General features: G+C 41.3%; 1 protein-coding gene and 1 non-coding gene across 3 annotated transcripts; both read right to left on the reverse strand.

Annotated features, from left to right (window-relative positions):
• Positions 1 to 2,194: 2,194 nt before the first annotated feature.
• On the reverse strand, positions 2,195 to 67,115 carry LOC124616682. 2 transcript variants are annotated; one of them, XM_047145014.1, is made up of 5 exons: positions 66,891 to 67,115; positions 53,297 to 53,640; positions 17,557 to 17,624; positions 10,254 to 10,464; positions 2,195 to 4,694 (listed from the first exon to the last, which is right to left on the reverse strand). In XM_047145014.1, the coding sequence occupies exons 2-5, from the start codon at positions 53,615 to 53,617 to the stop codon at positions 4,005 to 4,007; spliced, it is 1,290 nt and encodes a 429-aa protein (XP_047000970.1). In that variant the 5' UTR covers positions 53,618 to 53,640; positions 66,891 to 67,115; the 3' UTR covers positions 2,195 to 4,004. The 2 variants fall into 2 exon arrangements, with proteins under 2 accessions (XP_047000970.1, XP_047000971.1); XM_047145015.1 differs by lacking the exon at positions 66,891 to 67,115 and adding an exon at positions 66,323 to 66,872.
• A 47,299-nt stretch (positions 67,116 to 114,414) lies between these two features.
• Trnat-ugu lies at positions 114,415 to 114,489 on the reverse strand. The gene has a single exon. It is a non-coding gene; the product is annotated as a tRNA-Thr (tRNA).
• Positions 114,490 to 144,179: the final 29,690 nt, after the last annotated feature.

The following is a 144,179-nucleotide window of genomic DNA, read 5'->3' on the forward strand; positions in this document are numbered from 1 at the left end:
ACCTAGTGTCATACAGACAAAATTCAGTGAGGTTCCTACATCACAATATTCATTACCTAAAATGCTGTTATTTCAACCTAAACATCCACAGACTTGGTTTATCATGACAGAGACCTAAAAATTTTGTTTTTGTGTTACACAGTCTATGGATTTGCCAACTGTGCTTAATATGACAAAATTGTTTTCCATCCTTATGTTGAAGTGCATACTGTTTTTTTTCTTAATGTTAATGTATTACATACTGCCCAATCATAAACATCCTTGAGAGGGTTCCATTTAATTTCTGTAATAGGAGTTATGATGTTTTACGAATGACTATGATGTTGCAATTCCTGACTGTTTTTCTACCCTCATCTCCATGTTATTATACTTGTGTCTGCCTTTTCCAGTTTCTTGTTTTATGACATCCCACACTACTTTGTTTTTATTTTCTGTGTTGTATCTTACCTGTCAATGAATGATTTTTTGCATCAAACAGCAATCTTCTACATATTTTATTATGCCTGTAAGTGCTTTTGTACAGAACTGAGCAATTTAAGCGTCTGGGATGATTTTCTAATACCAATCTACCCATCTTTTGCTGATGAATGCTGTGTCTGAAGCTTTACGTAAGTATCTGTTAACTGCATCTGTCTTCAACTTAATGTGCCTTCTTTATGGTAAGCAGCAGTCTGTCTTTTCCTACATTGTTGATATTCCTAACTGGAGTTTTCATTATCTGTGTTCAGATATTCTCTAGCTTTAACATGTGTGTCTCCTATGACAAATACATCTACATCTACATCTACATTTATACTCCGCAAGCCACCCAATGGTGTGTGGCGTGTGGCGGATACATGATCCTCTATCTTTTAAGATGGTTTAAAGTAGTAACTTGCACATTCATGTGATAATAGTAGTATAAGCTGTATTTCATTATCTCTATACCAGTGCTCTTTAATGTATAACCCATGCTGTTTAAAGACTTTACTTCAAGACAGTGTACTTCCCTTTTAACAAAGTGGCCATGAAGAATCGATAATTCTAAGCAAATACATATAGTATTTGTGCACTCCAGTGTCGTACATTCTATCTTTAATGTACGTGGTGAAGCAATCTCTGAAGTGGTTTTTGTCCCAAGAAAGGCCTGTTTCTCCTATCTATGACAACAGGTGTTGGACTATGTGCAGCTCCACACAAACCTGCTACATTCTCAGTAATTAATTCCACCACCGTCTTTTTCCCAGTCCTGTTGAGGCACAGACCATGCTTAGTGTAGCCCATCCCCTGACAGTCCTTGGCGGCACCAGTGCAGTGTGTGCCTGGCCACCACTCATCAGTGCCATCTTCACCTCCAAACTGACTCACCATACAGCACTGCCAATACAAGGCCGACCATGCTGCTGGAACAGCTCATGTTGGTGCTACTAGTTGCAAATCTCTCTTACACAGGTCACCACCTACATTGAACATACTGTCCATATACGAGCTGTTCCCTGCTGCAGCCACTACCTGATAATCTTTCAAGAAATTCTTACACAAAGGTCATAAACATTCAATTATTTGATTCAGTCCAGCACTTTGCTTGAAACTGATACTCCTCCTCTAACTTCTCCTGTAACTGAGGGTCTACATCTCTGCCATGATGGTTACCTATCAGCAATACTCTCTTCTTCTTAACCATCTGTGATCTTCCTGTTGTTAATACTTGTGGGCGGAATCTGTTCCACATTGACCTATTCTTATACCATATTGACTTCTCTTCTCTCAACTCCAGCTTCTGGATCCTGTTGCTGGCAGATGCAACAAAACTGCCAGACCACATCCTCCTCCTGTTAACCTTCCTACCAACTGCAGGTTTCCAACCAGCCCCCTCACCACTAATTTCCTTCGTCCTCACTATCTCTCTCTTAGCTTCAATCAAACATGTCTTTCAGGCACAGATCTTCCTTTCCTGCTCCTTTGTTAACATATTCTTGCAGAATATTTTGCCCTTCTAAGAGAAGGCTTCACTAACCTCTAAAGTGTTCTCTTTACCCCCCCCCCTCCCCCAATTTGAAATTATTTGCTATAAGTCTCACAATACATCACACTACTTACCTCCTGCAGCATATCTCACAAGTTCCGGTCATTGTCAAATAAAATATCTACAGCAAATAAAAAAAGGTTTAAATCAGTGAAAATAAAAGAATATTCTGAGATGTATTATGTTTATTTCACCACAAAAGAATGTAACCTTCAATGTAAAAGTACAAGTTCAGTAATGTCAGAGTTACGTATGTAAACAAAAGGTTAAAGTCACACCTAAGGAAACATTTAAAACACAAGATATTTTCTAAATATAATGTAGAAAAGCCAAATCTTCACTTGTGTGACAAGAAAACAATATGCTAGTGTGGTCATTCACAGTAAAAGGTATATATAAAAATAAACACAGACATGCACAGTTTGTTGCAAGTGAGCTCATTATGTAAATGAAAGTCAGACCTAGATATCAGACTATCAAAAATTCACTCTACATATACACTTTCAATACAAAAACCACTAAATATAGGTACTGCAAAAGGTATTCAATATGTGAAACAGAGAAGAAAAGAACAAACATACAATCAAAACTTCTGTTTTGAAAAGCATTAAAACACACTTGTCACTCGGGCATCATCCTGTCAAATATGACAGTTTGATGGACAACTGTTGTTTGATGTCAAGCTTTTACTGAGTCATATTTGTGTATGAAATGATTTGCTGCATAGGGGATGCTTGTGAAGGAAAGACCTCAAATTTATAATAACAGAAGCATGTATGTATACAGATTTTTATGGATCATTTTATATTATCTTGGGTGTATTGCTTTATGTACATATTTGTACATCCCATTTTCCTTGTAATTACTTCACTTAAAATTTACATGTTCATTTGGAAAATATCCATACAGTATTTATTGCTTATAGATGGATTGACAAATAATTTAAAAATATTAAAATAATGACAGCTAAAATTTGCTCAATACAGATGTAAATGTAACATTTTCATTTACAGCTTTGAATCATCTTATTCTCATATTTCTTCACATTATTATGAAATACAATGTACATAGAATTGGTTTCTACCTTATATAACAAAGTGCAGACAGCCTACAAATAATTGAATGATACAGCCATGTCATGCTACTCTTTTACAAAATGAGTCACTGCTTACTGCATGAGACCTCTGCTGTTTTGTGAATTAAGAATGTTGGGCTGTTACAGGAATAACTTCACAAACATATTATGGAATTAAACTAATAACCATACAGCCAAAATTCTGAAATTATCAATGTGGTTTGTCATTTCAATGTAATGATGAGCCACCAGGTTAACATCAGAGTCAGTTAATGGTACTGTGTAATTGAGTCCTATGTACTTAGATGACAACAAAGGAACAATGTTACATCAAACTTAGACTCTGTTGCCCTTCAGTCATATCTCCCCCTCTCCTCCCCTCCCCCCACTTTTCATAAATATCATTCTGCTATCTCATTTGCTAAATGAATAACAACTATGTGCGCTACCAGATCCAAAAATTTTCAGAGCCATTTTAACATTTGATGTGTTCATTGACTAAACACATTTGTTGCACCTTTGAAGCTAAGATAACAGTTTTGATGTCTTGAGAATGTGACAAGTATTTTACTTGATAACTGCGACCCATATCTGTTGCAATTTATTTACAATCTGTTCGGACTGAGAACAATTTTAAAGAATTTTTATTCATAAATAAAACAATATACTCCTGTGAAATTTGTCAATAAATTTCACTAATAACTACATGGTTCCATTTGACATCTGCTGATAATAGTGCAGGCGAACAATCACAACACACTGGGTGTAAACATAGTGAGCCTTGTTGATGCATGGTACTGAATGAGAAAGTCAGAAAAAATTATTTTCTTCTCCATGAGTTGTACTGCTGTCCCGGGCTCTGCTTTTGAAAACAGTAATCTGAAATTTTGAAAATTTAAAGGCTGAAACAGATTTCCTTGTGTATTAAATATGTCCATTTTCTATGGCATATTTTACGTTATCTGCTAGCCGCTTGATTGTTTGCTTATTTGTTAATGGAGGAAATTTCCAAATTTCATGCTGTGGAATAAATTCTTCTCCTTCCATTAAATTCAGTTTTGGCTTATCACGGCTATCCATTGTGCTCACTGCAACAGCATCCAGTGACATAATGAATCCAACACCAGAGAATTGTTTTACCTCAGCTTCAAATATCTTGTATGGGTAAACAACTTGTGGATCAGATCCCAAATCTTGAATCATGTCAGACAGGCTTTGGTGATAAGTTTTAAGCAGATCTGAAATATTTGACTCCCTAAATTCCTTGGATGTGCTTGAATACAGAAAGAATGAGAGATCACATACTGGATTTGCCAAGCGTGACATCTGAAAATCAATTAGACGAGTATCTTTTACGTGTTGCTCATCAGAACCATCATAAAGGAATAAAAAATTTGGACCCCATGTATCTCCATTCAGAATAACAGAGTGAGGCTTGTAAGGCTTAACAAAATCAATGGCTTTATCGTAAACTGCACTTTCACAGAATTCTCTCATCTTTTGTTCATATACACTGTCAGGATATTCTAAGGAAACTGCCTGCATAGAATAATTCAGTATATTTTTCATCATTCCTCGATACCATTCTCGCAGTGCTTCAGTGTACCATACTTCCTGTAATAAAGGATTGCTATTAGGTAGTGCTAACTTACTAATATAACATTTAAGACTAATGACAAAGATAACATGACAGATATCAAAATATAAAATTTGCCCCAAGGATGGTCCATGAGATAAAGTTTGTGTGACAAATTAAATGCAAATTGTGTTCAAATGTAGACCATACAGTGTAATGGGTATACGGATTAATATTTTAGGTTGGCTTCATAAATCAGGACCTGAGTCCCTATTCACACATCAAATAAATATACAAAAATGTTAAACAGTGCGCTGAAGATTTGTGAGCTCTTCTCAGGAGCACATACTTGAGTAAGATCGTGCACTCTCTTGGAGAAGAAGTTTGTTTGCATTTTTGTGATGTCAGAAATGTTGAATTATTTCTTCAGTTTTCTGAGGGTAGCACAATACACTTCAGAGTTGATGGTTTCACTATGAGGGAGGACATCAAACAGAATAACCCCTTCAGAGTTTAAAATCTTGAACATGGTAGCAGTAAGCAACTGTGATTGTGGAAATCAAACAGCTAACCAGCTGCATGCCAGAAGTTTATTCAAACCTTTACCAAAGTTTCGACAGATATAAACCTGTATTCCTCAAAAGAACTACAAGTAGTAACACCTAAAAATAGGATAGATTATGATCAGTACATGGAAGACATATGTGTATGAAAAAGAAACACAAAAATTACATACAGTGGAAATATAAAATTAACTTTTATGTTGTATGAGAAAGGAAACAAAGCCATAAGACTTAGTCAGCAGTAAAATGATATGTACAAATGGTGTGGCATAGCCATAAAGCTTAGTCAATGGTAAAATGATCCATGTAAAATCTAAGGCAGACACGCACCATACACACAAACAGACTACTAACACGCCAGAAGGGACAAGCCTGCAGGAAACTTACAACCAGGTGACACTCATATAAGAAGCAGTGCCAACAACAAAAGACAGCTGACATGTTAACAAAATCACATTAAAATAACATTATAGAGAGTAGTAACACAACAAAAATTATGTAACAGTATATAAATCTAAGCAAAAGATGAACAAGGCTATGATGCACATTAAAACAGGATAGTGACAGATTGCATCTTTGAGAAAAATAACACTCCGAAACAGCATGGAGAACCTGATTCAGGTGCTTTGTTTATTTAAGAACAAGCCAAAAGCCACTGAAAAAGTTTCTGTTTTTAAGCTGTAACTAATCATTACAAATAACGTCCCTATAATTGAAAGTGTCCTTAAAAATGTGAAATTACTCCAGCACATCCAATCTGAAACCCTTGTTTTCTCTATGCAAAATAACCCTCTCTCCCAGTTTAATAGGGGAGAGTAGACATTGAATGAGATGCTTGGCATAAATATAGCCATGAACTTACTGTGTCCTTTACCCAATAAATGTTATTTGAATCTAATTGTGACTGATCTTCCTGCCTGCCCTGTGTAGAAATAGGGACAATCATTAGACCTTATTTTATTGATGGCAGTATGCGGGAAGGGTTTATCATTATGCTTTAAGGAATGATTCAAATTTTTTTCCCAGACCATTATTAGTTGAAAACAAAACTTTACAGCCATATTTATTAGTAAGAAGGCAGCTTATCTTATACAAAATATTTCCTAGAAAAGGCAAGGAAAAGAAATTCACATTCTTTCCCTTCTTTTTCCAGTTTGTAATCTCCTAAAATATAACGAATTTTTGTGTTTTTGTGATCCAAAATTTGGCTACTAATGATGGTTTGTAGCCTTTATTATTGACTGTAGTTTTAATGAAATTTAACTTTTCCCAAAAATTTTCCAGGTAACATTATTCCAGTTCATTTGGCTCACCAAAAGCACACAAGTTAGCCTTTTCCATTCTAATATTCATCATGCTTTGGTTACTCAATTACCCTGAGAAAATTTTTGGGAAGAGATAAATTTGCTTAAAACTAGCCACTAATAATGGCTACGAATCATCATTAGTAGAACCAATTTTGGACAGTAAAACCACTAAAAAATGTTCCACTCTAGGAGATCAAAAACTGGAAAATGAATGTGAAGAGGAAGGGAATTTCCTTTTCATGCCATTTCTAGGAATTATTTCATATAACCTAAGCTGCCTTCTTGCTAAGAAATATGGCTGTAAAATTACCCTTTCAACTAACAGCAGTCTCGGAAAAAATTTAATTCATGCCTTAAAGTGTAATGATGAACCACTTTCTCATTTGGCCCATATAAAATAGGGCATAATGATTGTCCCTGTTTCTATATAGGGCAGACAAGAATATCAGTCAAAGTTAGACTCAAATAAAATTTATTGGATAAAGGAAGCAGTTATGTTCATGACTCCACTTATGCCAAACATATAGTTGTCAATTTGTGTGTATGATGTGTCTGCCTTTCATTTTACACAGATCATTTTACTGATGACTATGCCTTACAGCTTCATTTCTCTTTCCGCATAATGTGCAACATGTACATTTATCTTATATTTCCACTGTACATAATTTTTGATGATTCTTTTTGCTGCACATATGACTTCCATGTACTGGTTGTAATCTATTCTATTTTTAGGTGCTACTACTTGTAGTTCTTCTGAGGAAGACAGGTTTATGTCTGTAGTTAAAGGTTTGAATAAAATTTTGGCATCCAACTGATTGACTGTATGATTCCCATTGTATCCCTTCAGTGTCCCAGAAAACCATCGCCATGACTTTAACAGCTGAGAGTACTGCTTTGAACTTGTTCTTCCGATGAGAGATAGTGTGGTGCCACTTGATGGATTGGTGTTTTGCACCTCAAATTCCAACATTCCAGGAGTCACAGCTGCATGTGGCTGGCTGACGTGTGGGAGATCGGACAGGTTTGTGTGACTTCATTGCAACTATGACAGATGTCTCGTCCAACAACTCACCACGCTCTTGTTCACCACCAGGTTTTCATGGACATTCTGCAAGTGCCTATTATTATTTGCGATACTCTGGTTTTCTGCCAAAAGAAACTCAATGTCACCTCTCTGCTAAGGATGCATCTCTACTATAGATGGAAATTTTAAGGATACATACAGCAATGCCACCTATTGGAAATATGTGAAACAATAGGGAATAAAGCAGGAATATTCCACAATGTTCCATAACAGATTCCACATTTTTTCAACCAAAACTGGCCAAGAAATAAAAGAGTTCCAATACTTATTGAATGCCCCTTAACATCACCAGAATTTGGAGAGTGGCCTTCTTTAGCTACAATGTTGATTCATTTGTCTTTTTCAGCATCCATTCTCAAGAAGATGGGTGATAATAAAATTACACTGACAACAACATGCAACTGAGATGTGTTTGCTGGGCAAGCCATCAAAGGATATACCTATCTGCATTAGGAACCTGTAGACTTGAAACAAGCACATAAAAGTTATACTAAATCTTTAACTTCTGGAACAGACTCAGCTAAAAATAACTATCTGATGCGTAAGAATATGGGTTACTATGAAGACAAAAGAAAAATTGTGTGATAAATAATAATTGTACAAGCTTTCAAAGTTGTACTTGATGTATATTTATAAAATTTGCATTGTATACCGTATTTACTCGAATCTAAGCCGCACTCGAATCGAAGCCGCACCTGAAAAATGAGACACGAAATCAAGGAAAAAAAAAATTTCCCGAATCTAAGCCGCAACTGAAATTTGAGACTCGAAATTCAAGGGGAGAGAAAGTTTTAGGTCGCACCTCCAAATCGAAACAAAGTTCGTCTAATTGTAATATGAGACACAATTTAGGTCGAATGAATGACGATAACAGTTGCAGTAGTTTGGTTCGAGTCGTAAGCTTAGCAGTTACGGTTTACCGGGTAGCCATTGCTACGCGTCACGCGCTCCGTCCGTATTTATACGGATATCCTTCCTTTTTCACGTGCTTTGTCTGGTTTGAATTGATTGCTTATTTTTCTTTGATCTGATAAGCGCCGTTTTCTTTGTTATAGGTGTTTACGTCACTTTAAGCTGAAAATGCATTACTGTACTGTGTCATGCATTGGTTGTTGCATTCTGATAGTGCGTGTTTACGGCCTGTCGCCACTCGCGGCGTGGCTTGCTTTTGTGCGCGCTACCGCCGCTTACAAATAAAAAATAGAGAGCAATCGTCTCATTAGCGGAACACTTGTTGTTACTTACACTACTGCTTTCTTTAATAATGATCAACAAGAACCAAATAATAGACTGCGTATGATTGATGATGTTCTGAACGAAATTTTAGCGAAAATTTTTCTCCGTTTGAAAATCTTTGCAGGCGTCTTTAGTTCATTACATTCTGCACAGAAATTAGAGTCATCTTAGATTTAAAAATTAGTCAGTGGCCGTGCTTCATTTCTGACTGTATCACTATCAGGCATAAGAATAATACGAATATAAACATGACATGATATGTATATTCTTCCGTGTTTGCTGTTGTCTCACTCTAGTTTCGTAGTTTATTAGGCAGACAGGATTTAAATGAGATAGTAGCAAACACGAAACAATACATGGCAAAATGTTTATATTCATATTAATCTTATAGCGAAGAGAATACTGCATGTGATTCACAATTCATAAAAGTTCCTATTAGCAACCATCTCTTCTCACAGGTAGGAAAAAATTCAGAACGTAGAGTTGGCCATATTGACAAACATCCCAAACAGTCTTGCCAGTCGTATTTTCGTAGTACATTGAAATGCTGCTACATTCGAAGATCAACAATACAGAATTTGTATTTACTTCGTTGGATAATGTACCAAAATACAGTGGTCGAAACTCTGGGCGGAGGAAAAAGGCTCGTTTTCCACTTTTTTTTTTAAATTTATTTACTGACACAGAGATTTTGGTGCCAGTATTTATCTTTGTGCCTACAAAGCATGCCTGTGTAGTGCTACATATATTCGACGGCAGAAGTTAGTTGTGGCGGCACCCACCAACATTTTTCAGAACTCCCGCTTGCTTTGCACTCGATTCTAAGCCGCAGACGGTTTTTTGGATTACAAAAACCGGAAAAAAAGTGCGGCTTAGATTCGAGTAAATACGGTAATCTCTGTAGGAAGTGCAATGTGTATCTGATTTTTATAAGAAAAGAAATCTTGTAAATGTGCTGAATCTAAGCAACATAAAGAAAGAGTGAATACCCATTTCCTTTTTATCATTTGACTCAGTACTACTTTTATACAGTGCAACTTAGCTTTTTTCTCCCTTTAAGCAAAGCTTCCATCTTCCACTGGAAAATCTATAATTTGGAACTTATGTCAAAAGGAATATAACAATGCTGATGTGTAGTTGCTACTACCAGTGGTGTCTCCTGACACAGCTTCCTGACCACACCCAGTGAAGTGGTATCATTGAAAGGTGTGTGAGTGTGTGTGTGTGTGTGTGTGTGTGTGTGTGTTTAGTTCTGATGACATTCTTTGTTTATAAGCTAACGAGTTTTTCAGTCTTTTCATTTGAGAGTGTCCTCTACTCAGTGCCACCTCCATTTGATGAGTGTTGTCTGTCCTCTTTATGTATTAATTCAGATGTACGATACTAGTGTTCTAAGGTATACGTTACCTGCAAATTGCCTGCAGCAGCTCTGAATTCTTCCGGTTCCTGGTCTTTCATAGCAAATGAAAGACCGTGGAACCTAGCTATGCATTTTAGAACTTCTGCACAATGTGCAAAGTTATATGTTTGTTGTCCTTTGGCTGCCTGGAAACCAAGCACACTCAAGTCTTCCAAAATAATGAAGTCATGGTCACCATCTGTAAATGCTTTAAAGCATCTGTGAAATTGGAATATGGTATCAGAGAAGTCAGAAAGTAATTTTAAGGCATTAAACCCATGAGCAATTGAATCAGATTTAACTGATGTGTTGGAGAGCACTCTTACCACCAGACAAATAGAATAGTTCAAGGTATCATGCAACTGGAATTTTAGTGAGACAATCAAATGCAGTATGGGAAGGACCCATGATAGAAAGTGCATATGATCGTCACCACTCAATTGTAACTAAGTGACTTAGTTCACGATGATCTCTCCACGTCTACAGTAATGCAGACACTGCACTATTCATGTGAAACCTTTTCAAGAGTGTGTCGTAATTTGCAAAAAATTTCTGCTGCCTGAGTCAGCTCTCATGAGCAATAATGTGTTATTGACAGAGGATGGCCATTGACTGTCAAGCACGGTACCCATACATTGACATGCTACAGAGGAGCATATGATTTGCTGATTCACTGCTGGACAACACAAAGTGTACCTTAGTGTACAAGTGTGCACATCACAGAACTAAGTGGTTAGCATAAACCTAGGAATACAGACTCTGGATGCTTGAAGAATGGGAAAAGGGTGCTCTGACTCATGATCCATGGTACGAGCTAACAGCAGTGACACAGCAGTGACACCCATAATTACAATACTCGAGCCAAAAGCGACTATCATAGGATACGAACTAACAAGAAAGCTACAGACCACAGTCCATATGTAACTGGGAGACAATTCTATTATGAGTTACCAAAAAATATAAAGCAACTCCAAGGCAATCTTTTCAAGAGCAAGTTGAAAAATTTGTTAATAGAAAGAAGTTTATACTCATTAAAAGAATTCTGAGCTGCAGTACTGTTAGTTTATTCTTTTACATACTGCAGTATATTAGTGGTGGTATTGTTATAATTGGCTAATTGATGTATATAATCATTATATGTATGGAGTGATATATAATGTGCTAATGTGTTTATAACATTATTGCATGGAATGATATGCAATGTGCTACTTGATGTATATATCCGTTCTTGGACTGACATGATATTGATATAATTGTACAAAAAATGATGATGTCCAAGACTGTAAAGTTAACATGGACAAATAAACATTATTATTATATGAATGTTAAAAACAACGTGACAGGAAGCGTTACCTCGGCAACAGGGCACCATTCAAGCAAATGGAGGTATTCCCCTGTGAAGGTGTTCACCACAAGATGAAATGGGGCCTCTTATACAGCTGCCACCATGTCTCAGTAGCAAATAATACCGGAATGTACTGCTGTATTATGTGCATTCATTTGTTCAGCCACAGCACTTGTAACTTCATACAGACAACGCACCATCCCATTTTTCATCTTCTGTGTCAGAATGGTTAGAGGAATACTCTAAAAACATGAGGATGCTTGTGTGCTCCCTCCTCCAGGTCGCCCGCAGCTCGTGGTCGTGCGGTAGCGTTCTCGCTTCCCGTGCCCGGGTTTGATTCCCGGTGGGGTCAGGGATTTTCTCTGCCTCGTGATGACTGGGTGTTGTGTGATGTCCTTAGGTTAGTCAGGTTTAAGTAGTTCTAAGTTCTAGGGGACTGATGACCATAGCTGTTAAGTCCCATAGTGCTCAGAGCCTCCTCCAGGTCATCTGACATCACTCTTATCAAGTACATCTGTGACATGAGTGAAAGGTGTTTGTCTCGGCTCCAGCTTCATTGCACCTCAAAGCTCTTGATTTGTGGATAGCAGTTGAAGTGGGCATATATTAAGATGGCTTTCCCTCTCTTGTGGAGTTCATGCCATAGTGTCTCACCAGTGTCATCTGGATGAGAGGGTTAACAGTTAACACTAATAGGTAGGTTTGTGTACTTCAACTGCTCATGAGTGTTATTACAACAGAAAAATAAATTTTAAAATTTGTTTTCTTATAATATTTTATTAGGTTTTAAGATACTACGTGTACAACTCTGGCAGTTCTTTATATGACAAAACTTCCACTAAAGATAATGATACGTCTGTAAATTATGCTTTCAAAGTTACAGTCATACTTGCATTTGTAACATACCAGAAAGGAATAACACCATTTGATATAATTCTTTTCCTTAGATAACTTTTTTCTTTTCTGTATTATACTGGTAGTACATTTACCATATATCCGGTAAAGTATCAAAATTCATAGCTAGATGAAATTTCAGTATAATTCATTATTCATTAGTTTATTGGAGTTCTGCTAATGCCAAATGTATAATTAGTTTTTCAGCAATGTCTTTTTGTAACAGAAATCTGTAGTTTGCTATGTCACTGCCATTAATTTCAAGACTGTGCTCTTTATAAAGCAATTTGTATTTGCAGACTGCACTAAATATTCAAACACTTGTCTACAAAGTATAGCAACTAGAAAACAGGTCCAGAAATTGGAACTTACTAGCTATATGGCTAAGATCTCTATGCCAAAGTCAATGTCTAGTAATACTGTAGTTTTAGCAACATCTCCATGAGATAATCCATAATTATCTATTTTCATGTTAATATCTCAGTGTAAAAATTCATGTTTTGGATTCATATGATTTTGATGTCAGAGTTACTAATATCTGTAGATCTGAATGTTATAGTCAAACAGCGGAAAATCCAGGATGGAAAAATGACAAATCTTCATAAAAACTGATAACAATAAATAGTTCACAGTGTGAGTCACATTGACATGAAGAAGTTATGTGGATGACTACAGCTGGACTATTCAAATAAGTTCATAAAATATTTACACTGACTGACTGTTACATTCAATATTATGAGAAGGGAAGTAGCTACTCACCATATAGTGGAGATGATGAGTCGCAGATAGGCACAACAAAAAGACTCTCACAATTATATCTTTCATCCATTATGGCCTTCGTCAACAATAGACATACATATGCACATGCCTGCACACTCTTGCAAACGTGGCTCACACACACGACTGCAGTCTCAGGCAACCGAAACCACACTCAGTTTTGGTTGCCTAAGACTGCAGTCATGTATGTGAGTTGCATTTGCGTGAGTGTGTGTGCATGTGTGTATGTATGTCTACTGTTGACAAAGGCCTTAATGGCCAAAAGCCATAATTGTGAGAGTCTTTTTGTTGTGCCTATCTGCGACTCAGCATCTCCACTATATGGTGAACAGCTACTTTCCTTCTCATAATATTGAATGTTACAGTCAGTCGGTGTAAATATTTTATGAACTTATTTGAACAGTCCAGCTGTAGCCATCCACATAACTTCCTCAAATCAATGTGACTCACACTGCAAACTATTTATTTTTATCAGTTTTTATGAAGATTTGTCATTTGTATAGACACAAGTGACGACTATTCAAGGAAATGTGTACTAAAGGAATTACTGCGAAAGCAAAGAGAGCTTCAATCCAAGTTTAAACGCAGCCAAAACCTCTCAGACAAACAGAAGCTAAACGATGTCAAAGTTAGCATAAGGAGGGCTATGCGTGAAGTGTTCAGTGAATTCGAAAGTAAAATTCTATGTACCGACTTGACAGAAAATCCTAGGAAGTTCTGGTCTTACATTAAATTAGTAAGTGGCACGAAACAGCATATCCAGACACTCCAGGATGATGATGGCATTGAAACAGAGGACGACACGCATAAAGCTGAAATACTAAACACCTTTTTCCAACGCTGTTTCACAGAGGAAGACCGCACTGCAGTTCCTTCTCTAAATCCTCGCACAAACAAAAAAATGGCTGACATCGGAATAAGTGCACAAGGAATAGAAAAGCAACTGGAATCACTCAACAGAGGAAAGTCCACTGGACCTGACGGGATACCAATTTGATTCTACACAGAGTACGCGAAAGAACTTGTCCCCCTTCTAACAGCCGTGTACTGCAAGTCTCTAGAGGAATGGAAGGTTCCAAATGATTGGAAAAGAGCACAGGTAGTCCCAGTCTTCAAGAAGGGTTGTCGAGCAGATGCGCAAAACTATAGACCTATGTCTCTGACGTCGATCTGTTGTAGAATTTTAGAACATGTTTTTCGCTCGAGTATCATGTCGTTTTTGGAAACACGGAATCTACTCTGTAGGAATCAACATGGATTCCGGAAACAGCGATCGTGTGAGACCCAACTCGCTTTATTTGTTCAAGAGACCCAGAAAATATTAGATACAGGCTCCCAGGTAGATGCTATTTTTCTTGATTTCCGGAAGGCATTCGATACAGTTCCGCACTGTCACCTGATAAACAAAGTAAGAGCCTACGGAATATCAGACCAGCTGTGTGGCTGGATTGAAGAGTTTTTAGCAAACAGAACACAGCATGTTGTTCTCAATGGAGAGGCGTCTACAGACATTAAAGTAACCTCTGGCGTGCCACAGGGGAGTGTTATGGGACCATTGCTTTTCACAATATATATAAACGACCTAGTAGATAGTGTCGGAAGTTCCATGTGGCTTTTCACGGATGATGCTGTAGTATACAGAGAAGTTGCAGCATTAGAAAATTGTAGCGAAATGCAGGAAGATCTGCAGCAGATAGGCACTTGGTGCAGGGAGTGGCAACTGACCCTTAACATAGACAAATGTAATGTATTGCGAATACATAGAAAGAGGGATCCTTCATTGTATGATTACATGATAGCAGAACAAACACTGGTAGCAGTTACTTCTGTAAAATATCTGGGAGTATGCGTGCGGAACGATTTGAAGTGGAATGATCATATAAAATTAATTGTTGGTAAGGCGGATACCAGGTTGAGATTCATTGGGAGAGTCCTTAGAAAATGTAGTCCATCAACAAAGGAGGTGGCTTACAAAACACTCGTTTGACCTATACTTGAGTATTGCTCATCAGTGTGGGACCCATACCAGATCGGGTTGACGGAGGAGATAGAGAAGATCCAAAGAAGAGCGGCGTGTTTCGCCACAGGGTTATTTGGTAACCGTGATAGCGTTATGGAGATGTTTAGCAAACTCAAGTGGCAGATTCTGCAAGAGAGGCGCTCTCCATCGCGGTGTAGCTTGTTGTCCAGGTTTTGAAAGGGTGCGTATCTGGATGAGGTGTCGAATATATTGCTGCCCCCTACTTCTACCTCCCGAGGAGATCACGAATGTAAAATTAGAGATATTCGAGCGCGCACGGAGGCTTTCAGACAGTCCTTCTTCCCGCGAACCATACGCGACTGGAACAGAAAAGGGAGGTAATGACAGTGGCACATAAAGTGCCCTCCGTCACACACTGTTGGGTTGCTTGCGGAGTATAAATGTAGATGTAGATGTAGATGTACCACGATTTACAGTTCAAGTGTAGTTGATAAACTGGTTTATGTGAACTACAAAAACAGTTGATAGAATAAGCTGATCATCATCAATATGTGTTTTGACAACTAAATGTGAAGTAATCTGAAGTTTAAATCAGTTTAAACCAGTTTTAGAGAATGAGACAGTGAAATGTCAGTGTTATCAAAGAACAGCAGCAATATAAGTGAGCCAGTAACTTCACAAATTGAGAGGTGATCTGAAACGTCAGGCTTTCAGAACCAAAGGTTCTAAGGAACATTACATACAAAAAATTCAGTTTTGGTGAATATATACTGGAAAAGGTTCATTATCGAAAATCAAAGTCCAGAGATGTGTAAAGTGTGCCTAAGAAACAGATAAAGCATGAAAAGAGCTTGGTAAATGAACTTGGGTTTCCTATTTAAAGTGCAAAAATCAATTGCACACAACCATTTGGATGTTATGCTGGAGACGAGCACTCATAACTTTCTTTTGGGAAACTCCAGTCATAGAAAGCATTGTGTGGTCTACTAAGAAGGGAAATAGTGATATGTGTGCCACTTTTTCACACGATTTCTCTTCATGAACTCATCAGCCATCTTAGATAAGATGAAACATTGCACCAATATTTTCCAGAGGAATTATTTAGTGAATAATTCCATCATTTTCGAAGAAATAGATCACAATGTCCTTTATTTTTTGTATTTGCCACTTGACTTCAGGATTGTACCAATAAACACAAATTTTGTTACCACAGAGACTCTCAAAAGAGAAATGGGTCCCTGCTAATTCTGTTATATCCCTTTTTTTTACTTGCATAAGTAGAAATAGTATGTAGCAGTTTAGTCATAGTTAATTGTTAATACAGCATAGAGGAATGGTTTCTCATACCCAATTTTTTTAAAATTAATTTATACAAGAGGTATTCGGAAAGTAAGGTCTGATTGCCACAAAATGGAAACCACTGTGAAAATCAAAAGTATTCTATTTACAACAGTTAGCTACAACTTCCAGTTGCTTATCTACATAGTTGCAACTCCAACTTAGACATTTGTTACAGTGTAATACCAACTTTGCAATACACTCGTCATACATGGACCCATAAGTGCTTTCTGTCAGGTCTCTATGCTGGTCTACAGCATGTTTACTGTGCCAAGATGTTGTCTTGAACTGCTGGTTCATGTTAGCAGAGATGAAACTCAGGGGGAGCCACTTATGGGCTATATTGTGGGTGATAAAACACTTCCCTCATGGCCAACCCACATTTCCACCTACATACAGTCCCTGCCCATTTCCTCCTTGCTCACTATTCTGAGATTCCTGTAGGAGGTTGGACATACTTGCGCATCTGCTGTGAAGAAGGTGGATACAATGTCCATCTAGGTGAATCAATTATATGAATGTGCCTGAAAGAACAGACACCATGGATTCATATAGCAGATAATTGTCTTGAAGAAGGAAATGCATTACAGTTATTTTATGTGGGCTGCATAGCTTCAGGTGGAATTTCTCATCAGGCCCTTGTACTTGCCCGGAGACACTATTTTCTAATCATTTTTATGAGCTTACTGTGCACTGAGAACTGAAAAAAAAAAAAAATAAAAACAGTGTCACACGATTGATGGGCATACCAGAGACACTGCCCGACAAATCTGTGCAAAGCTTCATATGATTTTCACAGTGGTTTTCATTTTGGGACCAATTGTAACTTACTTTCTGAACAGCCTCGATATTTTGGCTCATTTCACACACCCCAACATCCTCATTCCTGATGGGACATGTGGTACACAGTCAATGAATGGTTTTCCTTGACCATGTTCACTCCTGTTCACTAAAAATCAAGTGTCTTGAAACTAACCTTGGAATTTGTGTAAAGGGATTTTTTGGCTTTTTCTTCTTCTGGAATGCCATCAACTTCTCAAGTACCTGAAAAGTAAGATGAAAGATACTGAGAGTGTTGCTGCAGATCAAGAGAAATTAAATTTGTATGGTCTTATTTTCAAAAGCTTCAACCTTATATATCTGCAAACTGTATAACATAGTTACAAGGGTGTATGATGATTCATAACTAAAACTGAACATACGAGAGTACTGAGAAGCACCAACTTTTTCTCACTTAATATTCCTCTTTCCTGATCTAGCTGGTTCAATTTCTTTCTTTGTCACCTACCCGTGGTCTAGGGGTAGCGTCTTTGATTCATAATCAGAAACGTCTTTGGTCCCGGGTTCGATCCCCGCCACTGCCTAAATTTTGATAAATAATCAGTATTGGCGGCCGAAGACTTCCGGCATAAGAAGTCAGCCTCATTCTGCCAACGGCCTTGTCAAAGAGGGTGGAGGAGCAGACAGAGGTTCAGGGCACTCTCTTGTCCTAGGGGTGGGAAATTGCCCCTAAAGGCGGAAGAATCAGCAATGATCAACGACATGAGGGTGCAGAAGGCAATGGAAACCACTGCATTAAAGACATGTAACGTGCATCCACAGGACATGTGGCCTGTAATTGAAGAAGTGTCATGATGATCTCTCCATTGGCAAAAGATTCCGGAATAGTCCCCCATTCGGATCTCCGGGAGGGGACTGCCAAGGGGGAGGTTACCATGAGAAAAAGATTGAATAATCAACGAAAGGATAACGTTCTATGAGTCGGGGCATGGAATGTCAGAAGCTTGAACGTGGTAGGGAAACTAGAAAATCCGAAAAGGGAAATGCAAAGGCTCAATCTAGATATAGTAGCGGTCAGTGAAGTGAAGTGGAAGGAAGACAAGGATTTCTGGTCAGATGAGTATCGGGTAATATCAACAGCAGCAGAAAATCGTATAACAGGTGTAGGATTCATTATGAATAGGAAGGTAGGGCAGAGGGTGTGTTACTGTGAACAGTTCAGTGACCGGGTTGTTCTAATCAGAATCGACAGCAGACCAACACCGACAACGATAGTTCAAGATGAAGATGAACAGATAGAGAAAGTATATGAGGATATTGAAAGGGTAATGCAGTATGTAAAGGGGGATGAAAATCTAATAGTCATGGGCGACTGGAATGCAGTTGTAGGGGAAGGAGTAGAAGAAAAGGTTACAGGAGAATATGGGCTTGGGACAAGGAATGAAAGAGGAGAAAGACTAATTGAGTTCTGTAACAAGTTTCAGCTAGTAATAGTGAATACCCTGTTCAAGAATCACAAGAGGAGGAGGTATACTTGGAAAAGGCCGGGAGATACGGGAAGATTTCAATTAGATTACATCATGGTCAGACAGAGATTCCGAAATCAGATATTGGACTGTAAGGCGTACCCAGGAGCAGATATAGACTCAGATCACAATATAGTAGTGATGAAGAGTAGGCTGAAGTTCAAGACATTAGTCAGGAAGAATCAATACGCAAAGAAGTGGGATACGGAAGTACTAAGGAATGACGAGATACGTTTGAAGTTCTCTAACGCTATAGATACAGCAATAAGGAGTAGCGCAGTAGGCAGTACAGTTGAAGAGGAATGGACATCTCTAAAAAGGGCCATCACAGAAGCTGGGAAGGAAAACATAGGTACAAAGAAGGTAGCTGCGAAGAAACCATGGGTAACAGAAGAAATACTTCAGTTGATTGATGAAAGGAGGAAGTACAAACATGTTCCCGGAAGATCAGGAATACAGAAATACAGGTCGCTGAGGAATGAAATAAATAGAAAGTGCAGGGAAGCTAAGACGAAATGGCTGCAGGAAAAATGTGAAGACATCGAAAAAGATATGATTCTCGGATGGAGACTCAGCATACAGGAAAGTTAAAACAACCTTTGGTGACATTAAAAGCAACGGTGGTAACATTGAGAGTGCAACGGGAATTCCACTGTTAAATGCAGAGGAGAGAGCAGATAGGTGGAAAGAATACATTGAAAGCCTCTATGAGGGTGAAGATTTGTCTGATGTGATAGAAGAAGAAACAGGAGTCGATTTAGAAGAGATAGGGCATCCAGTATTAGACTCGGAATTTAAAAGAGCTTTGGAGGACTTACGGTCAAATAAGGCAGAAGGGATAGATAACATTCAATCAGAATTTCTAAAATCATTGGGGGAAGTGGCAACAAAACGACTATTCACGTTGGTGTGTAGAATACATGAGTCTGGCGACATACCATCTGACTTTCGGAAAAGCATCATCCACACAAGTCCGAAGACGGCAAGAGCTGACAAATGCGAGAATTATCGCACAATCAGCTTAACAGCTCATGCATCGAAGCTGCTTACAAGAATAATATACAGAAGAATGGAAAAGAAGATTGAGAATGCGCTAGGGGACGATCAGTTTGGCTTTAGGAAAAGTAAAGGGACGAGAGAGGCAATTCTGTCGTTACGGCTAATAATGGAAGCAAGGCTAAAGAAAAATCAAGACACTTTCATAGGAAGGTAAGGAATGAGGAGGTTCTATGCAGAATCGGAGAGGAAAGGAATATGTGGAAAACACTGATAAGGAAAAGGGACAGGATGATAGGACATCTGCTAAGACATGAGGGAATGACTTCCATGGTACTAGAGGGAGGTGTAGAGGGCAAAAACTGTAGAGGAAGACAGAGATTGGAATACATCAAGCAAATAATTGAGGACGTAGGTTGCAGGTGCTACTCTGAGATGAAGAGGTTAGCACAGGAAAGGAATTCGTGGCAGGCCGCATCAAACCAGTCAGTAGACTGATGAAAAAAAAAAAAAAAAAAAAAAAAAAAAAAAAAAAAAAAAAAAAAAAAAAAAAAAAAAAAACCCACTTTATTCTGTCATTTTTCCCCACCTTCAGAGAAGGAATCTCTAGATGTGAAAGCCAGTAAATGTGAGGATCATGTTATATTTTCCATGCCACCTGACTGGCAGAAGTATATTACTTTACTTCTCATTACTCATAATACCTGTTAAAATATCGTTTAGTAAGAGCAAGAAATAATAGAAGTTATTCTTTTAACAATATTTTGTACAACCAAAAAGCCACAGAAAATAGTGTGTAGTATGGCTTGCATATGTGGGAGATACAACTGTTCTTCCCAAGTAACATAGTCATACATTTTTCACTTGCCTGTGAATAATCAAAAGCTCATGGGAGAGGGGGAGAAGTAGGGAAGGGGAAAGGACTATGCAGGTGCACTGGTGGGACACAATCATCATCATCATCATCATCATTTAAGACTGATTATGCCTTTCAGCATTCAGTCTGGAGCATAGTCCCCCTTATAAAATTCCTCCATGATCCACTATTCAGTGCTAACATTGGTGCCTCATCTGATGTTAAGCCTATTACTTCAAAATCATTCTTAACCAAATCCAGGTACCTTCTCCTTGGTCTGCTCCGACTCCTCCTACCCTATACTGCTGAACCCATGAGTCTCTTGGGTAACCTTGCTTCTCCCATGTATGTAACTTGACCCCACCATCTAAGGCAGTTCGTCCTGACTGCTACATTATAGAGTTCATTCCCAGTTTTTCTTTGATTTCCTCGTTGTGGACACCCTCCTGCCATTGTTCCCATCTACTAGTACCTGCAATCATCCTAGCTACTTTCATATCCGTAACCTCAACCTGTTGATAAGGTAACCTGAATCCACCCAGGGACAGAAGGCATGTTTAATACTGGAGTGGGAGTAGTGGGAGTAGAGACGGAGATAGGGAAGTGGAGGACAGGGACTAGCGAAAGTTGAGGCCAGCGGGATTATGGGGATGAAGGATATGTTGTAAGGAGAATTCCCACATGTACAATTCAGAAAAGCTGGTGTCAGCGGGAAGAATCTATGTGGCTGAGGCAGTGAAGCATTAAAGAGAAGCACATAATGCTGGGTGTCATGTTCAGCAACTAAGTGGTCCACCTGTCTGCTGGTCATTGTTTGGCAATGGCCTTTCAAGTGGACAGACAGTTTGTTAGTTGTTATGTCCATATAAACTGCAGCTTAGTGGTTGCAGTCAAGTTTGTAGATCACATGGCTGCTTCCACAAGTGAAACTGTGACAGGACTGAAGTAGATGGTAGTGGAAGGATGTATGGGGCATGTCTCGCATCAAGGTCGGTTGCAGGTATATGAGCCATGAGGCAAGGAGCTGAGGATAGGGGTGGAGTGGGGATGGACAAGAATATTGCATAGATTGTTGGAATATCAGTGTGGGAGATGTTGCGAGGACAGTGAGTAGTATATTTATCATTTCAGGACACAATGTGAGATAGTTGTAACCCTGATGAAGACTGTTCCCATTGCTTTATTTTGAATATTACAAGTTTTTGTGGTTACTCTCCTAAAATTAGTTCACAATTTGTTTTTTAGTTGGTGACTGAAATTCATAAGTTTGAATGCAGGGTTTATAGAAGACATTTTAAAAGAATTGCTTCAGTTAACTTTTTCTAGCTGGCCAAATTATTCCATTAATTATTATATCTTTCAGTAGCTTGCTTCACTTCCTGTCAAAGTTCATACATTCAAGTACTGGCTGTTTGCAGTTGATTGCCTCCAGTGCATGTGTACATGACGTCATTGGTCATTCTGAATTGATAATAATAAGCCTTCAGTTTTCCATATCCCAATGCTGTGAAGTTAGGAGAGAGGGATAATTTAATCACCAGTCATTGGTACACTGTTAGAAAATATTCTTTTGTAATGATTACTGTTGTAGTCTGCAGTCATTCTTTCTCTCTTTCTTCAGGAATTGATTTTCATAACATTTGTACTACAGACCTATAACATTGACGTCGGTTTGCAGTAGGGTTTTGGAGCATATACTGTATTCAAACATTATGAATCACCTCAAAGGGAACAATCTATTGATACGTAATCAGCATGGTTTCAGAAAACATCGTTCTTGTGCAACGCAGCTAGCTCTTTATTCGCATGAAGTAATGGCCACTATCAACACGGGATTTCAAGTTGATTCCGTATTTCTAGATTTCCGGAAAGCTTTTGACACCATTCCTCACAAGCGACTTCTAATCTAGCTGCGGGCCTATGGGGTATCGTCTCAGTTGTGCGACTGGATTCATGATTTCCTGTCAGGAAGGTCGCAGTTCGTAGTAATAGACGGCAAATCATCGAGTAAAACTGAAGTGATATCAGGTGTCCCCAGGGAAGCGTCCTGGGACCTCTGCTGTTCCTGATCTATATAAATGACCTGGGTGACAATCTGAGCAGTTCTCTTAGGTTGTTCGTAGATGATGCTGTAATTTACCATCTAGTAAGGTCATCCGAAGACCAGTATCAGTTGCAAAGCGATTTAGAAAAGATTGTTGTATGGTGTGGCAGGTGGCAGTTGACGCTAAATAACGAAAAGCATGAGGTGATCCACATGAGCTCCAAAAGAAATCCGTTGGAATTTGATTACTAGATAAATAGTACAATTCTCAAGGCTGTCAATTCAGCTAAGTACCTGAGTGTTAAAATTACGAACAACTTAAGTTGGAAAGACCACATAGATAATATTGTGGGGAGGCGAGCCAAAGGTTGTGTTTCATTCGCAGGACACTTAGAAGATGCAACAAGTCCACTAAAGAGACAGCTTACACTACACTCGTTCGTCCTCTGTTAGAATATTGCTGCGCGGTGTGGAATCCTTACCGGGTGGGATTGACGGAGGACATCAAAAGGGTGCAAAAAAGGGCAGCCCATTTTGTATTATCACGTAATAGGGGAGAGAGTGTGGCAGATATGATATGCGAATTGGGATGGAAGTCATTACAGCAAAGACGTTTTTTGTCGCGGCGAGATCTATTTACAAAATTTCAGTCACCAACTTTCTCTTCCGAATGCGAAAATATTTTGTTGAGCCCAACCTACATAGGTAGGAATGATCATCAAAATAAAATAAGAGAAATCAGAGCTCAAACAGAAAGGTTTAGGTGTTTGTTTTTCCCGCGCGCTGTTCGGGAGTGGAATGGTAGAGAGATAGTATGATTGTGGTTCGATGAACCCTCTGCCAAGCACTTAAATGTGAATTGCAGAGTAGTCATGTAGATGCAGATGTAGATTTGAAAGTTTTAGAACATAACTATAGCTAACTTCCTCTCGTCCATCTTTGTTCAGCTTGTCTGCAAACTCATTTCTACAGATATTGTTTTTTATAAAGTACGCTAGCTATTTTTATGAAAATTACTATTCCCGTGCCTGCTCATTCTATAGTTCTATACTCATCAGTGAATACTTCTATCATACATTGCCTCATTACTACTTTATTGGATAATGACAATATCAGTCAGATGAGGCCAGTTTTTATAATGAACGTCACAGTCTAAAGTTTAATTACTATTTCCAACTTGCATTGCATTGTACTGATTCAGTATTTCCTAATTTTAACATAAGCAAACAACAGTAACAGAAGAAATTGTTGCACACTACTTAAGGCAATGATATGTAATTAGTTCATCATGTGAAGTATTATAAAACCTGGCACGCCTGTAGAAGGAGCTATTAAAATATGGGCAAATTGATTAAGAATTTCTAAGTGAATGATACATCAATAATTACTGGAGGCTCAAATGACACTGATAAGCAATTGAAACAGTTTCAAAGGAACAAGACAGATTCTCTGTAATGCATACTGAAACTGGCATGAACATAATAATTCATGCTGTACCTGTTAGACATGACACCCAAGGCCAGACTAGAAAAATAAAGACTGTGTATTACTTCATGATAGAAAAAAATCAATATTACTACAAATGTGAATTTTGTTCCTCTAAACAGACAAGGAAAGATGCACAACTGAAATAGGCTTGTCTCTTTCATACTTCTGATGAAAGTAAAAATGCCAACAACAGTACCAGTAATAAAATACACAAATGGACAAATAAGTGACTATCCTGAAATGAAAGGAACAAACTGATAACAATGGACTACTATGTGAGCAGAAACATGCATAATGGAAGAAACAGCAACATGCCTGGCAAGCTGAATTTTAAACCTAAAAATACAGTAACAAGGCAGTTATTAAAAGACAGATTGGTAAAAAAGGTCACTAATAAAGTGCCACAACAAAGCAAGAGTACAGGTCTACAAATAACTATGGAAGGGTGAGGAAACAAGAACAAGAAAGAAAAAGCAAATATAAACAAACTGAATTTAAAATAATAGTATGCTATGCTGCAAATGTGACACAAAACTACTAAGATATGAATGGGCCCAATCTAAAAGTTTATCACCATAATGTACAATCCCTGCATAATAAGACCGATGAAACTAATATACTGCTAACACATGAGCTACATGATATCCCAGTAACATGCAATTCTGAGCCCTGGTGTAAACCTAAATTAATTTGACATACAAAAATAATAAGCAGGATGGTGTAGTGAATTACACAAAGGAAAATCTACATTTTACTGCCATACCCAACTGAACTTGAAAGAATGCCAAAAAGAACTATGAGACTGCAGCTATAAAAATTACTAAGTAGAACTCGGCAGTATAATTACAGTACAGAAGGTTCTGGCAAAATGTAAATACTTTAGGAGTAAAGTGCTCCCCCCTCCTGTGTACCTTCATTGTGCTGGTTCCATGGAATTGCAATTTTGCAGGTGGACTGTGGTGCAGGATTGTGTTGGATGGTGTCAGTGGAGGGAGAAAGAGATGGGAAGCAGGAGAAGGGATTGGGGACATGTAGCTAGGGGCTCAGAGAAAGGCAGAGGATGTCACCTCCTGAACGTTGACCTCCACTTCTCTGATGGCTCGATTCATAATCCTGTTCATATTAGCCCACTAACCACCAATACTACCTGGATTCTGACAGCTGTTACCCCTTGTAAACCAAGAAAAGTGCTCCCGCACAGCCCAGCCACCAGTTGACAGAATATCTGCAGTGATGAGAATTCCCTTGCTCAGTATGCTGAAGGTCTCACGAAGGCATCACAGACAGACACTATCCTGCATCACAACCTCAAATACCCCTAATCCTCCCATCTCCTCCAAGAATCATCTGCAAAGGAGCACTTCCCTCTTCAGGCAATACAATTCTGGGGTGGAGCAACAGAATCACGTACTTGTCCAGAGTTTTGATTTTCTATCATCATGTCTGGAACCGAGGAACATCCTACCCACAATTCTACCAACCCCTCCTAAAGTGGTACTTCATTGCCCTCCCAACCTGTACATCATCCTGGTCCATCCCTATGCCATTCCCACACCCACCTCCTTGCAACAGGGCCATATCCCTGTGGAAGACCTTCATGCATGTCCTGCTTAGTTCACTTATCCAGCACATCCCACTCCAGACCCATCAAAGGCTTATCCTATCCCATCAGAGGCAGGGCCAGCAGTGAAAGCAGCCACATCAGTTATCAGCTCTGCTGCAATTTCTGCACAGTACTTTATGAGAGCATGAGCACCAACCTGCTGTCCACCAGAATGAATGGCTATCCCCTGCTGTGGCCAAGAACAGAGTCAACTATGTGGCACAAACATGACAACATGCTGCTGAGCACAACATGCTTCAGTTCAATGGCTGCTTTACAACCTGTGCCATGTAGATCCTTCCCTCCAGCACCACCTCTTCTGAACTTTCCATTGTTTGATTTTGTCTACCGTTTTTCTTCAATCCCACAACTCTGTGATGATTTCCTTTGTTGCTATTCTCTGCAGCATTAATCTTCTCAGTGCTTTTTCTTTGTCTTCTTCCCTGTTTTTTTTTTTTTCTTTTTTTTTTTTCACCACTTTTCAAACTACACACACTTCCAGTTCCTTTATTCTTGATAATCCAGCCTGGAATTCTTTATAGTGTTGATATTCTTATGCATTTGGGAGTTATTGTTGCAACACATTCTTTGTACCTGTAATCCTTCTAACTTAAATCTCTGCTAAACCACCATTTCCATCCTCTCTACCTAATAGTTCCCCTCCTCTCTACTGCCGACTCCTCCGAATACACCCCTACATGTCATCCACATACCACACCACACAAACTCCAGTGTCCGTGTTCAATCTGTTCGTTTGCCACTCTTCCCAAATAGAATCTTTCAACCCAGTTCACCAGCCAAATTGTAATCCTGGCATTGTGTGTCCAACTGGCATAATGTGGGTGTACAGATATATATATATATATATATATATATATGTGTGTGTGTGTGTGTGTGTGTGTGTGTGTGTGTGTGTGTGTGTGCACAAAATCCATTTGAACTAAAACAACACCACTCATGAAGAAGCAGAAGCACTGAGTCCTTGATAGCTTCTGGATTAATCCTTTTTTGAACTCAAATAACACATGGTGAGTAGAAGGAGAAAGAGGCAAGAGGCAGGGAGAGGGAAAGGCCATGGGTGGCTAGTAGTTTGGAGGCAGCCAGTTTGCCAGCTAGGAATGTGGGAGGGAGAGGTGGCAGGTAAACATGTTAGGCACCTGATGCACAGTTGCTAGAGCCTTGTAGAGTGGCGCACACTGATGGTGACATGGGAGTGGGGTGATGTGACAGAAGAATGGGAAACTGTTGGGTGGACAGTGTGGAGACAGTAGGCTACTGGGCATTGAGGCGAGGATGGTTGGGGGAGCAAAGGGTGTGTTGCAAGGATAGCTCCCATCTGCATAGTTCAGAGAAGCTTGTGGTGAAGGGAAGAATGTTGATGGCCAGGTAGTGAAGCAGCCATTGAGGTTGAGTATGTTATGCTCAGTTAAATGTTGTGTCGCTGGGTGGTCAACTTTGTTCTTGGCAACAGTTTGGTGGTGGCCATTCATCCTGATGGACAGGTGGTGTGTAGTCATATCAACATTAAAAGTTGTCCAGTGTTTGCAGCAGAGTTGGTATATGACTTGGCTGCTTTCACAGATTGCCCAGCCTCTGGAGGGGTAGAATAATAATGTGACACCTCTCCAGGGGACACCACCTTGACGAAGCACTATCCTGAGGGTGGAGATGCTTGCGTATCCCTGTGAAGCTGAGGGCTATGCCAAAGGCAGAGGACCTACTGCCTCAGCTGATGGATCAGATTAAGAGTGTCCCACTGTGTCCCATCTTCCCTATCCACTCCTACTCCTTACCCAATTCTCTGTCCCAACCCAAGGTGTGATGCGATCCATGTTGAGGGTGCATGTCACATGGGAGGATGTGTCACAAACAGAGCCTCAGGGATACTGGGTGACCTCCCTGAATAAGTAGCCTTACACCGTGCAGGGTATTCCTGGTGTGGACCGTGTAGATCCCCAAATCTTGTGGGATCAATATGGACACGACTTAAGAAAATAAATTAAAACAAACTGAGGGGCAAACTGAGACCTCAGACACCCAAACATCGGGGTCAGGACTGATGGAAGGCATTCCCACTAATGAATCAGGGTATAGACCTGAGCCAGAAGTGGGTACTGTAACCGAGAAGTTGGACCAGATCAAGATTAAAGCCTGTCGGGGGTCCAGAGGAGGAAACTACTTAGGGAACAGAGAAAATGGGAAGGAAAGAAAGGCTTCCTAAAGACAAGTGGAGGGAATTAAAGGGGCTTGAACCCTAAGAAAAAACTTCTCAGGTTGAAGGGGATACACAGACCCCCACAATGAAGAAGACAGGCAACAAGAGGATAAGGGAGGAATCTGACTCCTTCCTCCATGGATAAGCGAGCCCAGAAAAAACCGAGGCAAGAAATAGGGAAGCACACCTATAGTACTGCAGTCTTGGATTTTAAGAAGGCAGTTATCCAGGAAGGCTATCCAATGGTAGCCATCACCTCACAGCTAGAGGAACTCGTACAGATGGCCCTCTTTGAAAAGACTGGGAGGGGGACACTGGTCCAGGACCCAACTTCAGGAGGGTCTATCTAGATCGTGGTGCCCTCATTTTTGTCTGTGAGGGGGTGCACATGATGGAATGGCTTAAGGACAGGGTGACCATGATATCCCTGTGGGAAGATGCAAAGCTGCTGGTCAAGATGGCAGCGGAGCTTCTTAAGACCACAAAGGTATCAATATGGGTACCAGAGATCCTTAAGGATGTCTCCCCTAAGACTCTGTTCGAGAAAATAGGGGCCCAGAACCCAAAAGTCTCAACAGAAGACTGGAGAGTGATCAACCAGAAGGTCGTACCGGAAGAATGAACCCTGGTGGTGGAGGTCGGAGAGAAGTCCCTGAAGGCAATGCAAGAGCAAGACCTGAAATTGTTTTTAGGGTTCTCGCAGGTCACTCTCAGGGTTATCAAAGACCTCAAAGGCAATGATGGCAGCAAGACAGAGACTGGAGGTGCTGTAGATTAATCTTCAACACAGTAAAGGGGCCTCTGCTGCCCTGAGCCACTGCCTGGGGAGGCAGGAAGTGGACGTGACCCTGATACAAGAACCCTACTTATATAAAGAGAGTGTAAACGGCTTCAGTGGCACTGGAGGTGAGCTGATTTATGCTAGAAATCTAAGGAACTCCAGAACATGCATCTATGTAAGAAATGGAATTTCTTTGATGCAAATGATGGATTTCTGCTCCAGGGACCTAGTGACCATTAGAATGCAACAATGTGAGGAAGGTATCATGAGGGAAATTGTTTTGGCCTCAGCATACGTTCCTTATGAAGAGAGCTCTCCTCCTCTTCTTCCTCGTTTGGAGGTGAGGAGACTGGTACAAGCTTGCCATTGGCAAGGTGACCAACTGTTGATGGGATGTGACGCCAATGCCCACAACCTAGTATGGGGCAGCAAGGACACCAACACACCTTCTCGAATTTCTTTTAGCTAACAACTTGGAGGTCCTGAATAGGGGCAATGAACCTACATTCAGGAATAGCACAAGGGAAGAAATAATTGACATAACCTTTGGTTCTATGATGATGGGCAGCTATGTCAAACAATGGCATGTGGCGTTAGAGCCACCCTCATTGGGCCACATGTATATTAAATTCAAGGTTGAAATGGGTATCAGACAGACCATGACCTATAGGAATCCCAGGAAAACAGACTGGGAGACATATAGGAGCAACCTTGAGTGAGGCTTATCAGAAATTAAAACCTCGATAAGGAATCCAGTAGAGTTTGAGGAAGTAGCAGAGGCTGTTACCTGTGCCATAGTGACCTCATATCAGGACAGCTGCACAATCAGCAAGAAGTGCACAAATAGGCATGTGCCTTGGTAGAATAATAGCTTGGAAAAGCAAAGAAAACAGGTACGAAGACTGTTTAACCTTACAAGACGTAAAGGACAATGGGCAAAATATCGTGAGGCCCTTGTCAACTGCAACCTTGCAATCAGACAAGCAAAGGAGGCGTCCTGGAAGGCATTCTGTGAGGAGGTGGACAGCATGTCTGCTCAAGCCACACTTTACGGAATCCTCACTAGAGTACCAACCAATCCTGGAGGTACATTGAGGAAGAAGGATGGGGAATATACGAAGACAGCACATGAGATGCTGGAATTGCTCCTCAAATCTCACTTTCCTCAATATGCTCTGCTGGACAACACAGACCAGAATGAGATCCTGGAGAGACAATGGTTCTCAGCCACTCGAAGAGAGGACTGGGATTCGGCCAAGGAGTGTGTGGACTTCATTAAATTCAATGGATGGTGGGAACATTCCAACTGTTCAAGTCACCTGGCCCAGATGGAATCTTTCCAGCTCTCCTGCAACAGGCAGGAGAGAATCTCATAAGAGTCCTATGCAGGTTATTCAGGGTTAGCCTGGCAGTAGGAATCATTCCCAATGCTTGGAGGGCAGTGAAGGTTGTCTTCATTCCAAAGCCAGGGAGAATCGGTCACACCAAGGCCAAGGATATGAGAACAATCAGTCTGTTCTCCTTCATTCTCAAAACATTGGAAAAACTGGTTAATGTATATGTTGGGGGCAGGAGGCTAATTAGGGCCCCCCTACATTCAGACCAACACACATATCAACCAGGTAAGTCATGTGAGACAGCTCTCCATCAACTTGTTGGGAGGGTGGAGAAAGTACTTCATTTCCAAGACATAGCGCTCTGCATCTTCCTGGATACAGAAGGGACCTTCACTAACACGACCTTCAATTCCAAGGTAAGGGCAGCAGAGGTGCATGACCTATGGACCACTATATGTAGGTGGACCAGGGCCATTCTTAGTGGAAGGCAGGTAGAGGCTACAATGATGAATGAAAAGATGCTAATTAATACCGCTAGAGGTTGCCCCCAAGAGGAGTTCTGTCCCCTTTATTGTGGAATCTAGTGGTGAACAAATTAATGAGGAACTGAATTCCAGACAATGCTTCTGCCAAGGACTGTGTCATAGTAATACTTGGCAAATTTACTGACACAGTTAGAAATATGGCAGGAGGAGGATTGGACACTGTGCAAGACTGGTGCATTAAACAGGATCTAAGGGTTAATCCTAAGAAGACTGTTGTATTGCCATTTATGAAGAGGCATATCCAACACTCAAGTTGGAATCTAAAGCTCTTCGATGAAACTCTGCCAGTGAAGAGGATAGTGAAGTATCTAGGGGTAGCCTTAGATGAGAAACTAACAAGGACCATTCACATTAAGAGCATCTGCTTCATGGTGAAAAGTACTCTAGCGAGTACCAGAAGGGTTTGTGGTAAAAACTGGGGCCTGAGCCCGAGAGGTATGCACTGGATATACACCACGGTGGTTAGACCTAGGATCTCCTACGGGGCCGTAGTGTGGTGGAAGAAGGTAGAACAGCAGATTGTAGCTAAGGAGCTTGCTAAGGTGCAGAGACTGGCCTGCTTAACCATAACAGGAGGAATTAGCAGCACACCAACTGCTGGAATGGGAGTCATGCTGAACATGCCTCCACTACACCTTTGGTCAAGATGGAGGCAGCAGCTGGGGCATACAGACTTAAACCTGGTAAAAACTGGATCTCATAGGAATATCCAGAATCACACACTAAGATAGTGAGTGGAGTAAATACAGGAATGTCTGGAGAAATGCCGGCCGACTATATAATAACTCCCAACTGCTTCAACAAGCCTTACAATATAATAACTGGAAGCAGGGAGCAGTGGGAATTCATGCTCAGTTATCAAGATCCCCTTATAACCACTCAAATCACCTAACACTTTCACTAGTCCATTTTCTGCATCATTTCCTGTTTCCCCAACACCGTCTCTACACTAATGGACACTTGCTCCATCTATCTGCACCAGTTCAGAAAAGTATCCCTTTCCCTTTATTTGACTATAACCCAGACCCACATCCTGTTCATTAAATGCTGCCTAAGACTGGAATCCCTTCCCCCCTCCACCAATAGCCTAACCATAAAAATCTCCTTCTTTGGATCCCACACTCCTTTCATAACGACCATCAACTTTTTAGATTTTGCCAGTTCCTGCCCTTCACAAATGTGGTACAGTAGAAATAATTTTCCACGGTACAGGCACTCCAGCACCACCTCCGCTCCCTCCACAAGATATTGTTAGTGTGCAGTCCTTACCACATACACCACATCTCCAAAACTGGAACCCTTGCACTCCAAAACCTGGAGGAGCATCCTAGACATCACCTCCCTAAATAATTGTCCAACCTGTTGACAACCTACTGCTGCCTTGGGGGCACCGCTATCCATCAACACCCAGCCTACTCACAGTGAACCCCCTTGTCATCCACTCATAGCATCCAGATCTTGCCTAGATAACCTTTTCAATTTACCATATGCTCCTAAAACCCTCTCTCAATGCTCCACAAAATTCAGAATCCAAGCAAACACAGAAAACTGTTGTTAACCTTTACACCAAAACCCTGAGTCCCATAGAAGCTTCAGTTCTATCCAAAGGAATCACTTTCAGCTTCACACCCAAGTTTAATCATGTTGGACTTGTCAAAGACCTAGTCTCCTTCACCCAATCCCAACAGGGGAAACACTGCTTTGCCACCAGTCCTTCCAATCAAAGTCTGCCTAATTCCAACACTGAACCTTGTCTCTCCCAGTTCATATCACAGTCCAATTTGACCCTCCCCTGCCCCCCCCCTTCCCATCCACCAGCCCCTTGTCATCTTCCGTGAATTCCTTACGTCCAACTTGACATCACCATCCTTCCCTGGGTCCATTCCTAAGGACACTAAACTTTTAGCAAAAGAAAGGACAGCCATACACATGCTAAATCACATTCTGACATAATCACCCTCCCTCCAGACAAGTCTCAACCACTGTCATGAAGAATCACAGTGGCTATTGACAGAAGGCCTGCCAGCTGTATACGTCCTCCACCTACAAGCTCTGCCATAGTGATCCCATCCCAGAACTATAACATAATCCCCAGTAATTCTTGAGAACATTTCTCATGGAGAAATTGTTTATGTTCACTTTCAAGTCCATCTCCATCCTCACCCTGATGTCACCCCACACACCCATCCTCTCCATCCCCCAAAATCGAGAAACCTAACAATCTTGGACGATCCGTTATAGCTGGTTATTGTACTCTGGCTGAAAGAATTCCCACCCTTGTTGACCAACATCTCCAAGCAACTGCCCAAAACCTAACCCCACACATCAAAGATACTTACCAATTTCTTCATAGACGCTGCATCTCTTGGATACCTACTAATCAATGTTGATGTCACCTTCCTTTACGGAACATCCCTTATACCCATGGCCTACTAGCTACTATTGAACACTATCTCTCCTGATGTCATTCAATCTCCAGAACCACCATCTCATTCCTCATACACCTCAACAACTACACATTTCCTTTGAAGGGAAGGTATACAGACAACTCTATGGCACAGCCATGGGCAGCTGCATGGCACCCTCATATGTCAAGCCGTTTATGGGTCATCTAGAAGAGATCTTCCTCACCTCTCAAAATTCCCAACACTTAGTCTCTTTAAGGTTCACCAACCCCCCCCCCCCCCCTCCCCCCCGATACCTTTATGATCTTCATTCCAGACCAAGACACGCTATCCTTGTTCCATCACAAAATCACTGTCTTTTTCCTTTGCTACACCTCATCCTCCTCAATCCAGTGTACCACCTTCCTGGACATCAACCTCCACCTTTCTGATAGTGCCATCCACGTCGCTGTCCACATTAAATCCACTAACCGCCAACAGTACCTGGATCTTGACGGCTTCCATCCCTTCTGCAGCAAAAAGTCCCTCCCATACAACCTAGGTATCTCACGGATGACATATCTGTAGTGATGAGAACTCTGTTGCCCAGTATCCTGAAAGTCTGATGAAGGCCTTCACATTATACCAGAATTTTCCTGCAACATGAATACCCAATCTAATAAATGTAAAATAAGCACATGTAGTAGGTCAATGTACAGGAGCACAGCCACATAGGATGAAGTAACAAAAGGATCCAAAAGCTCCAACTCTGCAGTCACTGATGGTGTCCCTCCCGCATTCTTAAAGAAGAGTGCTGTAAGCCTAGGTGTACTACTTACACACTTAGTGCTTGCTCTCTTCAAGAAGGTATGTTCGCTGATGTACTGAAAGTATCTTATCTAATTACAATATATAAAAGAGGTGGAAGAGATATTGCAATTAACTACAGGCCTATCACAATGCCCTCTTGTATTAAAAATATATATATATATTAAAGAAAGTTATGAAACAAATACTAAAAAAGAGATAGAGGGGCTGGCCAGTACTTACCTCAGCTCAGTACAGTCGATAGATACACATAAAACAGAACCGAAAATTTACATTCCTAGCTTTCGGAACAAATGTTCCTTCATCGGGGAGGAGAGAGGGGAAAGAAAGGGAAAGGAGATTCAGTTACTCACAACCCAGGTTATGAAGCAACAGGGAAAGGAAAATAGGGAGGGTAGCAAGGATGGAGGCATGGTTGTCAGAGGGAAGCCAAAGATATTCTACTGTAAGTACTGTGCCAGCTTCAAACCAAAGAGGATGCCTACAGAAGTAAAGAGGTATATAGTATAAAGATAAACACAACTATGTAGGATGAAAAGATGCGTGAATGGCTAAAGAGGAAAGGGAAAGAGGACAAGACTGAAGAGTAAATGGGAGTGAAGTTGTTTAACGTAGGTTCAGTCCAGGGGGATGACGGGATGAAAGGATGTGTTGGAGTGCAAGTTCCCATCCCCACAGTTCAGAGGGACTGGTGTTGGGTGGGAGAAGCCAAATGGCACATACGGTGTAGCAGGTTCCTAGGTCCCTAGAATTATGCTGGAGGGCATGCTCCACTACTGGGCATTGGGCATCTCCTAGGTGGACAGTTCGTCTGTGTCCGTTCATGTGCTCAGCCAGTTTAGTTGTTGTCATGCCGATGTAAAAGGCTGTGCAGTGCAGGCATGTCAGTTGATAAATGACATGTGTAGTTTCACACGTGGCCCTGCCTTGAATTGCGTATGTTTTACCAGTAGCGGGGCTGGAGTAGGTGGTTGTGGGTGGATGCATGGGGCAGGTTTTGCAGCGGGGTCGGTTACAGGGGTAGGAACCACTGGGTAGAGAAGGTAGTCTGGGAATATTGTAGGGTTTAACAAGGATGTTATGGAGGTTAGGGGGGCGACGAAAAGCAACTCTGGGTGGTGTGGGGAGAATTTTGTCAATGGATGATATCATTTCAGGCATTGACTTGAGAAAGTCATATCCCTTGCGGAGTAATTTGTTGATGTTTTTGAGGCCAGGATAATATTGGGTGACAAGGGGGATACTTCTGTGTGGTCTGGGGGTAGGAACATTGTTGTTGGACGGGGAGGAATGTATTGCTCGGGAAATCTGTTTGTGGACAAGGTCTGCAGGATAGTTGCGGGAGAGGAAAGCACTGGTAAGGTTATTGGTGTAATTGTTGAGGGATTCGTCACTGGAGCCGATACGTTTGCCATGAATACCTAGGCTGTAGGGAAGGGAGCGTTTGATGTGGCAAAGGATGGCAGCTATCAAAGTGAAGGTATTGTTGTTTGTTTGTGGGTTTGATATGGACAGAGGTGTGGATGTAAGCTTCAACAAGATGAAGGTCAACATCCAGGAAGGTGGCTTGGGTTTTGGAGAAGGACCAGGTGAAATTCAGATTCGAAAAGGAGTTGAGGTTATGGAGGAAATTAAGGAGTGTTTCTTCACCATGAGTCCAGACCACAGAGATGTCATCTATAAACCTATACCAGGCCAGGGGAAGCTGCTGTTGGGTTTTCAGGAAAGCCTCCTCCATGCGGCCCATGAAGAGGTTGGCATAGGACGGAGCCATCCTGGTTCCCATGGCCGTTCCCCTGATTTGTTTGTAGGTCTGGCCTTCAAAAGTGAAGTAATTATGGGTGAGCATGAAGTTGGTAAGTGTGATAAGGAACGAGGTTTTTGGAAGATCTTCGGGTGGGCGTTGGGAGAGGTAGTGCTCAAGGGCAGAGAGACCACGGGTATGTGGGATGTTTGTGTAAAGGGATGTAGCATCTATGGTGACAAGAAAGGTTTCAGGTGGGAGAGGGGTGGGAATGGATTTGAGGCGTTCTAGGAAGTGGTTTGTGTCTTTGATGTACGATGGGAGTCTGCGGGTGATAGGTTGGAGGTGCTGGTCTACCAGAGCTGAGATACGTTCGGTTGGGGCTTTGAAGCCTGCTACAATGGGACGGCCAGGATGGTTCTCTTTGTGGATTTTGGGTAATAGGTAGAAGGTAGGGGTACGTGGCTCAGGTGGAGTGAGTAAGTCTATGGAAGCCGTTGTGAGGCCTTGTGAGGGACCTTGGGTTTTTAGGATTTTTTGCAGCTCAGTCTGGATGGAGGGAATGGGATCCTGGGTAACAGCTTTGTAGGTTGAGGTGTTGGAGAGTTGACGCAGTCCTTCTGTCACATACTCCACACGGTCAAGTACAACAGTTGTGGAGCCTTTATCCACTGGGAGGATGACAATAGAGCGGTCTATTTTCAGCTCCTTAATGGCATGGGATTCAGCTGGGGTGGTGTTGGGGGTTGTCGGGATGTCCTTCAAGAAGGACTGGGAGGCAACACTGGATGTGAGGAATTCCTGAAATGTCTGCAAGGGATGGTTTTGGGGGAGGGGAGGAGGATCCCTCTGAGAAGGCAGTCGGAACTGTTCTAGACAGCGTTCAACACTGGGTCTAGTATTTGGGGGCTCATAGACTTACTCACTCCACCTGAGCCACATACCCCTACCTTCTACCTATTACCCAAAATCCACAAAGAGAACCATCCTGGCCATCCCATTGTAGCAGGCTTCAAAGCCCCTACTGAACGTATCTCAGCTCTGGTAGACCAGCACCTTCAACCTATCACCCGCAGACTCCCATCGTACATCAAAGACACAAACCACTTCCTAGAACGCCTCAAATCCATTCCCACCCCTCTCCCACCTGAAACCTTTCTTGTCACCATAGATGCTACATCCCTTTACACAAACATCCCACATACCCATGGTCTCTCTGCCCTTGAGCACTACCTCTCCCAATGCCCACCCGAAGATCTTCCAAAAACCTCGTTCCTTATCACACTTACCAACTTCATACTCACCCATAATTACTTCACTTTTGAAGGCCAAACCTACAAACAAATCAGGGGAACAGCCATGGGAACCAGGATGGCTCCGTCCTATGCCAACCTCTTCATGGGCCGCATGGAGGAGGCTTTCCTGAAAACCCAACAGCAGCTTCCCCTGGCCTGGTATAGGTTTATAGATGACATCTTTGTGGTCTGGACTCATGGTGAAGAAACACTCCTTAATTTCCTCCATAACCTCAACTCCTTTTCGAATCTGAATTTCACCTGGTCCTTCTCCAAAACCCAAGCCACCTTCCTGGATGTTGACCTTCATCTTGTTGAAGCTCACATCCACACCTCTGTCCATATCAAACCCACAAACAAACAACAGTACCTTCACTTTGATAGCTGCCATCCTTTGCCACATCAAACGCTCCCTTCCCTACAGCCTAGGTATTCGTGGCAAACGTATCTGCTCCAGTGACGAATCCCTCAACAATTACACCAATAACCTTACCAGTGCTTTCCTCTCCCGCAACTATCCTGCAGATCTTGTCCACAAACAGATTTCCCGAGCAATACATTCCTCCCCGTCCAACAACAATGTTCCTACCCCCAGACCACACAGAAGCATCCCCCTTGTCACCCAATATTATCCTGGCCTCGAAAACATCAACAAATTACTCCGCCAAGGATATGACTTTCTCAAGTCAACCCCTGAAATGAGATCATCCCTTGACAAAATTCTCCCCACACCACCCAGAGTTGCTTTTCGTCGCCCCCCTAACCTCCATAACATCCTTGTTAAACCCTACAATATTCCCAGACTACCTTCTCTACCCAGCGGTTCCTACCCCTGTAACCGACCCCGCTGCAAAACCTGCCCCATGCATCCACCCACAACCACCTACTCCAGCCCCGCTACTGGTAAAACATACGCAATTCAAGGCAGGGCCACGTGTGAAACTACACATGTCATTTATCAACTGACATGCCCCCAGACCACACAGAAGCATCCCCCTTGTCACCCAATATTATACTGGCCTCGAAAACATCAACAAATTACTCCGCCAAGGATATGACTTTCTCAAGTCAATGCCTGAAATGAGATCATCCCTTGACAAAATTCTCCCCACACCACCCAGAGTTGCTTTTCGTCGCCCCCCTAACCTCCATAACATCCTTGTTAAACCCTACAATATTCCCAGACTACCTTCTCTACCCAGCGGTTCCTATCCCTGTAACCGACCCCGCTGCAAAACCTGCCCCATGCATCCACCCACAACCACCTACTCCAGCCCCGCTACTGGTAAAACATACGCAATTCAAGGCAGGGCCACGTGTGAAACTACACATGTCATTTATCAACTGACATGCCTGCACTGCACAGCCTTTTACATCGGCATGACAACAACTAAACTGGCTGAGCACATGAACGGACACAGACGAACTGCCCACCTAGGAGATGCCCAATACCCAGTAGCAGAGCATGCCCTCCAGCATAATTCTAGGGACCTAAGAACCTGCTACACCGTATGTGCCATTTGGCTTCTCCCACCCAACATCAGTCCCTCTGAACTGTGGAGATGGGAACTTGCACTCCAACACATCCTTTCATCCTGCCATCCCCCTGGACTGAACCTACGTTAAACAACCTCACTCCCATTTACTCTTCAGTCTTATCCTCTTTCCCTTTCCTCTTTAGCCATTCACACATCTTTTCATCCTACATAGTTGTGTTTATCTTTATACTATATACCTCTTTACTTCTGTAGGCATCCTCTTTGGTTTGAAGCTGGCACAGTACTTACAGTAGAATATGTTTGGCTTCCCTCTGACAACCATGCCTCCATCCTTGCTACCCTCCCTATTTTCCTTTCCCTGTTGCTTCATAACCTGGGTTGTGAGCAACTGAATCTCCTTTCCCTTCTTCCCTTTCTTTCCCCTCTCTCCTCCCCGATGAAGGAACATTTGTTCCGAAAGCTAGGAACGTAAATTTTCGGTTCTGTTTTATGTGTATCTATTGGCTGTACTGAGCTGAGGTAAGAACTGGCCAGCCCCTCTATCTCTTTGTTAGTATTTGTTTCACATCTTTATATGAGATTTTCCATTAATCATTTAAAGAAAGTTATGTGTGACAAACTTATGGAATTTGTAAATAAAAACAAAATCCTAAGTAATGAACAACATGCAATCAGAAATAAGAGTTTAATAATAACTGCCATTTATTAGTGAATTTATTGTATACCAAGCCCAACAGGCGCAACAGCAATCAACAGGACTATTTATTGACATATCCAAAACTTTTAACATGGTGGAACATAATATTCTGCTGTCAGAGCTTGGAAAGTATGGTATTCAAGTTCAGTGCAGCAGCTGAATAAGTTCCTTCTTGAGCAATAATAAACTAGCAGTGAGCTTCAAGCACACTAATGCCAACCTTAAACTATTTATGAACATTTATCAGAATACAGTCTAATTAAAAATGATGTACTTCAAGGGTCAGTAATGGGATCACTTCTGTCCCTTTTGTGCATTAATTATCCAAGCTTAAATCTGAATGCTCATAGAATGATCATATTTGCAGATGACACCATAATTCTATCAAAAGAGGGAAGTAAGCAAGAATTACAGCAATCAACATTGTCACAAAACAACATAGTAACTGGGCATAGGGTAATAAACTTTTAATAAATAGTAGAGAGACTATTACATTAAACATTCACAATTCCCTGAACAAGGACATGTACAACCCACTTCTATCATTGCTAAACTGGTTGGTAACAGTACAGAAGCCAAATTGTTAGAATTATTGTGACATAGCAATCTGAAATGGAATAAGCATATACACTATCTTATAACGCTTAATTGAGCAAGACCTGTTACCCTCTCTGCTCATAAAAATCCTGCTGTAGTGAGAAAACAGTAAAGAGTGCATTATATGTCTTGTATTTTCACCTTGAATAGAGGGTCACATTTTGGAGAAAATCTAAAGCAACTATCAGCACATTCAAACTGCAAAAATGGGCTATTACAATCATGACTGAACACAAAGTTACAGACATACAGAAAGGACTGTTTAAGATCTCTGGCATCCCTCCTTTAACATCTCTACATTACATAATAAATGAAATAATTATGGATAAATAAATAACTCAATCTGTGATACTCATGATAACTTTACCACACAAAACAAAAACTTGCATATGATAAAAACCAACAAATTCCTGTGCCAAAATGGTACTTACCACATGGGAGTCAAATTTTACAACAAACTTACTGAAAACATAACAGCAAATACTGCAGTTAAAATCTGTGGGAAATCTTTAAAGTCACTTTTATAGCATCACCACTTTTACTCTGTTGAAAAATAATTAAATTTATGAAGTACATGATATGTATGAGAGTGTTATTTGTAATTTTAGATATGTATGCATGGAAATTAATTTCATTTCTATACATATACATTGGCTTGCCCAATGTCTTATGCATAAGCTCCTTTTGTAGGCACAAAAAAAAAAAGACTATAAAATTGGTGTTACACCCAGCAGAACACACAGTGCCTCATTTGATACTGTTTTGTAACTCTGACAATCTTGATGTTAATTAATCATTCTTCTTGTTTACAGTTATGGCAGTTGTACTTTCTCATTAGAGAATTAATACACACTGGAGATGCATTTAATAAGCTGGGCAATATGGCTCCTCCATAGATGATTCTTGGAACCTGAGAGCAATCTCCTCAGTTATGTTTGTTTTGACAACAAGTGTTTCAGTTCTGCATGTTGGTTCTTGACATGATGGATGTGGCTGTTAAAGCTGATCTTATCCTCAAAATTATCTCAAGATATTTTAGTTGGTCAATTTGCTCCAATTCTTTATTGTTCAATTTTTTTTTTTTTTTTTGCTTTTGAAACACTTTCTGCTGCTTCCTTTCATTAGTGTAGCCACTACTCAAATAGTGCTGGTAATCAGGAGCACTCTCCAATAGGACCACACCACAGTCTGCCATATAAACTGGCCTAGGTTGTGACTGAGTCAGTTGTGATGTTGAATGCAAGGCATATGTGTTACTGGTTTGACTTGGGTGCTGTTATCACGCCCTCTGTTTACCATGGGTGGAAATTTGATATGGTGTGCACTGGGCTTTGCTTTGAAATAGACTTAAGTTAGCTTGTATTGTTTCTGAGGAGCCCCCTGTATATATCCCTGCTGGTAAATAAACTGGGGCCAATCCCACTGTATCATGTGTAACTTGAATTTACAAATCCTGATATTTCCAAATCTTCAGTAAACGTGATCGTTTGTCTTTATGTTGTGTAATTTATGTTTAGGGGCGGTATAATATGTTCATGATCTTAGCTGACAACAGGAACTTTGGTTACTTTCATCTCAATCTTGACAATGCTGACAGACAAAAAAAAATTCAGTTTTTGTGTGAAAGTAGCTTTTAACTAAAATGTACAACAAAATTTCTGCAGAGTAGAATACTTTACTAGGTCATCAACTGGCATCAAAGGCTCCTTATGCATCCAGAATACACACTGCCCATGCACCAGACTATCATCAACAAATTTATTTGCCTCTGTCTAGCAAACCCATACTGGCTGTTCTATAATAGCTTCACTGAGGAATGAAAGTACATTAACTTGAAGTTTTTTCAGCACTTTTGCCTTTGTATACTGGGCACTTGGTCGATATCTTACTGTTCTTATTTCCTGGATCTACTACTGATATAATTTTGATTTATTCCAGTGTTTCGGAAAATATTCATGTTTTAAGCAAGTGTAACTTTCTGTGACATACTTTGGGAGAAAATTGAATGCCTGAAGAGTGTTTTTCTGTTTATTTGTTGTCACCAGAGCTCCTATTAGGATTTATTCTTTTTAGTATTTCAAGAATTTCTTGTTCCATAAATTGTCTGTGTTTATTTGTTTCTGTCACTCTCTGTGTCCTTCATTCTACTTGTTGGTGGTGATGTTTCATCTGTTTCTTCAACTATTGGTACAAAATAATCTTATGTGTGATTGTGTAGGTGTAGTGTTATCTGGTTTCTTCAGAGTTGTTGCCATAGTTATAACCCCAATTTTTCTTTATGCTAGACAATAGGCTAGTTTTCAAAGGATAATTTTTGGCATTAGGTTACAATATTCATCCCACAACTAATTTTGTGTTATGTACAGCTTTTCAGTGAGGTATAGTGTTTTTTGGTGTGCCGTAAGTTCCTCGTCCTTTTTATTCTTTGAACAAGTTACTTCAATGCATTATCCTTTCATTAAATCTCCAATATAGATTCAATTTGTTTTGTGTGTGCCACTAAGAAGTACAGATGGTTTTGGAAGTTTTACTGCAGTGTAAGATTGTTCATTTATTTATTTTCTACTTCTGTTTCTCTTTCAACTACCTGTCTATTTACCTTGCATTCATTGAGATAGGGCCTATATGTTTTCATATACAGGTATTTTCAGGCAAGCTAATCTACTGTATATCCAAATTCACTGTGCATTTGGGTGGTTGTGTGTACTTTTGCTAAAAAAGGAGATAGTGCTCGATCATTAGCAAGAATGCCGTTTTCTGTTACATGTTTCTGTGGTCCTTCAGAGAAAATGAGACAAAAAGTCACGAAAATTTATAGATCTATCAGTCTCTCTTGCACAATATTTACAGTAGTCATCACAAATTCATAAAAATTAACACTAGAGTCTCATAAGGAAAAGGAACATGCTGGGTTCAAAATTGAATGTAAGACAATTGGCCATTTTTGAGGTGTGAACAAAATTATAAAATAACACAGTGATTATGAATGACCACCCACACCTTACCACTTTGACCACCAAACCAATCATTGTTGAACCTGCAGACTTTACCCTTCTCCAGCAAGAAGTGGGAACATATAATGCATCCAGGAACATTGTTGAACATGGTCATTATGGTGGTCTATGTGTTATGTTGTGTGAAGCATAATGTTGCATGGCCATACTGTCTTTCAAGGTATGCATTCAGCCCTGACTTTATTTTTATGGATGTTAATGCACAACCACATTGAAAAGCACTGGTACTGGAGCTCTTACAACATAATGATATTCACTAAGTGACTTCAGTGTTATTAGTGGGAGGTTTTCAAGATGGTGGCTAGTGTTGATATACATAGTGTTCATGTGAAAAAAAAGTGAAAATTACAGTGATAAAAACAGCGTGTGTGCAAATTGTAGTGATGAAATCAGAAAGTTAAATGACTGTGTAAGCAGTCTGCAACTAACCATTAATATCCTGATGAGCAAACTAAAAAAACTTACATATAAAAAGTGTGAACCAACAGCAAACTTGCCTCACAGTAACATTGAAATTTCAGGAAAAGTGAAACACAAAGTGCCACATTCTCAACGAAGCTTATTAAATGAAGCTACTATTGTGTTCACAATCAACTGTGCAAGATAAGAAACATTGTGCAAGTGATAAAATTCATTTGCGAGCTGAATGTGAAACACAAATACGTGGAGTGACACATCCGAAAGAATGCTTAATAATTCATTTACTGTTATGAAAGAAAAAGAGTCTGAGAGACCTGAACACTTGTGTGACTTAAATATCAATTGTTTCTCCAGTGCTGATACTACATGTTTTGGCTATAATGCTGGTGACCCATCTAAGCATGCAAAGAAACCTGAACAAAAAAAAGTAGTTGTTATGGCAGATAGGCATGGTCATGAATTTGCTCACATTCTGAACGGTCAGTCCAGTGTACAAACAATCACTTACATAAAACCAGGTGCTTCTATGTCAGAAGTTCGCAAGCATGTGCGATCCACAGACATTGCTGACTTGTCCTCTGAAGACTTTGTTGTGCTATTTGGTGGGTCAAATGGTGTGTACAAAAATGAAACTCACAAAGCAAAACAAGAACCAAAAAGGTGCTTAGGACAGTTGATACAAACAAGTGTTTTAGTGCTGAACACCCCATATTGGTATGACTTACCGTCTTGGTCACGCATAAATAAAGAAATAATCAATGCCAGCCAACAAATTTCATTCCTTTGCAGACATTTCAGAAATGTACAACTTGTAAATGTTAACAATATTGGGTGTAAATTCCACACATTACGTGGATTGCACATTAACAACATGGGGAAAAAACTGCTTGTTGAAAAAAATTAAAGAAATTATCAACAAGAGGCATCAAACACTCAAAAGTAAAATCATTCTGGATAGCCCCCCTCAATATTCAAAGGAAAAAACACCAGCAAGATCTCTGTCACCAACATCAACAACAACAAAAGAAGAAACAAGGTGCCTCCAATATTCAGTCACAGTTACAACAATGAATGCAGTAACAGCTACACTAATTGTAGACCCAGCACTAACACCAGCAGTAATATCATCAACTGGAGCAGCTGAACAACTAACAGGGGAGCCAGGTACAGAAGAAAATTCTGCAGCAGTTGATAATAGAAGAATAAGTGCAGTAGGTAAAAGAAAATCAGTACTCCCAGTACACCTGAATGATTTTTTATTGACAAGATAAAGGTAAGTGATTAAATATGCCAAAGTATAAAAAATCTTTTAATTTCATGCTGATTCATCAAAATGTCCAATCATTGCAAAACAAATTAAGTGAACTTGAAATTTTATTTACTGATGAGTTAAAAAACATTTCTGTAATGTGTATAATTGAACACTGGCTGCCTAAAGATGTAATGTCAGTCACAAAACTAGCAGACTTCAATCTTTCACCATCATTCTCTAGAATTACACCTAGTAATGGAGGGTAACGTATATTTGTTAAAACTGGTATTGATTATTGTAACATAAAACCCATTGAACTTTTAGCTAAAGAGAAAGTTTTTGAAGTATCTGCAGCCAAACTCTCTCCATTGAAAGTAATAATCATCCGTGTATATAGGAGCCTTGATGGGAACTTAAATAATTTTTGTCATCAACTAGAAGCAGCTTTAAATACTACAAAAAATTTCAACAAAACAGTGATCATACATGGAAATTTTAATATTGATTTTCAAGAAATCTCAAAAGACCAGGAAAGCTTAACTGGAAATATATAACATATAATCCACCACAGATTCTCCTTCAAGGGTTACTCCAACAACAAGCTCAACAATTGATCAGATATTAATAAACACAAACGTATATCACAAATTCGGTGCCAGAAATCTTAATACTAGCTTCAGTGAACACTATGCACAGCTTATTGTTTTACACCATCCAAGAGAAACAAATGAGAAAGAGGAACTCATGAAAGAAACACGAAAATTCAGTAATAAAGAAACAAATGTTTTTAAACAGAGACTAAGTGGAGGAACCTGGTATGAAGTGTATACTTGTGAAAATACCAACAAAAAGTCTGAAAAATTCATGGAAATCTTCATATCATACTTTGAAGCTGCATTTACACTATAAAAAAATGTCAACTTAACTTCAGAAAGAGCAAATGGATTACAACAGGTATTAGAACCTCTTGTGCAGAGAAGAGAAAAATACACAATATAGCAAAGACACAGAACATACCTTGTGAATTTCATTTATACCTGAAGAATTACAAGAGGATCCTCAAAAATGTTGTAAGGAAAGCTAAAACAATGGCAAATGAGAGATACACTGGAAATTCAAAAAACAAATCTAAAGCTATATGGGAAGTTATAAAAAATCAAACAGCAAGTGAAACCAAACAATATAAAAACATAAACTTATGAAGGGCAAATGATTTCTTGCCTAACAAAAATTGCAGATCCTTCAACAAATCTTTTGCAAACATAAATGAACAGTTGGTGAGTGTACTGGAAGAACACAACAAAATATCACCTCCATCATTAAATAGAATGAGAAATGTGTCTGCGTCATTGTTCCTTTCACCACAAATACTTAAGAAATTTTATCAGTTATAAAAACCTTGAAAACAGGGTACTCATGAGGAATTTGCAGAATACCAGATGCAATTATTTAAAACTGCTGTTGTGCCTTAGCTGATCCTTTGACACTCTTGTGCAACAGCTTAGCGGCATCAGAAACCTTCCCTTCATGCTTAAAACAAACAGATCTGAAACCGCTGCTCAAAAAAAGAAATCCAGAAGATGTTTCAAATTATAGACCAATAGCCCTACAGCCTGTATTTTCAAAAATTTTAGAAAAAAATGTTTATAAGAGATTGTCTGATTTCTTAAGTAAACATAAAATTCTCTCTCCCTCAAAGCATAGTTTTACGAAAGGCTATTCAACTGAGAGTGAAATATCTGGATATCTTAACGAAATCTATGCTAAACTGGATATGAGTGAGTTTGTGACTCGCATATGTCTTGAGTTATCCAAAGCTTTCGACACCATTGACCATAATGCCCTACTACAGAAGCTTAACCAATTAGGAATTAGAGGTATATCCAATGAGTGGCTCAAGACATACCTATGTGGTGGCAAACAGGTGGTTGAAGTGCAATATACTTACCATAACAAAATCAACTACTACTATTCAGGATGTGAAAATGTTAAATACGGTGCCCCTCAAGGATCAGTATTAGGACCCATTCTGTTTCTCCTCTATGTCAATGATCTTATGTACAACAGGTATTGCCAAACTACCCTTCAGTTTGAAGACAATACAAGCTTTCTTATTAGTAGGAAAATAGAGGAAAAACTAAAAGACTCTGCTTTCCAAATAATGAACCATGTAGAACAATGCTATAACAAGCTCATTATAAACAATGAAAAGACAGTAGCACTGAACTTCTACAATCTAAAAGGAAGGTACCACACAAACACACAAATAGTACTGAGGGACAGAGTTCTTGAAAGTGTTGACAGCACAAAATTTCTGGAACACTGCCTCAGAACAACACAAAATGGGAGGTACACATTGAATATTTGCAAAGAAAACTGAGCAAAACCTACTACATATACGGGTCTTAAAAAGATGTTGTAGCAAAGCCAGCGTGTTAAATGTACACTACTCCTATGTGCATTCTGTAATTAAATATGGCATAATCCTCTGGGGCAATGCAACAATAAATATTAAACTTTTCAGGATGCGAAAGAGAATATTAAGAATTATTGAAAGGTTAACAATAGGAAATTACACAGACCCATATTTAAAAAATGTCAGTTCTTCCTCTTCCTTGCATTTTTATCTATGAAATGTCAGTTTTCATAAAACAATATATTCATAGAAACCCAGATATCTTATTGAAAATGAAGATAAACATACATACAATACAAGAAAAAAATCTGATCTTAATATCAAACAGGTGAGAACATCATTGTGCCAAAAAGGCACTCTACATATTGGGATAAAAATTTACAATTATCTGCCAAACCATATTAAATCAATAAGTAAACTCAGTAGTATTAAGGCTGAACTAAAGGCATATTTAACTGATCATTGCTCTTACAATCTGACAGAGTACCTAGAGACCAAACAACAAAAATAAATATGCATTAAGAATATTCTACTTTGTATGTTGTCTCTAATGTTTGTTGTATATACGATTCTTTGCTAAATTATTTAAATATCTAGTCCTTAGGAATGCAACATGAACTGTACTTCATCTTGTAAAGATTTAACCATGTCCAATATCCTTGTATATATTCTATACATGTAGGATTAGAAGGACTAAATAAGTAAATAAATAGATTATTGTCTTTGAATAAAAGTGTCAGTTGTGTTTGTCCCATTGCATATTTCTTTCGGTTACTTCATGTACTATACTGAAGCTGTCCATTCTTTGTTGCATCAAGCTATGTTAATTTGCAGTGAAACATCATGTGAAAGTTATTTTCATCCTTAAGTTTTGCCTCCTGTGTGTTATTGTCAGTAGCCCTAGGGGAAATTTTCATTTCCTTAATCCAAGAAAACAAAGGGAGGATGTGAGTTAATGGGTTATACCTGAACTGCTTTCATTTGCTGACAATATTTTACTATTTGCCTCTAGTGCAGATAAATTTCAACAACTAAATGAAGAACTTAATACAGTCAGTGTGAAAGTAGGCCAGAAAATCAAATATAATAAGATTAAAATACTATACAATCAAAGAGTTTTAGAAACATCAATGGTGATTGTGCATTTATTGCTGTAAAGAGAATGATAATATCTAGTGTGGTTACAATAGAACCTGACAACAGATATTTCAGAAAGTTACTATGAAAGCAAGGACAGCTCCATCACAGATTTAAGTGAAACAGAAGTCTAGCTACAAATAAAAGCTGAACTAAGCCAAAATGAACATAAGGAGAGCAATGCAAGAGGCGTTCAATGAATCTGATAGTAAAATTTTGCCTACTGATCTGGTTTAAAAATCCCAAGAAATTCTAGTCTTATGTAAAGTCAGTGGACCAAAAGGATCTGTTTATTAATTACTTGAATACAATGTATTAATGTTTTACAATAATATTTATTAGTTTGTTAAGGACTAAGACCTAAGAACTGAAAGCCGCTTCATTATGAACTAATAGATATTACTGTGGAACATTAATATGTTGTATTCAAGTTATCAATAATTTTATGTTACTCCATGAGACAATGGAATATTCCATAAATAATATCTATTTAGTTTATTCAATGACCATAAAGGCACCAAACCAGAAAATGACAAAGAGAATTCAGTATTCAGGAACTGTTTCACTGTGGCAGATCTCAACAGAGTTCTACTTTTCAATCACTGCATGGACGCCAGAATGGCAGATATCAAGATACATGATCATCATAGAACAGAAAATAAACTAAAATCACTCATTAGAGGAAAGGCATCTGAACCAGATGAGATACCTCTGAGATTTTACAGATTTTATGCCAAAGAACATGCTTCCCTTGTAGCAGTACATTATCGTAGGTCACTGGAAGAACAAAGCATACAGACATCTGGAAAAAAAGTACAGGTCACTTCTGTTTTCAAGAACAGTAATCAAACACATGAACATAATTATAGGCCAGTATCACTGACATCTGTCTGTTGTAGAATTATGGAATGTGTTCTATGTTCATACATTACAACATTTCTGAAAAATGAAAATCTGCTGTATAAAAAGGAATGTGGATTGATTTCTTCAAGGTGTTAGAAACAGTTCCACACTGTTATTCAGTGATAATTATGCAGGCATACTGATATCAGACCACATACTTTCTATGATACAGACATCAAAATGTTATTCTTAATGGGACAAAACTGACTGAAGAAAAGGTATTTACCGGAATACTCCAAGGGAGAGTTGTAGGGCCATTACTGTTTACACTATATATAACAGATCTAGCTGATAACACTGGAAGTTTCATGACGCTCTTTGCAGATGATGCTGTTTTCTACAGAAAGATGGTAATGCCAGAAGACTATAGTGGAATTTAGAAAGACCTGGAAAGGATCTGTGATTGGTGCTGGGACTATTAGTTGACCCTGAACATAATCGATCTAGCTGATAATGCTGGAAGTTTCATAATGCTTTTTACAGACAACGCTGTTGTCTACACAAAGATGGTAATGCCAGAAGACTATAGTGGAATTTAGAAAGATCTGGAAAGGATCTGTGATTGGTGCTGGGACTGTCAGCTGACCCTGAATGTATATAAATGTAATGTAATACTCAATATAATAGAGGGAAACATTCCACGTGGGAAAAATTATATATAAAAACAAAGATGAGGTGACTTACCGAACGAAAGCGCTGGCAGGTCGATAGACACACAAACAAACACAAACATACACACAAAATTCAAGCTTTCGCAACAAACTGTTGCCTCATCAGGAAAGAGGGAAGGAGAGGGAAAGACGAAAGGAAGTGGGTTTTAAGGGAGAGGGTAAGGAGTCATTCCAATCCCGGGAGCGGAAAGACTTACCTTAGGGGGAAAAAAGGACAGGTATACACTCACACTCACACACATATCCATCCACACATACAGACATATCACTATGTAATACTCAGAAATACGCAAAGAGATCCATTACTGTTTGATTATTTATCAGCAAAAATTCCATGGAAATAGTGGCAAATTTAAAACAGCTAGAAGTAATCTTCTGATGTGACAAAGTGGAACAACCACATAAAGTTATCTGTAGGAATAGCAGATACCAGGCTGAGATTAATGGAAGAATCTAATGGAAATATAATTAATCTACATCTAATTGACTGTTCTGCGATTCACACTGTAGTGCTTGGCCAAAGTATGGGAAAAATGAACACTTAAACCTTTTCATGCAATTCTGATTTCTCTTATTTTATTATGATGAACATTTCTCCCCTTTAGGTGGCATCAGAAAAATATTTTTGCCTTAGAAGGAGAAGTTGGTGACTGGAATTGCAAGAAAATTAGTGATTACCACCCCAACTTGTATATCATATCCGTAACATCTCTCCTCTATTTCTGATAATATGAAATGAGCTGCCCTTCTTTGAACTCTTTAAGTGTCCTCCGTCAGTCCTCTCTGGTAAGGGTATCCATACCACATAGCGATACTCCGAAAGAGGACAGAGATGCATAGAATAGACAGTATTGTTAGTAAATCTGTTGCACCATCTAAGTGTTTTACAATAAAATGCAGTCTTTAATTCACCTTCAACACAACATTTTTTATGTAAGTGTTCCAATTTAAGTTGTTTGTAATTGTAATCCCAAGGGATTTAGTTGAAATGACAGCCTTTAGATTTGTGTGACCTACTGAGCAACAGAAATTTAACAATTTCCTTTAATACTCATATGGATGACCTAATACTTTTCACGAAAGAGTTTAGAGCCAACTGCAACTTGTCGCAACATACAGATATCTTGTCTAAATCATTTTACAATTGGTTTTGATCTTCTGATGCCTTTACTAGACAGTAAACTACAGCATCATCTACACAGAATCTAAGAGGGCCGCTCAAATTGTCTTCTAAATTCCTTATATAGATTAGGAACAGCAGAGGGCCTATAACACTTTCTTGGTTTAGATTACGAACAGCAGAGGGTCTATAACAGTCCCTTGGGGAATGCCAGTAATTACTACTGTTTTACTTGAAGACCTTCCATCAGTTACTACAAACTGTGACCTTTCTGACAAGAAATCACAAACTCAATCACACAACTGAGACAGTACTAGATACACCCGCTATCTGATTAGAAGCTACTTGAGAGGAACTGCGTCAAAAGTCTTCTGGAAATCTAGAAATGTAGAATCGATAAGAGATCCCCTGTCAATAGCATTCATTAATTTCGATGAATAAAGAACCAGTTTTTCACAAGAATGATATTTTCTGAATCCGCACTTACTAAGTGTCAATAGACTGTTTCCTTCAAGATGCACAAACGAAATGGCTTACAAACTACTTGTTTGACCGATTCTTGTGTAGTGCTCATCTCTGGGGCCCTTACCTAGTGAGATTAACAGAAGAGATAGAGAAACTAGAGTTAATAGTGGCATGTTTTGTCACAGGATTGTTTATTTGGTGTGAGATCATTACAGAGATGCTCAACAAACTCTATCGGCAGTCTCTACAGGATACATGTTGTGCAGGGTTACAGCTGAAATTCTAAGTGCATACATATGAAGAAGAGTTGGGCAAAATATTACTTCATTCCCCATGTATCTCACAAAATGATGATGACCAGAACATCCATGATATTAGAGCACATACAGCAGTTTGTAGAGAGTCATTCCTCACACACATCATTTGCGAACAAAAAAGAGAAGGGGAAAATAGTAGTAACACCAGAGATACCCTCCACCACACACTGTAACTTGGCTTATGGAGTGTAGATGCAGATGTATAAAACAGTAAAAACTGACATTATAGTTATAAGACCAACTAATGAGGTTTTGTATTATGAAACTTGAAAGCAATGGCTGGATGGACGCCACAAGAAACAAGCAGACAGTGAAAGACATATTTTTATTGTAAAAACAATTCAAAAACTGAGAGATGCTCAGCTAGCAATGGAGAAACACTTGGTGCAAATTATTAGGAAGCACAAGGAAACAAACAAATGTATCAGAGAACAGAATAGAATGGAAGACATAATTACGACTGCAGTAAAAATGAAATGTATTTGGATAGTATATGTAGCCAGACATTGGATATCAGATGTTCCTATGAATCCAGCAGTTGATGATGAATAGCTGATGATGATGGCGATCTTCCTGGAATTTCTGCTGCCACATACCTTCCAACTTTTCTTCCCCTTGAAAGTAGTTTACTCTGGCTTCATTTGTTTGGTACACATAACATGTTAAAGAAAGTCTGGAACACCAACAGAAAATATTCACACCTTAGCTGTTTCAAAGAAATGTGATTTCATGGGAGGGTATGGCGAATTTTTCAAATATGTTATTAGGAAGATTATATTGTGTGACCATATCCTGCTGTTGTGTCCAAAAGAGTGCAGAGCAACACTATAAACATGATTTTGACTATGTGAAGTTGCAAACAACACATTCAATCTAACTGTCCTTTTGTTGTATAATGATTTTGACTATTTGATCCACTCATCTGTATCGTCATTGTCTTTCATGGTGGATGTAAGTGGTATGACCTTATTATTATACAGCATACACAAGACCAGTGTCATGGCCATCTGATACGTGGACAATGAAAAACTGACTTTTTCGTTTTCAAATCTATTTGTTTTCACTCATTAGTCAAATAAATGGTAGCTCTTCTGTACAGAGCCACTACCTACTGAACCAATTACCTGACTTGGCATTTCTTCTCTTCCTTTAATGTGCAATTAAATATGTAGTATTTAGGACTGCTTTCCACAAAATAGATGTGTTCAGCTTCAGTTTTGAAATTCTCATCATCGTGGTCTCCATCAGCTATTTGGTTTATGAAAATCAAGATCTTTGTTTAGCAGCAAGCAATGTAGTTGATATAACATATTTCTTGTTTAGCTAAATAAATATGACAGTAGTGTAGCATCTTCTTGTTATTCAACACTATACAGAACAAAAATAAAACTTTGTATGAAAAAAATACTATTAAGAAACAATAAACTTACATGAAGAATGTATTGTGACCACGTCGTGTCTACAGTAATATCTTGGATTTGAAATGTGATTTCATACTCTTTTTGTCACACAAATATTACCCTGTCTTCTCAGTCATGTATCTAAGCCTTAACTGTCAGAATCATTAACAGCACAGCTCAATAGGCTGATAATACAACAATATGCATACTGTTTCTGGTAAGTTGACACTCTGTGTCTGAGTGAGTACTTAGATCAATTAACAGTGTATTTATCAAGTATACAATTCTTTTCTTCAAATTATACTCGATAATTTTTGCTGTTAATTGGACACAATGATAAAAGTAAATAACAATCTGAATGTTTATGCTTTCTGGGTTTTTCTTACCTCTTTGTAGAAGTGTACTTCATTTCTGTAGAATTCTGCCAATCTAAAAGATTTTTTGTGGCAAATATTTGATGGTAGAGCTTTGACAACAACTGCTACAGTATGTGCTTTTGAGCCATTACCTGACGTGCCTTCAATTCGTATTCGTCTAATGTCACTCATGTAGCACTCTCCCTGATCACTTAATGGAGACAATGTGTAACTCCTAAGTGCTACATCTGACTGCCCACTCACATCTTTCAATATATCAGTAAGAATGTGTTCTTGGAACATGGGTGAAATTTTCAGTAACTCTGCTTCTGTCCCGATGACTTCACACATTGTTTTGTGTTTACCTGCAACACCTGTAATTAAGAGCATCTTCAGGTAACATCGTGCCGGCAATACATTTAATATATTCTTCAGATCTTTTGTGAATATAGTGAGTGACTGAAAATTATCCATTTACTTTTTACTATTTTTACATGTCTGAAAAAATGATAAGTGTTGTGATACAATTGAAGACTTAGTTTTCACTCATTAGTCAAATAAATGGTAGCTCTTCTGTACCTCAATATTTCAGCTCATTAAATTTACATAATTATAAACTTAAGAGAGCATGTGATCATTGATCATTTGTAGCTTTAATGATAGGAAACTGCATTACCCTGCCAAAGACATTCCATTTAATTTCCAAAATTAGTGATAAAATTTCAATTCTGTAATGATAAAAGCACATTAAAAACAGACTCAGAGACATTTTGAAATTACTTACGCCTTTCCATCCTCCAACTTTACAGTTACATGGAATAACAGATTTTTTCATCATAATGTATCATTCTGCGAAAGGTATGTATTGTTTCTCATTATTTTCCAGTATATAACCTCATACACTTCTTGGAAATGCTACAGATCCCAGTAACAATGCTCTGATGAATAATTAAAATATGCACAATATTTGTGCATATTTCTGAATTGTGCTATTTTCTATTTCAGATTTCTAATGTTTACTGTCAACCTAAAATTAATAGTAACTGATTAAAAATACCTGTTTTGAATATTTTCTTGCTCTACTTCCAAACATGACAATTTCTCTGGACACCTGCTGGATTTAACAATATTTTGATGTAATTTCACCAGTAACAATTTCAACTTTCAATGATTTCAATAATATAAAACAATCTAAACTGGTCAGTTCGCATTAATGATCCATGTAAAAGAGTGAATTCAGCAGCATTTGCCATTCGCTCAATTTCATCTGTTTGTGACTTGGAAACATTTAAAGCTGCATACCAAGGATATTTCCATTCATCTATGACATATGGCATCATATTTTGGGGTAACCAGTCATGAGCAAACAAAGCCTTTATTGCACAGAAAAGTCACCAGAATTATGACTAGAGTGCACCCCAGATGCTCTCACAGAAACTTATTCAAACAGTTCGGGATCCTCATCATGCCATCTCAGTACATTTTTTCACCAATGTGCTTTGTGAACCATGATCATACAATTTACAAAACAAACAGTGAATATCATGATCATGATACGAGAAGTAAACATGATCTTCATAAAGATATAAAAAGTCTCAGCATGGTACAAAAAGGAGTACATTATTCAAGCATAAAAGTGTACAATAAACTACTATTTTATGTTAAATCAGCCATTGGGAATATGACTAAATTCACAAAACAGCTGAAACTTTGTCTTTTGAATAGTTCTTTCTATTATTTACAGGAATTTTTTGATAATGTGTAACAAAACAGCTGAAACTTTGTCTTTTGAATAGTTCTTTCTATTATTTACAGGAATTTTTTGATAGTGTGTAACAATTTGTACAATGTGTTTAATTTTGAGCACTCCTCTAAGATAGTAACTGTTCTCGAAAGAACAGATACCATTGATGACCGTGCAGCTTCTCTAGAATAAATAATAATCATTTATTCCTATAAGAACTGACTACGTAGCACTGGTATATCAACTGATGACAGAATGCTTTTTATATGTATTAGAATGTAAGACTTGTCATTTGTTTGTGTAATCATTATTACTGCTATAATCTGGGTTGTTCTTTCAACACTTGAACCTCATGTATCTGTTTATATATGAATATATTAGAGGGAAACATTCCACGTGGGAAAAATATATCTAAAAACAAAGATGATGTGACTTACCAAACTAAGTGCTGGCAGGTCGATAGACACACAAACTAACACAAACAAACACACAAAATTCAAGCTTTCGCAACAAACTGTTGCCTCATCAGGAAAGAGGGAAGGAGAGGGAAAGACGAAAGGAAGTGGGTTTTAAGGGAGAGGGTAAGGAGTCATTCCAATCCCGGGAGCGGAAAGACTTACCTTAGGGGGAAAAAAGGACAGGTATACACATTCAGCTATCTGGGTAGCAGCCTCAGGTGTATAGTGCACACTTGATCTGTTTATGGGGGTCCTACAGCTCTCAACACTGTGGCGCAAGTCCAAGAAGCCACAGCCTAGCTTGTCATAGAACATGCAAAGGCTCTAATTCCATCCTGCTACTTGTCTCAGAGTCAGGAAGCCATGATCAGTTTTGTGAACAAAACTGCAAATTATGAGGTTAGCTGGAACTCTGTGTGCAAGGCTGGTCTTCTCAACCTTCTCTGCCAGTTGCTGGAATGATCCAGGCATGACCTGAAAGCCCAGAGAACAGGTATTGTTTGTTCTAACATGTGCCACAATTTGCAGTTTGTTGCACTCTGTTCCCTCAATGGAAAAGCCTCTTCACCATGTTGAATGAGGCCCCAAAGCATACACATTAAGTGCACCTGTTGTTCCTTCCTGTTCCTTACTGCTGTCTCCCTAAGGGATATCATTATTTTCCATAAGTTTGAAGTGCCAATGATTAATATATCTGTACCCTTAGCATTTGCCTCCTCTTTACACAGGACAAAGCTGGTTTCCCAATGGGTAAATTGGGTTCCACTGGCTCAGTTTCAGTGGAAGACAGTACCTCAAATCTGGTGATTAATCCATGTCTATATGAGTACAGGATGGCTTTACCTACCACTGACATGCCACTTTGAAATCAAATGGATGAGCTGTGACAGATCCAGTACTTCCTGTAGAGGAGACAGGATTCACAGGAAAGGACAGTTTTTCATATACCTTTAGTGGCAGCTGCTGCCAATCATTTGAGAGTAGTTAATTTGATTTCCAGCTGCTTATGAACATCAACTAACTCATCCTACATTTGAAAACAGCATTCAAAGCAGAGATGCATTGTGGCTGGTGCAGTTTTTTACAGAACAGGAAAGAAATAACTTTAAACTAAGCCTGCTGATTATCTTTTACTTTGTTGAGCTAAAAAGTTACTAAATCCCTTTAAGACACAAAGCAATTAATACACAAAATGAGATCTCTATTGAGTTAACAGAAAATCCTGCGGCAAAAATTACTAGGTTGTCAAAACTTTTTGAGATTATAGTCACTAAATCAAAAATAGTGTTAACTTACAGTAAATGTAGTGTTGGTGGTGAAGCTAGGTTCAACCATCTCTGAATGTGAATGTCCCAAATAAACCTTCCAACTACCTGAAGTCACATGAATTAAAAATATACATTATTTCTTCATCCTGTGATGGTAAAATGTTGCTTTCATATCGGTACTGTATTAGAAACTGTGTGCACTGGGTTTCCCAGCAGTTGATCACCACTCTGTTTTCTATATTATAAGCCATATACCGGTGTTCTGCTCTGCTACACTATTTGTTAAATAATTCACATTGCACTCCACGTCTTTCACAGTGTCATTTGTGTAGAGAACTCAGCATGGAAGCAAAACTGAAAGACATTTATCAAGATTTTCCCAGAAATGCGGATGATCATTAAATTGTGCGCTACATTACACAAATAATGAAATGACTCGAGGGAGGAAATGGATGTGTAATTAGAGATTGTTTGTTTATGCCTGTTTTTCCTTGATAGAAGTTAAAAATGGTAATTTCTTCACGTAACTTAGTCAATGACTTTGATGACCTTTCATGCCCCAAGGAAGACAAAGAACACTTACTATGTTCCATAGAATTGATAGATATCCACTCAGATTATTTTTCTAGTTGGACTACACTAATAATTAAAAGTTCAGCATGACTTTATGTTTACATTATGGCTAAGTAGCTGACATCTATTTGTTGTTGTTGTGGTCTTCAGTCCTGAGACTGGTTTGATGCAACTCTCCATGCTACTCTACCCTGTGCAAGCTTCTTCGTCTCCCAGTACCTACTGCAACCTACATCCTTCTGAATCTGCTTAGTGTACTCATCTCTTGGTCTCCTTCTATGATTTTCACCCTCCACACTGCCTTCCAGTACTAAATTGGTGATCCCTTAATGCATCAGAACATCTATTTATTTTTATTTATTTATTTACTTTTGTGTTTCGTAGATCCTAGATGCAAGTGTATCACTAGGATGTAGAATGTGTCAGATTATTACAGAATAACCAATTTAAGTGGTCTTAAGGCTTACAAACTAAGTCATATATAAACATATCTAAAAACAAAGGTGATGTGACTTACCAAACAAAGCGCTGGCAGGTCGATAGACACACAAACTAACACAAACAAACACACAAAATTCAAGCTTTCGCAACAAACTGTTGCCTCATCAGGAAAGAGGGAAGGAGAGGGAAAGACGAAAGGATGTGGGTTTTAAGGGAGAGGGTAAGGAGTCATTCCAAACCCGGGAGCGGAAAGACTTACCTTAGGGGGAAAAAAGGACAGGTATACACTCGCACACACACACATATCCATCCACACATATACAGACATATTTAAAGACAAACTCTTTGTCTTTAAATATGTCTGCTTGTGTCTGTATATGTGTGGATGGATATGTGTGTGTGTGCGAGTGTATACCTGTCCTTTTTCCCCCCTAAGGTAAGTCTTTCCGCTCCCGGGATTGGAATGACTCCTTACCCTCTCCCTTAAAACCCACATCCTTTCGTCTTTCCCTCTCCTTCCCTCTTTCCTGATGAGGCAACAGTTTGTTGCGAAAGCTTGAATTTTGTGTGTTTGTTTGTGTTAGTTTGTGTGTCTATCGACCTGCCAGCGCTTCGTTTGGTAAGTCACATCATCTTTGTTTTTAGATATATTTTTCCCACGTGGAATGTTTCCCTCTATTATATTCATATATAAACAGATACATGAGGTTCAAGTGTTGAAAGAACAACCCAGATTATAGTAGTAATAATGATTACACAAACAAATGACAAGTCTTACATTCTAATACATATAAAAAGCATTCTGTCATCAGTTGATATACCAGTGCTACGTAGTCAGTTCTTATAGGAATAAATGATTATTATTTATTCTAGAGAAGCTGTACGGTCATCAATGGTATCTGTTCTTTCGAGAACAGTTACTATCTTAGAGGAATGCTCAAAATTAAACACATTGTACAAATTGTTACACACTATCAAAAAATTCCTGTAAATAATAGAAAGAACTATTCAAAAGACAAAGTTTCAGCTGTTTTGTTACACACTATCAAAAAATTCCTGTAAATAATAGAAAGAACTATTCAAAAGACAAAGTTTCAGCTGTTTTGTGAATTTAGTCATATTCCCAATGGCTGATTTAACATAAAAATGTAACTGTATATCAAAAGGACAGACTAATGCAAAATGGAGGTGATGTATTTATCGCAATAGACAAGAAACACAAGTCCTCCAAGACAGAAATTGAAGTTACATGCGAGATTGTTTGGACACAGCTCAGTATGAGTGATGGGCATAAAATTGTAATAGGATACTTCTATTGGCCACCAAACTTGCCTCCTGATGTTACTGGAAACTTAGAGAAAACCTCACTTCAGTTATACATAAGTTCCTCAATTGTACCGTAATACTCTATGGAGACTTTATCATCCAAAAAGTAATTTGGAAAATTAAAGTTTTGTTAGTGGCAGACATGAGAAGACACGGTGTGAAACATTATTAAACACCTTGTCTGTAAACTACTAAGAAAAGAAAGTTCGGAACCCCACTCATGATGGAAATATATTAGATCTATTGGCAACAAATAGATCTAATCTCTTTGAGGATTCCACATTGTATCAGTGGTACCAGTGGCCTTGAGGCAGTTGTGGCAAAAAATTATCAAAGGACAAACAGGAACTAAAACAAGTATGAAGATGGCTATAACAGAGGGATGCTAAATGAAATTTATTTGGCTGTCAAGAGAATAATGCATGAACCACCAATGACTACCATAGCAGAATTCTGTCAAATGATCTTTCATAAAAACCCAAAGAAATTCTGGTTGCATGTAAGGACTGATAGTGGCAGCAAAGTTAGCATCCAACCTCTCACAGATGAGATAGGAATTGTTTTTGAAGACAGAAAAGCAAACACATAAATGCTCAACTCCATTTTTGAATGTTCTTTTACACAAGAAAACCAAGAGAAGCGCCCTAATTTAATCCTCGTACCACTGAAAAGATGAGTGAAATAAGTGTTAGGGTCAGTGTCTTTGAGAAAAGCTGAAATCGTTAAAACTGAAATAAGCTCCAGGGCTCAATGGAATCCTTGTCAGATTTATACTGAATTTGTGGCTGAGTTAGCCCCTCTTTTAACTATAATCTATCGTAAATCCCTTGAACAAAAGCCCAAGCCCAGTAGCTCAAAGAAAGCACAGTTCACACACATTTACAGGTGGGGTAATAGGAGTGTTTCACAAAACTACTGTCCAGTATCCTTGACATTGGTTTGTTGTAGAATCTTAGAACATATTCTGAGATCAAACATAGTGAGACATCTCAAACAGAATGATCTCCTCCATGAAAGCCAGTATGGATTTCAAAAACATTGATCATGTGAAACGTAGCTTGCACTTTTCTCATATGACATACAGTACTGCAAGCTTCGGATCAAGGCAGTTAGGTAGAAACAGTATTTTTTGATTTTTGAAAAGCATTTCACTCAGTACCACATCTATGCTTATTATTAAAATTGTAGTCATATGGAGTATCAGGTGAATTTTATGACTGGATTGAGGTTTTTTTTGGTAGGGAGAATGCAGCAAATTACCTTGGGTGGAGAGTCATTAACAGAAGTTGAAGTAATTTTGGGTGTGCCCGTGGGCAGGTTGTATTAGTGATGTCATGAACAATATTAACAGTAACCTCAGACTTTTTGCAAATGATGCACTAATCTTGAATGAAGTACTGTCTGAAAGAATCTGTATAAATAATCAGTCAGATCTTGATAAGATTTCAAAGTGGTGCAAAAATTGGCAACTTACTTTAAATGTTCAGAAATGTAAAACTGTGCACTTCACAAAATGAAAAAAAAGTAATATCCTATGACTATAATGTCAATGAGTCTGAGTTAGTTGGAATCAATTACTTTACACAAATACCTGGGAGTAAAACTACGTAGGGATATGACATAGAATGAGCTCACAGGTTTAGTCATGAGTATAGGAGATGGTTGACTTGATTTTATTGGTAGAATACTGGAGAAATTCAATCAGTCTACAAAAGAGATTGCTTACAAATCATTTGTGTAACTCATCCTAGATGAGTGCTCAAGTGTGAGGAACCTGTTCAAAACAGGGGTAAAAGAGGATATTGAATGTATATTATTTTGCAGTTCATTGCACAGAAATCAGTCTTAGTAAATGTCAACAGAAGTCTTCTAGAGTTGATAGCCAGACTATATTTAATATGGCCTTCATTGTCTGTACAATGATGAGGAATATAGTGAGGGATGGGTCATTCATTAATTTTCCACAAGATCTAAAAAAAAAGTGAGATCTGGTAATTCAGGGGATCATTCAAAATTACAAATATCTCGGCTGTTTCTTTTTCTTCTCCTTCTCCTTCTTCTTCAAAGTACTGCATAGGGTGTGTAAAATGGATAGGCACAGTGTTCCATTAGTACTTGGAGGAAAGTGCATCATTAGACTCATCCAGTGTACAACTGACCAGATATTCATTTATGTGCAAATGAACTATTTAACCAAGACACAGGACGGAGGCTTTGTGGACCACTTAACACAAAAACTTACTCTTTGCTCAAAAAATCAACTCGAGAAACTGCTTAATAAACACCAGTAGGTGCTGAGAATATAAATAACTTTCACCACAGCTTGAGCAGAGAAAACTGGGAAGAAATATATAGATGTTCAAATATTGATTACAAATTTGACAGCTTCATCAGCAACTTTAGTTATTACTTTGATCTCTGTTTCCCCTTATAAAGAAGAAAATACAAAAAGGAAATGTAAAAATAATTTTATTGCCACTGGAATACAAATATCTGCAAAACAAAAAAAGCTTACTTCAAAACATGTCCAAACAGAACACATATGCAGAGTTTGACATGTATTTCAAAATCTATAAGAAAATCCACAGCAGGATCATAAAACAGGTATAAACAATAGCAAATGACAGAAACATAAAAACTCTGAAAATAAAATTAAAGGTACGTGGAATTTTGTAAGAAGGGAGACAGCAGCAGAACATCCAGAATTTCAAAAAATTAACTTCTCAAAAACCTACACCATAGAAAAATTGCAAATCAATTTCATTCATACTTCACACAGGTAGCAGGATAACTCATTCAACAAAACTCACAGTGTGCAGTAGAGAATCAGTTCAGATGTATTTCAAATCAAAAGACTCTCTTCCTACATGTGACTAGTGTGAAAGAAATGCCAGATACCATTAAAGAACTCAAATCAAACCACCCCTTTGGTATAGACATTATAACTGACTATTATAAAGAAATATGCTCCCTTCATAGTCAAGCCTCTAGTCAACATTTGCAACTGTTCACTCACAGATGGTGCATAAAAAAAACCTGGAAAGTAAAGCCTCTCTATAAAGAAGTGATTAAAACAGATGTCTCCACCTACATGCCTATATCACTCCTATCTGGGTTTTCCAAAATAATGGAGAAAATTTGCTATTAGAGACAAATAACCTTTAAAGAAAAAATAGCTATGTCTCAATTCTCAGCGTGGTTTTTGTAAGTCAATATCTACTGAGACTGCCATCTTTGCATTCCTGAATGAAGCTTTAAATGTAATTGACAATAAAGAGCACATTTCTGAAATTTTTTTAGGCATTTCAAATGCATCTGATGTCATAAGTCACAACATCTTGCTTACGAATGTGGAGTATGTAGGTGTTAGGGGCAGCTAACGACTGGTCACAACGTTAGCTGCAGAATAGAGAACAAATAGTTGAACTTCCATTCCAAGAAGGGAAAACCTTGAAGACTTGTCACTCAGAAAAACTGTGTATTATGTGCAGTGTACCACAAGGCTCCATTCTGGGACCAATTTTGTTTTTGCTCTGTGTAAATAACCTGAAACCAACTAGCCTCCATTACAAATATATTTAATTTCCTGATTACACAAAAGTGTTAGTCAAAGAAATGACTGAAAAAGTTGTAGAATGAAATTAAAATACGCACTTAATATGTTGCAAACTGGTTTCCTGCAAACAATCTGATAATAAATATCCAAGAAACAGTTACTATGAATCTAGACACCAAACAGAATAACTCTCTGCTAGTGCCTAAAGTTATTCACTAGAAACTTGGAAAATGTAAATGCTACAGAATTTCTTGGATTATGGATCCAGGAGGATCTGAGATAGATCCAACATATAAACTATGTAACTAAAAGACTGAACATCATCTGCTAGTGCATGACAATTCTTTTAAGTTCCAAATTGAAGCAAAAAAAAAAAAAAAAAAAATGTGCAGTTTGCCAGAGCAGAATCTCTACTGTGATGTAGCATAATCCTCAGGGGAATCTCAATTGCTAGCAAAAGTTGTTTCACACCCCAAAAGAGAGAGAGGCTTGTATGAGTCGTGGAAATTGCAGCTCTAGAAACTTGTGCAAGCCTTTATTCACAAAACTTCAAGTCCTTACATTGGTTGTTAGTATGTTTTGTGAGTAAAATTTTTTATTAGGAAATTTTAGATGATAATAACCAGCTGTTAGCTAAAAACCAAGGTATTCACTCAATAACACAAGAAGAAACCAAGATGTACATTTCCAAAATTCAAATAAACACTGAAACAAAATGGACCACTCAATCAGGAAACACGCTGTACCATAAACCACCTTGTGACATCAAAATGATCAGCATTTCAAACAGTTGTTCATACCTAACTACTGCAGGAGTGTTATTGTGATGTAGCTGAGTATCTACCAGATTAAAACCTAAATGTGTACATTATTATTGTAATAAACAGTGATAGTAGAAAATTTGTATAGATTGTGTTACGCATGAAACAGTGGAACAGAATGTAAAATTTGAAGATCTGTACACAACTATGTATTTTGTCAGTAAATGTTCTTACAGTATAAATAAAGATTTGTTGACGTAAAGAAGCAGAATATTATACAACATATTTTCATCACAATGTTGTATAAATTGTAAATATCTTTTAATTTTTAAATTTTTGTCATTTACACAAAAAGCTGCAGCCTATAAACGATGGTCACAAAGATACTGCAACAACTCTAAACATCTTCTTAACTTGATTAATTGTCGTAAATTCATAAGCAGTGTATGACAAGGTTGTGTACGTTTGTGATTTTTGAGTGAAAATGATGATATAAACTATAATCACATAATGGGATAAATATCATATTGCTTTTTTGTGTTCTTATGAAAAATATCCATGCATGTATCTTTTCTATTATTTAATCACAATCTGAACTGATGAAACTAAGTTAACTGTGTGTGTGTAATTTGCTTACAGCTTTTTGTATGTACACTCCTGTATATTTGTAACAGATACACAGTTTATAATCATTACACTAATTTATATTGTCTCATCTCATCTTTTCAGGATACTGACAGTGTGTATGTATGTACAAACATGATGAAGAGGATCAATGAAATAATACAATACAATAAAGACAACAGATGGCCCACTGAGAAATAGGATGAAACTATATACACGAAAATACAAAGGTTCATATTCCAAATATCCCCACTCTGAGGTCAAGGGATGGATGAGGGGTCTTTGAAGTCTAAGATTTATATAAAGATTACCAAAAGTTTTCATTGGAACTACTGCTGAAGTAAAACTCATGATCTATCTATCACATGTAAAAGGATGAACCAAAATGTATAAGCCAATACATAATTTAAACAAAGATTTATTACTTAAATTTATGGCAATCATTTTTCCTCTAACATGTGAAGATAAAAATGCTGCTTTTACAGCACTGACCCATCCACAGGGTGACATTAGGACAATTTCAGCATATTTCTTTCTGTGGCTATTGCAGACATGTATTTGTACTACTCAAACCTATAACAAGGAAATGTGTCTTAAAGTGTGCCAAAAAGTTCATTTGGCATTTCACCTAGAACTCGCGGCCCAGAGTAATAAATATATAAAAGCTGTTCAAAGCATCCCCCAACTTCCAGCAGCCTATATTGCAAAATATGTTTATATTTTTTTCTATCTAGTTCCAAGGTTGTAAATGTAGTGTTTATAGTAAAATGGTATTTTTATAGCTTAATAGTGTATTATATATTGAACAACCACACACCAGCTCTTCAGCCTTCACTTGATGCACTAGACATAAATACCCTCAGTCAGTCTTCATGAAATTGATAAATTGTATCTCTCTCGCTGTGCCCAAACACTTATTACCTTCTGATCGATTAGACCAATTGGTAATTGCTTAAAAATTCCTCATAAAAACCACTGGCACATACGGATTTCCATTTATGTTGAAACCATTTCACCTGATAACCAAAAATGATAAACAGAAGACAAAATTTAAATGTCCATCCGACTGAAACAGAATGTTCAAGCTGACTTACATCATAGATTAAGTACACAAAAGCTCCTAATATGTTAAGCCTGGATATTCCCCAGAAAGGTCAATCGATTCTGGGCCCAAGGTTTGTTCAGTTGGTCTAATGTTCCATCTTCAATTTTTTTTTCTTTTTTGCCATTATGTGAAACCGACAGTGTCAACTGCACTAATGTTGTTATATTAGCAGCAGTAGTAGTAATAACAACAGCAGCAGCACAATAGTAATAGTAGTTGATGCTGTTGTTGTAGCAGCTTTATTCATCTGCAGTTCTCTTCTACTAGAATATCAGACATGTCTTGATATAACAATTTAAGAAAAAGAAAAATAAAGCAATTCATATATCCAGGCTCTTACAAACCTACAGGTCTAGTATCTGAAGGATGGGACAGTCAGCAGTGGCCTTATAGTAGGACCCATTCTGGCATTTGACAGAAATTGTTTAGGAATCACGATGGTTGGATGAAGACTTGGGCCTCTATCCTCCCAAATATAAACCTGCTCTGTTTAAAACGGTGCTGCTGTATTGTGTTTGCCCCTAGTGTAAAATACTGTTTTACAAATAAGTTATTTAATAAAGAAATGGGCTAATGCTACACAACTAATTGATTTCTCATTCCCAGCCACTGCAAACACTGTACACAGATGGTTTTATAATAGTACACACACTATCAGTTGATTCAGGACCATTAGTAGTTGCCAAAAGTGAGTTAAATTATATTGAATCCCTGAATCTGGACCACAACAGCGTGGTGTAATACGGCTAATAAGTACTGGTAGCCAAAGGAAATGAAAATGTACAGCATACTTCGAGAAGACATATATTAAATGACTGAATATAATCAATGTGATGTACTATATGGCTTCTTGACAAACTAAACGACACCCGTACAATACTTGGAACGGAAGAATAAAAGATGTTAGTTTCAAATTACGATCTACTTGTCAGAACAAAGAATCCTGTTTTTCCCTGAATTCCGTGCGAATGCAGGTACTAGTGTATCTTCTCAGCAAATTCTTTCCAAACACTGACAGCTCTCTCTCTCTCTCTCTCTCTGTGTGTATGTGTCCTCGTTCACCGGTACTTAAGCATTTATGGTTTCTTAGCTGATAACTCATATCGACGTTTAAGTTTTATAACTTTACGTAAGGTATGTTGTAATTTATAAATGACATTACAGAACTGTAATTCATTTAATTACATTGCATTTACGTACACGAACATGTTCGGTTCACTTCTCAGCCTTCTTTTGTTGGGGACTGTTTAATATTATTTACGACTCGTAGGCCTAATGTTGTTGCATCGTGGTTCGGAGTGCAAATAAAATTGTTATCTGTAGATCTCTTCATATATGGCTTGAAGTCAAAGGTGGGAGAACGCAAGACCATACCATCTGTCTGGCTGATGTCAGCTTGAATTAATGTAATCAGTGTTAATGTAGTAGAAAGGGTGAAGGGAAAGTAGTCGTCCGCTTGCGATGTCTTCGCGACATTCCGCCGTCTTGAGGAAAAAAAGCATTCATTTCTGCAACGCTGTTTATCGTTAACTTTTCCACATGTCTTCCCGTTGTTCACGGGTATTAAAATTACGCTAATGACACTTCAAGCTGAGACTGAAAGAATGCTTCAACATAATTTTTCTCATGGAAAGACGGATGTAACTGCCAGTCAAATACTATAATTAATGAAAGAAGTATCACTGTAATGTCTTTCACAACGAGAGACTGGCTGGGCGATTGATGAGATTTATTTAGTTAACGGTCAACGTTAACCTTATTTACTCACGAAAGCAGAGGGCGCAGATGAACCATGAACAGTTTGCCAACTTCTGCGCTAGTGATGTCTCTGAAGAGATAGGCTCTATCTAACTTGATAACTTTCCACAAGATATTACGGGAATAATGCAACAAAAGACTACACAATAATACGGCGATCTCAATAACTTAGAACCAGCTTTGATCATCACTATGCTAGCTGTGGAGTGCCAGTATTCGGCAACGATAGGATAAGTTTGCGGAAATGACATGCCTCGGCGGCAAAAGTTCATACCAGCTTCGGCCTCCTTCGGATGCTCTCGGGTGCACTCGGCTGAGCGGCAGTTGGCGGAGCACTCAAATTACCGGCAGGGGGGTTCTGCTGGCACAATGCACTCGGCAGTCCAGTCCTGGCTTTCATCAAGTTGTCACTGATTTTAGACTTTTTTTCGCAGTTTTTGGTATATTTGAACAGTTTTAAGCAGAGATGTCAATTCTGTGAAATAATGTGTTTGTAAAGCAAATAAAAAATCCAAAATATAGGTACCTGTTTTTATTTTGCATTTGAAATACTTTTCTCCAAAATGCATTACCTGTTTTATTTGAAATACTTAAAACATAAATATTTTGTAATTGTAAAGTGCAAAACGCTTTCTTCGGAATTTTTATTTCATGCTTCGCAGTTTTCGTTCGTTTAATGAGCCATCTGCTTAAACAATAATAGTTCTACGATGGACAAGGGGGTGTAATAAGACCAAAAGTATATCTGTCAAGTGGTTACAACCATGACCCTAATTTTTAGAAAAGGCAGTAAGCCTTGAGTACCTATTATATGTCTACCATTATTGTTACTTTAATGGAAAACGTGCCTGAAATCATCTGATAATGCCTAGTGATCTCAAAAGGAAGTGAAGAATGGAGTGAGATCAATATCGCATTTTTTTGAGATCACGAGTTTATCATGGGCAACACTACAGAGTTCATTCAATGTGACAGTGACAGCTATACCTGTGTAAACAATGTCTACTACAGAACACCAAGATATAAAAGTGCAAGGCGATACGGAAACAGAGACCGATAGTATCGCTCCCAGTGGCTTGCAGTAGTTTGAATACTGAAAAATATAGTACGATTATCTGTATTCTTGGTTTGCGAAATGCAAGTACTCGATGATAACATTTTTCATTTATATTTAATGTGTGTTCTGGTAGTAAAGTTTATTTATTAATTGTAAAACCCAATGTGGAGTTTCGTCAATGTCGCTGTTACCAAGTGGAAATTATGTTCTTGATTAAACCACTTCTTAAGTGTATTGCACTCTTTCAATTGTATTGTAAATATGTTGATAGTATTGTGCTTAATCTTTGCTTTCATTCGTAATATTGGGTGGAGAAACTAGTTCAATATACATATACATATATATATATATATATATATATATATATATATATATATATATATATATAATATGGAATCATTTATGAGACCGGGTATTACGGATGCGAGCGGAGCGCAGCCAGAATACGAGCACCATACTTACAACGCAATTGAAAGAGTGCAATACACACAAGAAGTCGTAATTAGAAACACAATGTGTTAAACCAACTCCCGTTAACTACGAAAAGAAAACCAACATGGAAGACTCTTAGTCAGCTAATAAGAAAGTTAGATGGATTCATAAACTTGCTGCGCTCCAAGTGGCCTGGCAGCGAACCAAGATCTTGTTATCGGAAGTCCTTCTATGAGTTTCATCCTCGTGATGTCTACATCTACGCAGTACTTGAAAAACTGTTTGTTCCTTTTGGATTAGTATTGATAGTTTTTACCAGACGTCGATAGTTTCGATATTATTGTTGTACTATCGATGTTTATTCATCACTACGTTGTAAGTGCAGACATTGGATTTCCAGGTCAATAAAACATGAAACAAGAAATGCGTTTGCATGCCAAAATTACAATTACTATGTACCTTACAATTCGCCAAAACATCTTCCCATGAAATAATGCGTCATACCTACCAGTGAACCACAAGTCTGATGGTCAATAGCTAAGTGTGAGATGAACTGACCACAAGCACATGTGTCACTGTAGTGCATAGGTTTTATAAGTGAAAGTCAAATACGTAATTTAAAAACAACCATGATTCGAAATACACATACATAAAATTTTTTCTGAAATGTTTATAACGTATTTTTGAATACCGCTAAGAAACCGTATACAATGTATTTGCAATACTTGCATTGCCTCATTACAAAACTGCAAGTACCGTTTTTTGACAGTATCGCTTAGAAAGTGACAAGCATAATTTCAAAAGAAATATAAAAAAATTTAAATTTATTATAAGAAACAGAATGTACATTAGTTGCTAAAAAAATTTTAGTAAATTATTAAATTCAAAATACAGTGGTGCTCAACCTAAAATTAGCTCAACCAATTTAAAAATTAGGCCATTATGGTGAACGCATCATATTTAGTGCATCAGAAAATTAGGTGATGTGGTAGCCTACATCATGGTCATGAATACTACGTAGGATACCAATGGAAAACCTTCAAGAACAATATTACAGTCTGCATCACAGACTGGGCGCACGGACGTCTGCAGCGGTTTTCAAAAATATTTTATAAACATTTCAGAAGAAAATTATATTTATGTATTTGAAATCATGGTTGTTTTTAAATAGCGTATTTGACTTTCGCTTATAGAAGTTATGTACTGCAGCGACATCTGAGGTGCTTGTGGTCAGTTCATCTCATGCATTAGCCATTTTCAGTTAGTCTTGTGGCGCCCAGGTAGGTATGACATGTTATGTTGTGGGAAGGATGTTTTGGCGAATTTTGATGTACATAACAATTGTAATTTTTACATGTGAACACATCGCTTATTTCATGTTTTATGTATCTGAAAATTGAATGGAAAGATTTTATGTGTAGATGGCACAAGATGTTTGGTATAACCTTTATGAAGGGATGTTGCATTCTTTGTATAAGTTTGTAGCACGTCTTGTTATTTTATGACAGATCTGAAAATGGTAACTTAGTTTTACTGATACGGTTTGTCTACAATAAAGTTTTTTTTATAGCGATCTCGGCTAGGAAGTTCTTCTTCTCCCAAGTAATCACTACAGATTGCCCCTACGAACTCAACACGAGTAAATTAAAGCCTTAATTTAATATTACAATCTTTGCTGCAAATAAGTACCGCTTTTGAAGCACTATCATGCACTTTCGTTTATAATATACGAGATGCGACAATAAAGTAATGAGACTGATGTGAAAAAAAATGCTACTTACCGTTTTAGTCAAGTTTAGTGTTGTCTCCTTCAAAGTAGTTCCCTTCTGATTGCACACACTTTTTCCAGCGCTTCTGCCATTGATGGTAACATTTCTGGCATTCCTCTTCTGCAATATCCACCAAGACCCTCATCACAGCTTTTTGGACATATTGTGTTGTTTGAAAATGATGTCCCTTGACTGCCGTTTTGACTCTTTGAAATAGAAAAAAGTCGCAATGAGCGATATCTGGTGAATAAGGTGGCTGTGGTAGTACTGAAATTTGTTTTGAGGTTAAAAATTGCTATACTGACAGAGCAGTATGGGATGGCGCATTACCGTGATACAGAATTCAATCATCAGCAATGTTGGCATGGACATGAGAAACTCTTTAATGAAGTCTTTCTAAAATTTCTTTGTAGTAATATTGGTTAACTGTTTGTCCAGGAGGCACCCACTCTTTATGAACAATTCTCTTGGAATCATAGAAGAACACAAGCATGCATTTCACTTTTGACTGACGTGAGCTTTTTTTGGCCTGGGTGATCCCTTTGAGTACCATTGCCAGCTTTGGCGTTTTGTCTCTGGATCTTACTGAAAAAACCAACTTTCATCGCCAGTAATAACATGGCTCAACAGTTCTGGATTAAATTCTGTTTGCTCTAACAGATCGGCTACCACATTTTTCCGTGTTTCTCGCTGTTGTGGTGTGAGATTTTTGGGGACCATTTATGCACAAATCTTTCTCATACGAAGATCTTCAGTTATTGTTAGACCAACCGTTTCTCGATCGATGTTCAGTTCTTCTGCAATCATTTTCACAGATAATCTTCGATCAGATCGTAAGAATTCACGCACCCTGGCCAAGTTGACATCTGTCCGTGATGTTGATGGTCGTCCACGCCTGCAGGGTTGCCACATCTTGCAAAGAAAATCAGTCTCATTACTTTATTGTCGCACCTCTCATATATCACAGTTTACGATCACTGCGAGGTGCATGCACTAAGTTGGCAGTATGTAAGTAAAAATAATTCCTCACACGTCCCTTCACTAAGTGTGCGATTTGCACTTTTACCACAGGCAGTATGTCTTAGTAGGTTATGCAGTATATATATTTACACATTATATGGCAAGTGTAGTACACACTTTTTCTAGTATATAAAGCCCTTCAATTACCTATATATAATTTGTGATTATCTTCTTGATGCATCTTAAAAACACATCATTGATAAAGCTTATTTACAAATCATACTATAGTATACACTTGTCATTTTAACTTACAGAGTGCTGTTGAAAAGACTAAACGAATTAGAGTGCTTGTCGGTTGATTTGTCAGGGGCACTATTGTATGAGACTTGAGTCATCTTGCTGCAAATTTTTCTGCATCGAAGCAATACAGTGAAGGACCATTTACTGAAGTAAAAAGTAGATTTGAAAGTGTCATAATTCGTAAATGGTTTCTCAGATCAAACAGTGTTAGACTCATGGCGCTAAATCTGTGTTCACATTCAGCTGTAGGTATAATTTCAACTGCGTTCAAAAGTTCTTCCACATAAGTGGGTATGTGTTGAGGATTTTCTTTATAGATTCGAAAATCTTTGACTAGTGGCACACACATGCGTTCACTTATTTTAAAATGCACCTTCTTACATAAAAAGGAATTGACATGTCACCCATAAAAAACACGTTCATAGTCATCTGAAGGCCATGTTTCTGAATATAATACAGCTGCAAAGCGTTTTTTTTTATTGTCTACCAAAGCCTGAAAAATTTCTTCTGAAGTGTTTAAAATTTGTTATACTTGTCCCAAGATGTCTCTTTAATTATGACTCCTTTGAATGAACACTTTTCCTCTAACTCTTGTACTATCATCGCAATTCACATCAAGGCATTTCTTTTCAGTGTGTCAAGAGATTTATAGCCATGTCAATTTCTTGTTCTGCTTTCAGGACTGAAGAGTTTCTGTTTTGCATAAGGAATGATAATACTTGCAGAGTTTCTAGGGCCTCATAAAGCACCACTAATTCCATTATAAACAACCATTTCGCGAGATATTTTAGCAGCCCTTCAAATTTAGATCTGCCATGAACTGATCGGGAACCGTCATGATTTAGTTTTTCAAAACGACGGACAAGAGAACTGTGATTTTCAAGAAGAACTCGAATAGCATGAAATGGCGAAGCAGCCCAACGTACGTGAAAAACAAAGCCTGTTTTCAGTAGCTGAGAGGATAATTCTTATGAAACACCCTGTAGTAGTCTCTGATTATTGGGACTTTGAGAAAACACAGAATATAAGGAATCTGAAAAAGTCACATCAGTCATATCTCATGGACAGCTAGTTCCATTTTGTGGTTCATACAAAGCAAGGCAATCAATTTCTTATGTAAATGAGTATGCAGCGTAGCGACTACGTCTTTGTAAGGTTCAAGCATCGCTGATGCACCATCTGTTGCAATACCTAAGAGATGTTATCTTAGTACGTCGTATTTAATGTTAGACTTTTCAAGAGCTGCTAACAGTGTACTGAAAATACTTTCTCCTGTCCCACTTTCTAATCCGACAATGTCGAGAAAAATTGCAACTCCGTCAAAGGGCGAATGTACATATATTATTAAACAGGTTTTATTGGAAATCATTGTACTTTCGTCCATCATGGCACTAGACCTTGTACCCGATTCTGTGAGGAAGTGAACAAGATTGTTTTTTATTTTTTCCTCTGTAAACATAATGATATTTCGGCATGCATGGTCAGAATGAAGCGTATTACCGACTGATTAAACTTTTGTAGTTCGATTACAGCGGGATATGATTTGAATGATAATTTCTCTTTAGCTACTACATAAGCATAACTGAGCAACATAGCACTTGCGATTACTTTTTCTTGACGTTACTTTCTCCACAACTTTCCACTTTCACTCACGGATTTTTCTAAACTTTGCTCTTCTTTGCCATTTCTACGCATTTCATCTGTGATACGGACTTTGCATGAACGTTGATTTTATCTTTTAGCTTTTTGGCATTATTGGCAGAAACACCAGCTAAAAACGGGTTATCGACAGGCTCACGTTCCATGCTTTCCACTTTAAGTTCACGAACTTCTGGACACACTGTGTATATTACTAAATTTTGCCATTTGCAGACAACCACGACTTAGTCTTTTGATAGTTTTGAAAACACAATGAAGCATCACAATTTCCTACTATAATTTAAAGCCACTGTTACTCCAATTCCTACCTTGATTCGTCTCACAGTTTTCAGTCCATGAAGATTCGCTATCTGTCTCTCAGTTAGCAGCACCATTACCATTTTGTTTTTAACTCTTTTAGCACAACTTTTTTCTGATTGTAAATGTTCGCTCTCGTTTACGGTAACGCACTGTTCTTAAGGACTGATGGAACTTTGCTTTGTTTGGCGTGACATGATGAAATTCAGTAGTTCTTGGCCTGAACACCCTCATCTCACTAACAATGCTACTTGCCTTGCAAGGTCACAAGTAACGGACGTTGCAGCTTAGGGTGTGAAAGCAACAATGACTGCACGAGAATGACGATTCAGTTTGAAATGTTTAAATACATAACGCCTTCTTCCAAAATTAACCAGCAAACATGTTAATGCTAAAATAGTAGATGTATTAATACTTCCTGTACAGTATATAGCTCCAGAAACTTAAATTAAAAGTGAAATTTTACATAACCAATGAGCAGGAAATAAACATCCCTGGTCGGTATTGGTAATTTAAACCAGAGGATAGTATGGTTTGAGAACAGGGAGGGGGGGGAGATGGCACACTCAGCTTCCCCCTACGGTAGCATATCAACTTGTAATACGTCCGACAATGGCCACTTTCTCCAACGCGCCGCGAGCGGCCCAGCCGGACACCCTGGGGCAAGCCCCCAGTTGCAGTCATTTTGCAAGAATACAGCGGGAAGCTGGGGCCGACGTCCCTCGCTCAAGGAGCCCACGATGCGAAGGGCCTGTCTGACAACGAGAAGCGTGCCGAGAGCTGATGGACACCTGCAGCCATTAGGACGGAACGCCAAGACTGTACGCGCGAAGGCATCTGAGTTCTTCTGGCGTGGCGGCAATCACTTTACCTGCCTTAAAAAGCAGGTATGTGCCGACAATTCCAGCACCCCACGGGCACAGGGAACTGCGTGCAAAAAGCGCGGAAAATGGCGCAGGGAGGCGTGTGAAAGAAGCCAGCATTCATAAGAAGATATTTTTTCTCGACAGTGAGGACATTCCTTGTAAATGATGGACGCCAGCAGACTCTGAGACGGAGTCCAAATATGAGTCTGCCCAGGGCTCACGCAGAGAGAGCGGTTATAAAGAAGTGTTGTGTAGCTGCTCTCCCAACAGCTTCGGAATGCAGGAAAATATCTTAAGAATGTGAAATCGTGAGAAAGATGCCAATTCACGAGGCACACGCCAGCTTACGCCAGACAGAAAATTTCCACCCTGTACGGAGTGGCGTGGCGATGAAACAGCGATCTGTCATTGGGCTACATTGAAAATTTCGTCCGCCAATGACAACGCCGAAGGGAATAATGTTTGGAAGAAGAGTTGGGCCGAGAGATAGATGAGAAGCGAGAAGGGGAAGTGGCTGAGACACTGCAGTAACTGTAAGGTGCTAGGATTTGGGCACTTACACATTAGCTTGTCAACATCAGTATTAATAATAATGGGACTGGCAAGGGCATCAGGTCATGACTTTATTGACTTATGATGAATATGAGGCGCTCTCGAGTAGTATTCCCTGCATGTCTGCATGATTAAGTTACAAACTTAAAGCGTTGGTGGAAAGCGTCGAAGCTGAGAATTGTAGAATATAGCCTAAGTCTGCAGCTGGCCGTAGCTAGCCGGGCCGCCGTGGCCGGCAAATAGCGTAAACCGGAAACGCGGGACAATACGGCGCCTTTGGGGGAAGCCAGCCAGGCCTTCGGAGCCACCTGTGCTGACAAGCACGTGGCGAAGACGGGATTTTCGCTTGCCTAGGGGCGATAGGACCACACGATCATTGGGCAGAATCTCAGAAATGACGTTGGAGGGATTTCGGCGATGTTGGGGCGTTCGACATTGGCTGAAAATGAGTATTCTTGCGCCGCGTTTTCGTACGCGTGGAAGACGGGAGAATTGTGGAGAAAGAGGACTTCGCCTTCAGTCATTGAGCGGTACGGACTTGGAGACGGCTTCTTGGCCATCGTCTTCGAAGGGAGTGGACTTCGACTTGGACGTCGGCGATGTAGGACGCATCCCACGAGATCTAAGACGTGAATTGTGCCTCTGGGCAGAATAGTGCAGAGAGGGATTTTTTTCGTATTCGAGTTACGGATTTTGTCAAAAGAAAGTGGGCGTCTGATTTCTAACTTGCAGGATTTGTGCTGTCCTGTCGGGTGGAAGTTTGAGAAGCAACTTTCAATTGAGATTACCTCAGACTAGGAGTACTGTGATTCGGAGACGGCACAGCCATCCGAATTATCGTTTTTTTTTTTTTTTTTTTTTTTTTTTTTTTTTTTTTTTTTTTTTTTTTGGGGGGGGGGTCTACACGACGAGGTTCAGCGCGGGAGACAAACGGTCTGTATCGCAGCACTGCACCAACGCGCGTTCCATGCTGAGTTCTGCGCTTAGAACTCTGTGTGTGCTCAGAAGCATGATTTTCACCAACGCTTAACCATTTCCAAGAACTTACCTAGTATTCTTGGTCTTGTAACTATCCTTGTGAGGTGCCGAGTGTTTAACAGTGTAGCTGTCGGTAATTGGGGCATGTAATTGCAAATTAGTTAATATGCCATACTCAGGAGCGTGTGGGTGGTCAAAAAATATCACGTTTTCGTAATTTTTGTCAATTATGGGAAATATCAAAATTAAATGTCAATATTACAATCGAATTATCGACTTCATCGTAACTAGCATTTAACCTGTCCCAGCAAGCTTTTCATGTACCCTAGTCACTGGGCAGCTTGCCCAGACGGGAAGGATAGAAGGTTTGCGATCTTCTATGTCAGCGACGGACAAATAAACTTACAAAGCGAGAGAACATAGGCACTCGTCCACCGTCGCCAACATACGCCTTCCGACGCCGCGATAGCACAGCTTCGGCCACGCAAACGACAACTGTCAGACAATGCTGAGGTTGTACGTGGGACCCGCCGCAACGCCGCGATTGCTGATGTGGGCAGCCGGCTCGCGCCGCACAGCTCCGAGGCGACGGGCCGTACCTTCACAGCGCCTGCCGCCGACTGCAGTATACGACGAACGATAACGAATAATGGTGAGACGATTCCTCCCCTCCTCCTTCCCCTTAATAACTGAGTCGTGTCCACGTCCAGTCAAATCGGCCCTTAGACTTATAATTTGGTTTTGTTTTGTGAACAGGACAAAAAAACACATTTCTTTAATGTTTTGATCACATATGCAATCTTTTCATTCATACATGAACCCGTTAGTTACGAACCATTTGTGCTTGAATTCATTTCATTATTGATATCAAATAATTGTTGGCTCCTAATGTGGGGTAACTGCGTCAGTCATCCGCTCATCATGTCACGTCTGACAGCAGAGAGAAGAAATTCACAGTTCACTACATTTTCAGGACGCCCAGTGTGGCATGGTTATCTGATGTCACAAAACAGTTTCTCACGAGTTCACAACAAACCTGATGGAACTTTTGCCACATGTGAACTGTGATCCTTATTGAGCTCAAGCGCCGAAGTTCATTCGGAAGTTTCCGTTGCTGCCAATCCGCGTGATCTACATTGTTTGGTACAAAGTATAGCACATGAGCGGAGCGGCATGAAAAATAAGTTTCCAATGCTTGAAAGTCTCTCGGGCATGCAGCTGGATTTATTGATAATTGTAGAACGAATTTTCTACAGCGTAACGTGCCATCGTCATCAAGTTACACTTACCGACTAACATCCTGGACTAGTCACCCACTGACTTGACCGTGCGATATGCCGGCCGCGAGAGGGAGGGGGGGGGGGGGGGGAGGGGCTGGTGTACGTCCAACTCGGGAATCGAGTGGGGATTTCTAAGCCTTCTTGTGCATCCAGTCCCCAATAGGGGGATGTGTTCTGTAGAATGGTTTGTGTCTTTGTATTTCATTTTGTGGTTGATTTCAAGTGAATGTTCAGCAATTTGCTGATCTTGCAGGCTGCTGGAGGTCAGTGTGCGTTTTCTGTTCCGTGCACCTTCCTTCATTTGTGAGAATGGTTTGTCCGACTCATTCTTTTCCACACTCGCATTGTATTTTATACAGCCGGCCGGAGTGGCCGTGCGGTTCTAGGCGCTACAGTCTGGAGCCGAGCGACCGCTACGGTCGCAGGTTCGAATCCTGCCTCGAGCATGGATGTGTGTGATGTCCTTAGGTTAGTTAGGTTTAATTGGTTCTAAGTTCTAGGCGACTGATGACCTCAGAAGTTAAGTCGCATAGTGCTCAGAGCCATTTGAACCATTTGTATTTTATACAGTCCAGATTTCCAGAGTCCCAGACCGTCCGCCGTGCCGTTAAAGGCGCTTCAGTCTGGAACGACGTGGCCGCTACGGTCGCAGGTTCGAATCCTGCCTCGGGCATGGATGTGTGTGATGTCCTTAGGTTAGTTAGGTTTAATTAGTTCTAAGTTCTAGGGGACTGATGACCACAGATGTTAAGTCCCATAGTGCTCAGAGCCATTTGAACCATAGCCCAGATCGTCCCTAAAATGGATTTGGTCTTTGCTTGTGGGTGGTACTCACATTTGATATTTTGTCGTCGTAAAATTCTACCGACTTTTCCAGATACGTTGCCCGTGTGTGGAATGTAGGCTATCTTTTTCGGTTGGTCGTTATCGGGTGTTAGCGTTAATATGGTCTTTCGCTTGAAGGCATGTCGAACTAGGCCATCGCTATAGCTGTTTTTCTGGAAATCGTCCTTGAGGGGATCCCGTTCAGGTTTTATTCCTTCTTCGCTGGAGATCACACGAGCGCTGTGGACCAGCGTGTTTATCACTCCCTTCCTTTGTGATGGGTAATGACAGCTAGAGGCATGAAGACGGTGATCCATTGAGTTTTCTTCCGACAGACGCTTTATACTAGCGGTCTGTCCAGATTTCTCCATACCAGGACATCCAAGAATGGCAGAAGACTATTTTGCTCCAGCTCCATGGTGAACTGAATTTGGCTGTTGACAGAATTCAGGCGTTGCTGTGAGGCCAAATGACGACTGTATCGTCAACGTATCTGTAAAAGACGATCGGTTCTAGCGATGCTGAGTCCAGTGCCTTCTTCTCGAAAACTTCCATGTACATGTTGGCCACCACATTTGATAGAGGACTACCCATACACTCGCCATCAGTCTGTTCTTAGTAATGTCCGCCAAAAAGAAAATGTGTGGACGTGAGCACAAAATTGAAAAATTTGGTGAACAAGGATCCAAATTTCATTTCAATAAGTTGCAGCGACTCCTGGAGTAAAACTTTGGTGAAAAATGACATATTGTCGCAACAGAGCATGAGATCTGAGCTGGCCAATCTGGGTTCTCGTAGACATTCCACGAAATGAGCCGAGTTCTTGATGTGGTGCTCACGTTTTCCAACCAAAGGATTGAAAACTAACGTCAAGTGTTTCACGAGCTGGTATGTTGGCGTTCCTATTACACTCAGTACTGGTCTTAGAGGTGTGCCCTCTTCGTGTGCTTCTAGAAGCCCGTAGAGCTTCGTAGATGGTGCGGTAGCACATGGCAGATGTTTCTTTGCTGTCTCTTTTGTAAAAGTACTTCGGAGAACTTCAATCATCTTGCGCTACATCCATCTGGTCGCATCCGCCGTCATCATCTTGTGAGCCACATCGTCTTGGAGTTTGTACATTTTATCTTTGTATTCTGCGACTGTTAGTAGGACGGTTACGTTTCACTTATCAGCTGGGAGGACGATAATGTCTGGATCGTCACGCAGAGAACACAGCGCGGCTCTTTCCGGCCTGGAGAAGTTATGTCTTGCCGACGCGGACCTGGCGAGATTACGTCACTTTTCTCATTGTATCTTCTCAGTCGTGTCTGGTGGCAAAGTGGAGGCAATTCCTACCACTCGTCTGATGATTTCTGCGACAGGTGGTGCTGCTGGTGTTGGGGCAAAGTTTAAGCCTTGCTCGAGGACGTACAACGCAACGTCATCGATCGTGTTCTCTGTAAGATTAATGACGGTTCATCTAGTCTCTTGTTTCGGCTGTTTTGATGCTAGTCGATTCAACTTTGAAAACTATTTCATAGATGCATTACAAGGAGGCTATCGATATCCGGCTACGTGAGAACCTCACCAACTAGGGCAATGGCTATCAACGCCGCCACTGAAAAATCTCCAAACGCAGCGAAAACGGAACAACGAACACGGCAAAACCAGAGCGTAGTCTGAGGACCGGCACTCGAATCCCAAGCGCGATCTAATCCCACCACCGCGGCCGGTATATTGCGCGGTCCATTCACGGGGTCAGTGGACGGGAGGGAGACGACTGGTACATATGTCATACCCACTGCTCCAGGATGTTAATCAACAGAAGTAACCTGATGCTGAGGTACGTTACGCCGTCGAAAACTCGTTCTACAACGATCAATCAATCCGGTTGCATATCCGAGAGACTTTGAAGCAACATATTCGCCGGAAAACCTACGAACACACGTAAGTTGCCAGTACTGCATGACAGGCTGCCTACCAATCACTGCCGTCTTTAAAATGTGATTACATAAAACCTTGTACCTGTGTGATATTTCTATCAGAGCAGACGATCGGCACGAAAACTAAGTTTTCAGGATTCCACGAGCTGCGGCTTGCTCCCCTTACCACAAGTCCCCTCGCGGAAGTCACTGAGCTCTCTTCTCTCTCCTTGCAAGTCCCACTGAGTAAAATTCACGATGACTGGACACATTGTACTATCTCTGGTGAACATCACTGTTAGGTTTCATCTGAAGCAAATAATAAGTAGCACTAAAGCAGCACTGCAAATGGTGAACTCATTAAGGGGAGGTTTACTATCTTTGGCCCGAAAAAAGCAATTTCTTTAAGAATTGTTTTCTCGGGATGTGTTATAGATATCAATGTCAAATTTGGTCAAAATTTTTATTGATATTTCCTCTACAAACTGAAATTTTTTGGAATGAAAATGTCGAAGAAAAAAGGCGGAAGTGCCGTCGGAACGAAACAAAATTTCGTTGTAGACCTCTACGCGCGGTATGTCACAGGCCAGTCGGCTCGTCTGAAATCAAAATTGAGTTGACGTTAGCGAAGTATATAAGATTATTTAGGAGTTGAACCTCGCTTAAGTTATTTGGACCATAGTAAACGAAGTGGTGGCCATTTGAAAAAAAAAAACAGGGTTTTTTCATCGATTTTTCGACTTCGTCGGCCAAGTAAAAATATTAATAGTTGATGGATCGGAATAAAAAATGGCTCTGAGCACTATGGGACTTAAAATCTGTGGTCATCAGTCCCCTATAACTTAGAACTACTTAAACCTAAGGACATCACACACATCCATGCCCGAGGCAGGATTCGAACCTGCGACCGTAGCAGTCGCGCGGTTCCGGTCTGAGCGCCTAGAACCGCTCGATCACAGCGGCCGGCTCGGAATAAAAGTGGTACAACTTCTAGACAATTTAGTTAGCTTCGTCGGAAACAAAGAATCATGCTAATCGGTTCAGTAGATGTGAACTTACCATACCGCCAGGTAAAAAAATGTCATTTCTAGAAAAACGCGTTTGAAATTTTGACTACATATAAAAGCAATATTATGCAACTTATGTTCAATCTGCTATTCTGGGTCCATAAACTAGTCCTTCATCTTCCTCACAGAGGGCGTTCTGCTTGATCTGGGCCATCCTGTGCTGCTCCAGAGCCGCTCGTAAGGCTGGTGACAATCGGTTTTCGGCCGCTTGAATCCGGTGGTCGTCCGAATGCTTGGCGAACTGCGTCGAATAGAGTCCCAGGGTGACGTCCATCGTTGTCATGGTCTTCAGAATTGCTGAATACCCTTCGTTGAAGCTGCTCACTGTCAGGAAAGTCGCAGTCTCCACAGTCTTCGCACAAGAATGCAAATGCTTGGGGGCTAACATCCAAACACATGCGTTCAAACTTTTATTTGAATTTTGTGTTTCCTCCGAAGCGCCGATACAATAACTCGTCCTCCGAAAGAAAGAAAAAAAAATAAACTGGTGCGTGAGAAAGGCCGATTTCAGGCAGGTGCAATTTTTTGTTCAACGGCGAATAACAAACATTTCCGTTCCGTATTCGGAAAAACAGTTTCAGGGGTGGATTCAAAACACTTTTATGGATCCAAAAATGCAATTTAAAAAAATCGATTTTTTTTAACCAAAGGATCCTAACCTCCTCTTAAGAGCAAAACAGAACTCAGCTGAATTCACAATACGTTCCTTCACAAAACACAAAATATAACACAGGCGATTGTACAAAACTTTTTTCCGCAGATTTGAAGCTTAAGGCAAAATTACGTGCTTTGTGTGCGTCTTTGAAACTGTACTATTTCGGAATCACATTTATAAAACAAAGAATCAGGTCCATGGCTAGTGAAACCTCACTCATTTAAACTCGTCTTTACTTGCAAGCATAAGCTTCCGCAGCCTTTGTCGCAGTCAGTAAAATTCTTGTGGGTCTGTGACTGCATTGTCAATGTGTAAAACGTTTGACGTTTTGGCCACTATTGCAAGTGATCTTCCTCAGGCTTTTTTTTTTTTTTTTTTTTAGTTTTGCTAACTGCTGAATCAGAAAACTTTGGATTATGTTACGGTGGAAGAGGCTGGTATCAAACTCCGATAGATTATTGAGGATGAGAAGCAGGGGTGTTAGACGTCCTCCAGCACGCGGATATCTGAACATCAAAGATATGTCCAACCAAGACAACGCGTCAAGGCAGTGGTGGCAGAACACTGCGATGGGTGTAGCATAAAGTATTTCGAGAGGCCCGAATACTGACAATACAGCCGCTTACCTTGAGGAGGAAGATTAGAGAGGCGGTAGAAGTAGCAAACGACCCGTCAACATGAAGGGGAGGAGGGGCACCGACTACAGCGGTACGGAACTGCAGCTCATGCGGCGGAACAGACACAGGCACACGAGAGACCAAAGTGGCCGCAGGTACACAGAATACTGGAATGCCTCAGCCAGCACTAGGCTGAAGGTAAACGGCGCTACGTCACAACTGCCACACGTTTCCCATTTGCCTATTTCCACCAGTGGCAAGTAATAAAGCAACCACCAATAAAGAACGTTTATTTCCTCCAACGAAAACACCAATAAGCGATGCGTAACACTCCTCCTCCTCAGCCTCAGTATCCTGTCAGAGTGCGATAATGCGATAACAGCCTTTTCGGGCAGTATGTAGGAAACACACTTTTCTCATTCCGCAGCTAGCGAAGAAACATTCTGAGGAAGGCCACCTGCAATAGTGGCCGAAACGTCGGAAGTGTTACACATAGACAATGAGGACACAGACCCTGAAGAATTTTATTGCTATTTTTACTTGTCACATTTTAGTTTTAGTAATTAATAAATACCTTTAGGGGCTTCATAACTTATCATAAGCGTTGCTGAAGCTACATAAGGCACTTTCAGGAATATAGTAACGTCCGTAGGTAAGATGTTATCGACAATGGGCAAAGACTGGTCCGAGTCCGAGGATACCGCCTCGCTCCCCCCCCCCCCCCCCCCCCCCCAAATCCATAAATAAGTGATTTTTTTTTTAAGTTAAAGTCGCAGGTTCAGTAATTTTTCTAGCTTTCATAGACGTGACCTGCTGCAGGTCGACACTGACTTCAATGACGAATTTTGTGGCAGCTGGATGACTTGTGTAGCCGTTTACTCTGGACGAAAGCACGTACACACGTCGTTTCTGCTATATGTAATATTATATTATATGTATTATATTTCGCTTTATCTTCTAATACAAAAAGCAGAAACGATGAAGGTATGTTTATTTGTCCAAGGCTGGCTCAAATGGCTCTGAGCACTATGCGACTTAACTTCTGAGGTCATCAGTCGCCTAGAACTTAGAACTGATTAAACCTAACTAACCTAAGGACATCACACACATCCATGCCCGAGCCAGGATCCGAACCTGTGGCCGTAGCGGTCGCTCGGTTCCAGACTGTAGCGCCTAGAACCGCACGGCCACTCCGGCCGGTGTTTGTCCAAGGGTAATGCTTGTACCAGTCATACGATTGCCACAAAATTCGTCACTCAAGTTGGTATTGCCCTGAAGAAGGTCGCTACAGATATGAAAGTTGAAACATTACGAGACTTGCGACCATTGTTAACTCTAAAAATCGCTCATTCGAGGGCGAGAGGGATGGGACAGGGGTGTATCTTCTGGAGTGGTATTTGCCTTCTTTCGGTAATATCTCACCTATAAACATTTAGTAAACATTAATTAAAAAATCAGGCACGACCCAGAGAAGATAATGAAAACCTCCATCGTCTAAATTCTCTCGGTAACTATACTGCGAGCAGCAGTTGGGAACTGACTTGTGCACTGCCCGGAGAGGGTTTAAAGCAATTTAAATCTACGATATAACTTGTAGAAAGACTATCTAAAGGTGACCAGCTGCCACATCTGAATTCTCTCGCTGTCTCTTCAAGGGCAGTAATTTTCGTTAACCAAATTGTAGAGTGTACGGAGAAAGTTCAAAGGCATTGGTGTCCTATGACCAGTAGGAACATTCTTTGAATATGGTTTATGTCTCCTCAAAATTTACTATCGCATACTGTAAAACTGATAATTCTGTGTGGTCCAGGTTCGCCAACAGTGATATGGGATTTCCCACTGAAAAGGTAATTCAAATTCACCAGAAACCACTTGATGTGTTCTGTGCGTTTAACGAACCCATTAGATTGCAATTTTTTAAGCATTAAGTATGTAGAGTAACCAAAAATGAGACAATTTAAATTATTCCTTGTGTTTAAAGCCAGGACAGAATTAAAAAATGTGCCACGGCAAACTAACCCAAGAGAAAATGAGCAGCTTGGGATCATCAACGTTTTCCTCGACAGAAGGTTCAATACCAGAGACAGAGGTGGTACTGGGTGAAGTACATTCAGATGCTTTATATGCCGTTCACTTTTGGCATTGGCGTGAAGTGGGATAGTGTCACTTGGATCTCTATATTTAAGCACTTCACACCTGAAATTAACAGTGTCTGTGGTTTCGGACCATTTGACGAGTTAAATGTTTTCATTGAAAATCAACTTTTGTCACTGTGCCTGCGCCAATATTACACGACTGAAGGAGAGGAGTCAATGGCTCTTTAACGACCTAAAGAGTTGAAGAACGCAAAAACCAGTTATAAGTTTTCCTAACCAAGAAGTTAAAATTTCTTGCAGCGTTTCACTAGCGGCAGAAGTAGCGTGTTGAACTGAATGACATACACATTTTTACAAAATTTAAGGGACACAGTTGTTAATAAGTACCATTACTTTTTCTTTGTCTGTGCATACACCCTGCAGCTTGGTTAGATCTAATTTGAATTCTTGAAGCGTGCCTTTATTTGATGTTACAACAGACTACATTAAAAAGCTCGAGGTCGGCGAATTCAAAAAATGTTGAAATCATGCCATTGGTTGCAGCATTGTAATTGATTCAAAAAGAATACCACAACTTTAAAAATGTGTATTTAATGAAAGAAACATAATATAACCTTCTGTTATACATCATTACAAAGAGTATTTAAAAAGGTTTTTTTTTTTCACTCAAAAACAAGTTCAGAGATGTTCAATATGGCAATATCAACCCGATACTCCAACTCGTTCCACACTTTCTGTAGCATATCAGGCGTAACAGTTTGGATAGCTGCTGTTATTTCTCGTCTCAAATCATCAATGGTGGCTGGGAGAGGTGGCCGAAACACCATATCCTTAACATACCCCCATAAGGAAAAATCGCAGGGGGTAAGATCAGGGCTTTTTGGAGGCCAGTGATGAAGTGCTTTGTCACGGGCTGCCTGGCGGCCGATCCATTGCCTCGGGTAGTTGACGTTCAGGTAGTTACAGACAGATAAGTGCCAATGTGGTTGATTGTGGAATTTGCAGCTCTCTGCTAGCTCTGCGAGTCGATTTTCCTGGGCTGCAAACAAATGCTTGCTGGATGCGTGCTACATTTTCATCACTCGTTCTCGGCCGTCCAGAACTTTTCCCTTGCACAAACACCCATTCTCTGTAAACCGTTTATACCAACGTTTAATATACCACCTATCAGGAGGTTTAACACCATACTTCGTTCGAAATGCACGCTGAACAACTGTCGTCGATTCACTTCTGCCGTACTCAATAACACAAAAGCTTTCTGTTGAGCGGTCGCCATTTTAGCATCAATTGAAACTAACGCCTAGTCAACAGCGCCTCAAGCGAACAAATGTACAACTAAATGAAACTTTATAGTTCCCTTAATTCGCCGACAGATAGTGCTTAGCTCTGCCTTTTGTCGTTGCAGAGTTTTAAATTCCTAAAGTTGTGGTATTCTTTTTGAACCACCCTGTATTATTGTTATTCCTAATAATTTGCTCACTCTAATGTCTGTCGATGCAACAGTTAGAATGCTAAAAATGGTCTCACTGATGTGTTGCCACATATTTTCCACAAAATAAGCCCTTGTATTGTATTGCACTGTATGGAACTTGGAACCTAGAAACGATGGAGAGGCTTCGTTCCCGGCGTAGCCCTCAGTGGTTCACAACCCCACAACAGGCTACAGCAGTCCACTCACCCCATCGCCGCCCCACACCGAACCCTAGGTTTTTGTGCAACCATGTCAAACACTTTGGAATCTACGTTCAAGACCTTCTAAAGCTCCTGAAACCTACTTGGAATCAACTAGAAAGTCCCTTACTTATCTATGTCCACCATGATAGGATTCATACTATAATTCTGTTCAATATCCACTCACCCCCCATGAACCATGCACCTTACCGTTGGTGGGGAGGCTTGCAAGCCTCAGCGATACAGGTAGCCATACCGTAGCTGCAACCGCAACGGAAGGGTCTCTGTTGATGAGAGGCCAGACAAACGTGTGGCTCCTGAAGAGGGGCAGCAGCCTGTTTACTAGTTGCAGGGGCAACAGTCTGGATGATTGACTGATCTGGCCTTGTAACATTAATCAAAACGGCCTTGCTGTGCTGGTACTGCGAATGACTGAAAGCAAGGGGGAACTACAGTCGTAATTTTTCCTGCGGTTATGCAGCTATACTGTATGGTTAAGCGATGATGGTGTCCTCTTGGGTAAAATATTTCGGAGGTGAAATAGCCCCCATTCGGATCTCTGGGCGGGGACTACTCAGGAGGACGTCATTATCAGGAGAAAGAAAACTGACGTTCTACGGATCGGAGTGTGGAACGTCAGATTCCTTAATCGGGCAGGTAGGTTAGAAAATTTAAAAAGGGAAATGGATAGGTTAAAGTTAGATACAGTGGGAATTAGTGAAGTTCGGTGGCAGGAGGACCAAGACTTTTGGTCAGGTGGATACAGGGTTATAAATACAAAATCAAAAAAATGGTTCAAATGGCTCTGAGCACTATGGGACTCAACTGCTGTGGTCATAAGTCCCCTAGAACTTAGAACTACTTAAACCTAACTAACCTAAGGACACCACACACATCCATGACCGAGGCAGGATTCCAACCTGCGACCGTAGCATACAAAATCAAATAGGGGTAATGCAGGAGTAGGTTTAATAATGAATAAAAAAATAGGAGTGCGGGTAAGCTACTACCAACAGCATAGTGAACGCATTATTGTGGCCAAGATAGACACGAAGCCCACGCCTACTACAGTAGTACAAGTTTATATGCCAACTATCTCCGCAGATGACGAAGAGGCTGAAGAAATGTATGGTGAGTTGAAAGAAATTATTCAGATAGTGAAGGGAGACGAAAATTTGATAGTCGTGGGGGACTTGAATTCGGTAGTAGGAAAAGGAAGAGAAGGAAAAGTAGTAGGTGAATATAGACTGGGAGTACGAAATGAGACAGATAAGTGCCAATGTGGTTGATTGTGGAATTTGCAGCTCTCTGCTAGCTCTGCGAGTCGATTTTCCTGGGCTGCAAACAAATGCTTGCTGGATGCGTGCTACATTTTCATCACTCGTTCTCGGCCGTCCAGAACTTTTCCCTTGCACAAACACCCATTCTCTGTAAACCGTTTATACCAACGTTTAATATACCACCTATCAGGAGGTTTAACACCATACTTCGTTCGAAATGCACGCTGAACAACTGTCGTCGATTCACTTCTGCCGTACTCAATAACACAAAAGCTTTCTGTTGAGCGGTCGCCATTTTAGCATCAATTGACACTAACGCCTAGTCAACAGCGCCTCAAGCGAACAAATGTACAACTAAATGAAACTTTATAGTTCCCTTAATTCGCCGACAGATAGTGCTTAGCTCTGCCTTTTGTCGTTGCAGAGTTTTAAATTCCTAAAGTTGTGGTATTCTTTTTGAACCACCCTGTATTATTGTTATTCCTAATAATTTGCTCACTCTAATGTCTGTCGATGCAACAGTTAGAATGCTAAAAATGGTCTCACTGATGTGTTGCCACATATTTTCCACAAAATAAGCCCTTGTATTGTATTGCACTGTATGGAACTTGGAACCTAGAAACGATGGAGAGGCTTCGTTCCCGGCGTAGCCCTCAGTGGTTCACAACCCCACAACAGGCTACAGCAGTCCACTCACCCCACCGCCGCCCCACACCGAACCCTAGGTTTTTGTGCAACCATGTCAAACACTTTGGAATCTACGTTCAAGACCTTCTAAAGCTCCTGAAACCTACTTGGAATCAACTAGAAAGTCCCTTACTTATCTATGTCCACCATGATAGGATTCATACTATAATTCTGTTCAATATCCACTCACCCCCCATGAACCATGCACCTTACCGTTGGTGGGGAGGCTTGCATGCCTCAGCGATACAGGTAGCCATACCGTAGCTGCAACCGCAACGGAAGGGTCTCTGTTGATGAGAGGCCAGACAAACGTGTGGCTCCTGAAGAGGGGCAGCAGCCTGTTTACTAGTTGCAGGGGCAACAGTCTGGATGATTGACTGATCTGGCCTTGTAACATTAATCAAAACGGCCTTGCTGTGCTGGTACTGCGAATGACTGAAAGCAAGGGGGAACTACAGTCGTAATTTTTCCTGCGGTTATGCAGCTATACTGTATGGTTAAGCGATGATGGTGTCCTCTTGGGTAAAATATTTCGGAGGTGAAATAGCCCCCATTCGGATCTCTGGGCGGGGACTACTCAGGAGGACGTCATTATCAGGAGAAAGAAAACTGACGTTCTACGGATCGGAGTGTGGAACGTCAGATTCCTTAATCGGGCAGGTAGGTTAGAAAATTTAAAAAGGGAAATGGATAGGTTAAAGTTAGATACAGTGGGAATTAGTGAAGTTCGGTGGCAGGAGGACCAAGACTTTTGGTCAGGTGGATACAGGGTTATAAATACAAAATCAAAAAAATGGTTCAAATGGCTCTGAGCACTATGGGACTCAACTGCTGTGGTCATAAGTCCCCTAGAACTTAGAACTACTTAAACCTAACTAACCTAAGGACACCACACACATCCATGACCGAGGCAGGATTCCAACCTGCGACCGTAGCATACAAAATCAAATAGGGGTAATGCAGGAGTAGGTTTAATAATGAATAAAAAAATAGGAGTGCGGGTAAGCTACTACCAACAGCATAGTGAACGCATTATTGTGGCCAAGATAGACACGAAGCCCATGCCTACTACAGTAGTACAAGTTTATATGCCAACTATCTCCGCAGATGACGAAGAGGCTGAAGAAATGTATGGTGAGTTGAAAGAAATTATTCAGATAGTGAAGGGAGACGAAAATTTGATAGTCGTGGGGGACTTGAATTCGGTAGTAGGAAAAGGAAGAGAAGGAAAAGTAGTAGGTGAATATAGACTGGGAGTACGAAATGAAAGAGGAAGCCTCCTGGAATAATTCTGCATAGAGCATAACTTAATCATAGGTAACATGAAAGAAGGCTGTATACATGGAAGAGGCCTGGATACACTGCAAGGTTTCAGATAGATTATATAATGGTAAGACAGAGATTTAGGAACCAGATTTTAAATAGTAAGACATTTCCAGGGGCAGATGTGGACTCTGACCACAATCTATTGGTTAAGAATTGTAGATTAAAACTGAAGGTACTGCAAAAAGGTGGGAATTTAAGATGATGGGACCTCGATAAACTGAAAGAACCAGAGGTCGTAGAGAGTTTCAGAGAGAGCATTAGGGAACGATTGACAAGAATGGGGGAAAGAAATACAGTAGAAGAAGAATGGGTAGCTTTGAGACATGTGATAGTGAAGGTAGCAGAGGATCAAGTAGGCAAAAAGACGAGGGGTAGTATAAATCATTGGGTAGCGAGATATTGGATTTAATTGATGAAAGGAGAAAATATAATGGGAGATATGATACTGCATGAAGAGTTTGACAGAGCACTGAAACACCTAAGTCTAAACAAGGCCCCGGGATTAGGCAATATTCCATTAGAACTACTGATAGTCATGGGAGAGCCAGCCCTAACAATACTCTACCATCTGGTGAGCAAGATGTATGAGACAGAAGAAATACCCTCAGACTTCAAGAAAACATAATAATTCCAATTCCAAAGAAAGCAGGTGCTGACAGGTGCGAAAATTTCCGAAATATCAGTTTAATAAGTCACGGCTTCAAAATACTGACACGAATTCTTTACAGATGAGTGGAAAACTGGGAGAATCTGACCTTGGGGAAGATCAATTTGGATTCCGTACAAATGTTGGAACACGTGAGGCAATACTGACCCTACAACTTATCTTAGAAGATAAATTAAGGAAAGGTAAACCTACATCTACATCTACATGATTACTCTGCAATTCACATTTAAGTGCTTGGCAGAGGGTTCATCGAACCACATTCATACTATCTCTCTACCACTCCACTCCCGAACAGCGCGCGGGAAAAACGAACACCTAAACCTATCTGTTCGAGCTCTGGTTTCTCTTATTTTATTTTGATGATAATTCCTACCTATGTAGGTTGGGCTCAACAAAATATTTTCGCATTCGGAAGAGAAAGTTGGTGACTGAAATTTCGTAAATAGATCTGGCCGCGACGAAAAAGTCTTTGCTTTTATGACTTCCATCCCAACTCGCGTATCATATCTGCCACACTCTCTCCCCTATTACGTGATAATACAAAACGAGCTGCCCTTTTTTGCACCCTTTTGATGTCCTCCGTCAATCCCACCTGGTAAGGATCCCACACCGCGCAGCAATATTCTAACAGAGGACGAACGAGTGTAGTGTAAGCTGTCTCTTTAGTGGACTTGTTGCATCTTCTAAGTGTCCTGCCACTGAAACGCAACCTTTAGCTCGCCTTCCCCACAATATTATCTATGTGGTCTTTCCTACTCAAGTTGTTCGTAATTAGTTGAATTGACAGCCTTGAGAATTGTACTATTTAGGTTTTTAGCATTTTTAGACTTAGAGAAAGCTTTTGACAATGTTGACTGGAATACTCTCTTTCAAATACTGAAGGTGGCAGAGGTCAAATAAAGGGAGCGAAAGGCTATTTACAATTTCTACAGGAACCAGATGGCAGTTATAAGAGTCGAGAGGCATGAAAGGGAAGCGATGGTTGGGAAGTAGTGAGACAGGGTTGTAGCTATCCCCAATATTATTCTATCTGTATATTGAACAAGCAGCAAGGGAAACAAAAGAAAAATTCGGATAGGAATTAAAACCCATGGAGAAGAAATAAAAATTTCGAAGTTCGCCAATGACATTGTAATATTGTCAGAGACAGCGAAGGACCTGGAAGAGCAGTTGAACGCAATGGACAGTGTCTACAAACAAGGATATAAGATGAACATCAACCAAAGCAAAATGAAGATAGTGGAATGTAGCCTAATTAAATCAGGCGATGTTGAGGGAATTAGATTAGGAAATGAGACATTTAAAGTAGTAAATGAGTTTTGCTATCTGGGGAGCAAAATAACTGATGATGGTCGAAGTAGAGAGGATATAAAATATAGACTGGCAATAGCAAGGAAAGCGTTTCTGAAGAAGAGAAATTTGTTAAGATCGAGTATAGATTTAAGTGTCAGGAAGTCTTTCTGAAAGTATTTGTATGGAGTGTAGCCATGTATGGAAGTGAAACATGGACGATAAATAGTGTAGACAAGGAGAGAATAGGAGCTTTCGAAACGTGATGTCACAGAAGAATGCTGAAGATTAGATGGATAGATCGCGTAACTAAGGAGGGGGTACTGAACAGAATTGGGAGAAGAGGAATTTGTGGCACAACTTGACTAGAAGAAGGAACTGGTTGGTAGGACATCTTCTGAGTCACAAAGGGATCACAAATTTAGTACTGGAGGGCAGCGTGGAGGATAAAAATCGGCCGGCCGCTGTGGCCGAACTGTTCTAGGCGCTTCAGTCCGGAACCATGCCGCTGTTACGGACGCAGGTTCGAATCCTGCCTCGGGCATGGATGTGTGTGATGTCCTTAGGTTAGTTAGGTTTGCGTAGTTCTAAGTCTTGGGGACTGATGACCTCAGATGTTAAGTCCCCTAGAGCTTAGAGCCATTTGAATCATTTGATAAAAATCGTAGAGGGAGACCAAGAGATGAATATATTAAGCAGATTCAGAAGGATGTAGGTTGGAGATGAAGAAACTTACACAGGATAGAGTAGCATGGAGAGCTGCATCAAATCAGTGTCTGGACTGAAGACCACAACAACAACACCATCTACTCACAGTCAAGGCTACTCTAAATGAAACTTTAAGGAAGCTTGGATTAGTACATTTTAAAGAAATTGGAATACAGTTTCTTAATGAATACATAAGCTGTTCAAAACCTATTCCTGAGGGTATCAGGAGTTTAGAAGGGGATAAATATACCTCCTATGAATAAGTTGTGCCGGAACTAATGAGAATGCAAAGAATACTAAGCATCTTGCAGAAGTATAACCGTATGTTCTGAGGTGTGTTAATCAAAGTTATTAAAGAAAGTCGTAATATGCGTTATGAGAGATTCTGTTCATTAGTGGAACAAAAAGCAAAGGATTGCATATTAGCATACGTATCATATCATTTTTTTCAAACGGAAATAGGTGTCGAAGGCTAACAGAGAATACGTTTAAGAACTGTTTACACTGGAAGTGTAGAAGAGGAAACTAGAACAAGAAGATGGGAAGAACTTGCATCATTCTGATGAAAAAGTTGAATCTGATTATATGTTTGTTGAGAACATGAGATTCTTCTGTAGCCAGTGATAGTGCAAACACTGCAGTAGATCGGGAAACTCCACAATATTTGGAAGATGATGACAATCTTGTTTTCAACATGTACGAGCAGGGTAAAATTCCTACAGACTTTGAGAAAAACATTATGATCCCCATTCCAAAGAAGGCAAATGCTACAAGATGTGAAAATTATAGGACACTCAGCCTAGTTACTCACGCCTCTAAAATATTAACCTCAATTATCCTAAAACGCATAGAACAAAAAGTCGAAGCTACACTCTCCGAAGACCAGTTTGGATTCCGGAAAGATAGAGGAACCAGAGAAGCAATATTTGCTCTAAAACTAATAATAGGGAAACGACTAGATAAGAACCTGAAAACATACATAGCTTTCGTAGATGTAGAGAAAGCCTTTGATAATGTTAAATGGGATAAGATGTTTGAGGTACTCAAAAAAGTAGGAATAGACCATAAAGATAGAAAAATGATATGGAACCTCTACAAAAACGAGACAGCAGTTATCCGTGGACGGACAAAACAAGAAGAGGTGCAGATACGGAAAGGTGTCCGACGAGGTTGCGCACTATCCCCTGTTATCTTTAACGTATACATTGAAGAGGCGCTGAAAAAAGTAAGGGAAAATTCACAGACAGATGTAGTAATTCATGGCCAACGAATAGATATGATAAGATATGCCGATGATATAGCTGTCCTGGCTGAAAGTGAAGAAGATCTTGTAGTCCTACTGAATAGAATGGATAAAGTTATGGGTGAAGAATATAATATGAGAATTAATAAAGCAAAAACAAAAGTAATGGCATGCGACAAAGAAGATCAAGTGAAAGTCCAAGTTCATGTAGGCAATGAACTGCTTGAACAAGTTGATAAATTTACTTATCTGGGCAGTAATATTACCAGGGATGGAAGGAGCAAGGCAGAAGTGAGAAGTAGAATAGCTCAAGCAAAGGCTGCTTTTAACAAGAAGAAAAACATATTAACATCTAAGAGCATCAGCCTTGAAACCAGGAAAAGATTTTTGAAATCATATGTGTCGAGTGTAGCATGCTATGGGTGTGAAACATGGACTCTCGGGACAGAGGAACAGCAGAAGCTAAATTCTTTTGAAATGTGGTGCTATAGACGCATGCTGAAAATAAAATGGATCGACGAGGTCACAAACGAAGTGGTTCTGGAAAGAGCAGGTGAGAAGAGAAGCTTCTGGAGTTTCATTGTTAAAAGAAGAGTGCAATTTACAGGCCATCTATTAAGACATAAAGGACTCCTTAACACAATCATAGAGGGATATGTCGAGGGAAAAAGACCAAGAGGAAGACCACGACTGAGGTACATGGATCAAATCGTGAAAGATGTGGGATGTGACACCTATAAAGAAATGAAGAGAAAAGCTGAAAGACGCACATAATGGAGACAAGCTGCCATTGTAGCTGTTGCAAACCAGTCCTTGGATTGACCACTACAGAAGAAGAAGAAGATGACAACAGTTTAGATTCCATGAACATCTATCCAGCTGTAAGAAAGATTTGTCCTTAAATATAATATTTGATAACCAAGTTCAGCTCCTATTGAACGAGTAAGTTTCATTGATGGAATGCTAAAGAGGCCACAAAGGCAGAATATGAAAGATTAAATGCTTGAACAATTGTTGGTGTTAAAATCAGCGAAATAAATGGCACGTGAAATGTTCACTAAGTAGACGTATTTTATTTGAAGAAAGGTACTTTGAAAATACAAATTTTTTATTTAAGTACTTGTGTTTAAAATCATTTTGTGTTTACTTTGAAATAGAAAATATAACCAAATATTTGCATTTTGAATTTAAATACTTTTAATAAGCTATTTTGTACATCTCTGATTTTAAGTATATTTCCTTTTAATCCGAGAATTATTTCCCTGCGAATGGTTTATATTGTTACCTTTTGCATCTACATTTTTACAGATTAACGCTTAAATGTGCGAAATGTGTCTTGTGTGACAGCCAGCACATCGAAAGCAGCAGACTTCATGTATCTGAAACTCTGCTGTCGCAGGATACACAGTATGTTTGTTATCACCCAATCTACTGTTGACACACATTAGAATTCTGTTTTTCTGCTATTTTTAACTCTGAGTAACTCGTTCCAGAGACAGGTCCGAAGACAAAAAGAACCTATTTAGTTTCGGATAGATGTTACTGTTTAAATAGAATGACACCGACCTCATCGCCAAGCTATCAATGCCTACACATGGCACACATTTCAAATCCACAATATGTCATCACTTGCTAATCATGTAACAACACTGTGACTATTGTATGGTTATCTAGCTGTGTGGTATCAGATAAGGAAATTATCTTGACTCCCCAAGGATGAACATTAATAAAAGCCGGCCGGAGTGGCCGAGCGGTTCTAGGCGCTTCAGTCTGGAACCGCGCGACCGCTACGGTCGCAGGTTCGAATCCTGCCTCGGGCAATGATGTGTGTGATGTCCTTAGGTTAGTTAGGTTTAAGTAGTTCTAAGTTCTAGGGGACTGATGACCTCAGCTGTTAAGTCCCATAGTGCTCAGAGCCATTTTGAACATTAATAAAACCGACGAATTGCAGGGACGACTCCTGCCTGGCAATGGAGGGAACAAGGTCCTATGAACATGTGTCCAGAAATGGAGGGTGTGCATGAACGACAACAATTCGTCACGGAACATAGTACAGAGTTGCATCGCTTCCACGTCACAACAGATGCTCGAAATGGCCTCCATGGGGATGCAGATGTCATGTACGATACAGGCAATCGTACTTTGGCTTACACCATGTTGGTGGGAAACTTGCCTGGACCTCTAAATCTGGTGTACGAACAGTCCACCGCCTCCCTGCACGTTCGTTTGTCTGAAAGGACCCATGATCACACAAACGCCCAAAAAAGGCCTGAAATGTTAAGTGATGTCACTGGTGTCGGTGAGGGCACTTGCTTTGATAAAGCTGTGCTTTCCGTCGACCATCCCCAACTGCTTGGTGCACAAACACCATCTCGGCTTGTTCCCGACAAGGATACCAGACCATTCTGCTGCTTACAGTACGCTATGTCAATCACATAGCCTGCAACATACAAGGAACACATAGAACGTCGTCAGAGGAATTTCCATTTATGTGCCATCTACTGTGGCAACTGCGCATTTCTAGGCGCATGCTCATAGGACCTCCATTTCCAGTCAGGGACCCATCCCTGCAGTTTGTCGTTTTATATTCCAAGTGATTTTGGCAGCACGGCAGAAATTAACAGACTTGGAGCGCAGAACGGTAGTTGGAACCAGATGCATGGGACATTCTATTTCGGAAAAGCGTTAGGGGATTTAATATTCCGAGATCAACTGTGTCAAGAGTGTGCCAAAAATACCAAATTTCGGATATTACCTCTCACTATAGGCAATGCAATGGCCAATGGCCTTCACTTTACGACCGAGAATAGCGTCGTTTGAGTAGAGTTGTCAGTGCTAAAAACCAAAATAGAAATAATGAAAGATCCAAGAACAAGAAGTGCAATATAGAGGAGCCTCAAAGAGAAACGGCGTCGTGTTTAACGGCGGCACGGTGGTTCATCGTGTTCGGTCAGAGGGTTAGCAGCCCTCTGCAATAAAAGAACTGTATAATGGATCAACTAAGAAATTAAATGGGTGTGTCATGAGAAGTCCGCCTCGAACAAATGCAATGAACAATATAAAAAATAGTGGTAACGGTGTTAGACTGCGAAGCAGGCGAGCCGTGTTCAGAACTTCCTCATGTCAGTCATTTTATTTTTTTTCCACAATGTTATCATCTGTCCGTCCGGTCATTGAAATGTTTGTTCTCTTTCTGTTGTCTTAACTGCTGTCATACTATACATTGGTTATAGAATACAAGATGCGAGGTCACAGATACAACTTGAATACAGCAAAAACATAAAAAAAAGAAGATTGGCACGAGGGAGTACTGAACACAGCTGGCCCGCTTGGCAATCCAACGCCGTGACCCCTTTTTTTATCTCATTTTGTTCGTTATTGTTCGTGGCATTTGTTCGGGGTAGACGTCCCATGACACACGTTGAAGTTTGTTGTTGATCTAGTCACTCAGTTTTTTTTATCACAAAGGCCAGCTGATCCTCTTCTTTCTTTTTTAAAATCTCATTTTGTTCATTATTGGTCCTTGTATTTGTTCGGGGTGGACATCCCATGATGCCTCAAGTTTATCATTGAACATTCCTCTCATTTTTTTTTTATTACAAAGGGCAGCTATCCTTCTGGCTGAACACACTGAGCTACTGTGCCATCTGAGCTCTGACCAAACATGCTGAGCTACCGGGTTGGCTTAACCATGATGCCCATTGCTCTGTCATACTCCTCTATACTGCACTTCTTGTCCTTGAACCCTTCGCTGTTCCTATTTTTCTTTTTTTTTCACAGTTCAGTACATTCTCTTCCTGTTTTCACGCTTGATCTATGTTCAGTTTTTTACGGGCTGTCAACTGGGCCATCTTACCGCTAAATCTGAGGGTGGGTGGGGGGGGGGGGGGTGCGATGGGGAGTTCCCTACCCCAGATCCTCACTTCTCCGTCGGAGCACCTGCGTGCACCAACTGCCGTTCAGCCGAGAGCTCCCGAGAAAACGCAATGACGGCCGAAGCTGTTCCTCACTTTACTGCACCGCCCCAAGTGCTGAAATGTTGGTTGGTGGCAATGGCTTGTAAATCATCAGAGCAATCACAGACCATCAGTCCAGCATAGTGGGCAGTGAGCCGAAGTGTAAGCATGTACTGAAGAAGTGATGATGGTTAGCACTTCAGGGCACTAAGTGGCGAGGTCATCAGCACACTTGCATGAAAGAAATATAGAAGAGAGCGCTGAAAATTTATTAAAAAATAACAATACATTTTTAAACCAACCAGTATCATCGAGAAAGAATTAAAAATACAACACTGACATTATGAGATTCCTAAATGACGAACTGTAAAATGCAGATAAAGCACAGTGGAATAACGAAATAAGATCAAGGATAAAATGCCAGAACAGATAAATGGGAAAGGGTCCAAATATTTTTGCAGAGTGACTACTTAGAAATAACTGGTGACCAAGCCACTCTGTCACACATTAAACTCTGACCTGAAGGTGCAAAAGAAAGGTGTGTAGAAAACATATGACCAAAATGTGTAAGTTAAACGACACAGCACAGTAATAGTAGATAGGTCACTCAATGAAATGTCTTCAGTTAGTTAACAAATGACAATGTTATAACGCATTTCGGTTTCAGCCATTGCTCAATATTCTGAAAATAAAGAGCAGAGTGCCAGAAAAAAGTTTTTAAAGCTGTGAAATGCCATAGGAAGAAGAAAAAAAGATTAGTTACAACAAAATGAACACATACGAAATACATCACTTTCTTCAGACGAACTGTAAGTACATGTAGAGTAGATAGCCGTCAGAGACAGACTGGTAGTGTTCGTACGGTGACATCACCATGAAGTAAAAATTACTGACAGGGGCACTAGTTTGCTCAAAGTGGTACCCTCAGCCTCAAATAGCAAAGCACAATATGTTATTTAAAATAATGGCAATTTAAATAATAGTTTAATATACATGCATATTTAACTGAAGAGACTTAACTTATGTAAGTCACAGTGTGTATAGATAATTACAGAATCAAAGAGTTCTTTTATTAATATACAAAAATCAGATGCAAAGGGTTACTCAATATAACGATACCAGAGGTAACTCTAAATAGTGAGTATGTAGGCATGTATGACTTAATGCAAATTGTATCGGGAGAGGACATGACCAGTGATGCTGGGAATTGTAGGAGAACATAATCGTAAACCAACTATTAGCCTAGGGAAAATCGTGGCCTCTGGCTTATAACCTTGTACATGTTCCTTATACAAACCATTTTTTTTACAAAAGTATACTACATAATGTACTTTAAATTAAGCCAAGGAACTACAACACAAGATTGGAATTTACATAATGTTTGGTGTTGTACTACTTCTACAACACAAAAGCTGAAAGACGTAATCACATGAAACACTACAAAACAGCTGCTATACAAAGGAAGCCGTATATATGATGGTCATTAACACAATCGAATCTACATGATTAGAATATATGCAGTAATATATACAAATTGCGTATTCTGAGGCAACATAATAAAGTAAAAATCCAATTGGCTGCTGCGAGTAACAGTTCTCCCAGTGACGATGGCGCAGTGCATAACATTAAAATATCAGGTGTGACATTTGCCTCTCGCTCAGTATCTCAAAACATATGTTGCATGGAGCTTACTGCAGACTACCTTACAATGTACCTATATTACCAATACACAGCAAAGTGTAAAACCCACTGTGTGGACGTGAGAATAAAATGGTTCAAATGGCTCTGAGCACTATGGGACTTAACTTCTAAGGTCATCAGTCCCCTAGAACTTAGAACTACTTAAACCTAACTAACCTAAGGACAACACACACATCCATGCCCGAGGCAGGATTCGAACCTGCGGCCGTAGCGGCCGCGCGGGGACGTGAGAATACTTTTATCTAACATACACTCCTGGAAATGGAAAAAAGAACACATTGACACCGGTGTGTCAGACCCACCATACTTGCTCCGGACACTGCGAGAGGGCTGTACAAGCAATGATCTCACGCACGGCACAGCGGACACACCAGGAACCGCGGTGTTGGCCGTCGAATGGCGCTAGCTGCGCAGCATTTGCGCACCGCCGCCGTCAGTGTCAGCCAGTTTGCCGTGGCATACGGAGCTCCATCGCAGTCTTTAACACTGGTAGCATGCCGCGACAGCGTGGATGTGAACCGTATGTGCAGTTGACGGACTTTGAGCGAGGGCGTATAGTGGGCATGCGGGAGGCCGGGTGGACGTACCGCCGAATTGCTCAACACGTGGGGCGTGAGGTCTCCACAGTACATCGATGTTGTCGCCAGTGGCCGGCGGAAGGTGCACGTGCCCGTCGACCAGGGACCGGACCGCAGCGACGCACGGATGCACGCCAAGACCGTAGGATCCTACGCAGTGCCGTAGGGGACCGCACCGCCACTTCCCAGCAAATTAGGGACACTGTTGCTCCTGGGGTATCGGCGAGGACCATTTGCAACCGACTCCATTAAGCTGGGCTACGGTCCCGCACACCGTTAGGCCGTCTTCCGCTCACGCCCCAACATCGTGCAGCCCGCCTCCAGTGGTGTCGCGACAGGCGTGAATGGAGGGACGAATGGAGACGTGTCGTCTTCAGCGATGAGAGTCGCTTCTGCCTTGGTGCCAATGATGGTCGTATGCGTGTTTGGCGCCGTGCAGGTGAGAGCCACAATCAGGACTGCATACGACCGAGGCACACAGGGCCAACACCAGGCATCATGGTGTGGGGAGCGATCTCCTACACTGGCCGTACACCACTGGTGATCGTCGAGGGGACACTGAATAGTGCACGGTACATCTAAACTGTCATCTAACCCATCGTTCTACTATTCCTAGACCGGCAAGGGAACTTGCTGTTCCAACAGGACAATGCACGTCCGCATGTATCCCGTGCCACCCAACGTGCTCTAGAAGGTGTAAGTCAACTACCCTGGCCAGCAAGATCTCCGGATCTGTCCCCCATTGAGCATGTTTGGATGAAGCGTCGTCTCACGCGGTCTGCACGTCCAGCACGAACGCTGGTCCAACTGAGGCGCCAGGTGGAAATGGTATGGCAAGCCGTTCCACAGGACTACATCCAGCATCTCTACGATCGTCTCCATGGGAGAATAGCAGCCTGCATTGCTGCGAAAGGTGGATATACACTGTACTAGTGCCGACATTGTGCATGCTCTGTTGCCTGTGTCTACGTGCCTGTGGTTCTGTCAGTGTGATCATGTGATGTATCTGACCCCAGGAATGTGTCAATAAAGTTTCCCCTTCCTGGGACAATGAATTCACGGTGTTCTTATTTCAATTTCCAGGAGTGTAATTCAAATAGCAAGGATAAAGATAGGGGCAATAGTGTGTATAATTTACGTATCCAATACGCCACTCAAAATATCAAAGAACCACTGGCAACCGGAGTGCAGTTGTTCATTCAGTATTATAGACGAATTACGTGATTGGTGCACGTGGATCTCTAAGTCTTCTAGCATATCCAGTTCTCGCCCTTTGGGTTCGACATGGGGAATATTCAAACACCCGTCAGTGGAAGGCGTAGAATGTGTATCCTGCAGTAAATGACAACCAGCAGCCGTGCTGTTTTTGTAGCTGTGCTCCATAAATCTGGTAGCAAACCCTCTACCCGTCTGTCCCACTTAAATACCATTGCATGACTCGCATGTAGTCCTATATACCCATGACCTATGAAACTTTACTTGCCCAACCACAGACTTACGTAAAGATAACCCTAAATCCTATTTCAATTCTTGCCTGCGGGATTTTCTCGCAATGTGGACCAGAGAAGGAGATGTAGATTTATTGTTGCAACAGTGCATATTGAGTACATGGAATGATTTCATTCACAAATCAATAGCACAAGCGGTTCTGATGTACCAGGCATTGACCCATGCTCAAACAACCATATTAGTACATGATGTAGCCTCCACAGGCGGCAATGCAATCCCTGACTATGGCATCCAGTCGATGGTGTAGATGGCGGATACAGTCCTGGGATATGCTATTCCACGCCTGTTCGACCTATTCACGTACTTCTGTAAGAGTTGTTGGTTGATGAATCGCACGTGTCACTTCTCGTCCCATCAGATCCCACATGTGCTCGAATGGAAACAATTCCGGAGTTTGTGCTGGCCAGGGAAGTTGCTATACTTCTTGCAGAGCACGTTGAATTTCATGATCAGTGTGTGGGCGAGCAGCACTCTGTTGGAAAAACACATCTCCTTCCTGATGCAAGAACGACACAAGAACGGGTCTCATATTGTTCTGCTCATAGTAAGCGCTGGTTAAAGTCCCCTCCAGAAACACCAAAGGTGAACGGAGTTGTGGCTTATCCCACCCCAGATCATAAGGCGTGGGCTGGGGCCAGTGTGTCTTGGACGAATGTGCTCTACCAGACAGCACTCAATGGGTCTACATCGTATGCGCGAACGACCGTCACTTGCGTGCAGGTGGAATCTGCTTCCATCAGTGAAGATCATGGTGCACCATTCCATCTTCCAAGCGATCCTCTGACGGCACCAATCGAGCCGTTCACGTCGATCAGTGGCTTGAGTGGAAGACAGGCCAAAGATGTGCGTACCTGTAGTGTCATGTATGCACCAGTAGTCCCACTGCTAATAACCAGTTCGCAACAGTTCGTGTTGACATGTCTGAGCTCACAAGCCCTCTTATCTGTGCTGTGGTAACTGTACGATCATTCACTGCTGCCGTTACAATACGACGATCATGGCAGGCGTCTGTTCTGCAAGTACATCCTGTAGGTGGTGGCCGTGCGGACTTCTGACACCAAATCTGTAGGCGCCCCAGTGGTCCCGGTCGCCTACGGTGGACTGGAGGCCGAGCGGTGACCTCTCCAGTAGTCAGGATGCTAGGAAATGACTATGAACGCTTCAGAAACGCCAAAGAAACATTATTAATTCATAACACCTTTATTCCTGCCGAGTACATTGTGGCTTGGTGATATTAAAGACCTTCCCCGAGCCCTCGCTGACTCGTAGCGATGACACCAGCTCTGGGCTGCACCAGTCTTGCTAGCGCAGCGCCGCGTGCTGTGTTGTAGCGGAGGAATGTCTGCGGACAGCAGGAGGCTCTGGGTTGGAGTCCCGACGCTACCGGCACGAGAGGCGTTCTCGTAGTGCGGACTGTACTCTATCCCACCCCGTCTTCGTCCCTGCTCCTCCTGGTGGCTCGTCCGCCATGGACGGGCGGAACGGGCTACAATCTCCCAGCGTCGTCGGCTCACCCGGCTGTGGCGGCAGATGCACAATCTCGTCACTGCTGATGTGGTCAGCATTGGTGGCGAGCGAGTCTGCCGCGATGTCTGCTAATCCTGGGTTGATGATTGACAGCGGCAGCAGAGAGGACCAGAGCTGGTACTCTCATGTCTGCTACTGGATGGGCCGCCCATACTGCAACATCTCCTTAATAAAGATTAACATGTCGATCACCTAGCTGAGCACTACACAGCGACCCAGCACACATCTAACTGCAAGTCTAACTGCGAGTGCCTTGTTGCTATCAAAGCTGGCGTATTTAAAGGAAGCACGAGCGACGTCCTGACGTCATGGTCGTTTGTAATGAACGTATTCGTTCCACTTATACTGCTGATTCATCTGTCGTACTCGCTCCTTAGGTGTTCTTGCGACAGAGTTACGTGTTGTTACGACAGACTTTCGCGAAGTTGTGAAATGCAGTACAACTGACGCTATACCTCAGTCTTACACTCTACGAAAGTCTCTGTCTAACACAAACCCGCTTGCTGAGCAATTCTCTCTCGCCTGTTGTGCGTAACCAGGCCATTGCCCCTGCGTGACGTCACATTCCATACACGTGCAATCCTCTTACCTATTGGCTAACCTACTGCCTCTGGCTCTCGGCATAGGCAACGAAACTTTGACACTATTCCACGTTTTCAACTCTTAACAATTCCCCGAAACTACAACCCAGGATATCGACTACGGGGGGGGGGGGGGGGGAGGGGGGAGGGGGGAAGAATGTTCACGTGACCACTGATACCAGGATTGTTGCGCAACTGACGCAGCACGTGCTGCTTCAAAAAAAAAAAAATGGCTCTGAGCACTATGGGGCTTAACATCTATGGTCATCAGTCCCCTAGAACTTAGAACTACTTAAACCCAACTAACCTAAGGACAGCACACAACACCCAGCCATCACGAGGCAGGGAAAATCCCTGACCCCGCCGGGAATCGAACCCGGGAACCCGGGCGTGGGAAGCGAGAACGCTACCGCACGACCACGAGATGCGGGCACGTGCTGCTTGTGCGGCAGTTCTCCGAAAGGACCGTCACGCCACTCGGAAGGCCACAACTGACCCTTTCAAATTCTCTCAGTTAGCTGTAGGCAGCACGAGTGAGTCCCCGTGGCGTGGTTGCTTGCTTGCTTCACACGTCTTGACCATACAGAGCCTTCTGGCTGTGAGCACTCCCTATTAAAAGGTAGATGGAGATGGCGCTCTGGTGGCTAGGCCACTATGCTGTCTGTTGGCGGACGACGTTGAAACCATTATCAACACATCTGCTATCCCCCAGGTGGCATACGCCATCTTCGGATCAAAATCGACGGCGTCTTTCCAGGTGTATGAATTTCTTTCCAGCAGAGTATTTTATTGACTACAAAGGGAGAAATGATGATTCTACACTACTGGCCTTTAAAATTACTACACCAAGAAGAAATGCAGATGATAAACGGGTATTCATTGGACAGATATATTATACTGGAACTGAATGTGATTACTTTTTCACTCAATTTGGGTGCATAGATCCTGAGAAATCAGTACCCAGAACAATCACCTCTGGCTGTAATAACGGCGTTGATACGCCTGGGCATTGAGTCAAACAGAGCTTGGATGGCGTGTACAGGTACAGCTGCCCATGCAGCTTCAACACGATACCACAGTTCATGAAGTGTAGTGACTGGCGTATTGTGACGAGCCAGTTGCTCGCCCACTATTGAGCAGACGTTTTGAATCGGCGAGAGATCTGAAGAATGTGCTGGGCAGGGCAGCAGTCGAACATTTCTGTATCCAGAAAGCCTCGTACAGGACCTGCAACATGCGGTCGTGTATTATCCTGCTGAAATGTGGGGTTTTGCAGGGATCGAATGAAGGGTAGAGCCAGGGGTCGTAACATATCTGAAATGTAACTAACGTCCATTGTTCAAAGTGCCGTCAATGCAAACAAGAGGTGACCGAGACGTGCAACCAATGGCACCCCATACCATGACGCCGGGTGATGGCGATGACGAATACACGCTTCCAATGTGCGTTTACCGCGATGTCGCCAAACACGGATGCGACCATTATGATGCTGCAAACAGAACCTGGATTAATCCGAAAAAATGGCGTTTTGCCATTCGTGCACCCAGGTTCTTCGTTGAATACACCATCGCAGGCGCTCCTGTCTGTGATGCAGCGTCAAGGGTAACCACAGCCATGGTCTCAGAGCTGATAGTCCATGCTGCTGCAAACGTCGTTGAACTGTTCGTGCAGATGGTTGTTGTCTTGCAAACGTTCCATCTGTTGACTCAGGGACCGAGACGTTGCTGCACGATCCGTTACAGCCATGCGGATATGATGCCTGTTATCTGGACTGCTAGTGACACGAGGCCGTCGGGATCCAGCACGGCGTTGCATATTACCCACCTGAACCCACCGATTCCATATTGTGCTAACAGTAATTGGACCTCGACCAACGCGAGCAGCAATGTCGCGACACGATAAACCGCAATCGCGATAGGCTACAATCCGACCTTTATCAAAGTCGGAAACGTGATGGTACGCATTTCTCCTCCTTACACGAGCCATCACAACGTTTCACCAGGAAACGCCGGTCAACTGCTGTTTGTGTATTAGAAATCGGTTGGAAACTTTCCTCATGTCAGCACGTTCTAGGTGTCGCCACCGGCGCCAACCTTGTGTGAATGCACTGAAAAGCTAATCATTTGCGTATCACAGCATCTTCTTCCTGTCGGTTAAATTTCGCGTCTATAGCACGTCATCATCGTGGTGTAGCAATTTTAATGGCCAGTAGTGTAATAAAATAAGAGAAATCGGACCTAAAACGTAAAGATTTAAGTGATTCGATGTGCCCTCTGGCAAGCACTTAAATATAAATTGCGAAGTACTCATCTGGAAACATTGTGTAAAACTTTTATTACATGCATACTACAAATACATGTGAGAAGCCGCTGCTTCATAAATAGGGACCACATTCCACGAAGACAATAACAAAAACAAAATTAAGCAATTGGAGCCGTTTCTATTCACTGTATTCATTTTGAAATGTGATGTAATGCTAGAAGTAGTGCTTCCTGCCTGCGATGCGTACAAGTGTTAGCTGTCTCAGATACGTGCATACGTCCATAGCAATCACGGTTGAACTGCGCCGGTACACCAAAGTGCAGCGCAATGTGACGCGTTGAATTTGCAGCATGGCGCCGCTCTGCGAACAATCGATACAACGGGACTGAGGATTAGCACTCCGGTGCGACCGCCATCACTTAGGGGCGTTGCGGCTCCATCCAAGCACCGCACCCCTAACTCGTTCCGTTCCGTGCCGGGGCGGCAGCCACGGTCCGCAGCGCCGCTGATACGCGATGCGGTGCTCTTCGCAGACTGGTGGAGCACAAACGCGCTCTGACACAGCCAGAGCGCCGTTCGACTGCGCGTACTCACGAGGAGAACACTGAAAGCGCCATAACTCGATTTCTCAGGAATTTCCCAAATGGGACACGTTCTCAGTTTATCCGTAGATACTCGCCCGCTTCTAATCCAAGTTTTCGAGGTATTTTCTAGGTACTTTATGTGTCTCTTACCGCGCAATACTGTCAGACGGAGTGGTGACTCAGTGATTAGTAACGCGGCTTGTGTAGTTTTCACTCCATGTTCGAATTCAGATTATTGTTTTTATTTTTATTGTTTTCATTTACCTTACTACGTCTGTAGAAGGTTACTACACAAATGTCTCTTATCATATTAGAGGATACAAGGGCGTTATATTAACTGCAATACTACAACTAGATTTCACAGTAAGTATCATACAGTTATCACGTAATGTATGTCTGGTTGGTTGGTTGCTTCGGGGAAGGAGACCAGACAGCGAGGTCATCGGTCTCATCGGATTAGGGAAGGACGGGGAAGGAAGTCGGCCGTGCCCTTTGAAAGGAACCATCCCGGCATTTGCCTGGAGCGATTTAGGGAAATCACGGAAAATCTAAATCAGGATGGCCGGACGCGGGATTGAACCGTCGTCCTCCCGATTGCGAGTCCAGAATGTATGTGTGTTTGTATGGTGTGTTGAGGGGTTACAACCTTCTTACATTCTCATACACTACTGGCCATTAAAATTGCTACACCACGAAGATGACGTGCTACAGACGCGAAATTTAACTGACAGGAAGAAGATGCTGTGATATGCAAATGATTAGCTTTCCAGAGCATTCACACAAGGTTGGCGCCGGTGGCGACCCCTACAACGTGCTGACATGAGGAAAGTTTCCAAACGATTTCTCATACACAAACAGCAGTTGACTGGCGTTGCATGGTGAAACATTGTTGTGATGCCTCGTGTATGGAGGAGAAATGCGTACCATCACGTTTCCGACTTTGATAAAGGTCGGATTGTAGCCTATCGCGATTGCGGTTTATCGTATCGCGACATTGCTGCTCGCGTTGGTCGAGATCCAATGACTGTTAGCAGAATATGAAATCGGTGGGTTCAGGACCATAATGCGGAACGCCGTGCTGGATCCCAACGGCCTCGTATGACTAACAGTCGAGATGACAGGCATGTTATCCGCATGGCTGTAACGGATCGTGCAGCCACGTCTAGATCCCTGAGGCAACAGATGGGGACGTTTGCAAGACGACAACCATCTGCACGAACAGTTCGACGACGTTTGCAGCAGCATGGACTATCAGCTCGGAGACCATGGCTGCGGATACCCTTGACGCTGCACCACAGACAGGAGCGCCTGCGATGGTGTAGTCAACGACGAACCTGAATCCAGGTTCTGTTTACAGCATCATGATGCTAGCATCCGTGTTTGGCGACATCGCGGTGAAAGCACATTGGAAGCGTGTATTCGTTATCACCATACTGGCGTATCACGCAGCGTGATGGCGTGGGGTGCCATTGGTTATACGTCTTGGTCACCTCTTGTTCCCACTGACGGCACTTTGAACAGTGGACGTTACATTTCACATGTGTTACGACCTGTGGCTCCACCCTTCATTCGATAATGCACGACTGCATGTTGCAGGTCCTGTACGGGCCTTTCTCGATACAGAAAATGTTCGACTGCTGCCCTGGCCAGCACATTCTCCAGGTCTCTCACCAACTGAAAACGTCTAGTCAATGGTGGCCGAGCAACTGGCTCTTCACTGGCTCGTCACTACCCTTGATGAACTGTGGTGTCGTGTTGAATCTGCATGGGCAGCTGTACCTGTTTACGCCATCCAAGGTCTGTTTGACTCAATGCCCAGACGTATCAAGGCGGTTATTACGACCAGAGGTGATTGTTCTGGGTACTGATTTCTCAGGATCTATGCACCCAAATTGCGTGAAAATGTAATCTCATGTCAGTTCTAGTATACTATATTTGTCCAATGAATACCCGTTTATCATGCGCATTTCATCTTGGTGTAGCAATTTTAATGGCCAGTAGTGTATTCTGATTTTTCTTTCTCATATCAGTCTTCATATTTTACTCATGTTTTTTCTTCAGGAAAATTTGACGTGTTACCTTGGATAATACCGATCATTCTTCCCACGCACTATTTGCGAGTGGAACAGGGTTGAAGGGATCAGATAGTGGTATCGAAAGTACCCTCCGTCACACACCATTAGGTGGCTTGCGGAGTATGAAGTAGATGTAGATCGTAGAAAAATTTGAACCATAGATATTCCGAATACCATGCGTATTAGTGAAGGCGGGTTTGCAGCAGTGACATTTCTTCGCATGATTCTCAGTCGGAACAGAAATGTTTTTAACATTGCTCAATATTTCACGCCTTGGTAATAATTTCGCGGCAAACCATGCATAACGCATCACTTTTCCGTAAGCTGGCGCTTGTTTATGAATTGATTATGAAACAAGAAACACATAAGAGTTTCATCGAAAACAGTTTCTAATTATTTTCGTATTTTTTTATTCGTTTATCTGACATACAACTGATAGGCGACAAAGGACAACGCTATATGAATATTCATTGGAACACATTCGCGTATTAATTTTCTACAGACGTAGGTACATAAAAGAAAAACAAAACTGAAAGTAATAATCGGATTTCGAAACGTGTCGCAAACTTATGAAGTCGCGAGGCTAAGCACTATGGCACTATTTAGTCTAAGGCTACCGCGCAGTAAAAGGCACATTAAGTACCTCTAAAATACGTCGATAAATTGAGGCTTTATTTTTTCAGAAACGGTCGAATATAGCTCTTCCCGTGTTCTCCTCGTCAGCCAGATAAGGTGAGTGTCGACTAATTATAGTACAGAGCAGTGGCAGTACTCGTAAATAACAGCAGACAGAGGAGAACACATCAGCACCTCTATTAATACCATTCCAGTGTTCGCAGGTTTTAAAATAAGGGTCGTTCTGAAACTAGACGGGTGAAATACCCTTAGGCGTCAAGATAATTACAAATTAAAAATTTTCGGATTTTTTTCCTTTACTTGTTCTAATCAAATACTTCCAATTCCAAAGAAGGCAATTATGATAATTGGAGTTCCTTAAAAAACAGATCTCAGGCTAGAAACTGTAGCGGCGGATAGAGACTAGGATATTGCTAGTAAATAACTGAGAATGTAGGATGCAAGTGGCACTTTGTGATGAAGAGGAGCAGGAGAAGAGTTGGTGGTGTGCTGTGTCAAACTATTTAGACTGATCAAAGAAATTTTAATGGATCTGATAGTTGTTCTGGCTGCTCCTCATAAAAAAGTGAGGACAAGTGCGAGTAGATGGACCCACACTCTGTGGGCTCCGTACAAACTTAATTATTGACATAGATAATAATAATAACAATTTCGTGCAGCTCAATGGCCTGGTGGAAGTCTTTCTACTGGACGCCACCTCGGCGACTTGCGTGTACCTAACCTACCCCCAGTTACCCAACCGGGGAAAAGGGACCTACGGTTTAACGTGGAATCCGGACTACGCATTATTTCTGGCGATTCTTCACATCTTTGAGACGTGAAGGCTAGGTTAGAACGAAGACTGAAAAATCTATGGTCTGACCACGATTTGATCCCACAATCGCTCTGTTTCCAAACACGCACTTTACCTCTAGATCACTATACCACTTATATGCATAGTCGATCTATAGGTTTTGCGAGCATCAAAATATTTGACACATATGGCCTTATCTTTTGATTGCATTGACTTTGAAACTTAGATTATTTACACCTTACTATTTGACATAACAGTCATCTTAATAACTCTGCCCGTTCCTGAGAAAAAGGGATCTTAACAGACAGAGAGACAGGCAGACGGTCAGCAGACGGTAAAATAATGTTTTTATGTGATATAATTACAAACTAAAAATTTTCCATTTTTTTTCTTTACTTGTGCTGTGAAACCTTGATTCTTGTCAAATTTCATGATTTTAAATCAACAGGACGTAACCTATAGGTTTTGAGGAATGAGTCTGCGAGTATCGATATATGTGAAGCTTACATTTTTCACACCGCAGAGGTACATTTCTTTATTTCTGTAATTGCTTATTCGATGTATGGATTGAACAGTAGGGACGAAAACCTACATCCTTGTCTTACACCTTCTTTAATCCGAGAACTTCGTTCTTGGTCGTCCTGTCTTATTATTCTCCCTTGTCTTTTGTTGGTACTGTATATTACCCGTCTCTCTCTATAGCTTACCCCTGCTTTTCTCAGAATTTCGAACATCTTGCATTATCTTCAATTGTCGAACGCTTTTTCCAGGTCGACAAATCCTATGAACGTGTTTTGATTTTTCTTTAGTCTTGCTTCCATTATCAACTGCGTCAGATTTGCAACTCTGGTTCCTTTACCTTTCCTAAAGTCAGATTGATCCTCATATAACACATCCTAAATTCTCTGTTCCTTTCTTTTGTATATTATTCTTGTCAGCAACTTGGGTGCATGAGCTGTTAAGCTGATTGTACGACAATTCTCGCACTTGTCAGCTCTTGTAGTCTTCGGAATTGTGTAGATGGTATTTCCCCGAAAGTTAGGTTGTCTGTCGCCAGACTGATACATTCTACACACCATTGTGAATATTAGTTTTGTTGCCAGTTTCCTCAATGATTTTAGATTATTTGGTCTCAAGTCAACCAAAGCTCTCTCAAATTCTGATTCTAATACTAGATCCCCAATCTAAATCGACTCCTGTTTTTTTCCTGTATCACATCCGACAAATCTTATCCCTAATAGAGGCCTTCAATGTACTCTTTCCACCTATCCGCTCTCTCCTCTGCATTTAACAGTGGTATTTCTGTTGCACTCTTAACTTTACGACCCTTGCTTTTAATTTCACCGAAGGTTATTTTGACTGATCTGTATGCTGAGTCAGTCCGTGCGACAGTCATTTCTTTTTCGATTTCTTCACATTTTTTATGCAAGTATTTCGTCTTAGCTTTCCTGCACTTCCTATTTATTTCATTCCTCAGCGAGTTGTATTTGTATTCCTGGATTTCCCTGAACTTTTTTTTTGTACTTTCAGTTGAGAAGTAAAGAGCCCAGCAGTCAGTTGATTCACAAACAGGAAGTATAGCGCAAACATTTTAATTTGTTTGATTTTAAATGAACACGCAGGGCGTGGCTGTAACAGGTGTAATTGAAAGTGGACTGATGCAGAGGAAGCTTTTTTGTAGCAAGCGCTTACCTTCAATGTGCATAGGCAGCATTTAGTCAGCATTCTTTTCTGAGGAGCTGTAGGTACCATTCGCTATGTACTGTAAATTGCTGCCTCATTCTTTAAATAAATGTTGTGAGAAATAAGCAGTACCAATACTCTCCTATTGGCTCATTATTACAGGATTTAATGAACTACCTGCAGAAACTAAATACAATTTAATCTTTAGTCATTTTAACAATAAAAATATTAAAAGAATTCTTTTCTCTTAAGCTTTTATTAGGGCCGAATGTTGATGAAGGGGGGAGAGGGGAGGGGGCTACTAGTTAATATCTGAATGCACTCAGGCATAATGGCCTCAGAACGGTTGGGAACCATTGCCCTGAGTCATCCTGTGCCATTTTTCAATCATTCAACGATAAAACTTTCCTGTACACCATAGTGTCATCAGCAAACAGTAGTAGATTGATACTAACCCTATCCATCAGATCGTTTAGTAGGCCAAAACCCTACCGCTGTTGAATACTGACCAATGCTGGTTGACGCTTCTCCTCCTGATATGATGCGTAGCACTGTCTTCTCACAAACACTCTACATTCAAATGCTAATTCTAAATGAGAAACCTGCTAGGTAATATTTCCCTATACACAGAATGTCAATGTCGTTACACCTATCTAATTTGTGCAGTTTGGGAAATTTTAATAATCTGAATATCCAAATATATACTTTACGCCAATTTTGTTGCATGCCCTCTTTATGATGTTGCTATTTTAATGGTTAGCAGAGTTGATTCGCCCTAGAAGAGACAAGACTAGTGCAATGATAATGATTAAAGATCTTCGGATGGACTTCGTTAAAGTGTCAGCGTAAGAAGCAGACACACTGGGCTGCACACAGCATGTAAGAGGTAGTAGCAGGAGGGAGAGTTGACATCAGGAACCAAAAAGTGTTATGTGTATTTCATAACCAGAGATAGGCAGTATGGGCTACGTAAATGACAATATCTGACTCAACGCCTCATCTCACTGCCTCTAGTCAAAGTACTAATTATCTCTGCAAATGTATGGATCAGTATTAGTGACAGTTATGATAATTTCGAGTGACTCAACGGCCTGGTGCCAATCTTTCAATTGGACGCCATTTCGACGACTTGTGTGTCCCAGCCATACATCGGTTATCCTCCTAGAGAAAAAGTACTTGCAGTTTAACGTGGAATCCGAACCACGCGTCCTTCCTGGCCAATCTTCACATCACTGAGGGCTGAAGCCTAATTTAAAGACAGACTGAAAATTTCTGTGGTCCGACGGAAATCCATCTTGCCACCTCTCGGTTTCCAGGCACGTTCTTTGTCACTAGAGCACCAGATTCGACTAGTATTTGTGATAATAAATAGAATGTGTTGTATGTGTTGCACTAGATACGTCTGTAGACTAAATTTGGGACAAAAGTGTTACTGTTTGTATCAAATGACGAAAACTGTACTGAGAATACTGTCAGAGCTTTAAATTGAGTTTACGTGAGAATTTTCGAGGCAAGCTTCAACCAAGTACAAGACTATATAAGTTTTATGAAAATTTAATTATTTCAAGTTGAAAAGCCGTTTCGTTTCCAAATCCGAGAAAAATCTTGAAAATTTTAGAAATCATTTAGAGAAATATTCTGAAATGTTCGATTAACGTCTGACTCCAGTGTGATTTCATCGGTATACATCAGTGTTATTACTGTGCTATTGCTGTTGCACATTCATAGTAATATTAGAAAGTACGTTACTAAAGTACTGATGGGCCAAGTAACACATATTATTATGAGGGTGTGTTTTCATTAACGGGTTTCATTACTGTTCAGAGTTGCTTACCAGAGTTTTCTCCGTGATGCAAAGCATAGACCTTTTTGGATTATTTCCGTTCACTGTTGTTTGAATAGAAATGGGTCAAATGCCTCTGAGCACTATGGGACTCAACATCTGGGGTCATCAGTCCCCTAGAACTTAGAACTACTTAAACCTAACTAACCTAAGGAAATCATACACATCCGTGCCCGAGGCAGGATTCGAACCTGCGACCGTAGCGGTCACGCGGTTCTCACTGTAGCGCCTAGAACCGCTCGGCCACCTCGGCCGGCGTTTGAATTGAGTTTCTACAATTATGATGAGAGATTGCACTTATAGTAGGCAATAGTCTTTTAGAAGTGTGTGTCTTCCCTGTGAAAAAAAAAGACTTTCCCATTACCATGCATTCATTTAGATACCTATCGATTAAGATCGGAGGAGGCTTTAGGAAGAAAGAAACTAGGGACTGTAATTTTGTTCTTCGTGGATAAGGAGACCACGTGGTTTATCAAAGTTCTGGTTTACGCGAATTGTCAGTTATTTGCAAGGTGTATGAGATTCGTCAGTATCTTTTAGGATTTACCTTGTACAAGTGGTTACAATTTTCATAGACTTCTTTCTGTGAATATTTCTATAGTTTTTCGGCCATGTTGGAAGAATTTGTTGTCATAGCAGACTGAGGGATTTTGGAAGTCGCCGTATATAAATTAATTATATGGACGTATTTGAAATCTGGTTCGCAAACGACCTGAGCTTTGCTTTTTGTGTTGTACAATGAGCACGTCGAAAAAGTGGTTCACCAGGTAGAAAAATGACTTACCGGTACCCGCCATGCAAGAACAAATAAATAATTATAAAATAAACTGAAAATATTGATCATTGCGATAATCTGCTACTACAGTACACGTAGTGCTTTCGTGGATTAACTGACTCATGTCGAAGGCAATCTTCGTTGAATAGGCACAACAATAAATGCTGGCTGCTTAAGATTGGTGGTCAAGTTTGACATCTGAGCTCAGGGGCGGATCCAGGAACCATAGTTTGGTCCTGGGAAGGAGTGGCATAGGGGAGGGGCGGCGGAGCAGGCACAGCTTGTTATAGCCGCCTTCCGTCACCACCAATTTTAATAATAACAACAACATTGTATGTAAAACGTCTTAATAAAATAACAATAAATTGTTTGATCATATTCAAATATATAAAATGTTTATTGTAAAATAATAATTTTTCAACATCAATGTTTCGTACGTCGCTTTAACATAACATCCAAGAAATGGTAATTCAGAAAACTGTAGCATCTGAAAAGCATATGTACGAAAATTTGTGATGCCATGCAGTTACGTTAAGAACTGTAACAGAAACAAACTCGCACAACTTTGACAACGTCAATATTTACACAGTACAAAATCTGAGAGTGGATTAACCATTATCAATATTTCACCGTCCTCTTCGACAGTGCACATAGGTCTGTAAACTAGGCTATATAAGCTTAGAAATGAGGGAAACACTGTTTTTTCTTGTGGTTTCCGTCAACATTCCGGAAGTCAGTCTTTCTGTTTGTATCAGTGGAGGTCTTTCTCTTTCGAAATTAGAATTGTATTAATACCTTCAGCTGCAGACGGGCGTTGATATATATGAACGGGGACAGGTGAAAATGTGTGCCCCGACAGGGACTCGAACCCGGGATCTCCTGCTTACATGGCAGACGCTCTATCCATCTGAGCCACCGAGGGCACAGAGAATAGTGCGACTGCAGGGACTACCTCGCGCACGCCTCCCGCGAGACCCACGTTCTCATCTTGTATGTCCACACGCTACATTCGTAGTGTCCCACCCCAACGCACTCATTACTCGTGGAAGACAGTCTTACCAAGCCCTGTAAGAGTTCGGGGAATATGTATACACCCGCACAGAAGAGGAAGGTTCAAATGGCTCTGAGCACTATGGGACTCAATTTCTGAGGTTATTAGTCCCCTAGAACTTAGAACTAGTTAAACCTAACTAACCTAAGAACATCACACACATCCATGCCCGAGGCAGGATTCGAACCTGCGACCGTAGCGGTTTCGCGGTTCCAGACTGCAGCGCCTAGAACCGCACGGCCACTTCGGCCGGCAGAAGAGGAAGGTCTGGCCGGTATTGCCAGAACTATATACTTATATGGATATGGTGTCCGTTCTTTCGAACATGTCCGAAAGAACGGACACCATATCCATATATCTTTCTCTTTCTGTCCTTCCTTACGCAACTTCCTGCGGTTTGCCGATTTTGTTTGTGAACTCAGGAACAGTGTCGAATTACTTGTTGACATCCAGTGCGGTCAGCCTTAAGTACGTGCTCCTTTACCTTGCCCATCAACGTCCAGAACTCACGAAGCAAATAGCTGAAAATTATATGTGTTAAACGTATCTAGCAATTTCTAGAATTTATTGACATTTTAGAAACTTAATTCTCATGTTTCTTTGTTCTCCATAGCTATAAAATTTGGAAACTGACATACTGATATGTAAAATTATAAAAATTGCTGCTAAATATTAAAATATTTTTTGAGAGGGGTGGGGGTGCGGGTGCGTTTATGACCAACACGAAAGCCCCTCCTCTCCGCTGGAAACTACCTGAGTTCCTAAGTTTTATTTTCTGTTGTTTTCTTAGCTTGTCAAATATGTGTGTGTGTTCTTCCGTAACACCACATTTGATTATTTCCTCAGGTCTTATCAAAAGCTGACTTGGTGTGCCAAACATAAAGACTTCGTTATAGACGACATAATCTATGTAAATTCCTGGAGGGGGGGGGGGGGGGGGGGTAGTGGGGAGGGGTCGCTGGAAGAAGCAAGTTAGTTCAATTTCGTCCTAAAAACTATGTAACAAATGTTTATCCGACAAGCAGTGTAGAATGAAACGCGAAAAGGCGTGGATCGAACGACCCGTCAGTTGCGACAGTGTATCCTCTTAACTTTGCTGCGCTGCAGACTCGTGTCGGACGAGAGAACTCCCAGAGTACATGGGCCTAAGTTTCGAGAGTTAAGGTTGCCGGCAAGTTCCCGAGAAATGTGATTAGCTCCTGGGGGAGTGGTGTTACAGGATCTACTGGGAAATGCTGTAATCAGTCGACAGGGGATAGAACTTTGTGCTAACTGACAGAATGCGATTTGTCAGTTCTTGAACGCTATTATTCGCTGGGCAGTCGTTGCGCAAAGATCAGAAGCTGAGATAATGAAAGATATTAAATGTGTGATACACTTAATGGCTCTCTTAACGCATAATGTTTCGACAAAGCTGATATCTATATTCACTGTTCTTGTGTAACTGGCGAGTAGTTTGCTTGTCCTTACGTCACAGCGCACAGCCAGTTGTTCTCGTAAGTGTTTCGAAACGATGCGCATTGACTGCTTGCAAAACTTAAGAGTGTGGCAAGAAAGCTATGTTTCACCAGTTATCACGACACTTTCCGGTAAGTTGATGCTTAGATTCTCTTAGTGGGAATACTCAGTGGAAAATTGACAACACCGAATATGATTCTCAGGCATTGCGAAATTCATCAAGTTAAGGGCACTCTAGTTGCCAGCATATATACAATACCTCTTGCTGTTTTATTAGGTTTATCTTCACCTTCATCAATATACTTGGGTTGTATGTAGCTATTTATATGAGAAGATTATACTGGAAAAGGACTATATTAATGCTGCCATTACACAAAAATTCGAATAACCATTTGTATCTGCAAGCAATTTGTGCCGATTTATCGTATAGTTCGGCTTGACTAGTTACTTTTATTTGTGTCGTAACTTACTACTGTATTTATAATTTAACATGTAGATGTATTTATAATGGCGGAGCTGAAGTGTCTCATGCCAACAGGAGTTGCGCAATAATCCGCTTGCTGTCAGCCAAGTGAAGTCTTTCCATTAAGCTCTGTCTAAAAGCTGTCAGTGTATGGACAGCAACCTTATTTCTACGGCAATTATTTAACCTGTTGAGTTTTAAAAGTGAAACTGAGTGTCTGCTGTTACACTGAAGAGAAATCAGTATTATATAGATATTTTTTACCAGATAAGCACGTTAAGGGAAAGCAGAAAGGTGGAAGGAGTATATTAGAGGGTCTATACAAGGGCGATGTACTTGAGGACAATATTATGGAAATGGAAGAGGATGTAGATGAAGATGAAATGGGAGATACGATACTGCGTGAAGAGTTTGACAGAGCACTGAAAGACCTGAGTCGAAACAAGGCCCCGGGAGGAGACAACATTCCATTAGAACTACTGACGGCCTTGGGAGAGCCAGTCCTGACAAAACTCTACCATCTGGTGAGCAAAATGTATGAGACAGGCGAAATACCCTCAGACTTCCAGAAGAATATAATAATTCCAATCCAAAAGAAAGCAGGTGTTGACAGATGTGAAAATTACCGAACTATCAGTTTAATAAGCCACAGCTGCAAAATACTAACGCGAATTCTTTACAGACGAATGGAAAAACTGGTAGATGCCGACCTCGGGAAAGATCAGTTTAGATTCCGTAGAAATGTTGGAAAACGTGAGGCAATTCTGACCATACGACTTATCTAAGAAAATAGATTAATGAAAGGCAAACCTACGTTTCTAGCATTTGTAGACTTAGAGATAGCTTTTGACAATGTTGACTGGAATACTCTCTTTCAAATTCTGAAGGTGGCAGGGGTGAAATACAGCGAGCGAAAGGCTATTTACAATTTGTACAGAAACCAGATGGCACTTATAAGAGTCGAGGGGTATGAAAGGGAAGCCGTGGTTGGGAAGGGAGTGAGAAGGGTTGTAGCCTCTCCCCGATGTTATTCAATCTGTATATTGAGCGAGCAGTAAAGGAAACAAAAGAAAAATTCAGAGTAGGTATTAAAATCCATGGAGACGAAATAAAAACTTTGAGGTTCGCCGATGACATTGTAATTCTGTCAGAGACAGCAAAGGACTTGGAAGAGCAGTTGAAAGGAATGGACCATGTCTTGAAAGGAGGATATAAGATGAACATCAACAGAAGCAAAACAAGGATAATGGAATGTAGTCGAATCAAGTCGGGTGATGCAGAGGGAATTAGATTAGGAAATGAGACACTTTAAGTAGTAAAGGAGTTTTGCTATTTGGGGAGCATAATAACTGATGATGGTCGAAGCAGAGAGGATATAAAATGTAGACTGGCAATGGCAAGGAAAGCGTTTCTGAAGAAGAGAAATTTGTTAAGATCGAGTATAGATCTAAGTGTCAGGAAGTCTTTCTGAAAGTATTTGTATGGAGTGTAGCCTTGTATGGAAGTGAAACATGGACGATAAATAGTTTGGACAAGAAGAGAATAGAAGCTTTTGAAATGTGGTGCTACAGAAGAATGTTGAAGATTAGATGGGTAGATCACATAACTAATGAGGAGGTATTGAATAGAATTGGGGAGAAGAGGAGTTTGTGGCACAACTTGACAAGAAGAAGGGACCGGTTGGTAGGACATGTTCTGAGGCATCAGGGGATCACAAATTTAGCATTGGAGGGCAGCGTGGAGGGTAAAAATCGTAGAGGGAGACCAAGAGATGAACACACTAAACATATTCAGAAGGATGTAGGCTGCAGTAAGTACTGGGAGATGAAGAAGCTTGCACAGGATAGAGTAGCATGGACTGCTGAATCAAACCAGTCTCAGGACTGAAGACCACAACAACAAGAAGCACCCTAAGATCTCTCATACTCGACTAAGGAGGCAAAGACGGACCTTATTTCGACCTATTACGGCACAGTATTAAAGCAGCGTTTGAGGCTTAAGTGAAAAACCTGAATTTATTTTCAGGTAGGTATTACTGGACAGCTGCTACTTGAGGATTGGTATACTACAGACTTTAAACAAAATCTTCACTTTTCTAGCTTCCATACAGTCTGTAAGAGCTATTCTGATATGAGATTACTGAAACATAACTGTGGGTGTCAGGACGATGGCCGGCCCCGGTGGTCTCGCGGTTAAGGCGCTCAGTCCGGAACCGCGTGACTGCTACGGTCGCAGGTTCGAATCCTGCCTCGGGCATGGATGTGTGTGATGTCCTTAGGTTAGTTAGGCTTAAGTAGTTCTAAGTTCTAGGGGACTGATGACCACAGCTGTTAAGTGCCATAGTGCTCAGAGCCATTTGATCCATTTATTTTGTCAGGACGATGTGTGGCCTTTACATATTCATTAACTATCTAATGGCGACCACACACAGTTGCTGACATGATAGGGAGTGATAAAGTGCTGATTCAAAAGTGAAATCCTTTACCAACATTTATTTTCCTCAGCGGGAAATTAAAATAGATAAAATAAACAGTAAGAGCTACCATAAATTATTTAATGGCCACAACGAGAACTATGGTGAAGTTTTCAAAATTTGTCGTACATGGATTCCTGAAGAGATAAACAAAAAGACCACCCATTGTAACGAAATTCGCACAGTGAAGACACGTACAATATTAAGTTTCAATCCAAAAACCTGATACAAATATATTTTACATTTACTCAAGCGTTGACGTAAGGTAACCGGCTTAAGCTTAGACCAGTCACTGCTGGCTCACTAAGATTAGGTGCTCTCAAACACAGAGTAAAGTTGAACCACTTACTCAAAGTAACAACAACACACATAAATTTAAGTCTGTTTTAGGTCTTAATTTTGACTCAGTAATGCTAACGGTAATATAACACATACTTAAAAGACAAGAAACTCTTTCAAAGGTCAACCTCTTTCACGTTTTAACTCATGATCTTCAAGAAAAACAGACAATTTAAAAATTTATTTCTTTTTACTAAATAAGTGCAAAAATAAGAGTTCCATAAAACAATCAGCATTAAAATCTAAATTATACTTGTCGTTTGCAAGTAGGCTTGAAATACCTCGCATCTGTGCTGGTAAGCAGGAACGCTGATACACACTGGGGAACTAAGACCAAAATAACTGTCATTACTCAAAGCTAGAAAGAGATACATACGAGTGACCAAATTCAATAGCAAAGCATCACTCAAGGAACAATAGTTTTCGTGAATGGCAACCAACACTTCAGTCATACGTAAGAAAAGTGCTCACCACTTTTCATTTTGTTCCAGTGCTTGTCTCTAAACTGAACTCTGGCATTTCGGCATCCACAAATCAAAGCAGCAGACACAGGAAACGTGCCAACTCTGAAGACGTAAACCCACGACAAAACGGAAGAGGGAGTAGTAATTCTTCAAATATGATAGGCAAACTTTCCACAGCCATCCAAAACAAGACGAAGTAGACCTCTGTCCTCGGCGAGCAACCTTAGATTATGTGCTCAGCAGCAGGCAAACATTGAGGCCAGGAAGGAGCACACGTGCAGGTAAATATGCTCGGCGTGCGGCCGCCCGCAGGAAGCCCACGGACCGCTCGCTGGGATACGAAGAGCAAATATGAGTGGCAGATACCGATTATAACACAGGTATACCTCAGTTTGTGAGGTTCCTCCTGTTTTGGGAGGTAATTTTTTCTATACCATTTGTTTACTAGAACTCAGCAGATAGGAGAAGTACACCACTGGCCATTAAAATTGCTACACGAAGAAGAAATGCACATGATAAACGGGTATTCATTGCACAAATATATATTTTACTAGAACTGACATGTGATTACATTTTCACGCAATTTGGGTGCATAGACCTTGGGAAATCAGTACCCAGAACAACTACCTCTGCCGGCCGGGGTGGCCGAGCGGCTCTAGGCGCTACAGACTGGATCCGCGCGACCGCTTCGGTCGCAGGTTCGAATCCTGTCTCGGGCATGGATGTTTGTGATGTCCTTAGGTTAGTTAGGTTTAAGTAGTTCTAAGTTCTAGTGCTCAGAGGCATTTGAACAACCACATCTGGCCGTAATAACCACCTTGATACGCCTGGGCATTGAGTCAAACAGAGCTTGGATGGCGTGTACAGGTACAGCTGCCTATGCAGCTTCAACACGATACCGCAGTTCATGAAGAGTAGTGAGTGGCGTACTGTGACGAGCCTGTTGCTCGGCCACCATTGACCAGACGTTTTGAATCGGCGAGAGATCTGAAGAATGTGCTGGGCAGGGCAGCAGTCGAACATTTCTGCATCCACAAAGCCCCGTACAGGACCTGCAACATGCGGTCGTGTATTATCCTGCTGAAATGTAGGGTTTCGCAGGGATCGAATGAAGGGTAGAGCCACGGGTCGTAACATATCTGAATTGTAATTAGCGTCCATTGTTCAATGTGCCGTCAATGCGAACAAGAGGTGACCGAGACGTGTAACCAATGGCACCCCATACCATGACGCCGGGTGATGGCGATGACGAATACACGCTTCCAGTGTGCGTTCACCGCGATGTCGCCAAACACGGATGCGACCATCATGATGCTGTAAACAGAACCTGGATTAATCCGAAAAAATGGCGTTTTGCCATTCGTGCACCCAGGTTCGTCGTTGAGTACACCATCGCAGGCGCTCCTGTCTGTGATGCAGCGTCTACATCTACATCTACATCTACATTTATACTCCGCAAGCCACCCAACGGTGTGTGGCGGAGGGCACTTTACGTGCCACTGTCATTACCTCCCTTTCCTGTTCCAGTCGCGTATGGTTCGCGAGAAGAACGACTGTCAGCCTCCGTGCGCGCTCTAATCTCTCTAGTTTTACATTCGTGATCTCCTCGGGAGGTATAAGTAGGGGGAAGCAATATATTCGATACCTCATCCAGAAACGCACCCTCTCGAAACCTGGCGAGCAAGCTACACCGCGATGCAGAGCGCCTCTCTTGCAGAGTCTGCCACTTGAGTTTGTTAAACATCTCCGTAACGCTATCACGGTTACCAAATAACCCTGTGGCGAAACGCGCCGCTCTTCTTTGGATCTTCTCTATCTCCTCCGTCAACCCAATCTGGTACGGATCCCACACTGATGAGCAATACTCAAGTATAGGTCGAACGAGTGTTTTGTAAGCCACCTCCTTTGTTGATGGACTACATTTTCTAAGGACTCTCCCAATGAATCTCAACCTGGTACCCGCCTTACCAACAATTAATTTTATATGATCATTCCACTTCAAATCGTTCCGCACGCATACTCCCAGATATTTTACAGAAGTAACTGCTACCAGTGTTTGTTCCGCTATCATATAATCATACAATAAAGGATCCTTCTTTCTATGTATTCGCAATACATTACATTTGTCTATGTTAAGGGTCAGTTGCCACTCCCTGCGCCCGCATCTCGTGGTCGTGCGGTAGCGTTCTCGCTTCCCACGCCCGGGTTCCCGGGTTCGATTCCCGGCGGGGTCAGGGATTTTCTCTACCTCGTGATGGCTGGGTGTTGTGTGCTGCCCTTAGGTTAGTTAGGTTAAGTAGTTCTAAGTTCTAGGGGACTTATGACCACAGCAGTTGAGTCCCATAGTGCTCAGAGCCATTTGAACCATTTGAACCACTCCCTGCACCAAGTGCCTATCCGCTGCAGATGTTCCTGCATTTCGCTACAATTTTCTAATGCTGCAACTTCTCTGTATACTACAGCATCATCCGCGAAAAGCCGCATGGGACTTCCGACACTATCTACTAGGTCATTTATATATATTGTGAAAAGCAATGGTCCCATAACACTCCTCTGTGGCACGCCAGAGGTTACTTTAACGTCTGTAGACGTCTCTCCATTGATAACAACATGCTGTGTTCTGTTTGCTAAAAACTCTTCAATCCAGCCACACAGCTGGTCTGATATTCTGTAGGCTCTTACTTTGTTTATCAGGTGACAGTGCGGAACTGTATCGAACGCCTTCCGGAAGTCAAAAAAAATAGCATCTACCTGGGAGCCTGTATCTAATATTTTCTGGGTCTCATGAACAAATAAAGCGAGCTGGGTCTCACACGATCGCTGTTTCCGGAATCCATGTTGCTTCCTACATAGTAGATTCTGGGGTTTCAAAAACGACATGATACTCGAGCAAAAAACATGTTCTAAAATTCTACAACAGATCGACGTCAGAGATATAGGTCTATAGTTTTGCGCATCTGCTCGACGACCCTTCTTGAAGACTGGGACTACCTGTGCTCTTTTCCATCATTTGGAACCTTCCGTTCCTCTAGAGACTTGCGGTACACGGCTGTTAGAAGGGGGGCAAGTTCTTTCGCGTACTATGTGTAGAATCGAATTGGTATCCCGTCAGGTCCAGTGGACTTTCCTCTGTTGAGTGATTCCAGTTGCTTTTCTATTCCTTGGACACTTATTTCGATGTCAGCCATTTTTTCGTTTGTGCGAGGATTTAGAGAAGGAACTGAAGTGCGGTCTTCCTCTGTGAAACAGCTTTGGAAAGAGGTGTTTAGTATTTCAGCTTTACTCGTGTCATCCTCTGTTTCAAGGGTAACCGCAGCCATGGTCTCAGAGCTGATAGTCCATGCTGCTGCAAACGTCGTTGAACTGTTCGTGCAGATGGTTGTTGTCTTGCAAACGTTCCATCTGTTGACTCAGGGACCGAGACGTGGCTGCACGATCCGTTACAGCCATGCGGATATGATGCCTGTTATCTGGACTGCTAGTGACACGAGGCCGTTAGGATCCAGCACGGCGTTGCATATTACCCACCTGAACCCACCGATTCCATATTATGCTAACAGTCATTGGATCTCGACCAACGCGAGCAGCAATGTCGCGAGACGATAAACCGCAATCGCGATAGGCTACAATCCGACCTTTATCAAAGTCGGAAACGTGATGGTACGCATTTCTCCTCCTTACACGATGCATCACAACAACGTTTCGCCAGTCAACGCCGGTCAACTGCTGTTTGTGTATGAAAAATCGGTTGGAAACTGTCCTCATGTCAGCACGTTGTAGGTGTCGCCGCCGGCGCCAACCTTGTGTGAATACATTGAAAAGCTATTCATTTGCATACCACAGCATCTTCTTCCTGTCGGTTAAATTTCGCGCCTGTAGCACGTCATCTTCGTAATGTAGCAATTTTAATGGCCTGTAGTGCAATTAGCCGTCTTAAGCAGCGCTGCAGAATATGATGGCAGCGAGTTGGAAGCTGGTTCCCGGGAAGGTAGTGCGCTGAGTGGCGCGCTGGTGAATCATGGCAGTGAGGAGAAGTACACGAGTCCTGACAGCGACTGCAAGTCAATACCTAGGGGACCCGCAAGTTCTGCCGCGAAGCTCAGAATTTTCTTTATTAAACGGTAGTTATTAAAGTACACTGTGCAGTTTGCAAATAGTAGGTGGAGCCTACAGGTCATCGGAGCTTTATTTGATGCCACAATATCGCTATGCCGTAAACCAGTTAATTCAGTAGACAAATGAATATCGTTAAATTGCCGAAGATTTACGAAGAGCTACGTAGATTCATGATGTCAGCAAGAGTTTTTGCCGCATGCCAATCTCGCCAGTCGGCGATAGCATGTAGTCGGAGCCTGTTCTACTTGGAGCCTGTTCTTATGTGATAGTCGATATTACCATGCTCTCGAATTTTGTTAACCATTTGAGAGGAATCGTTTCAGAATATTGAATTATTGCTGTTTTACTATGATTGCTAATGAGCAAATTGTAATGGCATCCTGAGACTTATATCAGGTGAATCAGCCATCCGCATATCTACTTATACGAGTACTTATACATCCTCTGAAGAATCCGACGTGCTAGAATAACTGCTTCAAGTGACAACATCTACGAGAGACTCACAGAAAACAGATAGGATAAAATTCTACCCGTCGGTTCTTTAAGATAATCCACGAAAGGATTGGCTTAACTAGCGCAGTTTCAGATGGTACGTGCGCCTGCTTAGCTGAGTGGTAACGACTTTGTCTACCATGCAGCGGGCCCTTGTTCGATTCCCGGCATGGTTGGAGATTTTCTCCGCTCATGGACTAGGTGTTGTGTTGTCCTCATTATCATCACATCACCACCGACGCGCAAGCCGCCCAGTGCGGTGCCACCTGAAATAAAGCTTGCAACCCGGCGACCGAACTTCCGCTGGTAGGACTTCGCGGCCAAGAATGCCACACCATCATTTCATTTCAAGTGGTTCAAATGACTCTGAGCACTATGGGACTTAACCTCAGAGGTCATCAGCCCCTAGAACTTAGAACTACTTAAACCTAACTAACCTAAGGACATCACACACATCCATGCCCGAGGCGACCGTAACGGTCGCGGGGGTCCATACCAAAGCGCCTAGAACCGCTCGGCCACACCGGCCGGCGGCCATTTGATTTCATTTCAGGCGGGAAGGCACGACCAGTTATACCGTATACCATCTATACCACTTTCCACGGAATCGTTGCTAAACAAAGACACTCTTACATCGATTTAGTACGGGACTGGGATTTTACAAGTTCCAAGATCCCAATTTTGAAATAAATTAGCAACAGTAGCAAGTATATTACGTTCAGTTGCGTAAGGAGTACAGCATTTCTCTCCCTTCTGAAGAGGAAACACCACTTTAACATAGCAGGCGCGAGGGTTTGCATTCTCCTGTGTTCGGAAGGCCCATTCCGGCGACAACGTAGCTACTCGTAGGGGCACCCGAGCCAGTCGTGCATCTGTAGAGGACTCGAAGCGTGTTTCACAACGCCCCTGATCCTTCCATTAATGTCGGAGATGTTTACTTTATCAGTGCTGACATGCAGTCCGTGTAGGAGTATACCTCCGAACCAAGCCCCGGAATTGGCATTTCGCCACGCGGGGCTAACAGAGCGGTCTAAGGCGCTGCAGTCGTGGACTGTGAGGCTGGTCCCGGCGGAGGTTCGAGTCCTCCCTCGGGCAAAGGTGTGTGTATCTGTCCTTAGGATAATTTAGGTTAAGTAGTGTGTAAGGTTACGGACTGATGACCTTAGCAGTTGAGTCCCATAAGATTTCACACACATTTGAACAATTGGCATTTCCGTTAGGCGCGAGTACGGTGCAACCGGAAATGACGGCAAATGCCTGCAGCTGACCTGACCCCCATTGTCGCTCTTTTTCACTGTTGTATAATCAGTCAGCAACGGAGAGAGTGTGGCACGAGTAACGGGCAAGCTTGCTGGCACTTAAAATGCGTCTCAGGCGCAGCAGCATCCACAGAGAGGACACTTTGTCTACCTGAAACCGCGCGGAAATAACGCAGGTAACGTTTGTTTACCGTCTGTAAGTCAGCACAAATCTCTGAAAGTGCGGGCGCCAAGAGTCGCTACCGGAAGTGCGAGGGACTATCCTAGGTCCTCTGGCCAGTTAACACCCACTTCAAGACGATTAGTCCACAGCTCCTGGTATTGCGGTAGCACATCTCGGCACGTTTCTTACCACCAGAAGTCCACAGAACGTCAGACAACGTTACAAACCGGAAGATCCCAATCAACGGAATCTGGCAACAACATCCAGATAGCCGCAAAGTATTATTTTTCATATAATTCTTCTAAGTTGTTTTCAGCAGAAGACTAGTCCTAACAATTGAGTTAGGAATACTATGACCGCCAATAGGAATTCAACCTTTCAATCCGATACAATATCCATTGCTTAATACAGCAATTCTTCTTGTTCAGGGGTAGCCGCCTGCGACACTTTCAGTGACTAGACGCTCTGGCGTAAAGACTGTTGTGTCGAACAGTCACAGTAGCAAACAAGTACTAACCCTGTTCAACAGAACCGCAGCTGATCCAGTCTGCCACAACAAGAACCCCGTCATCAGGCTTTAGCCACTCCTCGCATCAAAGCGATCAAACACAACATGGATCGTCCCCCACACATCTCACGCATGCTTTAATCTGTGGCACACCGAGACATTATGATTTCTAACTTGTTTATGGGAACAGCATGAAAATATAAAACAATCTGTGTGAATTTCCAAATCATAGCATTAGACACAGCCTTTAAAAAGTTGTTTCTGAAAATACTCCGTTATTATTTTCTTGACGTCTCTGCCTTTTGGGGTCGTTTCTAGTTCCCGCGAAATTAATAATTCTTCGCTCATTACGTTGTCGTCGTCTAAAAAGCGTAAGCTCATCAGTAACTAACGACAATTACAAACGTCAGTCGATTTATCGCACTGTAATTTTTTATTTTTTGAAGCAAGTTGCTCTCCGATATCATTTGAACTTTGTTCAGTTCACATTTTACCGTGTTATTCGGTAGAGAAATATTTTTTTTCTTAACTCTAAAAATCCTTCGAAATCCCTGACCAAACAAGGTTTCACGAGCGTTTCATTGTGTGAGGCTTTTCTGATTGCGCTATCAATTTCGATATCTCTTGCCGGCCGGGGTGGCACAACATCATCCAGTCATCTCGGGGCAGGTGAAAATCCCTGACCTCGCCGAGAATCGAACCCGTGAGTCCATGCTCAGGAAACGAGAACGCTACCGCGAGACCACGTGCTGCGGACCGACGAAGCTTGTAAACTGAATTCGCTAAGCCAGCGAGTGAAAATCTCCACGTAAAACTGTTAGCTTAGACTCCCCCCATCTGCTGCGGTTTTCGGCGAGCTACTGCCATTTATCAAAGCCAATATTAAACGTATTCGTATCGCACTTTGCACTGTCTTTAAATGGCAATACACACCGGACAGTGTGGTCGATCGGTTCTAGGCGCTACAGTCTGGAACCGCGCGACCGCTACGGTCGCAGGTTCGTATCCTGCCTCGGGCATGGATGTGTGCGATGTCCTTAGGTTAGTTAGGTTTAAGTAGTTCTAAGTTCTAGGGGACTGATGACCTCAGACGTTAAGTCCTATAGTGCTCAGAGCCATTTGAACCATTTTTTTGATATCTCAAACGATGCCACTAATTTTTTCTTCGATGACGCAACTCTTGTTGTAATAAGTCCGAGTCTCAATTTTTTTCAGACTCTCTAATTTCTTCTCTTTCGAAGAATTTTAATGATCGGTCGGAGAAATTAGGAGAGACTGTTCCTAAGTGTCGAACGTAAAATGTTGAATTGACTATGTAAAATTCGTAATATAATATTAAAAGTTTCTAAAATAAAAGCTGGACACCTGTGGGAGCTCTCAAGGTCTACGTAAGGCAGACGTCATTGACATGGAATGAGCCAGGCCTTGCAGGAAACCAGGCTGACAGATAAGGATTCACCTCGAGAAGAAAATTATTATTTTTCTGGAACGGCAAAAGCATTGCCAGTCCCACACTACACGGTACTGGCTTTGATATTCACAGTGATCTACGACGCAGCATTTAAAAAGCCCCATCGGGATCTCAGGACCCCTTTTTTACTTGGCGTTTGTCAACTAGAAGCGGACCAATGACAACTATGAACTCGACCACGGGTTTAGAGGGTCAGTTTCACGAACATCTCAGCGATGAGCCCCATGGCGACCGACCGTCTGTGCTTTCTAGGCAATTTCAATGCTGTACTGGATGTGATTCTTCCGCTAGGCCAAACTGCTTAGGCATACTTCGAGTGAGAAAGGTGAACGAAAAAAGCTTTACGTCTTGCTTGAATTTTATTCCAAGTACCAGCTATATTTCAGTAACACGCACTTTGAAGGCAAAACGGGATAGAAGATTTCTTTCATTCATCGTCGCTCCAAACACTGGTTTCAACTACATCTTATTTTAACTAACAGGAAAGATCGACGCTATTTTCTCTACAAATGCTCCTTCCATATCACCGATTGTGAGCCGCGCGGGATTAGCCGAGCGGTCATGGGCGCTGCAGTCATGGACTATGCGGCTGGTCTCGCGGAGGTTCGAGTCCTCCCTCGGGCATGGGTGTGTGTGTTTGTCCTTACGATAATTTAGGTTAAGTAATGTGTAAGCTTAGTGACTGATGACCTTAGCAGTTAAGTCCCATAAGATTTCACACACATTTGTACATTTGACCGATTGTGACGCTGATCGTTTACTAGCAGTGACCAAAATGCCCTTCGTGCCTAAAAAAAAAAAACAAAAAAAAAACAGTAGTAATATTTCTTGTAAAAACAAGATTAATCATTGCAAAGCTAAGGGCTCTGCAAGAGAAATAATTTTTTGTGACAGTATCGGCAAAGAGTCGATATCAATAATTTGAAGGCAAACAATCTACAAAGAGTTGATATCTGGGATTTAAAGGCAGCCATTTCCAAAGGATGTCATAAGCTCGTCACTTTTACCGCGAGGGTGGCACTTTATTTGGTAATCTGAAAGCGAAATCTCAGGATTGATTCCTCAAGAGTGCGCATGCTCTGATATCCCTCCTTGATTCAAAGCGTCAGTCAACTGTCAGTCCTTGCGATGCCAACCAAAGTTGTTCAGTGCGCCGAATGTGACTGTGTCAACACAGACAGTGGGAAACTTTGGGCTGGTATACTGAAGGATATCAACGTTTGGAACCTCGGCGGAGAGCGATGGGTGTTCAAATGAGCTACTATGGATGTATTATTGCCGCCTACATATAAGCTTTTGTTTCGAGGTGCGGTTCTCTCTGTGGAACCAAAGAAAAAAAAAATTCAAATGTGTGTGAAATCTTATGGGACTTAACTGCTAAGGTCATCAGTCCCTAAGCTTACACACTACTTAACCTAAACTATCCTAAGGACAAACACACACACCTATGCCCGAGGGAGGATTCGAACCTCCGCCGGACCAGCCGCACAGTCCAGGACTGCAACGCCTCAGACCACTCGGCTAATCCCGCGCGGCGAAATGCCAATTCCGGAGCTTGGTTCGGAGGTATACTTCTACACGGACTGCATATCAGCACCGATAAACAGAACGTCTCCGAAACACGCACGGCTCTGTGGAACCGCCAGTCCGCCTCTGACAGTTATGTGTGTAACATCTATCATTGGTTCACTTGATCAACTCGATGTATTTGTCACTTACGCTAATAATAAATATCTTTGTGACGCTCCATAGCGTTGCTGTTGTTTGTATTACACGTCTACGAGTCCTGTTTCACAGGTATCTGATGGTGGTTTACCCTGAAACTCGTGACATTGAAGTCATTCATTCACCAGCTGATGACCTTGTACAAGTGTTCTAACCAAGCAGTACTCTTCCAGTTATATGTGTAATACAGTCACATGCTTCCTGCAGGACTTCTTGTCGCGTCTCCATATATGATTATTTTGTTGTGCAAAGAGGCTTTCTATAAGGCTATAGACTGACCCGTACCAAGGTCGGTATCTTCTTTTCGTTATTCCTCAAAGTTCCTAGGGCGAAAAAGCCAGGGCATCCACTACGAGTACACATCAAGAATGGTCGGAAACTTTACATCTCGCCATTCAGATCCAAGAGTCATCGTGAGGACTTACTTGTAAACAATATTTTACTCACCGACAATGCAGAATTAGTAGCACATTCTCAAGACGACATTAAGAGGTTTGTGGATAAATCTGCTACTTCGTGCAAGGTCCGCTCTTTGTTGATAGACGGACAGAATACTATGGTTTTAGGACAAGGGTACACGGATTTCCCTGCCATTAGACTGGATTGCCCCTTTTTTAATATAGTCATCAAATTCTGCTGCCTCGGCTCTCTAGTGTGAGATGGCCTCTCTCTGGATGACGTCATAAACCCGAAAATTGGCAAAGTGGACTATACTTTGGGGAAGCTCCGCATAATTTTGTAGGACAAATACACCTTATGGTGACAAAAAAAGTGTGTTGTACTTCCTCTGGGCGTCGTGGGCTGAACGATAACGTAAGGTCAACACCATCCATCTGCGGTGTTTAAAAACGTTTTAGGCGTAAGATCCTGAAAACTGCGAAGCTATCGAGTATTACTTCTACTCTGAAGTAACGTCGCCTGTGGTGGCCAGGAGTTTTACGACGTATCGACTATACCGTCTTTTCCGACGCACGCTAAGCACTGCTCGGATGCCGTATATTGCGAAAAAATGGTTCAAATGGCTCTGTACACTATGGGACTTAACTTCTGAAGTCATCAGTCCCCTAGAACTTAGAACTACTTAAACCTAACTAACCTAAGGACATTACACACATCCATGCCCGAGGCAGGATTCGAACCTGCCACCGTAGCGGTCGCGCGGTTCCAGATTGTAGCGCCTAGAACAGCTCGGCCACACTGGCCGGCGTATATTGCCATTTAAAGACTGTGCAAAGTGCGATACGAATACGTTTAAAATTGGCTTCGATAAAGGGCAGTAGCTCGCCGAAAACCGCAGCAGATGGAGGGAGTCTAAGCTAACAGTTTTACGTGAAGATTTTCACTGGCTGGCTTAGAGAATTCAGTTTACAAGCTTCGTCGGTCCGCAGCTCTTGGTCTCGCGGTAGCGTTCTCGTTTCCTGAGCATGGGCTCTAGGGTTCGATTCTCGGCGAGGTCACCGATTTTCACCTGCCCCGAGATGACTGGATGATGTTGTGTCGTCGTCGTTATTATTATTCATCCCCATTCCGGTCGAAGGAAGGCAAGAGCAAATGACCCCCATTAGGACTTTGCGAAGTACAGCGGGGCGGGTCTCCCGCATCGTTCCCCTACAGTCTATCAAGAAGCATGGTACTTCATTTCCGGGAAATATTTGTCCCATAAGAAATGCAGGTAGTTTTCCCAGCACTCAAGTAAAGTTACAATGGAAGTTAAAAGTTTGTTAACCTACCTAGAAAAAGAGGGAGCAGAGTTAATATTTTTGCGTTTTCGTAGCGCAAAACATGTTTGCTACGGCGACAACAAAGCCCCGAATTTAGGGTTTTAAGCGACGGCGAAGCCTCTGATAAAAAAGTATCACCATTTCGACGGGGACCGCCATTTCAGATTCAAGCGACAACAGCAGCGCTATGGACAAAACTGTTACATTCTCGCTTATGAGGAAATGAACAGGAATATATATGCACGTACCATCCTAGTATTTAAATTAGACAGTGAACCAAAGTTTTTGTTTCCTGGCTTCTAATGGAAATATAAAGCTAATAAAACGGCGATTTTCTTAAGTCTGTCATTGAAATGATGACATTTTATAATCCTCATAAAACTCCCTCGCACTCACTTTTGTGATAAGTAATACACTGAAGAGCCAAAGAAACTGGTACACCTGCCTAATATCGTGTAGCGCCCCCGCGAGCACGCAGAAGTACCGCAACACGACGTGGCATGGACTCGATTAATGTCTGAAGCAGTACTGGAGGGAACTGACACCATGAAGCCTGCAGGGTTGTCCATAAATGGGTAAGAGTACGGGGGAGTGGAGATCTCGTGTAAAATGTAAATGCCGTGTGACTAGGGCCTTCCGTCGGGTAGACCGTTCGCCGGGTGCAAGTCTTTCGATTTGACGCCGCTTCGGTGACATGCGCGTCGATGGGGATGAAATGATGATGATTGGGACAAAAGAACATCCAGTCTCTGAGAAAATCTCCGACCCAACAGGAAATCGAACACGGGCCCTTAGGACTGACATTCTGTCTCGCTGACCACTCTTGTGAACAGCACGTTGAAAGGCATCCCAGATATCCTCAATAATGTTCATGTCTGGAGAGTCTGGTAGCCAGCGGAAGTGTTTAAAATCAGAAGAGTGTTCCTGGAGCCACTCTTTAGCAATTCTGGATGTGTGGGCTGTCGCCCTGTCCTGCTAGAATTGGCCAACTCCGTTGGAACGCACAATGAATGGACGCAGGTAAAATGGCCGAGAAGCCCCTAGCGGGGCAGGTCCGCCACATAGGGCGACCTGCGCGCCGGATGGGGATGAAATGATGAGGAACACAACGCATCACCCAGTCCCTGATTGGAGAAAATCTCCGACCCAGCCAGGAATCGAACCTGGGCTCAAAGGGCGGCAATCCGTCACGCTGACCACTCAGCTATTGGGGCGGATAATGGGAAATAGTGAAGTTCGGTGGTAGAAGGAACAAGACTTCTGGTCAGGTGACTACAGGGTTATAAACACAAAATCAAATAGGGGTAATGCAGGAGTAGGTTTAATAATGAATAGGAAAATAGGAATGCGGGTAAGCTACTACAAACACCATAGTGAACGCATTATTGTGACCAAGATAGATACGAAGCCCACACCTACTACAGTAGTACAAGTTTATATGCCAACTAGCTCTGCAGATGACGAAGAAATTGAAGAAATGTATGATGAAATAAAAGAAATTATTCAGATAGTGAAGGGAGACGAAAATGTAATAGTCATGGGTGACTGGAATTCGAGTGTAGGAAAAGGGAGAGAAGGAAACATAGTAGGTGAATATGGATTGCGGCTAAGAAATGAAAGAGGAAGCCGCCTGGTAGAATTTTGCACAGAGCACAACTTAATCATAGCTAACACTTGGTTTAAGAATCATGATAGAAGGTTGTATACATGGAAGAAACCTGGAGATACTAAAAGGTATCAGATAGATTATATAATGGTAAGACAGAGATTTAGGAACCAGGTTTTAAATTGTAAGACATTTCCAGGGGCAGATGTGGACTCTGACCACAATCTATTGGTTATGACCTGTAGATTAAAACTGAAGAAACTGCAAAAAGGTGGGAATTTAAGGAGATGGGACCTGGATAAACTGAAAGAACCAGAGGTTGTACAGAGATTCAGGGAGAGCATAAGGGAGCAATTGACAGGAATGGGGGAAATAAATACAGTAGAAGAAGAATGGGTAGCTTTGAGGGATGAAGTAGTGAAGGCAGCAGAGGATCAAGTAGGTAAAAAGACGAGGGCTAGTAGAAATCCTTGGGTAACAGAAGAAATATTGAATTTAATTGATGAAAGGAGAAAATATAAAAATGCAGTAAGTGAAGCAGGCAAAAAGGAATACAAAGTCTCAAAAATGAGATCGACAGGAAGTGCAAAATGGCTAAGCAGGGATGGCTAGAGGACAAATGTAAGGATGTAGAGGCCTATCTCACTAGGGGTAAGATAGATACCGCCTACAGGAAAATTAAAGAGACCTTTGGAGATAAGAGAACGACTTGTATGAATATCAAGAGCTCAGATGGAGACCCAGTTCTAAGCAAAGAAGGGAAAGCAGAAAGGTGGAAGGAGTATATAGAGGGTCTATACAAGGGCGGTGTACTTGGGGAGAATATTATGGAAATGGAAGATGAAGATGAAATGGGAGATACGATACTGCGTGAAGAGTTTGACAGAGCACTGAAAGACCTGAGTCGAAACAAGGCCCCTGGAGTAGACAACATTCCATTGGAACTACTGACGGCCTTGGGAGAGCCAGTCCTGACAAAACTCTACCATCTGGTGAGCAAGATGTATGAAACAGGCGAAATACCCTCAGACGTCAACGAGAATATAATAATTCCAATCCCAAAGAAAGCAGGTGTTGACAGATGTGAAAATTACCGGACTATCAGTTTAATACGTCACAGCTGCAAAATACTAACGCGAATTCTTTACAGACGAATGGAAAAACTGGTAGAAGCGACTTCGGCGAAGATCAGTTTGAATTCCTCAGAAATGTTGGAACACGTGAGGCAATACTGACCTTACCTCTTATCTTAGAAGAAAGATTAAGGAAAGGCAAACCTACGTTTCTAGCATTTGTAGACTTAGAGAAAGCTTTTGACAATGTTGACTGGAATACTCTCTTTCAAATTCTAAAGGTGGCAGGGGTAAAATACAGGGATCGAAAGGCTATTTACAATTTGTACAGAAACCAGATGGCAGTTATAAGAGCCGAGGGACATGAAAGGGAAGGAGTGGTTGGGAAGGGAATGAGACAGGGTTGTAGCCTCTCCCCGATGTTGTTCAATCTGTATATTGAGCAAGCAGTAAAGAAACAAAAGAAAAATTCAGAGTAGGTATTAAAATCCATGGAGAAGAAATAAAAACTTTGAGGTTCGCCGATGACATTGTAATTCTGTCAGAGGCGCAAAGGATTTGGAAGAGCAGTTGAATGGAATGGACAGTGTCTTGAAAGGAAGATATAAGATGAACATCAACAAAATCAAAACAAGGATAATGGAATATAGTCTAATTAAGTCGGGTGATGCTGAGGGAATTAGATTAGGAAATGAGGCATTTAAAGTAGTAAGGGAGTTTTGCTATTTGGGGAGCAAAATAACTGATGATGGTCGAAGTAGAGAGGATATAAAATATAGGCTGGCAATGGCAAGGAAATCGTTTCTGTAGAAGAGAAATTTGTTAACATCCAGTATTGATTTAAGTGTCAGGAAGTCATTTCTGAAAGTATTCGTATGGAGTGTAGCCATGTATGGAAGTGAAACATGGACGATAAATAGTTTGGACAAGGAGAGAATAGAAGCTTTCGAAATGTGGTGATACAGAAGAATGCTGAAGATTAGATGGGTAGATCACATAACTAATGAGGAAGTATTGAATAGGATTGGTGAGAAGAGAAGTTTGTGGCACAACTTGACCAGAAGAAGGGATCGGTTGGTAGGACATGTTCAGAGGCATCAAGGGATCACCAAATTAGTATTGGAGGGCAGCGTGGAGGGTAAAAATCATAGAGGGAGACCAAGAGATGAGTACACTAAGCAGATTCAGAAGGATGTAGGTTGCAGTAGGTACTGGGAGATGAAAAGCTTGCACAGGATAGAGTAGCATGGAGAGCTGCATCAAACCAGTCTCAGGACTGAAGACCACAACAACAAACAACAATGGACGCAGGTGATCAGACAGAATGCTTACGTACGTGTCACCTGTCAGAATCGTGTCTAGACTTATCAGGGATCCCATATCACTCCAACTGCACATGGCCCACAACATTACAGAGCCTCCACCAGCTTGAACAGTCCGCTGCTGTTATGCATGGTCCATGGATTCATGAGGTTGTCTCCATACCCGTACTCGTCCATCCGCTCCATACAACTTGAAATAAGACACATCCGACCAAGCAACGCGTTTCCACTCATCAACAATCCAAGGTCGGTGCTGACGGGCCCAGGCGAGGCGTAAAGCTTGGTGTCGTGCAGCCATCAAGGGTACACGAGTGGGGGTCTTCTGCTCCGAAAGCCCATATCGCTGATGCTTCTTTGAATGGTTCGCACGCTGACACTTGCTGATGGCCCAACATTGAAATCTGCAGCAATTTGCGGAAGGGTTGCACTTCTGTCAGGTTGAACGATTCTCTTCAGTCGTCGTTGGTCCCTTTCTTGCGGGATCTTTTTCCGGCCGCAGCGATGTCGGAGATTTGATGTTTTACCGGTTTCCTGATATTCTCAGTACACTTGTGAAAGGGTCGTACAGGAAAATAGCCACTTCAGCGCTACCTCGGAGATGCTGTGTTCCATCGCTCGTGCGCCGCCGACTATAGCACTACATTCAAACTCACTTAAATCTTTATAACCTGCCATTGTAGCAGCAGTAACCGATCTAACAACTGCGCCACACACTTGTTGTCTTATATAGGCGTTGGCGACTGCAGCGCCGTATTCTGCCTGTTCACATTTCTCTGTATATGAATACGCGTGTCTGTACCAGTTATTTTGGCGCTTCATTGTATTTGCTGTCGACGTAATAGCATTATACGTGGGAGGACTCGAACCTCGAGCGGGGGTAGCCGCGCGAACCGTGACAAGGCATCCTAGACCTCAGGCTGTAATTTTGAGTTCGGCTAATCTACGAACTCTTTCTCATTCTTACTGTTCAGTTGCCTCAAGTGGTACACTACACACATAACGTAACATGTATTTCTGATTAACTTGTTTTACTGTTTTCAGGCTATATAATTGAGATACAGTTCCTCCTAGTTTGAAATCTCATCTACGTCGCTTGTGTCTAAACCTTCGCTTACAGGCCTGGCTGCATCCTTGTTGCTTTGTGACACATCACAAGTACACCTGCGTTCTAGGTAGTCGATGAGGAACGAGGATTTCCTGTCAGATAATTGTCATGACGATTGAGACGAAAATACTGCGACGCAGCAAGATGCTGCAGAATTGTATTAAAACAGAATGAATCTGGAACTGGATTATTTGCTCGAACCATGCCAAAATGTTTTTCCAGTACATCTTGTGAAAGCGTGCATAGCAAAATGAGCAGGGAAATCTTTTTTATTCAGAAGTAATTCTGATTGTTCAAAAAAATGGCTCTGAGCACTATGGGACTTAACACCTGTGGTCATCAGTCCCCTAGAACTTAGAACTACTTAAACCTGACTAACCTAAAGACATCCCACACATCCATGCCCGAGGCAGGATTCGAACCTGTGACCGTAGCGGTCCCGCGGTTCCGGACTGGGCGCCTAGAACCGATAGACCACCGCGGCCGGCTTCTGATTGTTCATTGGTGTGGTTGTTGCCAGAACTACTACTGTTTTCAGGTACCGCTTTTCCCAGTTTTCCAAATTACGCTCGTGGAGAAGTGCAGAACATCGTGTTTGCCTTCCAGAGCTTTGCTGCAACCAGGTTGGCACTCGGCGTGGTGTACACGTTGCAGTTTTTCTGTTCCTCCGGGTCATTAATTTTATGTCTATAAAACATGCAGTTGGCACAGCAGAACTTTAAAGTATCTGTTGTTCTACTGCATACTTAACTCCTGCTGAAACAATATGATTTAAAAATGTTTGATCAGGACTAACTTTCATTTTATCGTAATGCCGTGGTCTTATTACATTTTGTTAAATTTTTTTCCCTTTGTCAAAAAAAAAAAAAAAAAAAAAAAAAAAAAAAGGTTCCAATGGCTCTGAGCACTATGGGACTCAACTGCTGAGGTCATTAGTCCCCTAGAACTTAGAACTAGTTAAACCTAACTAACCTAAGGACATCACACACATCCATGCCCGAGGCAGGATTCGAACCTGCGACCGTAGCGGTCTCGCGGTTCCAGACTGCAGCGCCAGAACCGCGCGGCCACTTCGGCCGGCCCTTTGCCAAACGCACACAACTTTACAGCAGGCACAATGGATACATCTGGAAATGGAAGATGACTGCTCTCTTCAACAACTTGTTTGGGACCGAATGGGGTTGCGCAGTGGTTAGCACGCTGGACTCGTATTCGGGCGGACAACAGCTCAAACCCCGGCCATCCTGATCTAAGTTTTCAGTGATTTCCCTAAATCGGTTTAGACAAATACCGGGATGGTTCCTTCAAAAGGTAACAGCCGTATCCTTCTCCATTCATCCCTATTCCAAGCTTGTACACCGTCTCTAATCACACGTTGTCAATGGGGCGTTAAACTCTAATCTCCTCCTCCTCTAACTTGTTTGTGAAGAATAGTGTTGCTGGACATTGTTAAAATAGTTTCTCAGATTCTTCGGAATAAGAGATACATCAGGTATGAAATAAAATTTCGTAACAACATCGTTGTGAGTCATCTCAAATTGATCAGGTGTAAAATGAAACCAATAAATAGAAATAAACATTAAAATGCCATATAATAGGGAACTTAACTGTATTATGAGTAAAGTAAACTTATGAAGACGGTAGTGTTAATAGAAGAGAACAGGGAGGTAAAAGAAAAAATTCTCAGAATGTTTTTTTTTTTTAATATATTCTAAAATAAACTTTATTGGCGGGTCCTATGATATTACAGTCCATGAAGATCTACAGTTCTTGTCTCACATACATATGCAGATCTACAGTATACATCCCAGCGGAGGTTCGAGTCCTCCCTCGGGCATGTGTGTGTGTGTGTGTTTGTCCTTAGGATAATTTAGGTTAAGTACTGTGTAAGCTTAGAGACTGATGACCTTAGCAGTTAAGTCCCATAAGATTTCACACACACATTCTACAGTATACAGCTCATCAATAAATATTATATCAGTATGTTACATTACAGTTTACATAGTTTCTGGCTATTTGCATCACAGTGTTGGCTTTAACGCTAACTAAAAGATCATGGTGTCTTTCCATCTCCATTTCACTTTCAGAATGCGATCTTTCCGGTGGTTAGCAATACTGACATCTTTGTTTTTGTTTTCCTTCCGTACTGCATTGACATATGGCTGGATTCTTTGTTTACGCCTTCCGCTACTGATGAACATCTCGGCAGGTGGAAGCATCGGAGGGTCTTGACGGATACTGGACTCCAACTCATATTGAGTTACCTCTTGTGTCTGACCGCAGACTTATTTTCCTCTACAGGCAATACGCTTCCGCTTCCTGCTTGTTTGATGTCACCAAGTCTTCCGTCATGTTGGTTTTGTGTTTGGGGACGGGCACTTTTCTGTTTGCGTAGAAGCTCTGCTTTTCTTGTTTTGCTTATCGAAGGTTCGTTCTTGCGGTTGTGCTAGTTTAGTTTTGGCGATTTGGTGCGGTGCGTGCGGCGACAAAATGACCCCTCTCGTCTGTTGTTGCTGAAGGGCTGCCGGCGTGCTGGTGTGTGAGAAGTCCTACACCGTTGCCTCACCTGTTGTACTGTCGTTTTTGAAGCGTTCGCTACAGATACCGGATTCGAACTCTCTTTCCGCGCAGTCTGTTCAGCCTCCTACTTTTTTCTGGCTACGAGTCACGTACAGGGTGTGTTTTTCTACTTACGGTTTTGAAAGAAACTTAGGAAAATCTGCAGATTGTAGTTTTGGTTTCTGTTGTAATACCAAGCTGGAACTTCACCCTTCCGTATCTATCACTTGGTTCTCCGTCACGAGTATCGCTAAAGTCAGTCCTGCGTTGCTTTAACAATTTTTTTCGAATGAGAACTCGTCTTGGACATTTCTTTCTTTGATGGTCACTTTGATTACAGATAAAACGTGCTCGAGCCTATTACGGAATTGCGAATCTGAACTGACTCCAGATGTGCTATTTATTGGTGACACGAAAGTTTGTGCCAGACCAGTACTCGAACCCGGATTTCCCGCTTTACGTGAGCGGTCACCCTAACCGCTACGTTTATCTGAGCACACGTCTAGGACTGACCCAGACTTCCATGTGTCACACTTCGTCACATCTCCTAAGGCGCACACAGTCTATGTCATTCCTACCAAGAGAGTGACATTTGATTTGATCGTCGTTTTAACTCGTCAAGGTATATAATACTTATTGTATAATAGTACAATGTCTGTGTTGAAAATTCATGTGGAATAATGTTTCTTGAGACATGCATGCATGTTCCTTGATCAATTGTGTCTCAACAACTTGGCTGCGAAACGAGCATGTAGACGTGTGGTTACGACAAACCCCTCTTCCTGGGTAATATATACACTGTGTGTCCAAGATTTCTGCTCGCAGGCCGTGCATGGGACGGAGTACCAAAGTGCTCAGCCTGGCTGGGACATTTTCCCCACTGCCTCGCCATGCTGTCTGAGCGCATGGAGGGGGAAAAGGTGGAAACTGCGTCTTATTTAAATGGCAGTACCTTCACTCTGTATTCTAATTGGTTTTACGTTTCACATTTTTCAACAACATAGATCACAAAGAAACAAATTTTCAGTATTATTTAATTATTTTTGGCGCGCTTAAGACATAATTTTTACCTGGTACAAACTGTCAGCAAAGGGACAGCCGCAGATCATTTCGCATAGTTTTACACTCATGTTGCCACATATTTGTGACTCATTTAGTTTCACATTCCAAAAAAGCCCTTTCACACAAATATGTCAGTCAAAGGATTGCAGCATTTTGCAACCTCTTTCCGGGACTTGGAAACTCTGAGGAAAGAAATGTAGATGGCCTGGACAGTTAAACGCAAAAAAAAAAAATTGGTCAATAAAACTGGAATGACCATGCAGGTCAATCATTTACACCTGCACACGCACAGGGGCTCTTTCAACTGAAATGGCAAACGATCTCGAAAACAGCCCGGAAGCAGATGTAAGATTGGCGGCGTCCTAAAAATATTTATAAAACTATCGTTGTTTGTAATTCTTTCAAGATCACAATGAATTCTCCAAACCTCGCGTTTTCGTTAAACGCTTAGGGACCACATATGTCAGAATTTGTCCCTTCTACAACGCGATTTTCTTTTTAAATGCATCCTCATCAAATCAGAAAGAAGTTGCCTCGTACTGTGGGCAATGTGCAGCCATGTCCACTTAACATGCGAGTTCTGCACTCCTTTCCGGATGTTCTACTTTTCATCTGTGCACTCCTTTTCTCCTCCAGAAGTTCAACAATAGCGAGCTTTAAACCGAAAAACCGTTTCAGGCATACTTTAATATGTGAAGTCTCCATAACTCTTCGTTCAGACCCACTGAAAAGTGTTGCAGCTCATAATAAAATAATACGTGCGACTTCGGAAATTTTACTGTTTGTACCATCAATTTTTTTCACGTGTTCCAGGTCTGCAAATTGAGCGCAAACTGCTTTTTGATGTGCACAGCGATGAATCCCGTCTGTAGATCGCTGTAATTTTTTGCGCTTTCATTGAGAACTAAATCTCTAAATTCTTTCTGCATGGTACTGCAATTTCGTTTCACAGAAAATATGCAGTACCTGTTTCTTAAGCGAACTGAGAATTCTCATGCATCTCCTGTCATTCCCATTCATTTTAAAGGACTGCGATGACAGATCTCTAGGACTGCATCTTTTCGTGCAGACAACCAGTGGACCTGTGACGGTCGTCCTTTAAATTCTTTCTGCATGGTGCTGTAATTTCGTTTGACAGCAAATATGCAGTACCAGTCGCTTACGCGAATTGAGAATTCTGATCCTTCTCTCCTGTCATTCGCATTCATTTTAAAGGATTCCGACAACAGATCTCTGGGACTGCCTCTTTTTTGTGCAGATAGCCACTGGATATGTGAACGTCGTTCATATCACGAACAAACAGCGAAGGTTAAACGGCACTGACAGTACGATTCTGGCGAACTCAGACGGCTGTGCCGACCGAATAGAGCCGCACTGGAATACTACACTACTGGCCATTAAAACTGCTACACCACGAAGATGACGTGCTACAGACGCGAAATTTAACAGATAGGAAGAAGATGCTGTGATATGCAAAAGATTAGCTTTTCAGAGCATTCACACAAGGTTGGCGCCGGTGGCGACACCTACAACGTGCTGACATGAGGAAAGTTTCCAACCGATTTCTCATACACAAACACCAGTTGACCGGCGTTCCCTGGTGAAACGTTGTTGTGATGCATCGTGTAAGGAGGAGAAATGCGTACCATTACGTTTCCGACTTTGATAAAGGTCGGATGTAGCCTATAGCGATTGCGGTTTATCGTATCGCGACATTGCTGCTCGCGTTGGTCGAGATCCAATGACTGTTAGCAGAATATGGAATCGGTGGGTTCGGGAGGGTAATATGGAACGCCGTGCTGGATCCCAACGGGCTCGTATCACTAGCAGTCGAGATGACAGGCATCTTATTGGCATGGCTGTAACGGATCGTACAGCCACGTCTCGATCCCTGAGTCAACAGTTAGGGACGTTTGCAAGACAACAACCATCTGCACGAACAGTTCGACGACGTTTGCAGCAGCTTGGACTATCAGTTCGGAGACCATGGCTGTGGTTAACCTTGACGCTGCATCACAGACAGGAGCGCCTGCGATGGTGTACTCAACGACGAACCTGGGTGCACGAAAGGCAAAACGTCATTTTTTCGGATGAATCCAGGTTCTGTTTACAGTATCAATATGGTCGCAACCATGTTTGGCGATATCGCGGTGAACGCACATTGGAAGCGTGTATTCGTCATCACCCGGTGTGATGGTATGGGGTACCATTGGTTACACGTCTCGGTCACCTCTTGTTCGCATTGATGGCACTTTGAACAGTGGACGTTACATTTCAGATGTGTTACTACAATTGGCTCTACCCTTCATTCGATCCCTGCGAAACCCTATATTTCAGCAGGATAATGCACGACCGCGTGTTGCAGGTCCTGTACGGGCCTTTCTGGATACAGAAAATGTTCGACTGCTGCCCTGGCCAGCAGATTCTTCAGATCTCTCACCAATTGAAAACGCCTGGTCAATGGTGGCCGAGAAACTGGCTCTTCACAATACGTCAGTCACTACTTTTGATGAACTGTAGTATCTACATCTACATCTACATCTACATCCATACTCCGCAAGCCACCTGACGGTTGGTCGCGGATGGTACCTTGAGTACCTCTATCGGTTCTCTCTTCTATTCCAGTCTCGTATTGTTCGTGGAAAGAAGAATTGTCGGTATGCTTCTGTTTGGGCCCTAATATCTCTGATTTTGTCCTCATGGTCTCTTCGCGGGGTAGGAGGGAGCAATATACTGCTTGACTCTTTGGTGAAGGTATGTTCTCGAAACTTCAACAAAAGCCCGTACCGAGGTACTGATCGTCTCTCCTGCAGAGTCTTCCACTGGAGTTTATCTACCATCTCCGTAACGCTTTCGCGATTACTAAATGATCCTATAGCGAAGCGCGCTGCTCTCCGTTGGATTTTCTCTATCTCTTCTATCAACCCTATCTGGTACGGATCCCACACTGCTGAGCAGTATTCAAGCAGTGGGCGAACAAGCTACTTCCTTAGGATTCTTCCAATGAATCTCAGTCTGGCATCTGCTTTACCGACGATTAACTTTATATGATCATTCCATTTTAAATCTCTCCTAATGCGTACTCCCAGATATTTTATGGAATTAACTGCTTCCAGTTGCTGACCTGCTATTTTGTAGCTAAATGATAGGCGATCTATCTTTCTATGTATTCGCAGCACATTACACTTGTCCACATTGAGATTCCCCCCCATGAACCATGGACCTTGCCGTTGGTGGGGATCCTTGTATGCCTCAGCGATACAGATAGCCGTACCGTAGGTGCAACCACAACGGAGGGATATCTGTTGAGAGGCCAGACAAACGGGTGGTTCCTGAAGAGGGGCAGCAGCCTTTTCAGTAGTTGCAAGGGCAACAGTCTGGATGATTGACTGATCTGGCCTTGTGACAATAACCAAAACGGCCTTGCTGTTCTGGTACTGCGAACGGCTGAAAGCAAGAGGAAACTACAGCCGTAATTATTCCCGAGGGCATGCAACTTTACTGTATGATTAAATGATGATGGCGTCCTCTTGGGTAAAATATTCTGGAGATAAAATAGTCCCCCATTCGGATCTCCGGGCGGGGACTACTCAAGAGGACGTCGTTATCAGGAGAAAGAAAACTGGCGTTCTGTGGGTCGGAGCGTGGAATGTCAGATCCCTTAACCGGGCGGGTAGGTTAGAAAATTTAAAAAGGGAAATGGATAGGTTAAAGTTAGATATAGTGGGAATTAGTGAAGTTCGGTGGCAGGAGGACCAAGACTTTTGGTCGGGTGGATACAGGGTTATAAATACAAAATCAAATAGGGGTAATGCAGGAGTAGGTTTAATAATAATCTTCATCATCATTTAAGACTGATTATGCCTTTCAGCGTTCAGTCTGGAGCACAGCCCCCTTATAAAATTCCTCCACTATCCCCTATTCAGTGCTAACATTGGTGCCTCTTCTGATATTAAACCTATTACTTCAAAATCATTCTTAACTGAATCCAAGAACCTTCTCCTTGGTCTGCACCGACTCCTCCTACCCTCTACTGCTAAACCCATGAGTCTCTTGGGTAACCTTGCTTCTCCCATGCGTGTAACATGACCCCACCATCTAAGCCTGTTCGCCCTGACTGCTACATCTATAGAGTTCATTCCCAGTTTTTCTTTGATTTCCTCATTGTGGACACCCTCCTGCC

Source organism: Schistocerca americana, chromosome 5 (assembly GCF_021461395.2).
Source record: "Schistocerca americana isolate TAMUIC-IGC-003095 chromosome 5, iqSchAmer2.1, whole genome shotgun sequence".
Classification (NCBI taxonomy): domain Eukaryota; kingdom Metazoa; phylum Arthropoda; class Insecta; order Orthoptera; family Acrididae; genus Schistocerca; species Schistocerca americana.

Excerpts from the sequence above, each read along its gene's own strand:
- LOC124616682 (XM_047145014.1), bottom strand. The coding sequence starts at position 53,617 with ATGTGTGAAGTCATCGGGACAGAAGCAGAGTTACTGAAAATTTCACCC. Across the intron at positions 17,625-53,296 it reads AAGTACACTTCTACAAAGAG|GTACTTGAGAAGTTGATGGC; the intron begins GTAAGAAAAACC and ends CTTACTTTTCAG. Across the intron at positions 4,695-10,253 it reads CTGCTGCAGGCAATTTGCAG|GAAGTATGGTACACTGAAGC; the intron begins GTAACGTATACC and ends CCTTTATTACAG.